Genomic DNA, 144,179 nt, shown 5'->3' with positions numbered 1-144,179 from the left:
GGTGTTGTGTAGAAATGCTCAAAGACAATACAGAATAAGTGACGTGCAAACCAAGGGTCATGCATTTAAGGACCATAAGAGTGTGTTTGTCGGGCTGCAAAGAATAAAGTACGACGAGTAACCTAACACCACGTCTCCGTTACTTAGCCCCATCCACACTGAGGCAGCTGCTTAACATGCTTCGCATCCACTGGGCTTAACCTTGATAAGCCTCCGTATTTTTTCGCTTCGTTTATGAGTTCCATCCGACTGTATTTGGATCGAGTCGGCTCGGATGATAGGAACGAGAAGGGTATCTCCTAAATCGACGTGCTGGAGCTTCAGTCGCTTTGATATCATAACCATGTTGTCGTTATTCGTTCATTCACTTTTGCGAGCGCTGAAAGAGATAAAAAATAAAAACGAAAAAAAAGCAACCTATGTAAGCGTCGCAGCTCGCGAGACGCACTATCGGGCGTAACATCCTTCCAGACAGGTAAAAATCTAGGCACATAGGCATAGGTCCAATGGTTACTAACGACGACCTTATTTCACTTCCGTCCATTACAGCCCGTTAACTAGTACGACTTTCACCCGCGTAAGTTTGGTCTCAAGCCACATGATAACATCTGACAGTAACTGACTCAGTTCTCAATGGACACCTCAACCGTGCCGTAAGGGAAGGAGAATGGTGGGAGTGAAAGAAGAAAGAGAGAACGATGTGCCGTAGTGGAGGTGTCCGGATTGATTTCGACCACCTTTGGATCTTTAACGTGCACTGACATCCCATGGCACACGGGCGCCTGGTGTGCTGTTCGATGGCTGGGTGAGGGAAGGTACGAAAAATGCACGCCCACGGTCTACTAGCTAAAAGTGGCAGAAAACAGGAACAGAAAGGCAGTAAGAAAGAAAATGAATTAACAAGAGTGTCAGAAACAGAGAAAGAAAGAAAGAAAGAAAGAAAGAGAAAAAGAAAGAAGGAAAGAAAGAAAGAAAGAAAGAAAGAAAGAAAGAAAGAAAGAAAGAGAGAAAGAGAGAAAGAGAGAAAGAAAGAAAGAAAGAAAGAAAGAAAGAAAGAAAGAAAGAAAGAAAGAAAGAAAGAAAGAAAGAAAGAAAGAAAGAAAGAGACCACCGTCTACGATTGTAGGTTGCATCTGCGGGCGCTGCGCAGCAGATGTGCGCCAGACATGGCAAGCAGTTTGGGAGGCGATAGCAGACTTCGCCGCTCTAGAAGTAGAAAGAAAGAAATGAGAGAGGAGTGTCGTGGTGGCTGTGTGCGTCTAAACTGTCTGAGAACGAGGAGGAAAAATTTGAACTAAACGAAGAAGAAGAAAGGAGAGCTCCTCAGTTTGAGGCAAAAGCAGAACTGGGCAGGCGTGAAGACGACGAAGACATCCGGACGCATCCACATACATACACACAAAGCGCACGTGCACATACAACACCGACGCCTCCACCAGCACACAACCATCGTAGTTGATGGCGGTTGGAGGTTGACCACCGGCGACGGCCCGCTCTGTACCACCAACCAGCACCGCTAATGCGCCCTGGGCGTCCGCCGTAAACGGGAAACGAATGGACCAGGTCGCCTCAAAAAGAGTGCAGCCTATGGAAGGGCGGTAGTGACCGCTTCGTTACAGTTTTTAGGCCCTGGTGTTTCCGAAGCTATTCAATTTATGTTCAGTCGTCCGAGACTGGGCACGGGAATAATAATCGGGATATTGTTTCATTTCAAAGAATAATCCATTTCTCGAAAGAAAATTCTTGAGCCAGTGGACAACGCGAACACTGGGAGGACGAAGAACGCAGCACGAGTGCCATTATTGTAGCGAACAGTTGGTAGCGTGTGCCAGCTAGCTTAACAACGAAGTCAAAAGGAATGGTCTGAGGACGTCATAGTGACCAAGCTGATTACACCTTACACCTAGTTCTAGGGCTCAACTGTGCCAATTTTTAAAAATAAAAAACAAAAACCAATTATTAAAAATAGGCTTTTTGAGGTAAACGTAAAGGTTCTGTGGCATAGTAATACCAGTTTCGACGGACACCAGAAAACCGGTGAATCGCTTATAGTAAGTCGGTTGACTAAATTTTATTAGTTAACTTTCCAAGTACTAGAGTTGGGCAGATTGTTTCCCTGGCTGTTAGTAAAAGCCTGATCAGTTTGTAGAACACCAAAAAAACTATTTCTGACAGTGCTGTGGCTCAACAAACTTTGGCCGTTTCTTGGGCAATCCTAAAACCCCGCGCCCCCGGTGAGCGCTCGCGACGTCCATCAAATCACGGCGCTCCCTGACGCAAGGGCCATGTGGGCATCTCTGCCACGCCCGAGCTGCGACGCTCACCGCTGTTCGCTGCGCCAACCGAGGCGTTGAAGAGAAGGTCACGTGACCCGTACGCCACGGAGGTGACTTCATGGACGTCGCGAGCGGTCACAGCAGGCGCGGGATTTTCAAATTGCGCCAGGCCTGTGATCAGTTGGGGTAACAGTGCGGATATTAAAGGAAAGTTAACGTAGCAGGGAGCGGCGGCACAAAGCCAGGTGGGGAGATTAAACTGGCATTTTTTGCTGGGTTACGAAGGCTCCGACAGGCGTAGGATAGGCCTAACTAATATGAATGAGTAGGAGAGGCCTGTCTCGTACACTGAACCTATACCTCCCTGATAATGATGATGATGATGATGAGATGACGGTAGTGTGGTCGTGGGGGCCAGCAGCTCGCTTATTAATACCCAACAATTCCGGACAAAAGCCTTCTTCAGCTAGAAAGAGTTTATGAACGCAGTTCATTTATATATTGTAAGATTTCACTGTAGCAAAATATATATCTGCAGATCTCCAGTCGGTAGGCTAGCATTTTCTTGCTTTTAACGTCCTTGATATCGTCAGAAGCGTTCCAAATTGGTTTTCTACGTTAGTCTTAAGTTCTTGATGCGGGCGATGGAAAAACTTTAAAAGAAATATTTTGCCACACATCGGTAAAATGTACCCTTATCTTCAATATTTTCATAACAGTATCTTACAATTTTGTAATATTCGTAATATTTTTCCAAGAATGCTGGACATGGGCAGCAAAGCAATTCAACTCAACGCATCCCTCTTGCCAGGCAAGACCGCGTAGAAAGTAAAACTTGCTTCTACATCTTTCGAGCCAACTCTTGCGCAGTCATGAACTGCCTGCTCGTGCTTCGCGGAGGACCGTTCTGAAAAGGCATCTTCGTCATTCCTTATTCGGTGCTGACCCAAAAGACGCGGGTTCGACCATGCCGCGGCGGTCGAATCTCGATTGAGGCAGAATTCTAGAGGCCCGCGCAGTGTGCGATGTCAGTGCACGTCAAAGAACCCTAGATGGTCGAAACTTACGGAGCCCTTCACTACGGCGTCCTTCATAGCCTGAGTCGCTTTGGGACGTTAAACCTTCACAAACCAATAAACCAAACACAGCTTCCACCGCTCTGCACGTAACTGTTGAGGCGCAGTAAAAAGGCCTGCTGCGAGCCTCGTGCTCTGGGTCTAGCCTGGTCAAAGCCTGGTCCGTTAAAGAACCTCTCCCCTCCCCCTCTGGTCCTTCCAACAGACTGAGAGACACCCCGTCCCCTGGAACGACAACTGCAGTAAACACGTTTACGGCCTTTGGCGTCCGTCTTTCCTTCCCTCTTTCTCTCTCGCCCGCTCACCAGCGCGACCGCATGCGGGCAGGGGCGTTCGCTGGCTGACAACAAACGGACGAGCGAGGGACAGAAGCGGGGGCAAAACATCCCATCGCCTCTTCTCCACCAACAAACCAGGCTAGGAGGAGGACGTCTCCTCCGCTGCCACCGGACGACGCTAAAATTCCTCGCCGGAGCCGGCGACCGCAGTTTCCAGATGGCCGAGCAAGTATCGGTGCTGCGCTCCAAAGGCAGCAGCATCCGCTCTTGCGCGTATGCAGGTACCGTATTGACGCGAATATAGCAGATCCCTGCTCTTCATACACGCGGATTTCGTTAGAAGATAGCGTTTTACGGCTGAAAGCAACCGAACAGGAATGAAGGAACGAAAAAAATCCTTATCATACCCAACAATTGTGGACAAAACCATTTTTCAAAAAGAAATTCAATTCAATTCAGTGCAATTTATTTACCAGACATTTCTAGATGGTTTCCTGGATAAAAGCTGCTAACGCAGCTTGACGAAGTCCAGCTGCGTTTATGAACATACTTCTTTATGAAAGAGTTTATGAACGCACTTTTTTTCATATATGGTAAGATTTCACTATAGTAATCAATGTATCCGCAGATCACCCGATGGCAATCTTGCATTTTTTGTTGCTATTAACGTTCTCGCTGTAGTCAAAAACGTTCCCGATGGGTTTTCTATGGCAGTCTTAACTGCTCGATGCGAGCGATGGAAAAGCTTTAAAAGAAAGATTTTGCTACGCATCGGAAGACTGGACAATTTCCTTCAGTATTTCCTTAACAAAAACTTACATTATTTAGACTTCAAAATTTTGTCTAAAATTGCTGGATCATTAGTTGCATCGTTAGCTGCATCATTACTTGCATCATTAGTTGGAGAGGAAATAAAACGTCTGTGATGTCAGAGGCTGTTTTTGAGTCAAAATATTCAAAACTTGAGGTTTACAGGCTCCTTGACTCTTCACCAAGGATATTGATAACGCCTCAAGGGTGGCGCGGCATTCAAAGTTGGCCTATACCGCCTGCCTGCAATTAAAATAAATTAATTAAACCGGCGCGTAAAAGTTTATAGCGAAAAACAGTGCGATGAAACACCGCACGCAGACTTGTGCAACTTTTTTTCTGCGAACTGTTTACTTTTTTCTTTGCGTTGCTTTACCATATCATTAACTAGCAGTGTTGATTAATCCACAAAAACGCCGTTTACAGAAAACAAGAAAAGGTTTGCCTCCTCGAAGCTCGTGGGTTTAGAGCGAATATTGCTATAACACATGCTGCAGCATGTGGCACGAACGGAATGCTGACGCAGTCGCCGTTTCGACGCGGCAGATATCGTTTGCGAGTGATTACAAGCCCCTCTTCGATTCTGCGGACCCTCCAAGCTTGTCTTCTTCAGTTTAGAAAACTGATAGCCTGTGCTTCGCCGTTGTCATCATCATCATCATCAGTGTAATCAGCAGACTTGAGTACCCTCCGCGACAGAAGCCCCTCCTCCAAAAAAACTTTAATTATTCACTAATTCCTGGTGTGTGCCCTCTACCACCACGCTATTCAAGCAATTCTGTAAGCTTGCCAATCTATGCGACTGTAGGACGGCATCGATTACGTATTCCTTCGCATTTAGTGCACTATCTAGTACACTAATGGACCGCCGGCCGTCAGTCCTGCAACGTGCTACGTTTCAGTACATTTCCTCTCCTGTCATCTCAAGAAAAATGCCCCCAATACGCGTTCGCCCTCTAATGCGCACTGCTCTCTTTCGCTTCGTGGGCTTAACAGGACACCGGTCTGCAACAGTACGTTACCGCGTATTAATGACGAAGACGGTACTTTCACCGAAAATGCAAGTTTTATAAGCTGGAATAGAGCAAAAAATTAAGTACAGGTGTCGCCACCCTCGGGCTGTTTTCGCAAGCAAACCGTAATTTTTCAAGACAGTGTGATATGCGCATCCCTGAGGCTATGCTTCTCCGCCATTCACTTCCAAACGGTGATCATGGAGTCCTTTTTCGTTATGTACATCACGAGTTTAAATCGAATGGAGGGAAATTTTTAAACCATATTCTCTCCGTAATAAATGAAACTTCAGCTGCCAGATAAACACCAAAGTAGCCAAAAAAGAGGCATACAATTTGTTTTTACTCAGCAAAAAAGTTTGACGAAATTGCCCTCAATGTCCCTTAAATCGGCTTTAATACGGTACCGACTGTGCGTGATGCGTTTTAGCGGCACCGTCGACGTCGGACACTGCTTGTCGATGCCCTCGCGGGCACGCAGATCACCGCGCTCTTCCGTTCGTGAGTTTCGTTCAAAATTCCAGCGCTCAGACAATGCGTCGTTTAGCGAGACGTTAGTAGTGAGTTGTCTGTGTGAGCGCTTTTAAGGCGGAGAGTCGAAAGAGCGTGCTCGGGAGAGGAGGAGGGATGGTCTCGCATTTGGAAAGAATTTCCCACCACTTCATACGGAGCACGACGCTCTGCCAGTAGATATCCGGCATCCTCGACGCTCTTCTATGTGTTTGCGAAGCGGTTCAAGGACTTCATTCCCGTACAGTCCGGAGCGCATCATCGCTGAATGCACGCCTCGGCCCTCACGAGAAAATGTCCGCCAACTTCGGAATTTTAAGGCGAAGGCCTTTAATGGCGCATACTGCCGTCCCTTAACAAAGTGTGTCAGACGCGTTTAACTCGAGAATTAAAAAAGATAGAAGAAACGCAATGGTTGCTTCAGATAGGGGAGGAGAAAATGAACCTAGAAGCCAAGTTTGATGACTGTATATTAATTAGTTCATTAATTATAGGCAAAAATGTCAAAATTGTGTCGAAATAGCGAGGACGTCGATATGGCCAGGGGAGCGGTGTGACGTCACATCCACCAAAAGTCGTCACGGCATAGCGAAAATTGTCACAGAATGGTCGGAAAAACGTCGGATTTGTGTCAAATCAGATGGAAAAATGTGTAATTAAGCGTAATTAACACTTAAGATCCCCTAAAGATGCAGAATTTGGGTATCGATATAGCCACGCGAACGGTGTGACGTCACATCCACCGGAAGTCGTCACGGAATAGTGTCCTCAGCTTTCGCCTCTCAACACTTTAGTTGCCAAAGTGTCCTCGCAATTTTTATTCGTTTCGCGCGTCTACTGAGCCCTTCCTACGTGGGACGAATGTAGCGTGCTCTAGATAACAGTGAACAGCCGCTTGGCTACATGAAGTCAGTAAGCATGAATTTATTAGTGCCTATGCACTAACCCGATGGGTGCCAACCCCGAGCAAAATCGTCCTTTGTTTGTTCCCTTGTTGAGAGTGCTCTATCCCGCAGCACTGCCCGCTCATCGTCTTCTACGTAGCACAAATCCGTACTTTCGAACTGATTGGAATGTAGTAAACATTCTCTGTAGTTTCCAACTTTCGGCAACATACCGTATTTACAAGAGCACAAATTTGTACAAACTGCAATCAAGTATTCCCGGCCCACTTTTAAGTACGCAGGTCCAAATGCAAACCAGTGAACAAATTTCAGACTTCAGAGAAGGGACAGTTATTAACTATTTACGCTGCCATTTCATTCATGTTGTTTCTACTTCCAGTAAAGTGAAAAGTTTTGTAACTTCACCTGATTGTGGTGTATCTTCGGTAAATAAGTCGCATATCATTTCGGTAAAGGGGGTGACTTACGTGCCTGTAACTGCCGATAATCTACCAGAATCAGTAGATTACAGGCTTTGACATGAACACTTCTGGCATCGCGTTGATATGGAATCACTAAACGAAGGTTGATTCTTTCGTAAACTGAAATAGAGGCCACATTGGAGCCTCGGTTGCTCGGCTGAGCAGCACGGGATGTTATTCCAAAAGCACGACAGGTACATCAACCATGAAAAACATGCCCACTCTCAGCTGACGCTAATACATGCAGAAGCGTTGACGGGACGACTGCGGTGTACGCCGGGGGGTAAAGGTGGGGATACATGCAATGACGCTGCGCGATACAGCGATGTATTCGGTGACCTCGAGGCACCGGAGCGGATGACAGGGTGACCGTTACATATGTATCCACTGACCTTTGCTGTAGCGAAGGCAAACGCTGGGCCAAAGGTCTCACACACACGCACAAAAAGTCCTTTCTTCGGTGTTGTCTCTGTACGATTCAGGACGAGAGAACCTTAGATGTCATTTGTGGATCACCAGAATCGCTTATATTGATGTAAGTTCACATAACCCACCGCGGAGCCTGAGTATAGGTGCGTACAGCGAGGGTGCAGCAGCAGAGTCCGCGCAATGCACCCAGAACGTGGTGGCGGCTGCGTTTCGATGAAGGAGCGCCGCAGTCAGCCTTTGGGAAGCTTGCACCGACGTCACAGCGGCGGCCATTTTGTGGAGCATGTAGCACGGCGAAAGGCTTATAACCAACTGCTCCAGCTTGCATCGCGGAAGCTGCGCGCCGTACCTCAAAGTGGTGCCTGCATGTGACGCCACGTGAATGCCTCATGTGGCGTTGCCTTAAAAGCACATAAAAATCGATAAACCAAAACTACACATTGAGCGATAGCATTGTATCGGCACGACCGGGAGCTCTTAGGCACGATATCGTCAGATGGTGTCGATCAAAAACTCGAGAGAGCAGACTGGGTGAAGTTCGCACAAGAAAAAATATATAGTAAAGCATTGTGTGGCTATATAGAGCAGGCGAATGGTGGGCAATCATCGGTCATGAGCTATCGCAATTAAGGTCCAAGCCCTCTTCCCTATTGCTACCACTCAACTATAGCCGCGGGGCGGGAATCGGAAGCTGGGTTGTCTTCATTTGGCCACAGCATGCCCAGTCAGCGCCGCGAAGTGTGGCGATGACATTCAGAACTCGAATCTTGAAAGGCCAGCAGACACGATTTCAGCAAGTACGCGTTTCATTCGCGGGAAAAGAGAACAGCTGTCGTTGGCGACAGGGGCTTATTATTTTTATTTCCTTTTCGGTTGCCCCAACCTATTCTTTGTCGTTGGCGAGCCCGGTCGTCGCCTGCTGGCTGCGCTGTTGTGACTTAATGGCACAACAGCGCACCTCTTGCCGCCAAGTGCCTCGCTGGAAACCCGCTTTATATTCAAAACCACTGGCCTCCTACACAGTGCTTGATGCCAAGTCCCATGCAGAGGATGACGGCGCTGATGGTTCGGTTGGGAGACGCAATTATGGGGTACATAGACTGCGTGGACGTGTGTTGTGGTGATGAAGTCCGTCATTTCCGCCAAGGCAGACACCTGACAGCAGTACGTGGCGCCTTGATCAAAAAACGCGAAATTGCTGCGACCCGTAGCAGTAACAAAACGTGCTGTCCGAGGGAGGTTAACGAACACACTACTTCGCTGCCGTTCCAATAGAAAACACAGTGCTCTTCACGACAAGTCAAGTGCTAAAGGTACAATTAGAACCTGAACGCAAAAATATATAAAAATAACTGAACAACAAATGAGGTTCATTTCCAGTAGCTAAGAGCACGGTCATCGCACTCTCGAAATGATAATCACTCAAGGGTTTGCTTTTCCTGCAGTAAAATCTTGTGAACATTCAGCTAACCCACCGCGATAGCTTAGTGGCTATCGCACTCGACTGTTGAACCCAAGGTGGCGGGTTCGAATCTCTGTCGCTGTGCCCGCATGCCGATGGAGGCGAAGCGCAAACGACGCTTGTGTGCTGTGCGATGTGAGTGCATGTTAATGAACCACAGGGGATCGATAAAAATCCCTAGCCGCCCACTGTAAAGGACCCCCCCGGTCCGTGTGCCACTATGGGTCGTTCAACCGCACAAACGACATGCAATGCCATTCTTCTGCTGTTTGTATTTCAGTTGTGCTACTCGTGTAGCGCCTGGCCCCGATAGTACAACAGCTGCTCGAGACAGCACGGCAAAGTAAAGAAAATAAGAAAGCACTGCTTTCGCTAGCTGAACATATTTCCCACTGCCATGTCCAAGCAGCCCACGCTTGAGTTACAGCAACGACGCTAGTGAAGTAGCACGAGAAATATGTGTACAGTTGAATTAAAGATCACGCTATGCTAACAATGTTAGTATGGCTGGTAGGAAGAACCGAAGAGTCGGATGGCGATTTTCGGGATTAGCTTCGAGCAGTCGAGTGTCCCACGGAAAAAAAAAAAGTGGTACGGTTTTAACGTAGTTACCCCTAGTAGACCTGCGAAAGCATGTGTTTAGCCTGGTTGGCTCATGGTTTCGCTTTGCCGGGTCGTCGGCACGTCTGGCGCCGATATTGGACTCAGGTTTATGCTACGATCACGATCGAGGTTAAGCTGATCTGATATGATCTGTTCGCGCCGTAGGTGGAAGTTGATGAAGACGACGATGTGCAATGCACAGCTCGTGAGTGCGTTGCAGTTAACACGAGGCGAGATCGGCTATACACGCACAGATATATATGTATATATATCCTTTCTGTACATCACTAAGTAGAATAAATACCACGAAAGAAAAAATAAAAGCGGCGATAGCATGTGTTCTCGTGCAGTGGCCAGCGAAGCTGATCTGTGCGCGCCGCCCAGCGTTCGAATCCCAGTCACGGCAGTATTTGCTTTATTTACTTATCTATGGCGTAGCCAAGGTCAACCTCAATGGCAAGCTTCACACAAGCTCGGTGTACCGGTTAGACCTCGTGAAGTAGTGCACTGATAGAAAACGTGAGAACATAACAATGACAGATTAGATTTGCTTTTCTATAAATATAAACAATATATAAATATAAATCCGCCACTGTCTTTTCAGCTTCATACTTCGAGAGATCTGGTAATTGTAGACTTCGGGTACTTTGTTGGATGGGTCCAGCCTCTACGTATATTTATCGGAGAAGACATTTGTTTCTTCCTCTGTAGTATGAAAGAACTGAGGGGACCTGTTGTTCCTCTCTTCCAGTTTATTCTTTTTCTGTCGGTATGTTTCTCAGTTGTGAGCCTGCGTGATTATTATCAGCGACAGCTGTCGGATCAAGTCCATTTTCGTACGCTGCGGACTGAACCTTGCAGCGCGAAGTGCGCTATCATAAACATAGCAGGCTGCAGTCAGTTGTGAAACATCAGCCCAGAAGGTGCAGACACGGTAAGAAAGTATACAGAGAATACCGGTGACCAGAAGGCTTCGAGACTATGCCCTGTTTCCGCTAAAAAACAAAAGAAAAAAAAAGGAAAGGAAGGACGACGAAGGTATGAACTGGAAGGCGGGCCACCCGGAAATGGACCTGTTAGGGCAAAACATGCCAGTCACGCAGAGGGAACAGCTGGGAAGCGGTAAGGGCCCTCCCGGTAGTGGCGCACCCTAAAAACTAAATAAGAAAGGCAGGATAACATATACAGAAATTTTAAAGACGAAGAAAGAAGGGAAAAGAAAGAACATCGAGAAAAGCGGAAGAGGAGCCATGCTGCTAACCTTGCGCACACAACGCTCGTGCATTATTCCCTCTCTCATTCCCTGCCCCGCTCTTTCTCTCTTTCCCCGGAACAGGCGGTCGTTCATTCGGTGGGGGTGGTGGGTTGACGCGACGTCGTTCTTGTGTGCACACCACTCTAAGAGGCGGGTGAGAGCCAGGCGTAGGCGGGAGGGTGAACGGACCAGAGCACGGAAAACCGGGAGATGGGAGATACCGAGAGAAACTTGAGTAATAAATTAAAAAAAAAAAAATAAGAAAACTAAAACCAGTGAAGAAAGAGGAGGGACGTCGGTCTCTTTCTCCACTTCGGACCCGGGTCGTGTCACGACCTCGACGCGTTACTCTTTAAAAACCCCCTAGTAGAAGGTGCAGTCAGTTACCCCCCCCCCCCTCCCCCCCCCCCCCCCCCCCCCCCTCCGTTCTGCCACTGCATCCCCAGCGCCCGGCCCAGCCAACTTCCCAGATGCTCACCCAAACACTCCCCCTCCTCCAACCTTCTCATTCTGTTCACCCCTCAGCCTCCTCCGTACTATTTTGAGACCCTCCCCGCCTTGCTACGACATTGAGGGATAGCCACAGTCGTCGACCGTTGAGAAAATACGTATAATGAATTGGGAGAGCAAACAGAAGTACTGGTCCTGGGGGGTGCCAACAAGTGAGCGTACTCCTGAAGCTCGTGCGTGACCAAAAAATAATAAAGAAACACGGAGAGTGTGAGAAAACAACTTGCGAAGAAAAAACAAAACATACAAGCCCGGCGCATATTTCCATGGTGAGACACAACACGTCCACTGACAGCGGACTAGGAGCCGCGCCAACTTGCTTTTGCCGCATAGTTGGAAGCCCCGCTGCATACCTCTCGGTGTTGTTCTAAAACAGTGTCGAGAACCATTAGCTACGAAGCGATAATAAAGAAAAGGGGAATGTTGAAGCTATTCATTTAAGCTAAAGGCATTAAGAGATTGCGGAGAAAAAGCGTGAGTATTTACCCAGAAGGATGTCGTCTATCATGCTGCAAAGAGGGCCATGTCTGTGCGACCGGTTTAGAGAACCTTCGGAAGCCATTCCCACTGCTGATGGCACTGCTTATCGCATCCGAAATTTAGCATAAATCTGACCACGCTGAACGCACAGCCAACAGAAACCGTCAACTCAGCCTACAGCCGTGCAATGCGTCGTCAGTACTTGCCCGCTTCCAAACACAGCGGCTGCAGTCCAAGATCACTGTAAACATTTACTTTATTCTTCTCAAGCACTGCTAGTACATTACAACACCTAGCATTACTAGTACTGCAACGCCTGCTGTACCAGTTTCCATCTTTAGACCCTGAATAAGGCTGTACTCAGTTAAAATTTGCAACTATTAAGCTGCAGACGACCGCATGCGAAGTTATTTACTGTGATGAGGATTGCTGGTCACTGGCCAAAGTCAATAAAGATGGAAAGACGTTTCGGGAGCGCTACGGCTCCCTTGTTCACTAGCCGTAGCGCTCCCGAAACGTCTTTCCATCTTTATTGACTTTGGCCAGTGACCAGCAATCCTCATCACCATGATTCCTGACGAGACGGTATGCCGTCAACCCCTCGACTACATCGAAATGTGTCTTCGCCGCTGCTCAGTCATCGTTCTACAAGAAAGTTTCTCTACAAGAAAGTTATCCTGCAAATGCGAGGATCTTGAAGAAAATGCAGGGAGTTCAACTCGAAAATCCTTTGAGCGGCTTCGCCCAAGAAAGCTGTAACAAAGTGAACTGGTGACCCCCCTTCGTCAGTGTGATGCGGTACAGACGTCTACATCGTAAAATGATGTTCCCGTGCCAGCCAACGACACAAAACACATTGTTCCGCCGCCACTGAAGCCCCCCGTCCGTCTCTAGAGGAACACATGGCGGCCTGCACCAAAAGACAGTGTCGTCGTCTGCCACATAAATTCAGTGGCGCCGTCTGGCGATGGAAGATGGCGTATGTGAGCAGGCAGCCGAAGATCGACACGCTCTGCGCAAGTCCTTGACGGCGCCCCTGCTTCGGGACAGGTCCTTGTGTGGCACTCATGGTGCTAGAAGTATAGTATATACCACTGCGCGGCCTGACAGAACACGGCGGTGCCCTTGCTTGTGAAGACCTCCAGAGCCGACACCAGGGGTCGCGGGCGACGGAGTTGACGCGCATCTTTCCGGCCATCTAAGCGACCCGTATCTCCCCGACTCCGCTCGCCGTAAAATAAACGAAACAGTAGTAAAAGACCGAGGTCTTCATGTCTTTTCCGAGAAAAACATGGCGGTCCTGCATTATGGGGCTGCTGCTCCTTCGGCTTCCTGGGCCACTGCCTCTAAACTACAGCCGCCACTGAAGCCCGCTGTCCCTGGCTGCTGTGGGCCACATGGGCTGGAGATGGTTTTTAACGGCCCGAAGTAAAAGATAGAAGGAAGGAAGTGAAAGAAATGTCAGGACCATGCGGCGAAAGCGACAGTTGTTGAGAAGAAACTTGAAAGCAGCCAGGCGTCGGTGGCGTTTTCGGAGTCCGTGTGTTTTTTTTTTGTTTTTTTTTTGTTAATTCTCGTGAGATGGGGAACCGCGTGGTTGCGTCCGAAGAAAGACGAGCAGTGTTTTCGGCGAATGTTTACGGAGAAGACGCACGGATACGTGCAAGCAAAGAGACAGTATTCGTGTCTCTGGCGGCGAGCTTATGTTGGGAGCTACAACGATTGAACTGGAGACTTCGATGTCGTAGGTTAGACATCCCGCAAAAAAAAAAAAAAAAGCAGGTGGGGTACAGCGGGTGATATCGATGATTGAGTTATCGAGCGTTAAGGTTTCTAGAAGAATGCGTATATTATATACGCATACAAGAATACGTGCATGTATAACGAGGTTTCAAAACCATATATATGACGCTCGATATTTCTAACCACAACGCCGATTCGGAAGATATTGTCACGGACGCCGGTAGAACGTTCTATCCCTGGCAGAACAGTACCTGGCGAGCAAACTGGGCAGAGCGCAGCCGGCCGACCCTAGCACCGAGCAGAAGAGGACGAAGTCCGGCGCGCGACAAAGGTCGAAGACAGACCGCACGGGGGCGCCGGTAGAGTGGTGTCTAAACTAAGTGCGGCATTGCCCCTCCCCTCTGGAAAGGCATCGACTCGATGCCTGAAAGTGAGGGGGAGCCACGTGTGGGCATTAACAGAGTCCCAGGCACTGAACGTGGTGAGAGTTGTCCTAGCGGGCAATATAAAAACTGGGCGCACCTTCGATGTTGAAGGCCTTGAATTTCGCAGTATAATCTTGCATGGTAATACCCGAAATAAAAACGCTAATTCGTTAACTTTACTTAATTAATCGTCTGTTAATTGCCTTCTTACGAGTACATGATGTGCGCCTTGCCGTCCAATCCTACTGTACAGACCACATTGAAATATTTCAAGGTAATAAGGAAATAAAAAATCTATAATGATTAAGAAAAATCATTTAGTATATTTTATCTTTGTTCTTTACAACTTTTTAGTCACCTTGTTCACTTGTATACTTTCTGCGAACTGCATCCTCGGTGCTTGGTCTCTATCACTTGAGGGCGCTGTATTGAACGCAGCGAGGTAAATACTTTGGGTGCCTTGCAGTCCATCTGCATGGAAAAAACTCCAGAGCATTTTTGAACATTTCTTGCTGACTATCGCATATATTTCTTCGGCCGCCATGCATAAGTTGCGATTAACCGTTTTTCAGAATAATTACCCTATTACAGAACAGCGAAAACTACGAAACTGAAACCTAAACTGGCATTCGACCAAAATATATCACATCCGCTGTCTCGAAACCTTTCATGTGCACGTTTATTCGCTAAACTGACGATAGTATATGACTGCTTCAATCAATATTTCTCTAAGATTACCAAAAACAAGCCATATTTTTTTTCCCCTTCAGCAAACGCGCAGCGGTTGACGGCTTGCAATCCGTGACGTCGCACAGGCAAAGTTGGCCGTAGAAATCGCTCCGATATAGGGAAATTTAAACCTCGTTTTCTCTGAAACAAAACTGCCCGGGTGAAAAATTTCGCACAAGTAATAAGAACACTCAGGACAACCTACTTTAATTGTTTAAATAATATGCGTGGAAATTAAACTCACCTTTTAATGCCCGTTTATAGATGGCGGCGTCATCCTGCGGAACCGCTGGTCGCAGCCCATCGACAGCAAAGAAGTCGGAGCCGGTTAGGACGCCTCGGTCCCCCGCCGTGGGTATGTGCCATTCAGCCTGAGGACATATCATCATCATCACCTGCATGCCTCGATACAGGCTTGTCCACTTTGTACCTTGTAGCCGGTTCCAGCAGCGGGTGCAGCACAGCAAACACCACTCTAAACACGATTACATTGGAGTAAAAAAAAGTTAGGCAGCGGTTCGACTCTGCCGAGCCGAGTTACACGTAGCGAAGGCTAGGAACGGTTTGCCGCAATGTTCAAAGATGTAGTTCACTGTACGTGCGCTCCTCAGCGCGCTCTCCTTCCTCCATAGCGTACAAGTCAAGCACACAGCTCTGGTTCTGTATACCCCATACCTGACGTCACAACTGTGAATTGAATCACGTGGCACAACGTGATTACCACATGAATTTCTTACTGCGCCTGCCGACAACTTGCAAGGCCAAAATTCAATGTCAAAGTTCAAGGTCAACGTTCAAGGCCAACGTCAAAGTGAAAGGTCAACGTCGAAGGTCAAAGGTAGTCCACTAACTGGACCACACATTAGGTATACGCATGTGCATAGCAACACTAGCATGACTTATCTCAAGGTCGCTTCAAGGTCATTCGGGGGCTCACGGCGAAATGCGTCCCATCTATAGTAGTGCACCTTTCGCTACAAAAGGATGCAAGTCGCACTGACCGCCAGTGCCGGCAAAGTCAAGTTGCTTCTCAGACGCGTACGTACCATTCACACGCCGTCACCGATTCTACTGGTTGGAGACTTCAATATCGACATAAAATCGGCCACCTTCACAACGGGCTAAATGGACACTGAATACACCTGACTGCAAAGAACAAAAGAATAAAAATGAAGTAAGCTCTCCTCTAGCGTACACCCTTTTGGGGACAGGGTACACTGACCAAGCCCTGTGGCAGATTTACATCACTGAATTTTCGGAATGCTTACGGTTGGCAATGGACACAAATTGACCCTTCAAAACTAGCGAAGTTCTAGCAGTTACGAGGATAATCTTCGATATTTCCTAATTTCAAGACCTCCAGTGCCGCGTTTAAAAGCCTCCTCTCATTGCTAACTTCATCTAGTTACTATGCTTTGCAGACACACCTCCGCTGTAAAAAGTGAGTGTTCCGTATATTTAGTGATCGAAATCGCCTCCGGAACTTCGGCTTGCCGCTAGAAAGTAGTGCGCTAGAGGACAGTTTACTCCGTTTTTACCCCCATATGGGCGTAATCGGGTTTAGAGTGCTCCATCCGATTATCCGTCCCTATAGTATTGTCCGGCAGGTAAAAACCGCATATCTATGACTGAGAAGATTGAATTTAAAGATAGACCCTCGAATCGACTCAAATTCGTTAAATTCATACCAAAAAGGACTGGTTGGCGCTGTTCTGAAGAGAATGGCGGTGTATCTTAGCATCACAGATCCGCGCCCAAAAATCTATGTCGACGCATGGATTTTACTTGAGAAATCGTCCGGTGATGGAGGCGCCCGTATTTAATTTGTAGTGTTTTCTAGCTTATAAAGACTCCGTTTTAAGTGCACTCAAAACATGAAAACGCCTATATGAGAGTAAAAAAAGGGCGTAAAGTTGTCCTCTAGCCCACACACTTTTATAAAAAATTGTGGGTCTAGAGGTCAGCTCACTCGCTTTTTAATGCCGTCTGTTTAGATTGTCACAGCGGTCTCTGCAATTAGAACGTGGTTCCCTACCCATACAAACTAACCTTAGATTGTCCTCAGTTTCCCTTTAGAGGAGTCATTAATGCTGTATCTCGCTGCACCCACAGGGTCGGTTTCCACCTCGTGACACACGTACCTATATAGGGCAAAACACATGCCTAGAACAAACGAAGTTCCTGCGACCAGGAAGACAAAAAATTGCGATGAATTCCTATGAGCTTAACTGCACATGCTTACATCCAGACAATTTTTAACGAAATGCTATCGCTAGATATCGCGTGCTCAGCCCGAAAAACGCCCAGAACGTGTTCTAGAGAAACGTTTTGCCCCCTGTACGTAGACTTCGTGTTTCAGAAATGCGATATCGTCCAAACATACAGTACACGTAAATTGCCATTGCACGAAGGGCAAATACGTTATAATGACACTAGTACTTACCAAGACTACCTCAACTAATCCAAGAAATCAAGGCTTGCCTTTTTGCCCCATACGTCTATAGCCCTATTTGGTACAACAAATAGTAAGCCCCTACCTTGTTCTAAATCTCACTATTGCTTCGCAGCTCGGCTGATTTTACATATTCGATATTTGACAAATTCAGCCGCTTCTTCAATGAGAAGAAAATCCAGAGACACCTAAAACTGCACCAAGGATGAAAGACGGCCCGCATACTACTGCGGAAAGCATAGCCTTGTTCTTCTCGCAGTAGAATGCGGGCCGTCTTTCATCCTCGGAACCGTTTTAGGTGTCGTTGTGCTCAGATGGGTGTAAAGACAAGCCGGTTTCATTTGTGTGTCAGGAGCGAAGAGGCTTAGGGGTGCGCCCGCTGAAAAAAGCGAAACAAACACGCACACACACGCACTCCTCGCTCCTTGCAGAGTCTCCAACCGACCCCCCGAGTTCACCAGCAGGCCTGGTTCGCTCGACCATCTGCTCGCGTCTGGGTAGAGAAAAGCCGAGTCTCCAGCGTTGTAAAGTTCACCGGGAGAGGAGGTCGAGTCCTCCATCCCCTCCGACGTCGAAGGCACAGAAAAGGCCGAACAACAACAACAGCGACGTTTTTATCGCGGTGGGTTCCCGTCGCGGTCTCCCTCCTCGCGTATAGCAGCTCCGTGGTGGTGTCCCACCCGCCGTATTTATGGACGGGTGTGTTTCCAAATCGCGGGACTGGCCGCGTGGCACCAGGGGATCCCGGCGCGCGACGACCGTTCGTAAAGGCCGCACGCGACAGACCCTGGCGCTACAACAGCTCAATGCAGGCGTGGTCTGGACGACGGACGAACTGCTGCGAGGCCAGGACTGAGGGTCACTGCGAAAAAAGAAACAGTATACAGGCGAGGACTGTGAAAATGCGTTTGACACAGAGGACGCCTAGTTAAATGGATGTTCTTCTGCTATGTAGGCATATCCTGAAACTGTTTTGAGAGGCTCGCACGAAATCCTGGTATCGTGGGTGCGTCGTGCTGGGAAAGAGGCCAACAATAACAACTAAAGAAATCAGTGCAGTCATGCTGCCTAGAGAGACAAGAGGACGAAGTTGAGCGAATATAAAAGCTTACGACGCAGGTTGGCGTCAGCAAGGCAAAAGCACGGACATCAGTTTGTGCCAAACATCGGAGGCGCGAATATACCGCTGTTGCTGCTGCGAGCAAGTGTGCCTAGCTGAATTTGTTATTGACCAGGAAGTTTGCACAAAGACTCTGTGCCACAAGAATTGAATCGTAGAGGCTTGTCGACTGAGTTAATTATAGTAAGACTGAAAGAATTATTACTTGGAGGGTTTCAAGGAAATGAATTGACATTGGGTATTCTAGTCGATATCTCGAAAGTAATTGATAGAATTGTCTGAAGGCTCTTATAAAAAAATTAGAACATTCTGGCTTTCGTGGAGTTTCTGATAAGCTTCTTAGGTATATTTAAATCATCGTAAGCATGTGTTTTAATAAATGATGGTCATTCTTCTACACTAAATGCTATTTCAGGGGCACCATAGAGCAGTGTAGTATAACCGAGGTTGTTTAATATTTGCATAGGTATTACACAGTTTATGCAGATGACACAGCCCTTTTTTTCTCTTCCAATTCGCACAATATCTGTAATCTTAAGCATTTCGCTTACATTACTCAAAGAAAAGTGTTTCAGTTAACTGAAATTAACAGCTTAGGAATTAACGGTGCCAAAACAAGACCCATAATATATAGGCATGTGCAAAAAGTTATCACTCAGTATATCAATACACAAATCGGGTCAGAACAAATAAAACTCGCAAAGAAGAAATATCATTGGGGTAACTAGTCATTACGTGAAATGGAATGCACAGGTTGAACTTGCCAAGAGCTTGCGGTTGATGTATAGGTTTAGACAGATGCTTGTGACTAAAAATAAATCAATGCTTTATAACTTCATTATAATATTTTCCCTCCCCCTCATCTTAATTGCTGCAGCCTAGCCTGGCTTGGAAAGATACGTACTGCAAGAAGAAGCCATTTGCTACATAGCAATTGCCCCACTTGATGTTCATAAAATAGATTTTTATGAAATATGCCGAAGAAGTAACAACATTTTTCTTAATTTATAAAATCTGAGAACATCTTTAAAAACACTTTCTTATATCAGTAACATAGACTACTGGTTATAATACCCATTTGCGATAGTGGCCATGACCCACACATGCTGCCTCATCAATTATTTGAATTTCATAGACAATATATTTACACAAATAAGATCAGCACAAAAAAATGGAAATGACACATTATTCTGGAAAATGCATTATTTCCCTAATATTCTATTATGCAAAGCGAATGACTTCCGTACACTCTTCCTCTTGCAAGGCTCTGTAGTTATTTTCTCTGCTGTTGCTTAGACAATAGAAAAGCTTCGTATAGTACGAAGGTTAGCATACAATTTTCTCTGTACGTGTATGTGGTTATAGTCGGATATAGCTCAAGTCTGCAGTGAAGCTCCGCCCACATTCAGCCTCCGCGCACAGAATTCCTCCACGACAAAAAAGTAGTCCGCTTCTTAAACGTTTCTTGTTAGTACCTAAAAAAGAAGCTTATCACTAGAAAAAAATTACGAGCTCTAGAGTTTTGAAAAGTGGACTGTTTGATATAGTCAAACATTAAAAAGCTGATTTCATTTACAGTTGCGATTGGCCAGCGGAGTAATGCAGGACGGTACGGACCGCGTCCCAGTGTTAGCAACTGCTGTTTTTTTAAGTTGTATTCTACTATAGTATCCCTGCACTCTATGTCTTCCTTCTAAATTCATGTCATTTACACAACTTATGCCAGAGAGTAGGCAAATTTTTGCACGTGTATGGCTCTCTGCTTGAGTGCGTGCCATGAAAGTAATTTCATATTTCACACTTTTTATATTGTTATTCACCAAATTGCAACCGCTATATACCCCGTACATTCTCACTCGATTTTCTTCCCGTCTTTTCAAGTAGAGAAGTGTGACAATGCCCATGCCACTTGCCCATTCCAGGCAGCGGCAGGAACCTCTTCAAGCTATTATGTTAGCAGCTTTTCCATACTCCTTTAGCAATTTCTTCGTATCTTTAGGAGAAAAAAAAAATGCTGAGTAAATACATTCGAGAAATCTGTAGAAGCCATTGAAGATAACACATTCTTACTTTTGAACACGTTGATATTGTAACGTGGTGGTGACATCTATAAAGTTAGCTTCGAAGTAATGGCGGCCACCAGCGTGCATGCGAGATCGACGTTGCTCGATTGTCACGAGTTTGTATCGCATAAAAGCGGTAGGCCAACAAGACACGTTACGATAATGGCTGGTACAACAGTTAGCTAATATGAAGTGCGTGCGTGTGTGCGCGCGCGCGCGCGCGCGCGTGTGTGTGTGTGTGTGTGTGTGTGTGTGTGTGTGTGTGTGTGTGTGTGTGTGTGTGTGTGTGTGTGTGTGTGTGTGTGTGTGTGTGTGTGTGTGTGTGTGTGTGTGTGTGTGTTTGCGCGCGCGCGCGCGTGCGTGTGCGTGTACGACTGGCGTAATTTGCTCTTTCTTTTATTGGATGAGCTGCGGCTCCAGCAGAAAGCGACACCGATCTTCCCTCTCCTCTCAACGCTTCTGCCAACGCTGTTTTGCGTACCAATATAGACCAGAATCCGGAGCCGCTCCCCGGCGCGGCCATTTTTCCGCCGACTGGAGCGCCGCGGTGCGGGCGTTTCTTTGGGGACTGCTGGTCTGCGGCAGCTCCGCGGCCGCGCCTGCATATAGCTGCACTTCGGGCGCTAAAGAAACATTGCCGAGCATACTTCCGCAGCGTGGCTGTGTTGAAGGAAGGAATTATTTAAGTTATCAAAGGGATAACATTGAGAGAGAGAAAAACTTTACCATGGCAAGTGTGTTTAGACCCCCCTTGGGTCCCTGGACCACCGCACGGTCCCACTCTACGTCGATGCATTGTTAGTTCGACATTCACGTTAAATGTGCCGGCGCTTAGAACGCGCTCGTGCTTATTCGTTACCGTGTTGGTGCTCCACCGCAAAGAAAATTTTTTGTTCAATATCAAGCATTAGGCGTGCGGCTAGCATGCAGTTCCAATTCCCATGCACTCTTATTTTTTCCTGCCGGGCGTAAAGCACCCCCCACAAACAGGGCTTTCTTGTCGCCTGCGTGGTGCCCCAGTTCGTTAACAAATTACCGCTGTGAGCTCAACTGATTCGCAGCGCCAACAGAAAACAAATTTTATCATGGTTTATGCAACCTGGTGCATAAAAACGTACTTTCGCTTAATTTATCAAAGCATGAATATATATTAGCAGCGAAGCCAGCTTTCAAGAATTATGAGGTCCGAAGTCGCGTTCATTTTATTCGGGAGCTCTCGCCGCGTGTGACAGCGTTGCGATGCCGTTTGGCTAAGTGTGAAAGAATGTAATAAAATCGCGCATATTTTCCTATGATTAAGGTAGATACCAACAGCAGAAAGAACCATTTACCCCCCCTCCCCGCCGTCCGTCCCTCTGACATGCGTGCGGAAAAAGCAGTTGAAATTGGTAGCGGTCGTGCTTACAATCCTGTGCATGAAATGTATTTAATGGCAACAAGAGCAAGCTCAGCGGAAGAATGCCGAGCACGTACAGGTGATCAAAATACGCGCTTCGTCGGAACAACCTTCAGTCTGCAGCTCGCCTATCCAGTTACTACTCCGTTGAGTCAAATAAATAGATCTACATTCTGATGCGTAAAATTATCATAGATGAGAGCGCCCGTAAAAGGCGACAACACACGACACGCCAGCGAAGAAATCTGCTTAGAAGTACCGGTTTGCAGTCCGCATACCTGGTTGACTACCCTCGGATGTCACGTTAACAAGTAACTGCGCGCAAGATAACCGCAGTACAGCCTGGAAGAGGGAAAATGTGAGTAGTTAGTGACGCACAGCACACACCTTCATACGTTAGCTGATGGATCACAAGAGCGACCGAAGCGAACACATTAATACGCGTTCTACGCGCGGCGCCGGCGCGACCCGCCGACCATTTAAGCTTTAGCAAAGTCTCAGCGCAGTTCACTGTTTCGTCCATTGGTTATATCTTTTGTCAGACATTAATAAAACCGTGTTAGCCACAATTGCGCCTTTTTTTTTCTAGATTTACCTTACATAGGGGGCCCACAGATGGCGCCAGCTTTTACAGAGACGTGTGGTCACTGGTGAGCAACGACGCTCACAAGCAGTCGACTCCCGTTTCACCGCACCGGATTTTGAGCTGCTCCTTCAGCTGGCTTATCTTTACGCGCAAAGAACCTATGCAGCCCTTTGAAAAATAAATGCAGTTGATACCAAGGTGAAAGAGCTGGCATTTTCTGCTAAGCCCCGTCAACACATGAAAGTATTTTATTCAGACACCATTAAGGGTTGTTTTAAGGATTGTTTTAAGAGGCACACAGAAAGACGAAAATGTTTGAATTAATGAAGGACTCCTTCTCGCCTCATAGAGAACATTCAGAAGCGGTGAAATGGAGTATCTCACCGCACAGTTATTTATTAATCATAGTCGCAATCAAGGACCGCCAAATAGCTTTGGAGCTACTAAGGATTGACAACCCGAGAAACTGACATAATTAAAAATGTAATCTTGTTACAGTTACACAGCAATGATACAAACGTAAGATTGGTAATTACAAAATCAGAAAGTGATTCCTTACAACTTTGAATGTGTTTTTTGGTTGAACAGCACGTTTAAATCAAGTGGTCTAGCATACGTGGAGAATGCGAACAATTGTGGCACTTTTTGGTAAAGGTAAGCGGTGAGCGTAAACGTAGCGCGTTGATCCAGGCACCACAAGTTAAAATTCAACTTCGTCTTTCGTAGAGCAGCAGTCACTCGAAGCGCCAGAGCTGGCACGCACGTTTGAAATTCACATGGTTTCGTTTTTCCTCCCTGTGCAGCAGTCGATAATTTCGCGTTGCAGAACTGCTTTCGACCTCTCTCAGCTCGGCAGAATACTAAAAATAAAGGAGTAGTAATTAGCATTTTTCATAGTTTTTTCTGTTCCAAGCGCAAAATAATCAGACACACCTGCCATTGAGCCGCTTAGAGTAGCAATTCTACGGCCTCTCAGAATCCCTAGATTTCACAAAAAAGACGCTAGATCCCTGAAGCAAAGAAAAAACCCCTAGATCTAGGGATAAATCCCTAGGGTTGGCATCACTGGTAGTGACGCACAGCACACACCTTCATACGTTAGCTGATGGATCACAAGAGCGACCGAAGCGAACACGTTAATACGCGTTCTACGCGCGGCGCCGGCGCGACCCGCAGTCCCTCGGGCGGAGCGCGCCGACAGATAGCGACTGGTGTCGAGAGTAGGAGCGCGCCCGCAGTGTGCGTGCGAGGGTACCGGATTATGCACCTGTACCCCGGTGTGAGGTCTATAGATGAGGGCGCAACAATCCAAACGCGCTGAACGCCAGAGGTGAGATAAAGCACCGCTCGCGCACCACCAAATCGGGCCTGTGATCACAGCGTCTCTATCAGCTGAGCGGAGAAACTTCACCGGCAGAAACAAAAACATACGTGAACTACCTCGCTACCATGGAAACCAAGTGCCTATCCCGCGGCGCTTCTCGTTAAGCGGTAAGCGTTTTTTTTTTCTTTTGGAACGCTGGCACTAGGCCGGATGCTCAAGACAGACGCAATAGGCGGCGACGAACACACAACCCAACGATCGAGGCAATAAAAGAAAGGAGAGAACGCCAGACGAGAGTTAAAGCTTGTTCAATCAAGGCCAGTTCTTACCCAACAGGTTCATGTAACGTGCGAAGATGGGCCACTTAATGAAGAGTCATCTCGTGGAGCCTAGAGGGGACTTTATCTGCCAACTGCGCTGGCCACTGTGACCCCGCCTTTGCACCGTGACCTGTATATAGGCAATAAATTCGATAGAAATATTTTTGCTGGTGATGGTGAATTTTCGTGGTGCAAGGACGTGTAGCTTTCGCCAAAGAGTTCCATGGCACAAGGTATTTCTACCTGCACAAGGTGGGTTCAAAGACCCATTATCCAAGTATTTCACCCTACATAAGCCGAGCACCAGGCCAGGGGAAAGCTTGTACCCGTTGTATCATCGGTGCGTAGTCGACGCCGCTGGAGATCAAAGTACGTACCGCATGTGAGGCGGATGCTCGAACCACTCTTCATGGCAGGGCAGAGGTGTTCATTAATATGCCGGGTGTTTCATCGAACACTTTCAAAAATTTAAAAACAGGCTTTTTGAGGTAAAAATATTGCTTTTGCGGCATCGTATTACCAGTGTTGGTGGACACCAGGAAACCGGTGACTCGTGTTAAGCTGTAATGTAGTTAATTTTTAATAATTGACTTTTTAACTAATAGCGTTAAGCCCATAACTGCAATTAGAGATTTGTAGCCGGTCGTTAGTAATAGCTAAATCAGTCTTTGGAATTTCGAAAACATGATTACCCTCGGCCCTCTGCCTAGACAAAATTTGGCTTTTTCGACTAGTGACGTGCACCGGAGGGGCTGCTTTGTCTGCATGCTTTCGAAAGCACATGTATTTTCGCACGATGCAGCCAAATTTTGTCGACCTCAAGAAACCATTCCGGACATGTGGATTTGATGGAACGCTCGCACAATGCCTAGAAACGCTCTGCCTATATTTGTTTACCTGCCTCAAACTCAATATAGGACAACTACGTAAACACCACCACATTTCCTCGTGCTTGGAAAATTTCCGAAGCTTTCCATCTGTTCTCGTCAGGCATGAAGACTGAAGTCTGCAACTCTGGGCGTCTATAGCTGTGTACATCAATCTGCATCCATCATACCGGCCAGCACTAACATGCCTTTGAAGTTACCATGAATGACAGTGAGGATCAGTGTTATTACTGAACAGCATGCTCACTGAACGACCGATATAATAAAAAAAAAAATAGTGGTGTCAATACGCTGACAGCCATCTCGAAAACCTCCAGTGATAAGTTATCCTATGAGAAAAGTCCGATTTGTATTTCTAACCATGCATATAAAGCCAGAGTACCAGAAACGAGGAAAAGTAACAATGAAAAAAAAAAAACTGCTGCGGCAAAGGTCGCGGAGGCACCGGACATCGACCCTGGTCACCTCGAAGCACGATGACCCCGTGAGACCCGCACCCGACCTCAGCATGTCTTCGCCCTTCTTTGGCCCCAAAACTGCGTCACCTGCGGCCGATCTTCATGCCTGTCGTGGCATGAATGGCTTCCATACGTTCCGACCTCACTACCTGCGCTGACCCCCCTCTCTTCTGACACCTTGCCTCTATTCGCGAAAGAAAGAAAGAAATACAACCTCTCCCGCACCATCTTTCACGACACGCATACGCTCACGTACGCACGCACCTTCTAAAGCCGGGGAACAGAAAACTGGGGACTCCGGAAAGAACCTGGGGAGGTGCAACTCCGCACCGCTGTGCTTATTCAATCTTTGAGCAAATGCGAGGGACGTCAAAGCTCGTGGCAGAACAAGCTTTATCAGGCCACCACTCTCGACTTGTCTTCGCGTTTTATTTTGCTCACTTTATTTTTGCTATTCTTCTGCTTTCCGGCACCCTACTTTGAACGTCACCTGCGGAACTGCTGAAGTCTTCTCCTACCCACCCCCTGTCCTGCGCCCTGTCCCCCCCCCCCCCCCCCCCCCCTGGTGATAGAACCCCCCCTCCCTGCCTCTACCCTTGGCCTGCGCCCTGCTCCCCCTGGTGATAGAATTGCGAGAACGTGTGCGCCTGGAACGGCGGGTCAGTAGAGAAAAAGGGGGGGGGGGGGGGGGGGGTGCAGCCGAGAATTGGAAGAGCGCCGGCGTGTCACGTATCGATGTGCGCCCCCATTTCACAGAAGACTTTAGGTCCGCTCTCTTTAAAGAACCACGACGGCGCCCTGCATTATATAGTTCGGGTGCAGAGTTTACTCTAAATTGCTTTCCGTGCGTGTGTATGTTCCCTTTTTCTTCTCGTCAAAGCGCATATACCCGAGCTGCGCCGCGGTACATTGAGGCTGAAAGGGCGAGCGAAAGCAAGCCGTAAAAATCGAATTCACTCGTAAAGGAGACATTAAAGGCGCACAACGTAGAAAGTAAAAATAATCGGATAAGAAATGGAGGAGGGCATGTTACGTGAATGCTGAGTCAGTCACGTCATCGGCGCCGTCTCGTTCAAAAGGAGGGACGTACGGAACTGGAGCGGCGGTACGGCTATACTGATGCACTCAAAATGATTGAATGTCTAGCACTATGTCTCAGCAGCTGATTCAACGCCGCATTCTGGAGCTTAACCGAGCTCAGTTTACGATACGTCAAACCTTATGCCGAAAGCAGCTACAAGGCGGTTAGCTTTTCATTTTCATTCATGTCAGAGACCAAAGTTGTCAAACGCACGGCTTAATATCTCTGCGTCAGTTTAGCGCCGCACCACCCGCTCGACTCATAATTATTTCCCGTACGATTAGAATGGCTGTTATTTGATTTAATGGAACTAAACGTAATCGAGAGGGACGAAGAGTAAGGGAATACTTCATGAAATTTTCTGGAATAGGCTACGGCTGGCTGAAAAGAACAACTGGATGTCTTGGGAGGGTCCTCTGTCCTATACCGATGGTATCGACTCGGTCGATGATGATGATAATTGTTGTTATTGATGGCTCTTGAGCTGTAAAACTAAACGTAGATGAGACGTTCCTTGTCATAAAAAAAGCCGACTTTCTGTATGGAGCTCTGTGAAATAACTAACATTGGATGTGACCAGACAGCTGCCTAAAACATACAGCGAGGCATGTTGCCTGCAATACACTGATTACTTCGAAAAAACGTATAATGGATATCAAGCCGCATTCAGCCTGAGTAGGCGCAGGTAGTCGGCGGAGCAACCGCTCGGCGGCGGCTCCGCCGACCACCTGCGCAGCTGTCTGACATTCCAAAGCCTGTCTTCTCAGGTGAAAGAAATGCCCTCCGAGCGACACCTCTCCATGCGAACGAAGTGGCAAAAGTCAGATACCACCGTAAATACATCTTGGTGCTTCTTAAAATAAGCAGCGTTATTTCAAACGACAAACAAAAGAAATCCAAATTACGCGACCAGACCGAGTCACGTCGTGGACGGGCTCATCCGCTCTCGTAATGTAATCGTTAGCTATGCTCAAAGCGAGACCATTCAGAACCTGTTAGGAGAATCTGTTGCCTTCTGGCCATAAGGCAGTCTTGCACGCTTTGCAACTTTCACTGAATACAGGTTATCCTCGCACATGAAGACCGAATCAATGGCAACCTGAGGCTGTGTTTACGAAGTCTGCGCTGGCGTAATAGGGGCACCGTTCGTAACGACAGCCATGCAGGACCCTATTCACCAGTTACGTCATTTGTTCTGCTATTGCAGCCGCCACGATCGCACAGTTCTGGCTTGTTCTGCCTTCCGCCGAGACCGTGGGCCGTTCATGTATGCTTGTATAGACGCACCCCCCCCCCCCCCAGTTTCCTGAGGTAGGGGACATGAAGAAAAGAAATCGAAAGGGAAGTAAGAATGCAAGGAAGAACAAAAGACAGTAGGAAAGAACAAAAAAAAACGGAATGAAAAGAACAAAGGAAGGAATGAGAGAATGAAATGAAGAATAAAAAGGAAAGAAGGAAGAAAGAATGAAAGCAAGAAAGTAAGAACGAATAAGGGAGTAATTACTCATTGACGTCCACCCAAGCGCACCCTCCCAAGACACCCCTAAACATTTGACCAAAATAAGAACGAAAGAAAGAAAAAAAGAAAGAAAGAAAGAGAGAAAGAAAGTAAGAAAGAAAGAAATAAAGAAAGAAAGGAAGAGAAAGAAACGAGGAAAGAAGGGAAGAAAGAAAGAAAAAGAAAGAAACGAAGAAAAAGAAAAAAGAAATAAATAAATAGAGGGGAAAAAAGAAATGAAGGAAGGAAGGAAGGAATGAATGAATGAAGGAAGGAAGGAAGGAAGGAAGGAAGGAAGGAAGGAAGGAAGGAAGGAAGGAAGGAAGGAAGGAAGGAAGGAAGGAAGGAAGGAAGGAAGGAAGGAAGGAAGGAAGGAAGGAAGGAATGCAACGAGACGATGTGCAGTAGTGCCACAACTTCGATGAAACGGCGCATCGCCGACATCGCGAAAGGACCAGAGCTGCTACCCACATCCTGCCAGAGCTATAGTTGCCCTCCATTGCCCCAGATCCCCCCAACGGGCTACGCTCCCCACCGATAGACAGCGGAGATCACAATGGCCTACTTACGCCTCCCCCCCTCCCCCATTCTCACCCCACCTCCGCCCCTCTGCACACATACTTGCCCCCAGCACATCAAAGCGCATCCCCCGGACTTCGGCGTCCGTTGCCCCACTTCGCCCCCTGCTACAGGAATAACAGCGGCCCCTCCCGGGCCTCAGAAGCAAAAGGAATAAAGAGAGTATGAAATTCCCCGCCCCTGCATATCCGGCACATTTTCTTCTATCAAATCTAGGTCACAGCGTGTGATGACTGTCGGCACGACCTCAGCGGCGTGTCTTCGGTTGCCTGTTTATTTCGCCATGGCACAAGTCTCGCACCTTGGTAACAGAGAGCGGTGAGCGTCATTACTCCGAAGCAGGATGTGGTGTGATGATGAACGCGATGAAAAACGCAGATAGCCATTCAAGGTACACCATAGTTGCAGTACTGCAAACCGCCTTCTTCATTCGAGTCTTGTTACCTTAAGATGGTGTTATAATGGAGGCTTTAGAAGTGTCGCTGACAACTCGTGCTGTTTCTTTTTCAACGTCATAGCGTTAAGGATACCGTTCAGCGGATTAGCCGGCGTCGTTGTCATCGGCGGTAGCAGCGTGAGCGAGAAATTCGCAGAGAAACCCCCATACGAGATCATGTCGATTTCCACCTGCCCCCCGTGACAGGCGGTAGTTTAACTAATGATTAGAATGATTAGTCGCTAGAGGTTGCTCGGGTCGAGCGACCTGATTCTCACAAGCCCCACCAGTGGCAGCACCTGGCATTGCAGGGCAGTGGCGCATCGCTTAATCGCTCCACCATTGCTCCAGGAGTAGTATGAGGTTTGGATTATGGTTTATTGGGGTTTAGCGTCCCAAAGCGACTCAGGGTATGGGGGACGCCATAGTGAAAGACTCCGGAAATTTCGACCACCTGGGGTTCTTTAACGAGCACTGACATCGCACAGTACATGGGCCTTTAGAATTTCGCCTCCATCAAAGTGATATGATGATTCCCCATCATCTATGAATGTAAAGTAGGGAGTAACCAATTCCGCATATACTCGTATGGGCATTAACACATTAACTCTACCTCGTCATGCCCTCAAGACGGAGCTTATATGTGTCCCCTAAAGTTTTTTTTTTCTTGTTTTCTATGAGCGCCGGGAGATCAAGGAAAATGGGCGGACCATTATGGATGGTAGTAAAACTAGTTAGTCGCTGTAAGGAGGAGAAGAAAATTGCACAGACGAGCCTCTCAACTGACACCCACTGTACCTGCACTGCCTCTGCACTGCACTGCATTGCACATGATGCGTGAAAATAGGAGGCAGCAGACAGAAAATGTCACGACATTGACTGTTCGCCCTGTAAGGGACCAGAAAATCATCAAAATTTAGTTGAATGAGAAATACCGGCCGGTAAGAAACTGCCATTATTAGATCATATTCCCTCTTACGATCTGTAACTAAGACTGTGAAGATTTTGCGAATGGTTGAGAAAGGCTGCATGTGCGAGCCTGTTTTTCGAGGTCTCTCAAGATCTGTCCTATTCTGACTCGACGTGCCGTTGCTTTGATGTCCCCTGGTTTTGAATTTGAGCATTGTGCTTGAAACCTTGCATAGGCGCAGTCCACAGGATAATGAAATAAGTCACTGGGATCACTGAGACCGTGCAACTTACAAGTTCTGAGTGTATTCAAGTTGTTTTAGCTAATAATTTGTAAGCAGGTCACATTCCTCGCAACGAAATAATGGTGTCCATGCACTCATTAATGGCTTCAGCATGCTGGCTGTTTGGATTTTTCGCCGCTGAATTGAAGATTTACAGAAAAGCACGATGTTGGAATTTTTTTGGCGACTGGAGGTCAATTTAGAAGGTGCTTTGTTTGCGAATACGTGCCGGAAGAAACACACGTGAATTCAGGTGTGAGCGCACCTTACTAAAGGTGAGAGATCGAGGTTCTCGGGTTCCCCGGTTTCCCGAGAGAAATATGCTGTGAGAACCCCCTGATCCGCTTCATTTTATCTCCATTCCGTATTAATCGCTCGTGGGCTCGGAAACCCGCGATAAGCTCGGTCAGTATAGCAGACGAAACACGGAAGGAATAAGTCGTCGCCTTCGAGCTGAGCCAGGACAAAAATGCGACTCGAGGTCGTCGTCTGCTTTGAGAAAGTAAAAACAAAAAACTACTACAGCCCGTAATTTTGCTGTGTTTCTTACTCAAGGGTTCCGGCGGCATTTTTTTTGACGGGAAGCAACAGCTCTCCACTTTCACGCGACAACCGCGGAAAGAGATAGCAGGGCCGAAGACTATCCCCAGTAGAGAAACATCCTGGGAAGGACGGAGGCATACAGGCGTTTACACGGGAAGGACGCAAAGATAGCGCGACGCATGAATAAGCGACGACAACAACCACAAAAAGGATCAAGACGTATAAAGACAAGACAAGCCCTCGCATTAGCCGCATCCGCGACCGCTTGGTCAAGAGGGGCACGAAAAAGGACGACCCAGCCCAGACCTGCGAATCCGCCCCAGGAAATTTCACAGGCGACGGAGAGGGCGGCGGCTATCACAGGGCATACGAAACAAATAAGAAAGAAGACAGCAGGTAGAAAGCACGGTTAAGAGGGGGCTTCCGTTCGAAGCGATGAATGAACGTATACTCTAAAACCTCCTCCTCCTCCTCCCTGTTACCCTTCCCTCCGAGTTCCCAGCTCCACCTCGAGGCTTTTCTCAACACTGCCGTCGCATATCTCGCGTATCTCGTAAATACCGCGCCGAGCCGTCGTCGTGACAAACTTCTCACAGGTCTTAAGGATTCCATCCAAGGCTGGTGGCCTCCCTAGTGAATGCGGATCATGCAGGATGGCATCCGTGCTTCACATACATCCCCCTGTTCTCTGTTTTTTCTTTTTTTGGCACGTTCTTTGCATCTGTGCTCAAAGAAGCACATTTTATCGCCAGTTAACGGCCGGCGATGAAGTTTATGACGCCTAATTAGAACACCTGTGTGCCAAATCGATGATAGTTTGGTATAGGCTTCAACAGACGGACGGTGTCTATGACGTCAAATCTGACAGATCCGCGAGGAGTGCAAAAACGGGGCTGCTTGTTGATTCACAGTCATTCCTGCTCTCGGCGCAAGTTGGATTAAGCGTTCAAGAGAACTTAAACGCAGAAGCTATGATACATCGTAGTTTTTCTGTCTCACGTGAAATGACGTCACCTTTCACGACACAGCCGCCGGTCGGCTTTTCAAGACAGCATGAGAGCTTACCATGCACAGGCGAATTCTGAGTAGTGATTCATGTATAGTAATTTATTACGCATCATTCAAGGAAAGAGAACAAGCATCAAAAAGTTCGGTGTCCACATTCCTTTAACCTCCCACTGCACACCCGTCCTTAAGAAATGAGCGACCAGAAGCTCGCTGGATTCCCATTCGGAACACCACACGGCCACACCCTGTTTGGCCCACTGGCGGGGACGAAAGGCTTCTAGCCATATCAGGGTATTGCCATTCCATTCTTATCGCGTTCCTCTGTCCGGGTCTGTCGCCCCGCCGTTACTTCGAGGTCCCGCCGCAGCGCGTCGCAGCGAGCGCCGGAGTTACCGCCGACCAGGGCCGCTAGGTGGGGCGAGCTGACCGCGAAGTCTTCGAGGCGTCGCAAAGGCGGCGGACCATCCGGTCCGAGCCTGACCGGGGCGCCGGATCCATGCATCAAGGGCTGTTCGTTTCGGTGACCACCGCCACAACACGAACGGTGGTGCCCAGGTCGGGTCAGGCCGATGCGAGAGCGGCAATGTAGAACGGACCTGACCGAGCAAAAGCAATGCAGCGACGGGCGAAGCCAGAGGAGGCCTATACCTGTTCGAAGCGCGGAAGACCCGTTGCTCTTCCGGCATACAGAAACAAAGAAAAACGAAAAATTGAAAACATGCCGCAAAAAATTTCAGCTGACCGCGGTAAAAGAGGAGCATAAAACGGCTTGAAAGGTTCACGAGGTCCCGGTATAGTACACAGCACGCACATTAAAGAAACAGGACGTGCGTGATGCGACCTTCAGAAACTGTTCAGGAAACGTTGAAAAGCAAGAAAATAAAAGAACAAGATGCCTGTTAGACAACTGTCGATCGTCAGTCGTCGTTGTGAACATATGTCCCTTGCGAGCCGCACGCTATATGAGCTAAATGCGTGCCGCGCAGAGCTTGTTTGGGATAGAAAGAAAAAGGGAAAAGAAACAGGTCCTCTACGGGGTGTGCACTGCCCTGTGGAAGTGCCTGGATCCAGTATTGACTGCGGCTCTTACATGGAAACTCGGGCACCGCCCTGTACTATACTGGGCTCAGCGCACGGGTGCTGCAGATTACACACAGCAGCAGAAGAGTTTCGAACGCCCGTCCCTGGATAGTTCTCAGTACCAGATAAGGTGGATCTTGAACGTCTGATAACACCAGCTCGTGTAAGATCAGTCTGTCATAATTAATAAGGGCCAAAATGATACGCTGTTCCGCAAAGCTGGGTGCGTTCGCGCAGACGCGCTGATAATGCCGCAAGTAAGAGTTATCGATTAGGTATGCGAGGGTGCCACATCTTCAGATATGGTTCAAAGCCCAGTAAAGTCATATGTCCCGACCTTAATCCCGTTTTCACTCATCACCGCAGTCTAACCAAAAGCGGCGCACCGAAGTAGCGTCAGGCATTATTTGCTTCGCTAAATGTCATCTGGAACCTTGGAAGGGGATTTCCGCACGAACAGGGGAGATAAAATCTTCGTGAAAAGGAAAATAAGGAACGTGCGGTTCACTTCAAAAGTTTTCAGAGCGCATTGTGTGGCTCCCAAACTGGTCGCTAAGCCTCACAAATGAGTCCTGTGGTAACTGAACGCGCATCTTGTCGGCTGCGCCAGTACACTATCCGAGGCCTGCTACACGTGCCAGCGTGCTTTGTTACAATTAGTTGTCCTTATTCGCCGGCCCCCCAAAGCATTCGCGATTCCTGCTGCTCAGTTGAGTGTAGTCCATCAAGTCTGGAATCCTCCCCTGTAACTCGGTTCAACTTGTTGCTCAGAATGCGCATTCACAATATCAACGACCCAGTTTGCGAACAATGCATGTGAAGATTCGTTGAGGTTCCATACGGTCTGTACGACAAAACCGTTTTGCTCTCGTGTTGGTGCTTCGTTCTGCCGTCGACATACTTAAAATACATAGATGCTGGTATCGATCCCGAAGCCGGCCGGAACTCGCTAGTTACATTCTTAAGAGATCCCCGCAACGCAAAATGCGCATATGCGTTTGGTTTGCTGACTGTTTTAATGGTTAATGGTAAGGCTGTTAGCGTCGCTCCTAACACTGATATTAAGGTAATCAGTATTGTAATTGGCTCGAGAAACCAAGATGCCAGATTAGATGGTACAACTACTCACCGGCGGTTTTCAGCAGATATGACGAGTCCCACGTGAATGAGCGGCCGCTCGCTGGTTGGGTGCATGCTGGGTGCACTGTGCAAAATTTCGTCATTGCTATAAGTTTGGTACACTGCGCTATGGTTTTCTACACTGAGTGCACTAAATGAGCCATAAAGAAGCACTGTCAGACAAATAGTGGGCCGAGTAGTTTGACGAGCCTAATTTAGGTTTTCCAGGAAAAAAAGCGCCTGCCCTTTGAATATTTGTGATATTCATCTTAGGGCTCTCGGCATATCTGTGATATTAAACTTAGGCACTCGCCGCTAACAAGTACCAAAGTCACAGCTGCGGCGCAGTGGCAACAAGCTGCTTGATTGAAACTTCCAAGGTATTACAATGAACAGGTAGTCGCTGTTTTCATCTTCACACGGAAGATTAGACTTGATCTTAATCAACGTAGAGCCGCAAATTTGAAAGTCATCGTTAAGATATTCCAAGCATACAACTAACAAGGAATCATGGTCACGTTAATGACACGCTAAACTGACTTCGTGATTTTGTTGTTAGCACACATTTTTCCGGGCCACACTGAACGGAGGTGCAGTCAGACTACTATTCACTAAAATTGACAGACTGAGCAAGCACTCAAAGTCGGCACGTATTCTAGGCGGGAGAAGTGAGATGGGCCCTTTCTGTTCCTAACCACTCCCAATTCAAAAATTTACCTTGAGAACACCCCCCCCCCCCTCCCCCTGGCTAAGTGCCTGGTACAAAGATTACGGAGACTTACGAAGCCAAGCGCAAACACTTGGTCTCGCTGCAGATTATAATAAAGACTAACACCAAATGAATGCAGGCCACTTGGTGTAACACTTGAAGAGTGTTCCTGTGCCCGTGTCCTGTGACCTCTGTGTTTATATGGCGTTTGCGCAGTGTCTTCAAGCTTCCAACAATTTAGGATGCTATGCCATTCTACAAATCTCCCCCAATCCTGCACGGTGGGCCATTCGCCCCTTCCTTCGCTTCATTGCCCACCGGCGCTCACAGAGCCCTGCCACGTCCTCTAGGGACGTTCCGGCCACCTCGGGCCGCATTCGCCATGCACGCTGGGCCCGGGGGCCTTGTTTTCATATTTTCTTCCTCTTCGCAGGTGTGCATAACAGGCACCGGGTATATACTACATACACAGGACGTCCTGTTGCAGGGAGCAGCGGCCGGTGCGGCAAGTCCAGAGGCGATGGCCGAGGGTGTTCCGGGCGCCCGCCTTCCACAACACCACCCAGACTCTGGCGGGCTGGGCAGGCAGGCAACCTGTTCTTCTCTGCGGAAGGAAGGACGCCCACGCGCCCCACTACGGGGCAACGATTAATCCTCCGCACCGGTCGCGCTTGCAACGCTTGCTGGGAGGGCGCGTCGATTTCCGCGAAGCTCACGACACCGCCGCCGCTTTCGGAAGGCAGGGCTGGAGTTTTCGTTTTTTTTTGCTTGTTTTTGTTTCGCGGAGCGTTGAACTCGGCCTGCCGGTGGGAAGCGAGCGGGGTTCTCGCTTCGTCGTTATCGTTGCTGGCGTAAAACATGCGTATGTGCGCAACCACCGATATAGAGAAACGTACCGGAATGCACACGTGCTGCCTTGTGTCCTTGTACCCCTAAAGTGAGCTCAGTGCCACCGCGGTGGCTCAGCTGGGTATGGTGCTCGGCTGCTGGCTCAAGCCACGGGTTCGATCCCGGCCGCGGCGGTAGAATGTCGATGGAGGCTAAATTCTAGAGGCCCGTGTAATCTACGATGTCACTGGACGTGAAAGAACCCCAGATGGCCGAAATTTCCGAAAGCTTCACTACGACGTCCCTCATAGCCTGAGTCGCTTTGGGACGTTAAACACCCAAACACCATCAGCTCAAAATCGAGGTTGCTCACCCGGGTCTATAATATCCTGTGTCTCGTAACTCAAACACAGTTTACCGAAAGCTGTCCAATGATAAGAGAATCGAAGAGCTACGAAAGGGCGTCAAAAGACAAACAGCATACAAAGAACTGCCGACCTGCGTGTTGTGTTGGTTTCATCTTTGCGCGTTGATTAGGGTTTCTGTATATGCTACCAAAGGTACCTTTGGTAGCATATGCAGTAACTCTAGCGCTAATTGCCTTTTAGCGCCATCTAGCAGTATAATGGAGAAACGGCCCCATCGATGGCAGCACCTACCATCACAGGGCAGTGGTGCATCGCTTAACCGCTGCAGCACTGGGCCAGATGTGGTATGAGGACTCGCAGGGATCAAATAATGTAAAGTAGATGGTTTGTGGTGTATGGGGGTTTAACGTCCCAAAGCGACTCAGGCTATGAGGCAGGCCGTAGTGAAGGGCTCCGCAAATTTCGACCACCCGAGGTTCTTTAACGTGCACTGACATCGCACAGTGCACTGACATCGCTTCTAGAATTTCGCCTCCAAAGAAATTCGACCACCGCGGCCGGGATCGAACCTGCGTCTTTCGGGTCAGCAGCCGAACGCCATAAACACTCAGACACCACGGCGGCTGAATGTAGAGAATTATGCTCAACACCGCATATATGGGAATTAACACATTAACGATATCGCTTGATATTCTTAAGATATCCCCCTCCACTTTTCGTATGGTTGCATTGAGGGGACGCACGGAGCATTTAGTGCAATTTCAGCTTCAGTTTATAGAATAACCGCACTATCAGCGACGTGTAGAGCAAGTGTCCTGCATTCGTAGCAAATCTTTCGCACAACAATTTGATCTCTCGAGGTCGTTTAGCGAAGCGTGATGAAAAGAGAACTACCAGCCTGCCCGGAATCGCTGCAAGTGATTTTGACAACAAACTCAAGGTCTGAAGGCAGCATGTATAGAGCCCCGTTAAAGATGAATTTAAGATGCCAGAGCATCCGATTCAATCTGACACGCCGTAAACTGAAAGCACAATTGCTGTATACTCAGCAATGTGAAAGTGCCTGTGGTAGACTTTAAATAAAACGGTCGTTCACGGTCTGGTCACTACACTGGACACATTCTTAAAACCCCCAGAGGAGCCGAGAACACAGTGGTTTAACCACCGACTTGGAGCAACGTCTTGTTGAAGGCTTGAGGACATTAGCCAACTGGTTCCATACAGGGGGGGGGGGGGGGGCATGGTTACTGTTTGTAGGCTCAGAAACCTCATGAGTTTTCTTTCTCTTTCCTGGGCAGATAAATGATCAGCGGCTGTAACGATGCCACAGCAGTAGCGATAAACTGTGAAGTGACATCAGTTTGAGAGCTTCAGCAAAGCGGAGACGTACTACTAGCGTAGACATGTACAGGGCCAGCCGGGTGCCCACAGCGCATGCGCAGTGGTGAGTGTTCATCTCTGCATAGCCAAAGCGCATGTTCAGCAAGCGCCTGGTTAGTCCAGTACGCGCTTACACTACCTAATGGGCACTAAAACTCCTTTGGACGTCCTGTGGATGTTTAGGACGTCCGTGGGACGTCCAATAGAATACTAGTGGCCATTACGTCTCCGCTGTGTAAAATCTCTTTATTAGCGGGCGCACCTATACTAGCGCATGATTTGTGTATAGTGGCACGTCAAGTTCGAAGTGTAGTCTACAGTAAATAGCTACGCGCATCCTGCATACGATCACTCACGACTGGCCTCCCCAAGGGCAGGGACCCAGCATGGCGCCTTCGAAACGATCTGAAGCGAGACAGAGCTGGGACGGTGCCGCTGAAACAATGTATCGACTTCCAGCTCAGCCATGCAAATGGCCCCGCCTTAACCCGCAGCAACTACACAGCGCCGAAGAGTCAAGGCTGGAGGGAGCGCCAAGCTCTCAACACTGTACAATGCGCCGAGAAAGCAAGTAGAGAACAAGGGGGATGAGGGAGAGGAGAAGGGAGAGTGAAACGTGACAGAACAAAAGCGTGCGATTACCAGCTGGCGTACACGGCGGACTGTCTGGACGCTGCGGAGACGCGCAGTTTTTCTACGCTGACGGATCCGATGGTTGTGCATCGCATGTTGTCTTGCACGCGATCCATACTGCTGTTATGACCTTGACTTCCTTTGTCGGCCCATGCGGAAAGCGACATGAGGCCCGTATTTTGCAACAATCCTTTTCATTTATTTTTTTACGCATCTACGACAAACAATGTGATTCGCCAGCGCACGTATTGGGGGCGAGGCTGACCAATTGCAAGAAAGAAAAAGAACGAATCGCAAAAAGAATCCTAATAAAATAGGGCTCCAGCGTTGTCAGATGTGATGTGCGCTTCAGGTCCTTCCTTTATGGACCATGCCCTAGTCGTCGTTCCGAAACAGGTTAGCGATTCAAAAAATGAGAAACACTTTACCTATCTCTGCGATGGCGAGTCAGTGGATATGGCGTTCCACTGCTGTGCCCAATGTCGGGAGTTTGAACCCTGGCCGTGGCGACAGCATTTCGACGCGGATGAAATGCAAAAAGCACCTGTATGCTGTGCGATGTTCGTGCAGGCTGAAGAACCACCAAGAGGTCGAAATGTTGCCAACTAACTACCCGGAGGAGGGGCTTGTGTCGTATTTTCTTGGGAAATCACGGCAACCATTTTAATGCGATAGCGTTAAAGGCCCCTTTAAGCAGAAAAAAACCGATGTCGGTGTTGTGAGCGAAAAATCACGGGCATGGCTCTTGCAGGTGGTCCCCAGAGAGCAACCTAGGAGGCAGGTGAGGCATCTAGGTCACGTGACCTTGCGTTGTCATATCGCAACCTGCTCACCGGATAGTGAGCATACTGCCCACAGTGGCAGTCAAATTAATGATTGGTCGCTCGGGAAGAGCCACCTGTGTCGAGCAAGGCCCACTGCTGGGAGCACCTGCCATCGCAGGGCAGTGGCGCATCGCTTAACCGCTGCACCACTGCGCCTGGAGGGGTATGAATGCTCCCAGGGATCTATGGATGCAACGTAGAGAATGACATACTGCACATATGGGAATTAACCAATTACGCTATCGCGGGAGCGAAGTGTCGCCTGCATTCTTTCTTTCAAAGCGAAAGCTTTACTGGCCTAGTCAAGGCAAGGTCATCGGCGCCGCAATTCGACCTTCAAGTGGAGGTGTGGCAGCCACTTGACATGCCAAGTCCCTCGCCGCCGTGCCGAGCGCTGCGCAGACCGCCGTCTTGGCAGCTGCAGCCACGTGACTAACCACGTGACTCTTCGTTTGCTGGGAAAAGGAGCCGAAGCCGCTCTCGCGGCATTCGCATTGCAGTTCTCGATATGGACGCCGCGAGTAGGCCGGCGTCGCCTACGACTTCGGGACGATTTCGCTAAACCACGCTTAGCTCGAGCTATACGGCAACCATTTCTTTTTTTGTGAGCGCGGTGTGGGCCCAGCAGCGTTTCAGCAGCCAGGTTTCTACAGCTACATCTGTCAGACAATCGGGTCCGTCACCGCAATCTTGCCCGATGTAGACGTTTTCGACACACCAGCCTCTCGAGTGTGCGAGCTATAGAGGAAGCCACAAACAGCTCCAGCGGAGCAGACAGGCGCGGTGGGGGATCCTGACGTCCTCGACCCCACCACCGGACGTGAGAGACTTTGGCTCGCTGCGAGGCTGGAGGGATTTGCTCACAGCTGACCGCACTGCGGCGTGGGGTGTAGCGTCGTCCACCCATTGCCCGCAGTGCGGCATCGTGGAGACTTCGCAGCATGCATGCGCTGTTTGACTGGTGTAGGTGCAACTTTTCGGTGACCTTTGACGAATATTCGCCGTCATCATAGGTTTCACATTCGGTTTCGCGACATATTTGTTGAGATTTTATTGCGTAAGCAATACTGCGCCAGGTTTCGAGTCGTCGCGTAGCTCCCGGCGTTTGCCGAGGTCAAATAGATGGAGCGCCGTTGCCATAGCAACCGTTTCAGCCGCGCTCCACCAGGCGGCAGGACCATCGCTGCGCCGCCGCCGCTGCCTCGTCGCGCGCTCTCGACGCATGTGTCGGAATGTGGACAGAAGAAGCGGGAGGGAAATGAGGAATAAATACGCGTGTTCGCCTCGGGCAAAACAGTTGCTGCTTGCTTACGCAACTTGCCCGGTTTAACCAGAGCTAAACCACAGCCAATTTTTTTCTTTTCTGTGGGGGCATATGCTTTGTGGCGCTGAACAAAGCTGAAGAAACCACAAAAAATTAGAGGATATTCTGAGCTTATTCCAGATGAGAGTTCGTTTAAATGACGGTCTTAAATTTCTCTTAAGGCGCTTGTTATTCGTGAAGTGACGTAACATGAGGGTATGATTCGAAAAGTAAGTTTGAAAAGCGAGACGCCAAAATACGGGTACTTACTGGATGATGTATCAAACATGAGGTATCAGGCGGTGTTCACTGTGACGACGACCTGCTCCAGGGCTTTTGCTCGTTTAAAATAGCCACTGTGATGTTTAATGACTGCTTTCTCAGGGCATAAGGAAGGCAGGTCTTGCAAGCACGAGGAATGCTGCGTAGGAGACTGGCACTTTACGCAACGAAATAATTGTAATAGATGAGAAAAAACCTAATTTGGTGAACAGTTTTTTTCTCCGCAGGCTGTCATTACCATGTTTGTGAAACGAATTTTGTGTTCCGCAAAAAAATGAACACTTGTAGTAAACTGTCATCAACTGCAAAAGAAAGGAAGGGGGGGGGGGGGGGGGCTTTCACCTTCGCAGCCTCAGTGAGGGTAGAGACCCGCGCTGCATCTGAGACCATAGCCGCAGCTCTGGTCATCAAACACCAAGACGAACTGGCAAAACAGCGCATCGGAGCATCGCGGACTCGCAACAGGCTTATCGCAATTTCACAGCAGGCAGACTCCCGCCTAAGGCGGGTACCATGCCACCCTCACAACAGCACCAAATCCCATGGACCCCAGGGCATGCCGGAATAGAAGGGAATGAGATCAGTATTCTAGCTCGAGCGCTAATTAATCGATTGGAACATCCCACCTCACCTTCTCTCATATCTCTCCCCTTCAACTATACAGTGAACGCCTCGAGATCCAGAGACTCAATCAGAGTCTGCACCCACCACACAAAAAGCTGAGTACAAAAGATGCCACAGCATAGAGACTAATTCAAGCATTCATTCCCAAGAATCTATAAATACAGCAGAATGTACCCGACACAATATCCGCACACCTGCCCTTGGTGTAGCGCTCGCCATACACTCTTCCACATCTCGTGGAGGTGCGGGAGCAAACTCGAAAACCTAAAGATGCCACACAAGTGGTTAGAGCAGTGGGGGGTACAGGGATACCCAGGAGGTCCAGAAGGACCTCATCCAGCAGGTTCGCCGGGTTGCAAAAAACAGTGGAGTCCTAGAATGAGGAAACCGCCACCAAGCTCCAGAGAAGCCCTGCCATATGGTCCTAATTTTCTTCTCTCTCTGTGCCCAGTCTTTCATCATTTGAACGAGTTTTGCTTAAAACTGTACGAAACTTCGGCGTAACGCTGCGTTCGAAGTTGTTACGACGCGCGGCGACTGCGACTCGTTGGAGACAACCTACTGCGGTATTTTTTACGGTAAAAGCACTGCGAAAATTTAGAACTCAATTACGCATTTTCTTGTGGAAACTAGCTAAGTCAGCAAGTAGTATACCATCTGCGGTCCACTCTATGTTCAACTTCACTGCACAGCTTGCTTTTGTCTTCACGGTACTTCTTACAGAGCAATGCGTGTGCAAGGGCCTTTTCACGACGGAACGGCAGCGTGCTACCATTCAATCGACGCCAGCGCCTCTCTTTGCAGCGTGTTGTGTCACTGAAACAAACTCCTAGGTACCTTCGCCGCGATCGGAAAAATGACCGGCTGTGCCATGGCACGGAATGACGGAATAAACGGCAGCTCACTGACTTCCGATCAAAAACCGCTGAAATCAGTAACACAAGAGAAAATTGCAGATAAGACACGGCAAGTCTGCCAAGGCGAACCAAATGTTTTCCTGCACAATGGCGGGGAGGTACAATGTTGCTAGAACAACCTACGACATTTCACAGCGTTGCTGGCATTTATGCAACCCGTTTATAGCGCTGTGAGGGACGGGATTAAAAAGGAGATAGCAAAGAGAAAACATAAATGGGTCCCGAGAGCTCCGACCCGCATGTGGCAACGTTTATGATACTGCGCCTTCCGCAAGTACGTCTTTTGCCTCACAGGTGGCCACAAAACCAAAACTGACGGCCTCTGCGGTGTCGGGCTAAAGGCCTCTTTCGCCTACCGAGGTGAAATTGTGTTCCGTTTTACCTCCTTACTGACGACGCGCGTTAGTCCCTAAAGGGAGAGAAAAAAAAAGAAAGCTCTACATACGCCCATTCCTCGACGCACCAAGGCCCAAGTCCACCTCCCTGCAAACATGACCACGCGAAACATCCCGAGAGCGCTCGATTACCGGCCTCCTTGGGTCACGAGGTTTGCGTTACGACGTACAGCGCGTTTTTTTTACTGCGTATGCATTACAGCAGACATGTCGCGGAAAAAGTGAAGCCCTAGGTGAAGCCAGCTGCCCATCGTGGCAATTAATGATTGGTCACGAAAGGTTGCCAGAGAAGAGCAACCTGGGTCGCACAAGCCCCACCTATGGTCAAGGGCGTCCGCAGAATTTTTTGCAGGGGGGGGCCCCATTGGCTGTTGGCGCCGGGGGGGGGGGGGGGGGGGGGGGGGGGTTATGTTCGTAGCAAAAAGGCACTATTTGCGGAGTAAATTTATTTATTTATAAATAAATAAAATAAATAAGTAAAATACACACATGAAACAAAAATTACAAACAGCAAATTAAAGCGTGGCTAGGAGAGATACATTGGAGTTTATCAACGAAGAAACAATTAAAATTAATAAAAATGCAAAAAGATACTATCACTTCGTGGAGAAGAGTGCTCAGTCTTGCTGCATACGGGTTCTCGACACACCCGGATTGATGACCAGCACACAGCACAATATGTTCACAAACACGCAACGACAGTCAGTCAGTAAACAGCAACTGTAGACGCCTCGGATTTTTCTGGGCGAATTGCGTGATGACACGGGTGATAAATTCATTCCTGTGCTTCATTACACGCTCTCGGTGCACACTCATCATACAAAGGCCGTCCAGTCTGTCGTTTGTCATCGTTGAGCGTAGCCACGTTTTCACTCTCCTCATTGTACTGAAGGAGCGTTCGACCGTACAGGTAGTAACTGGCAAAGCCAGAGCCACCTCAATGGCTTTTGCAACACCAGGGAAGAATGTCTTGGCCTGATGTAGAAGCTCGCAGTAAGTTATTTCTGATGGGTCCCCAGTTTTGTTGCACCACATCTCGTACCAAGAGATGGCCTCTTCCTTGAAGTTGTCGATGCCGTAAAAGCACTGGAGTTCTTCGGCGAGAACAGCGAACTCAACACGGCTCAAGTGCTTCATTTTTGATGGATGCAGCTGGAGAAGTTTGAAGCTCCTCTCATTGCTTTCAGAAAAGCGCCGAGCTAAAGAAGCAGTGAGGGAGTCCAAGTACGGCACATATATTGCCACACGGTAGTATTCCTCCGGCGACTGAATCCCGTAGTTGTCTCGGTGGGCCTGACGAGAGACTTGTCTTGGCACAGATATCACCACATTTAAGTGATTGGCTGCCTCCCTTGCTGCATTCATGATGTTAGAGAACTCCTCTACAGCGTTCGTCCGGTGGCCGCGAAAAATACGTTGCAGCTCAGTGATGTGGTCATGCACAGAATGGAAGTCCATGGATACACCTTGCAGAATGTTCGTAACTGGTTCGAGCCGAGCGCTGTACTTCGCTACAATATGCAAGCAGACGATGAAAGATGAGCTTGTTGTTGCGCAGTAGAGGATGTGAGCTCGTTGTCTAGTTGCAGCGTTCGATCATGATTCCGTGGACGCGAGCTCCTCGAGTGCTTCGACTATGGCCACGTAATGCTGAGAGAAGATCCTAATAGACTTATATTTTGCAGACCATCTTGTCTCACACAGCATCGGAATGTTCGGCACCAATTTTCTCCGGAGTACGCTCTCGCGGAAGAAGTTTATGGTTTGTTTGATTATGCCAATTGTGTTTCGAATTTCAGAGACGTCGTTCAGATCGTTGATGACGAGATTTAGTTTGTGACTTGCACAGTGGAAAAATAGTGCCTTCGGGAACTGTTTTTGTATAATTTTGTTCACTCCAGCTTCTTTTCCAGCCATTGTAGAGCATCCATCGTACCCCTGTCCAACGAGGTTCGAAAGAATCAGCCCGACATTCGTCAAAAACTTCAAGATTGCCGCGGTGATGCAAGCGGAGTTTAATTGCTCCAGCTCTACAAATCCCAAAAACTGCTCTCGAACGCACACTTCGGCTCCCGCCTTGTCAATAAAGCGAACGCCTATAGACATCTGCTCTTTTCCTGAAATATCTGCAGTTTCGTCAGCAAGAACGGAAAAAGCAAACGCTTTGTTAGCTTCGGTAACTATCTGCTCTTTCAGGATGTCGCCACAGATTGTGATGATCTCGTTCTGGACGCGGACAGAAGTGTACTTGGCATTGCCAGCAGAAGAAGCGAAGTGCTCCTGAAGTAGAGTATCTCCAGCTTCTACACGAAAGTCAAGCAGATCATTGAAGACTCCACTATCGGACTGCTTGCCGCGAATTGGCAAGTCATGCGTCGCGCAAAAGACAATGGTGGAAACTATTGGAAATAGTTTCTCACGGTTCCTTTCAACTTGCGCGTGGAGTGCTCTGTTCAGCTGCTCTACAACGGGTAGCTGCTTGCCTTTCATCACATCCATAAAGTTCTGTGAGGCCGTCATTGCCTCCTGGTGCCATTGGGATTTTACGTGATCCCTGCACGCCTCGTGCATTTTTCTGTAGTTACTGAAAGCGCGCACGATAAAACTTCCTTGAGTACCCCGGTGAACACGTGGAGGAAAAATGACGCAAAAACGACAAATAGCGCCTTTCGCTGTCGCTGAGTACGCAAGCCAGGGGGCGTAATCTCCCAGCCATTGATGTCGAAAAGGCCTCTTTCCAGGTGTTACATCCTTCTTAAAATCGTATGTAACATTTGGTGACCATGGCTTAGTAAGAAGACGTAACTTCAAAAAGTCCGGTATGCCAGTGAGTTTAGCTTTGCCTAGAAACTCTCCTAAGTCATATTCTTCAGGCAAGTTATTTGTTTTCTTGATGTTGTCTCCGGACTTCGATCCCAAGCAAGGAGAAAGGGAATCGTCTTGGCTTACGGCGTGACCGGAGCTCGCTGGTGAAGTTCCTTCCATGGAGACGACGACGTCGGTTACTGTCCGGTGATGAAAGGTTGCATCGCTCTGGTCAAATCCGGACTTAAATCCCAAGAAAGGAGAAATGGAATCATCTCGGCCTGCTGCATTACCTGAACTCACTGTTGACAGAGTCCCTTCCATGGAGTCGACGACATCAGCTACTGTCCGGTGATAAAAGCTTGCATCACTCTGTTCAAATGCTACACCGTTGTCACATATCACACCAGAATCTGCAGGGGCGCATTTGGATAACGCTTCGTCAGACAACCGCTGACGCTTGAAGAAGCGCCGAATGTCCATCATTCGGAACCACGCGAGACAAAGCTGGCTATGGAGTTCTTCGGGGTTGGTAGTGTTAAAAATATATACACATTGATTGAAAAAACGGTTGAATGCGTACGTTGAAAACAAAAAATGACTATATATACAACGAAAACTTATTTACAAGATAAATGCACGCTCGCAGCTTCATACACCTCGCTCCATCTTGCTCGCGCAACCGCACAGTCGAGTATTTGCACACACACTACTCGCCGCTCGTCGTTTTCTCGTCCGCTGTCTTGATTGTTCTCAGCTTCGTTGACAACCGGCCACTAAAAATACCGAAGCACAAACACAGAGGCGCGCACACATGCAAGGGCCTACTTGCCGCAGTATCCCCGAATACGCACTGTTGGAGTTGAGGGTTCAGGACAGGAGTGCCGCTGAGCGAAGAGGTAGATGGCGAAAGGAGAATAGGTTTATTTACATTTTACATTGGTGGTTAGAAGTGAGACGATTCTGCCGCATCCGTTGTCGAGTTTTATATCCTTCTTGTTCCCTAAAGTCCCTAGGTTGAGGACGCCCTTGCCGGAGTGGGAGGGGCCTAGAGCTTTCACCTGTGCGCACACATACGACACTGCACTCATGGTCACGCCCCCTTCACATGTGGAGTCTGAGGGAAAGAAGGTTGTCGTCGAGGTAGCGTTGACGGCGGTAGGTGATGGCCTCCGGCCAGCCGAAGGTTTCTGCGGGTCACCGACATCTGTTGATCATCAAATGCCACCCGCCGCTCGAGGCCAGACGCGAGGTCACGAAAACGCCGAAAGTGGTTCCTCGTGCTTGGGTCGGAGATGAGGCCCGCCAGCTTGTTGCGGTGCTTGGGCACGCCAAAGAGCAACCGGAGACGAGGCCCTTTGTTCCCTGGCACGGTCACGGCAAATGGGGAAGATAACGTTCGTCTCCCCGAGGCGGCGGCGGCGTTCTACACGTGCAGGCACTTTATGAAGGGGGTCTGGTTTTGTTCCTGCACTCCAACCGGGCAAACTCCGTAATTGAAGTCAGCTGGCACCTGGGTCCTCTCGGTGCTTGTGGTCCATGGCGGCAGGCCCGAAAGCAATCACCCTCAAGTCGCTAGCAGCCATACACAGTAGAAACAGGCGTGCTGGCGGCCACCCGGCGAGACTTGTTGTCGTCGTTCCTAATAGCACTTTGGGGGTGAAAGGAACGCCTCGCGACTTCCGAGGGGAAGGGACACTCGCCACTCCGGTCGGAAAATTTGTTTTGTGTGTTTTTATGGGGTTCAGAGCCCCAAAACGACTCAGGCTATGAGGGACGGAGTAGTACAGAGTTCCGGATAATGTCGACAACCTGGGTCTCTTTACCATGCACTGACATCGCACAGTACATGGGCGCTGTTGGGATTTGAGGCCCAGCCAGAGGTGACAGGCGAGCCAGGCGAGCCAGGCAGGCGCCATCGGGCTGCCTTGACCAAAGGCGCTGGCTTCCGGAGAAGATGCAAGGAACGCTGGTGTGGGGGCGCCTCTGGAGACTGCGTCGCCGTGAACAAAAGCAACTGCTAATCCCCTTTGCCGAAGATTCTGAAAGCGGCGCTTCTACCGAACTGCGCTCTCCCGTGGATCGGAGGAGACAGCGAGCGGCGGCGGCGCCAACTCATCGCCTGCTTGCCCTTGAGCAGCCCGACAAAGCGGGGGTGGACACGGCTGATTTGTCCCTCCCTCCTGAAGAATTCATCGGTGGCCGGATTGTGCACTGTCTGCCTCCGTGTGGCTATCTCTCTAGAGATCAAAGAAACAGGCACCCATCTCAAGACGCCTCGAAACACATGCTCGCCGGTGCCGCTGTATGTCTGCAACGACGCGTCCCCGGACGCGGCACTTCGCAGATGTGACCCAAAGCTGGAAGCGGGGCCGCTTTTACTCTTTTTGCTGAGCGCACCGCCGCCCCTGGTGTGCGGCCATCACTCACGGTTAGAGTGAGTGATTTTCCAGGGGGGTGCAGCCGCCCCCCCTTGCCCCCCCCTCCGGACGCCCATGCCTATGGTAGCACCTGTCACCGCAGGGCAGGGCAGCATCGCCTAAACGCTACACCAGGAATGGTGCAAGACTCCCAGGGATCTATGAAAGTAAAGTAGAGAATGACCGACGTCGCGACGTTAAAAGAAGGTGATGAGAACGAAGACGACAAGAACAAAAAATAAAAATTTATAGGTGCTTAACATAATTAAACCGAGTAGATCTGCTAAAGCAGGTGTTAATTCTTCAATAGTAGGGGGCACTTAAACTCCGCCTTAGGGGTGTGGCATGATATCTTTAGTGGGTTAATGCCCATGCACGCTGAATTGGTAATTCCTACTCAAGATTCACAGATAGCTGCGGGTCCACATATACCACTACCAGCGCAGTGGTTAAACGATGCGCCACACTGCACAGGCAGGTGGCTGTTTGTATCCCAGCCACCCGTCGGGATTTTGTGACCCATGCTGCTCACCCCGAGCAACCCCTCGCGCAGATGACACGACGCTCGTCCGAACTTAAACGAGTAACTCGCGTAAGCTTGGGTTGCTAGGCAACGGCACAAGATCGTACGTGCCGTTTTTGCCAATACGCTTGTGGTTAAGAGTTTGGTTTAGCTCGTGCCGGCACGACGCCGTCATGAGCTGCGAAATCCAGCGCCTGTGCGAGGGTGGTGCCCTCTGGGTGTGTAGGCGACAGCGGCGCCATCTGTTGGAGCGCAGCTGTAGCGGCTGCTAGGCAACGGCGACTCAAGGTCGTTTGGTAGCCGCACCGCCACGAGCATACGCGACGAACCGAGCTGGGCTCTAGTAGTGTTGCTTTCGCAACAAAAGGAATCCGCGTGTGGTCAGTACGAGTAGTTCGTAACTGGTCGCCCAAGAAAGCGCTATTTATTCTTTCAACAATAGCTATTCAAGCGACTGCAAAAGGTCTTGCCGTGTTACGCTGTACGAAAACTGCCGCGTCTCTCTGCTGGCTAACGGCAGTGCTGCTATACTGAGCCAGAGCCACAAGGTACAGGGTGGGCCACGCTTAGTTCGCTATCTACATAAAGTCACTGGAAAGTGACTTATATCTACAGATCGCGCAGCGCCAGCTGCCGGCGCAAAGCAGACAGCGTGACCAAGCACTCTACTGGCATCCTAGCAGCTAGCACGCGCGAAATAACTGCCCGGTTCTACACTCCTAGCAAGGACGCACCTGGCGTGCCGAACTCGTTACAGACAGGCAGAGAGCTGTGGTCTATCGACTCGGATAAAGTATGCCACTGCTAACCGTAAATTTCTGCTAAGATCACTAGCTCGCGACCCATTTATATGTGCGGGCAGTGTGCAAGAGCGCGTTCTATATCGTAGTTTAGGTCAGACGTTCCAGTTAGAAGGATGCGCATTTCGCATGCGAGCACGATGCGGGACAAGAAATGGCAATGCTTCTTTAAACACTGTATGCATAAAGACACAATGTACATGCTACCACCAAATATAGGCCCGTTTGGACGACCTGAAGTGTCCAACAAAGCACACGTGCTTGCTTTTGCCTAAGGAATATTTGATGACCAGGTGAAGTCACAAAGAGCCGTGGGAGACCACCACTTTCTGATCACAAAGGGCGAGTTACCAAGCGTACGTTCACTGTGTGCGACTAGATCTTCACAAACATGGTAGAACTGACCACAGAACCGTGTACCTTCATGAGCAATGCAAGCACATTACACGAAAAGTATACTTTAGCTTCTGATCAAGGCAAGAGTTCACCTCATACGGTTTGCGGTCAGTCTTTGTCTAGCTTCCTGTGCGCTTGGCGCCGCCACCCAGTGCAAATAATCTGGTTTGCACACTGCAGAAGGTGATGCAGATGACTTTTTGGCTTACTGTCTGGACACAAGGATGCAAGCTATTTAATGACTGCCATAAGCAGCCCATTTTGACTGCAGAGAAACCTCCAGCCCTAAAATGCCTATTGCCCCAATTTTTCCATAAGAGAAGTCTGCCTCGTGTTAGTTTTGTAAATTTCAGCTGCAGTAAAGTTTCACTTGATGAGAAGCTCTGGTATCTGAAGTTTTTAGAGTGAAAGCTCTATTCCTGACGTACAAACCCAGAGAACAGCTGGTTCCATCAATTTCATCTTCAAGCTCAGCCAAGTTCAGGCCACCGCTCGGGGCGAACAGCGCAAGAACGAAGGCGCAAGAAGTCCGCTCCAAGCAACCGGTGCTCACGCGAAGGAGCAAGAAAACTGGGTGGCCAATAGCACGCTTTTCATGTCTGCCAGAGCGAATACCTTACATGCGCAGCGAAATTGGTGTAAGCACGCGAAGTGGTGCGAAAAGCAGTGAGCTCTGCGACAGATACGGTGAGTCTACCTAGGACGAAAGCAAAATCTCTGCAAGCCAATGGTCTGTACCATTGACAAACCAAGCAAAACTGAGCTATCGCTCGACAAACTTCGTCTAACCGCATTAAACCACTGCTAATCTTTGCACCCACTGGTTAATTTGTTGCTAAGGAGACATGTGTAACAAAGGCAGAACACTGTGAAGAGAAACTTCAGCTGGTGCCAGTAGTTCCCCTTTACCATAATAATCTAGACTGCCAAAACCAAGTCAAGAGAGTCCAGGCAACACCAAAAACATGTTTAATGACTAGGAAGCAACTTGGAAAATACAATGCTAGGGTGTGTATAGTCACCATCAAACATTTCTTAATATAAAGAGGTCAGGCACAGACAACACTGTACATATCTGTATTGCACAGTAACTAGAACGGGGCTAGGGGGCAGTTGTTTTTCACGGGTCACTTAAAACATGGTAAAGTCAGCCAACTACACTAAATCAGCCTTGCGATATTTGCAGAGTTTGCCAGGTCTGAATGTCGCATATACAAAATCCTGAAATAAAACCTGTGCATTTGGGAATGAGCAGATAGCAGCACGACTTTTAACAGCGAGTTTCGTGCACTGCTGGCTACTACATTACAAAAAAAAAATCAAGATTGCTAGAAAGTGATTTCAGAAGAGTCGCGTGAGAAAGTTAATTTTACAGAATGGAATTGTTGCAATCTTCTACATGCACAGCAGTGAAATGCAAACACCACACGACTGAATGACTTCAGGAAGGCACACATTATAAAAAGCAGTAGTTATAAATACGTCAGTGCATTTGGACCAACTAGAGCAGCTATTGAATGTTACTTCTCTAGACTTCGTTGCTAAAAGTGCTGAAGTGTGTGCTATGTTGTAGCAAGTGCAGTGGTGTCCTGTGTATTTCCATTCCCTAGCTCTCACGCATATTCACTCCTAGGAGAAGCTGTAAATGGTGTTCCTACAAAGTGGCACGTTTATGTATAAGTCTTCAAACTTGCACTACTATGCATAGAAAAGTGATTATCTGTGTAGATGAGCAGGCTGAAGCTCACAACTCCCTGGCCCCACAAAAGACAGTGCAGACATGGGATTATCTAGCATCAGTGGCTAGACTGGCCACTCACCAAAAGCCATGACAAAAACATTGGCACTGTAGAACACTTCCAGGTAATGCTCACTGACAGAAGTGCTAATATATTGCATGGTTATAAAATGCCAGTTTGTTTGCTGCAGCTACAAAATGTAAATAGGTGTGGCCATTGGCTGAAAGTGCTGCTGCAATATATGACAGAAAGCCAGTTTATCTCATAACAGCAACATAAATGGCTATACAATGTAAACCTCTCTTGAAGACATAATAAAACACATATCTAATAACTTCAGAAGCCTGAGTGAGGCTGCTGAGTGCTCTGCAATACTTCACAAGTATACGAGTGCAAAAATACAGCTCTTATGTATAGTGCGAGTTAGGGGGACAGCACAGCTGCCTTTTTCAATGTGACAACTCAATAAAAACTTGTAGAGTAGAAACATTAATCACAACATTTTGACTAAATGCAATACAAAACCAGAAAAAATGTACAGTACAACAAGAAATGAAAGCAGTTTTCTTACAGGCAACAATGACAGAATCTGAAAGAAAATCACAAGCTGCATTCTTCAGCGTACATAATTCTGCTAGTTGAGTATTACACCAAAGCTGAATAGACAAAAAAAAAAAAAAATCAAAAGGGAAGGACAGCCAACTAGGTGAACCTGCAAAGGCACATTTAAAATTTCAAATTTACAGTCACGGAGAGATGGCCCTTAAGGTGGCAGGAAATTGGCCTTAATGAGCCTTCACATCTTTCAGAGAAGTCCTTTCATTTGCCAAGAATAAAAGAATAAATATGCTAAGCATTTCTGCAACATTCACACCAGACACTATGACTGGCAAAAATGCTCACAAGGCACCTCACAACACGTCCAAAGAAAGCTCAATTTACTACAGCTCGGACGTACAAACAGCAAATGACAGGTGTAACAGGTGTAACATATAGGTTGTCCTTGCAAGTGCAGAATTTGGTTCTTGATTCCTAGCGACAAAATACTATCACCAGAAAATTCAGCTTTTTCACGGTCTATGTGTTCCCAATACTTCTGCAAGAAGTTGTGTACTTTCAACTTTCTTGAAATTCAGTACTTTCATTCAGGAAAAACAATAACAGCTTTGAGAATGTGCTGCTACAGCTGCTGAAAGGCTGGCATGCGCTCCAAGTACATGCAGCACACATGTATATGGGTGCAGGTTCACGTGTCCAGGCAACACTATCACAGGAGATAATAGCGTGGTGTGAGTCAATGAAAAGTATATGCCAATAGACTTAATTTGTTATTGTAAATGAAGAGGCACGTAAATATACAACTACAACTGGCAATTTTAATTTGCACTTTTAACAGTACCTTATGCATTTTACTATTTCCTCTCTGAGGAGTAAAGATCCAAAGGCTACTTTTATAAAATATTCACAGAGCAGACACAAAAGCAACAAATACACATGTTTACCTATATATACTCCCGAACTTAACTGTACAATTTGGTCCATGCTGCAAGTTCCATTCTGTGAATGGATAACCCTTGGAAAGAGTTACAGATTGTAGAACTGTCTTTGCCATTGACCCCAGTACCCACACAAACAAATTAGGAAAAAACCATAGTACAATAGAAAAGATGAGCTTATCATGCAGGCTGTTAATGCATTAGCATGCCAACAAGCACTAATGCAGTCACTTATTTGGGTATGACAGTTTATAAAGTTATGCTCATACATACTGTTGACATGAACTTACTTTAAAATAAGTCAAGTGTCAAAACTTCCAATCCATTACACTGCATTTGGCACTTATATTTTGGTCCAGTAAGAAAGAGTTCCAACAGTACAAACCATACGAATTGTTATCAGTGTCAAGGCCACAACTATTCCACAAACACGAAACATGAAACCCTCCACATGTGCCCTGCAACAGTTTATACTCTGCATAAATATAAAAAGACAAAACTGCACAGTGATGAACACAGTCTAGCTCCTTCCACGTGCATACTGTCCCAAAAATGTTAGTTGCATTAACTTTAACATGTGCGGTGCAAATGAGATGGACCCAGATGCAAGAACAGTGATACATGCTCACAAATCTCTTGGAGATTCTTCAAAACGGTCCTCAGGACCTGGAAATACGTCTTGCATACCACCACTCACAAGTTGGAAATAGACAGATCACTGGCCGACCCCTTCTTTGGGCCGTGCCGATACAGGCATCAGGAAAAGGGCCATAAAACAAACACTAGAGCTACTGTCAAACCTATTGCCCCACCCACACCTACATCCCACCAAAAGTGCATGTGCTCCACAATCCGGGACAGAGACACGGCCACAGCAGAAGCTACCAGCAAGGCCACAAGAAGGACCCTAGCCGCTGATGGCGCAACGGCATCACCTCGCCACACAAGGTATCCAACAAGGTAGAAACCCACATAGCAGCTCACACTGGAGTGGCCAGATGGGAATGAGTCAAACGCACGCGACACATCTCTTGGAGGTCCACTGCAGACATAATCTGTGACCAGGGGTGATGCAGTTGTGACTGTCGGGAGAACAGCAACCATGGAGGCTGCACAAAGTCAAATCATAAAACCACATCTGTGAGTTTCATGCAAACCAAAACCATTTCAGCAAACAGTGTACATGCTTTATTTGCTTGACTGTGCCTGATTAAGCCAATATTTTCTGATTAGGCATGCAAGTCCAGTCAACTACATAGGTCTAAGGGAATAGTTTACACAGCAATATTTATGCAATCCAACTTGAAAATTACATTTCAAACTGCTCCACACCAAAACTACCAGGTGTCCCATTCAGCCTGAGAACTTGCATGTCTCCAGTCTTTCAGCCTACCAATTACATATCGCTACGACACTCTTAGGCAGTCTGCTATTCAAGCTCAATCACAGCTTCCACTGCAAGAAGTCACTAGATAGTTTTCCTGTGGTACTGTCATTCCTGCAACTTGAATGTGCTCAGTAGTGACCAAAGAACAAGAATAAAAGCGATAACAAGAAGAGTCCTACCAGAACAATCAAGTGAAATTATATCTGCAGCTATATGGACAGTGGATCTGTGACCAATTTTAAGTTGACGTCCGCCCGTTTTCAGACACTACTGAGTACACTGAAGTTGCTATGCTGCACCAACTACTCCATTTCTTGTATTGCTGAGCTTCTGATTCAGGACAGCTTTCGATGCCCACGCCCAGGGGCCCCCATCACCTATACGCACACTGGCAGAGAAGTGTGGCGTTCCGGTGATTACGGAAGACAGGTTTGCAGGCGTCCAGGAAGTACGGGCGCTTCTCAGCCACGATGTCCTTCAGGAGCTGCGTTGCCGTGGTGACCAGCAGCAGGCCGACGATGTAACGCCGGAGCAAGCGCCCACTCCAGAAGAAGCGGTCTCGCAGTGGTGCCCCACTGCGGCGGAACTCCAGGACCAGGAGCACAGCTGGCGGTACGGTGACCACAAAGATGACCAGGTCGCGGGTGCGGACACTCTCGGCAAGGAACGGCGACTGCAAGTCTGGGTCGTCGCAGCGGAACGCTGGACGTCGCATGCTGGAACTGGAACCTGCCTGCACATGCAAAGTTTCAGTGGTGCAATATCGGGTGTGTCAACTCCAGGGATGCGCATAACACCTCTGCGCTTTGAGAATAAGACAACATTCATGTGGATGGGTTTAAGCTGGAAAAGTTACTGGCTTATTTACGCTGCCGAAAAAGCAACTAACCACCATGGTAGCAGAATAAGGTATTTTCTATGCTGAGCAAGAAAACGAGTTCAAAACCTGACAACGAAGTGGAAAAAATCCATGTGTTCCACGAAGCGAGCGAACTCCCAGCTAGAATGCTGCTCACAGCTAATCTGCTAGCTTGTTCGCACTCCAGTTTTACTCTGAAATGGCATATAGCACGAGTTGTTTCGTATTGCATACATTTGAGTGGGGTACTGACCTTTTTCAGCCAAACTGACCAAATATCCTAAAAAGTCTCAGCAACTTGTTACTCTGTGTGCATCACTCACCAATCACTGCCGGTTTGAGCTTCGCGCGAGCCAAAGGCTCCGACCAGCCGTTAGCAAGCTGCCCGCCATAACAGGTGGCAGTTAATGACTGGTTGCGGAAGGTAAAGTGGAAAGGAGCAACCCAACATAAGCACCACCAGTGGATGTGTTTAAACAGTCACCTGCAGGGACCGTGGCGCATCACTTAACCACTGCACCACTGCACCAGGAGTGTGTAGGGACTCCATGAAGATCTACGAATGCAAAGTAGAGAAAAACTCCGTCTCTGAAGTGATACGCAAAGAAGGCCACAGGGGACTGAGGGAACTTTTCCTTGTTGTTGCCTGTGTACTCTTTCACAAGCCTTCCAGCCCTTTCTTCATAGCGTATCCACGTTTTTTTCCGAAGACTCTTGCTGCTCACCTCTTCATCAATTTTTCTTAGCCTCCCCTGAAACAATACTTTGATTTGTCTCTGTGCTTCAAAGGACTACCAACCCATACCTCCTATACAGCTTCGTTTGTTGTCTTCCAATGAGCACCTAGAGCCAACCTGCCAACTGTTCTCTCGTCAATCTCTAGCATCTCTACCACATTTGATTTCGAGTATAGTATAGTCATGAGCAATGCGAGAGGGAAAAAAGCTTAAAGATTCATTTAATGATAACTTCAGAATTATCTCTGACAAGCACAGTTTTTTTCTACAGTCTAAGTAATTTTCCTCTTCGTATATAATATCTGGAAGTCATTTCAAAATGTTGTAGAGAGATAACCAGAAAATTCGCAATTCTGTGCAGAAAATTTGTTTTTCATGATATTGGTTTACAACGGTACTTTGTTTGCCAATGTGAGCCTTGCAACTAATGCACCCTTCCGCAGTCCCCGTATCGCTTCATACCTGTTGCATTATTGCACCCGTAGTGATCTATGCTCCACTGTCGCCGCATTCCTCCAACACACTGCTATCAAAATTGTGCCAGCAACATGATATCTTGCCAAGAACAGGGTGGGAAGCACTCCACTTCAAGTTATCTGCCCTCATCCATCTTTGCCAGCACAATATAAATGTAGACAATACACACTTGAGAATTTATTCCGATTGAGAAAGGCACCTATCCATATGTAGTACAAAACGAAATGCCCCGCCAAAACCAGTACACAAAAATTTGCCTGCAAACAATCCAGCGGTTTAATAGAAAGATCCAGCTCAGGAAAGACTACGAAAAAAATGGCGGGGGCTTAGCTTTGGTTAAGCCTGGTAGGTTGCGAAAGCAAAAGCGCAGCGCCTCCAACTGAAGGAACGCAGTGCGCCGCGTCTACAGGTCACGTGTGGCTACCGGCCGCCGCTGCGCGACGACTTAAAGCGTCGTCGGTAATTTTTTTTTTATATTTTGTTTGTGATGTTGTTGCGAAAGAAAGAAAATCTACAGCTGGTATGACGACACAGCGGCAGTAGCGCCACAGGTGCGCGGCGCGGCGTAACTGCGGCCGGGCTATCGAAGGAGCGAGTTGGTCGCCCATATAGGTGAGGTGCGTTTCCGCCGTCAACGCAAAGAGTCATGGGAAAATCGTCTGCTAGCTACTTCCGGTTCCAAATTGCTCAACTGATTGCATGCATCGCCCTATTCACCGCGTAAGTTGACATCGTTTATGCGATAAATAACTCGTTGTACTAGTCACTGATTGCACTGAAGCATCGAAAGACAAATTCAACTTCGCCTCATGAGCAGTCTGCAAGTTGATTCGCCTTGTAGCCTGCCGCAGTTGTGATTTTAGACGAAAGGAGCCTGGTACCTAACGCACTTTTCGCTCAAATATGGTACGTTGCGCAGCGTAGGGCTAATCACACATGCGATTGAAATAAGTAACGTGGTGACCTTGACTTCATGCAACGTATTTCCAACGGATCCCTGAAAGCAGTAAGTACTCGATAAAATATGTCTGCTCCAGAACACGCGGGCAAGCCATTTCATTTTATTCACGCAGCTCCGTACAACACAGCGTGGCATATATAATCTAACGTCTCTACTCTCCTTTGCGGAGTGTTCCTGCGTGTTTTCGCATGAAATGCCACCTGCACTGCATCTGGAATGACAAAAAGGCGACAAGGCGATTTATTACTGCACCATGCGATGTGCTGAGACGCGCGCCGCGCGCAGTGGCATATATGGGTCGTATGCTAGCACACTGGCGGCTCTACACGCTGTCAGGAAAATACGAGCATCGTCTAATCAGCTGCACAGATTGCAGTTTACCAAAGTGCGGCAAAAAACGGCAAAAAAAACTTAAGCGCTAAACATGCCGAAACACACACGAAATCACCCTCAGCGCATATGCACAACAGACGGACTACGGCGGCCGGCATATACCCAGGCAGCACAAACCGTTGGCCCAATATTGGGAGTCTGTTGGCTATGTGTGGCCCTATACAGGACCAATGTTGCCTTCATTGTCCCCATATTGGCACTGCCACAATGTGCCATTTCCAACATTGGCCCTACTTGTCCGATGTTTTCCCCATATTGGCAATGCCACTTAGTTACACCTCCAACGATGGCCCTAAATTTCCGCTGTCGTCCCCATATTGGCAGTGCCGCCTCATTACGCCCGCAACGATGGCCCTACTTGTCCGCTGTTTTCCCTGTATTGGCAGTGCCGCTCCACGACGCACCAAAGGATGTCCCTGTAATTATATGTGGTTATTTCTCTCAATCCGTTTTTTTTCAATATTCGGACTTGTTTATTTATTTATTTTTTATGACCAACAACAGCGCTAGCGTCGAACTCTGACGCGAAATTACAATAAAAAGCGCGATGTAATTGATTGCGCGAAAGTGAGCAGAGGTCAGATTCATTCACGAAGGTATACGAATTTTCAAAAGCGGCGTCTTTTGTAATTATGGTATACAAAGAAAAAAAGAAAGAGAGAAAGAGGTGCCACAATCAAGAAAATGAAATTTCGATTCGAGGAATGGTATAATAACGCACTAATTAACGTACTGCCTCGCATATCTCGCATACCACAGCCCCCGATTATAGGTTGCCGGTTCATATTCGTGTCTCAAGATATAGGCTCAACTTAACTAATAAGTTTATGCTGCACGAAACGCTGAATCGTATTACACAATGCCTCACCCACAGGATGCTCACCCTAGAAAAAAACAAATAAATCGCTTTTTCCACTAGGTCACAAATTATTGCGTGGCGCATTTTGAGAGAAGAAACGATGTGAGTAAAACGGGATTTTGGTTTTATCGCAAATAAACAGTTGACGTGAACAACTTGCTGCGCATTTACTGCGTGAAGAAGCAGCAGACGGGAAAGAAAAGGTAGATGTATGTTAAATTAAAAAAAATAATAATAATCGAACAAACGGCTCTGCTTCCTGAAGCCGCGAAGCTAAGGTGGCTAGGTTTTTTTAATGTCGCAAATTGTTTTGTTATTCTGCTGTGCTTTTTGGGTATTCTATAACGACGGCTCTAGCATACGTTTTTGCTTTAAATTATCACGTTTATCAAATTAGAGATCGGAACTTTTTCCCGGTCGCATTTCCACTAGTTTTTTTTTGCCTTTTCTTTGCGCGTATCCTTAATACCAATGAGCCATAACAGGTGCATTGCTGAGTAGCGCGCCGCGTCATTTCGAGCTAGCGCAGACACGCACGGGTGGGCCGCATGACTATGGCTTAGACCGACCTGCCTACACTGGTGTGTATAAAATGTAGGGTATTCGTCGCTCTAGAAGCGAATCATTGGATTATATTGATGAATGGTGTTGCTTGGACGTATGTCATCCTACTTTGTCCGCCACAAGTATCATATATGAAACACTCAAAGAACACGCATTGTTCCCGCTAATTTTATTGTTCTATATTTCCGGTATTTTCATAGTAACACATTTAGCTCAGCTTCAACCAAAGAGGCACACGACCGCAGAGATTACGCTAATGTTTGGAGCCGTTTTGACGAAATTCATGCCCAAGCTCCACGTTTCCACTTCCAACATCTCCGCATTGTCGTTTCCTTGCGCGCTTTTCACGTGCTCAACGCCTATGGCGCACCCTCCGGACATTCCGGAATTCTTTCACTCATTTCACCCCCCCCCCCCTCTCCACCCCCTTTTTGAAGTCCCATACAGCCGCCTTTTGCCGGGCCGAGCCTCTTTGTTGGAAGAGCGCTGGCCCTCACCATGCTAGGAGTTATTTTTTTCTTTGTGATTTTAGGTACACTGACCTTCTCTAACCTGTTTTCCCCTCGCGCCCAACTAAGCGCAACGCCGCTCATCCACCCTCCCTAGATTTTCTTCTACCCCTTTTCCAGCTGCCGTTTCTCTTGCTGCAGCAAATTCTCCGAAAAATATAAGAAACCTGTCCCATCGTCGTCTCCTCCTTTCCCGAACACTCGCCCAACGAGTATCGCCTGTAGCTAGCAAGGCGGCGAAAAGCCACACAACCAGCGTGCCGACGAAGCATGCGCGCTCAAGCTGACGCCGTTCGTTGTCGAGAATCCGCACCCGATACGATTTGACAATTATGACGGAATTCAGTAGCCTGGCCTGCAAGATTCTATTTGTGAGTACCACCATACTTTTATATTGAAATGTGTTCGGAAATGAATATGGTTCTTGGCGTAATTGCCGCTTTGAATCAGCGCCGACCTTTTTTTTCTCCGGCAGGAAAAGAGAAAGCGACAAAGCACTGGCGCCAACTTCTGAATGGCAACTTTCACAGCGAAATGTCTAGCGCAAAGGCATGCACAGAATGGTGAGAATTTTATTTTTCAGCTTTGAAAAAATGGATTTACCGAACGTTGACTATCTCTTCAATCACCGTGGCGGAGTGTTGTGTGGCCCGACTCATGTTGCGTTCATTACGACATTGGTCGTCTATCGTTTTTGCAAGATGAGTACCAGAAGCGCTTATTCTTCCACTGCAGCAGTTTTCTGGCCGCGTGTAATATTCCCGTGCCGGGTGCCTTTGTCTTGGCCAGTTGCAGGCGTACGAGAAAAAGCGGAATTCCTGGTCCCAGCGAACTTTATCCATGTTGTCCCGGAATTAATCACCCATGGACTATCGGAAGAGTGATTTCGTGTGGTTTTCAAGTAAGATTTCCGTCTGCCCCGTTACATGCATGCCAAGCGGCATCGATAATCTGCTTACTTTAAAAAAAAAGTGTATTCGGTCTCCTGCGTTCAGCGCATTTCGCTAAACTGTGCAAGCCGTCTTTGCATGGAATATTATATTTCATAGCGAAAAAAAAAATTGCTCACAGCTGTTCAATAGGGAGGAGCTGCTACCACCTGTGCCATACTTTGCTGGAACAAAAAGGCAAACAACCAGCCCGCAATAGACATATAATTTTGATAGGAAATATAAAAATAGATTGATTTTTATTAAACACTATATTTATCTCTTTTTGTGACTTTTAATATATATTTGAGGGTGTGACACGGCAAATTGGGATTAGAAATTAGCAATACGGTGGGAAAAAATTGTTAAATTCAATTCAACATTTTGCTATTAGTGTAGGGATTTATATTAAGAGTCATATAGAAATTCTACTTTCGACATATGTTGCGAGTACCTTCTCGCACACTGCGCGCCACTAAGATCAATGTGTTATTTTATTTCCTGTCTTTTTTCTGCGATGGTTGTACTTACACTCATGATCACATCATGCACCTCTTTGCAGCTGCGATGTACAGCGAGGTCATCGTGCAAGAGCTTGTCGAGGAATTTGTTTCAAGGCACTGCAAAAGTTCTCTTACAAGAGGAGTGCAACGATTAGTGCCGATATGACTCATCGATTCAGCGGCTCCGGCACAGTGCATTTCACGATGTACTGGCACCGTAGATGCAATAAATTTCGTTATTTGAATCCGTTCTTTCTTTTTTGTATGTCTGCTGACTGCTTATATGTAAAATGCTACACATACAAGCTCCGGCTGGTGGAAAACAAGCGGTATATGTCTGCATTGTTGCTGGCCAGCAAGAGGTGTGGTACAAAACTAGGTGGGACCCCCGATCGCATACAATTTCCCACTGGCCTTGCAATTGATATGCCACCTATAAAAGTTAGATCAAGGGTGGAAAAGTGGGCACAAGTCGGAGCGAACCTGGGGCTATTATTGATACTGGTGGAATGTGGGCATACTATTGGCGCGAATTTCGGGCCATTATTGACAGATCGACTGAATGTGGGCATACTATTGGCGTGAGATTGGCTGAATATGGGCATAGTATTGGCACGAATGTAGGGCCATAATTAATAGAATGGCTGAACATGGGCATAGTCTTGGCACGAACGTTGGCCATTTGTGGATAGACTGGCTGAATGTTGGGTCAATGCTGGTAGCTAGACTGGCTGAGTATAGGCACAATCTTGGCATGAATGAAGGGCCATTGTTGGAAAAAGTCTCGGATTGCTCAAATGCCAGTGTAGGACCAATATTCATGCCAATTTCCGCCACTCTTTTGCCACTGTTGGACCAATCAATTTGTGCTGCTTGGGTATCAACCATGAAAAAATACGCTTACCTCTCTAGATTGTAAATTTCTGCGCTCAGGTCATGCAGATACGTAGTACGGGCTTCTCTTTCGATGCTTCAGTGCAATCAGTGACTAGTACAACGAGTTATTTATCGCATAAACGATGTCAACTTACGCGGTGAATAGGGCGATGCATGCAATCAGTTGAGCAATTTGGAACCGGAAGTAGCTAGCAGACGATTTTCCCATGACTCTTTGCGTAGACGGCGGAAACGCACCTCACCTATTGTCTCCGCTAAAGGTCAAAAGTAACAGCGGTCGGGTCACGCGAAGGCTTGAAAGTGCGAGTAGTATTGCTTTCGCAATAAAACGCAGCAATTGGTACAACAGTCCATTAACCAAGTGAAGCCCTCTGGGAGCCTACTAACCATGCCCCCTACTTTGGTGTCTGCTGCAGCCCGGACATGGATCTGACACGCTAAGTTTCCTGAACCTCTAGTTTTCTTCCGTAGCCTCCCGCGCTCTCACCTGAAAGAGACCCGCGATGGAGAGGGATATGTAGACGGCCAACGTCGCCAGCACCACCTCGGTGGCCAGCTCGTAGAGGTTGTTCGCGGGAACCAGGGCGTCCAGGAAGACGACGAGCAGCGACGCGGCCGACCGGCGGGACTTGGTCGAGCACTGCGCATCGTGCAACGAGGACGCGTCCGCCAAGACGCAGCTGTCGCTGCTGCAGTTCTTCAGCAGCTCCTGGTCCGTCCTGTCCAACGTGGCCGAGGCGGGAGGAGCCTCGGGGTCCGCACAGTTCAGCGTCGCCGACGTCGCCATGGCCGCCGAGGTTCACCTGCGCAAGGGACGAGCCCGTGTGAGCGCACGGGGCGGAAAAGCGAACGGCGTAGACGCCGGACCACGTGATCGGCACCAGAGGCCCGAGTGACTCGAATGTATCCCACAATTCCAATAACGCGACGAATGACGTGGATGGAGGCCACACACAGAGCGCCCAGTTCTTAGCCAGGACGAAACAATTCTAAAACACCTCATACGTGACACGCTCAGCCAATGCCACGCCCCCACTATCGCCGGCATCTGCAGGCGGGCGCATAAAATGTAACAAAATCGAATGCAAGGAATCATAGCGCTACATGCGTGAGGAATTAAAAACTGGTGTTCAGGATAGCAAAGGTCGCATGAACTGTTTATCGGCATCCAAAGAGTATATCTAATCTAGGAAAAGAATCCGAATCCAGCAAGGCGCGTGGTCGACGGGCTGTGAGTCGAACTGCGCCTGCGCAGTCTTCCTGAGCCGGATCCACTAACCAATAGATGCAATCATGTTCCTGGCTTGCAATTTTTTTTTTCGTTTTTGCCCGCGGCACCGATCTCGATAACCGACGGCGCGCCGTACGCTTTCACGAAGGCAAAAACAAAATCTCGCATTCGATAAGACTTTAATCGAATCTTTGCACTATCATGGCCGGCTTACGGGCATCTACTTAATGGAGTCAGGAGAGCGGAAGCCAGCCGCGAATCGGAGCGGTTTCCGCCCGACATAAGCAGTTACATTCCTGCTGACGTACGCACAAAAAAAAACAAAGTACTGTTTGCAAGGCGCACGCAAGAGACGTTCGCGAAGAATCAGACATTAAATGCATCATAAGGATAGCGTCAACAAATTTCAGACATTGAAGTTGACCCAGAGGCTAGGTTACGCCACCATTCACTTCGGGACGGAGATCACGGAGTACTTGTCGGAGTAATCATTGACGAGTTTGAATCGAGCGGAGGGGCAGTTTTTCAGTCAGTTGTCTCTGCAATAAATGCGTGTTTTGCAGCCGGACAAACAACAACATGGGCGTTAAGAGGCGCAGTATCGAGTTTTACGAAGAACGAAAATTAGGTGAAGGTGTCCTCAGGGTCCCTCTAAGTCAGAAAGGGTTCACGAGTAAGGACCCTGAGAATATTCGAAAAACAGCGAATCAAATACCCTTCTATTCGAAACGCCGAACGGATCGCGTTGGGTCTAATGTGAAGTCTAAAAAAAAACTAATCTGCAATAATTTCGAATACGGCACGCCGTACTTTTAACTCGACAGCGTTAGTACACCCCATGTCGGAAAAAATTGATCGGCGACCGCTTGAAGCATCGCAGCCGGCCGCTCCAGCAACCTAGGTCACGTGACCTTGTGACGTCATCGCAACCCGTCCACCGGATAGTAAGCAAACTGACCACCGTGGCAGCTCGTTTAACTGTATCGCGTCCTACCCTGAAGGCGTAGTTTAAGCGCCCCTCCAGTTCTTCATTAATAAACGATTGTTTCACGAACACTCGATTGGTCTGTGCGGGAAGAAGGGTTCAGCACCGTGACTCGGTCCATTCGTGCGGCGGCGTCTACAATACTCAGAGACTGCCTTCAACCGTGGGCAACGCGACAAGGTACATGCATGTTTAGGAAACTCTGCATTCATGCCCGACATCGGGACACACCGATCGAACCCTCAATCCCTCTCATCGACTGAGATTCAGCAGCAAAATAATTTTCTTGCGCGTATGACACTGAGTTAGTATACAGACTTCCGAAAGCTACAGATTTTCACGACTCATCATAGCGCAGCCACCAGTGCTTCGCTATTTCGCATGGATATTCGTTGTGGTCCAATTTTTAGGGGTAACCCCTCTGGGTAAAGTAGATTTGTAATGAGAGAAATTACCCATTAGCATCCACCCAAAGCTCAGCCACACGGCTAAAAGGGAAAGCTATGCAGATTCCCCAGAAACTTCGCAGTTGACGAAAAATTCGACCTGGCCTGGGGTTCGAACCCAGGACCACCGCTAGTGCGGGACAGCCGTTCTACCTAAAGTCCGTAGATCAGCTTATCAGCTTACCAACTGTGCTAACCAGGACGGCTAGCAAATAGCAGGGCGAGAGTGAATCGATCAGCTCAAAGTGGGAACGGTGTTTGTCCGGTATTCAAGGAAATCCAGCAAGTTGGAGTAGATTTGTAATAAGGGAGTAATAATATGAAAAAATATATTCGCTTTGTACGAGTGTTCGCAGAAGTAGCGAATAATCACAAAATTTTTCCAGTTCGATTCGGTTTGGAAAAAGTATACTGTCAGAACACTGCTACTCACGAGTGATACAGGAGATAGTTCCTTGGGAACTAAACTCAGATGTCACGACTATCACCATCAGCAGCAGTTATTCACCCCACAGACAATCCGCTCGTCAGGAGGACTCGGCAGTGCAGTCAGTCGCACTTTACCCATTTCAACCCAGTGCCATTCGTTTTCTCGGCGTTTTCCCACGCCGAGGGAGCTAAACAAACAGCGCCCTCTCTTTTCCAAAAACTGTACTTCGATGTCCCCTCTCTCTCACCCCAGCTACTACTTTTTTGTTTTTCTACCGATCCGCGCCAGTCGCTCCCTTCTCGCAGATCGAGACGGCGACCAAGCACAACAAGCGGCCATGAATGGAAGCCGCTTTCCAGCACCAAAACCGACCGTGCGGGGCGGCCAAGGGAAAGGCGACGAAGGCAGCGGCCCCAACCAAGGCCAGCGTCGTTTTTAGCCGAACCGGCGCCACCACGCCACAGCCAAGGCGGCGGAGGCACTCGACCTCTGACGAGCCATCGCTGCCGCCGTCGCATCAGCGTCTCTCTCCTGCCAGAGGCAGACGCGGCGGGCCAAGAATAAAAACGGGCACCCAAGGCGCCCCCAGTTGGGCGTTTCGGCGGAAAACAAACCCATACACACACAAGCTACGCACACTCGAGACCGCAGACACATTTGTGACGACGCGAGCTCGTCGAAGAGAGCAGGTGCTCTATGGCTGGTCCCGACGCAAAAACGAAACAAACAAAAAGCTCGAAAACAAAATCCCGCGCACAGTCATCACCGTCCAACAAACGACTTCTTCACCGCCGCGGTGGCGGCGGCGGAGGCGCGCTAAGTGCGCTCATTCAAAAACCCCGTCCGCCAGCGGTAAGCACCCTTTCTTTCACAAACAACGTCGACGGCACACAGACGACAGCGGTGGCTCAGCGGAGGAGCCAGCGGAGGCGGGGGGAATTCGACGGCTGCAGTCATCGCAGCGATGGTCAACGTTCTCTCACGTATGCGTAGTAATAGGTTTCTTTCTTCGTCGTTAACGGCTTTCTCCTAGCTCGTCGATTCTCGGAAACGGGGGAAGCCCTCCATCTCCCGCTCTTTCCCAACCCCGACCGTTCCAGTGATCCCCGGTCGTACGATTATCGCGCCCGTTGGATGGAAGATCTGAGAATCCTTTCAGAGACGAGGGCAAGGCAAGGATGACGAGCAAGATAAAAGCGCGGCGATTATCAGAATAAAAAAGTTCACATGCAAACAAACAGATAATGGATAACACCGGTCCAGCAGCAAAGAACAAGTGCCAAAAAAGCCGAACTTTCCAATCTAGCCAGAAAGAGCTAGGGGACTCTTGCTCTCAGCCTTACACAAACGCCAAGGATCTGATCGCATTGCTTGTTCCCAGCGAATAACAGTAGTAATAAAGAAAAAAAAAATTCTACTCCGTTGAAATTTCGACTAAAGATTCTCTTTGCCGACGACTGAAGGATTGCCTTTGTCTTGTCCTAAGTACTTGTTCGCCGTTTATAAATGGTTAGATTGCGTCCACTGTTCCCTGGCACGGTGCCCGCGATATTTCAAAACAAGGCTGCTATAAGGCAGCCGTTAGGGAGGGGGCAAACGGGTCAAGGAGGCAGGCCAGAGGAGAGCGGAAGCAGGCCAGTTAGCTGGAGTTAACGCAAAACGGTTACAAAGTGGCAACGGACGGAGTGGTAAGCTACGCCGGAGCAGCCAGAGGCAAACACAATGTCCCCTCCCCCTACACACACATCACGGGCTCTGGTTCTACCGCGAGCGGCTCCTCTCGTGATTGGCTGGAGTCCAAAAGTCGCGGCAGCTGAAAAGAAGCGTGGAAGATTGCAACAAGGGCGACGGCATGACAACGCAGCAAACACCCCCCCCCCCCCCCCCCCCCTCCCTCCGCTACTCGATAGCTATGAACTCACACGCATGCTCATCTCATGTTGTAGCTCTTTGTGAACAGAGCGTGGACTGACGGGCCACGCCCAGATGAGCGGTGGGTTGCGGTCCTACGTGACCTATGTATTTCATGAACAATCTTGGCTACAGAAATAATTGCCAAAACAACAAACCAGTGCGGTTGGTCAACCACCGAAAAACCGCCAAGGGTTTAAAGGAATATCTGCCCTTCCTGCACCTATACACGCTCGGCAGTTATGGGAGTTCTCACACAGCGGAGACGTATACCGAATAACAGCGTAAGTTTATGGAAGTCTCCCTTAATCAAAAATACTCTATTGTCTATAGAAAAGCGCACCATACTTTTCCAAGAAAAAAAAGAGAAAAGAACACGGTTTGAAAATTTTGCCGGGTTCCGATGTGACGGGGTGTTTAGAGCACGTCATCATCCCCTTCGCTTCAAACTGTTTCGATGTGGGAGGGGTCGAGAACTTTCCTCGTCGTGTCACGTGAGGAACCATGTTGTCGCCTGCCTCTGTCCTGTCCTGTCTTGCGATTTTGCTCCCTACGATGTCCTACCAACTGGCCTACAACCACGTCCTACTAAATCTCATGCCATTTGCTTACAGGCGTTTGGCGGCGCTGCCTAGCAGCAAGCCGAGTGCGTTCGGACGTAAAGACAGCGTTTCAAGTAAGGACACACATCTGCTTACGCATACGCCTACTCATGTGTGAGCCCCTGGAGGTGTAACGCTTATCTGGCGTAAGCGTCACATCTACCGGGGCTGGACCTTTCCCGAGAATGGCAGCAGAGCAAAACTCGAGGACCTCCTCAGCCTGCCGACGGATAACTACGTTCTCCTGAATTCACTTTGTTGACTACAATTTTACGCCTTCCCTGCTTGGACCTAAAAAAGCGCATGCAGTATTGTGTAAATAAAAATAAATAAAAAGCTTCGGCAAAAAAAAATGTCATCTTCGGATTAAGTTTAATCCCTGCTCCTCTCCGGCACTTAATCTCCCAAATGCGCGCCAGGTGCCATTCTTTTCAAACTAAGGATGTAGTCAGCGAAAAATTTAAAACGAAAAGAAGGCTACAATGGTTCTCAGAAACGATCGCCACAGGACTAGAACAACGCAGAGACGAAACACGAGACGCTGTTGCTTCTGGGAAACCGCGCGATTTTGCACGACTGCCTAAAGCTTATTCGAAAAGTTCGCTACACAAACAATTCGCTTTTCGCGGAAGCGTAGCGCGTAGGCTTTCCGTGGGAAGAGGCGCGCGCACCAACAGATGCGAAATTAGCGTTTTGAATCCAGTTAGGCGAACTCGCGATGCATAAAGAGACGGATGCACGCGCAGATCACTTCTTCCCGCGTTTCCACAACGAGGCGGCGATCAAGTTCGAGGAAGAATGGTTTTTTGTTCTTCCTATTCCCGGGAACATAACGCTTCTACGACGACAACGACGACGAGAATTTTTTAATTAAATAACCGAGCGCGGAGACAAACGATGCACGCCTCGCCCCAAGTCCTTCGGGACTGCTTAGAAAGGCCTTCCACAATGCACACGAGAGAGGATTTTTGTGCGCCTGAATATTGAAGTGGGCTCGGAGTTTGCGATAAGACTTCCCGTTTCTTCTGCGAAGTTGAATTCGCCCAAGCCGATGCGACAAGAAAGAAGGATGCAGAGAAGTGGTGATCTCAACAAACACCAAATTTGAGTACCGTGTTTTCTTTGTAATTATGCGCAGTACATTAATATGCATGGATTACTACGACCGGCTAATAATTTATAACTGAATATGTTCTCTCATGCTGTTCCGGCTTCGGTTCCAACAGCCGAGCGTTAGCTGCGACGTTCAGTATAGGTCACATGAGGCATAAAAAAAAAGCTGCGATTCATTTCTTCTTCGCTCGTTGCCGTTCCGACTCTTGAGGTAGAGCGGCTCGACCGTAGTATATTAAAATGACGAAGGAGCGATTATAAGGAAGCTTTTTCACGCCTCACATCGCTTAAACTGACGTCACAGCCATGTTAAACGGAAACAGCATGGGAGAAAAATTCAATAATGCGTTATTTAGCGCTTGCCCCTGAAACATTATCGATAAAAACCAAAGAATGCCGAAGCAAAATACCCGTCAAAGGAGGAGGCCCTCTATCGGACCAGCCAATGGCGTCAGCCGATTGTCATGACGTCGCAGGATATCCCCTTACGTAAATCTGCCAGCATGACATCGTAGGCGGCTAGCAGGAGCAATAGGATTAACTGCGACGTCACGACGATTGGCCGACGCCATCGGCTGGAGTTCCCGCTCCTTTGAGAGGTATTTGCCGCTGCGTTATCGTGTTAAATTATTTAGCTCGAGGCAGGAACTGTAACGGTGCGCCAGATCTCTCTATAAATGCAGCAGGTCCGAGTATTCATTTTCTAAAAATCCAGTTACGGGGATATTAATAGGTTACCATATCGTAATGAAATTTTCGCTGCATGTTTTAAGAGCGTGAGCTCTTACTCATCAACGTTTCGAGATTTCATGGGGTCTGCTACCACCCTGAGATCACAGCGCCATCTGTGGCAGCAATTAAAAAACAGCACAATGCTTGTGAGTGTGTTTATCATATGGGGAAATAAACGTACAAATTTGCATATCAATTGATGTGCCTCCCTATAATATCACTAATATCAATCCTAGCAAACCAAACAGCTAACGCTCGTTACTTAAACGTCTTCGAGACGGTGGCGGCCTTTTTTTCTCTCGTTCCGGATTACTTCTTAACATAACTGTGTGAGTAAAAAAAGAATACGCTGCCATGCAGCGCCCCCTCCCATTCGTAAAAGGGAGTGCGCTGGAGGAGTTACTCCCTTCATACTCTTCTCTGTTTAGAGTGTACCACCCACGGTTAGCGATAACGACCAGAAGTAAGCTGAGCAGCGGATAAGCTTTCGCAAAATGAATCACTACAGAAATAATATTTATAAGCCTGGAAAAATAAGCTGGCAGCGACGAAGTCTGCTGATGCTGGAGATTAAAAAAAAAAATCTGAATTCATCCACGCGTCAGACCATTGACTGTACTGCATAAAAAACAAAGAATAATAAAACGAATTCAAGGAACTCCCTCTACTTTTATACAATAATAATTAAAAGAAGAAAATCTCTAAACCGCGAGTCCCAGCTGGTAGAAACTGTGTCGGCCTTCTAGGCACATAACTCAACGAGCCCATATAAAACTATATAAACGAGCCCATATAGTTTTCACTGGTCCCAGCAGGCAGCAAATTCGCATCAGACGGAGCCGCGAGCTATCTCGAACCTCTGGATTACATAAGCAAAAGACAAAAAAAAAAAAAACAAAGAGGGGAGGGCGGCAGCGGGACCGAGAAAACTGATTACGAGCTCAAACGCTATATATACACACACATATAAACGATAAGGATTACACCACCACGACATCTCCACGCACAATTAACACGAACGTATACAACGCACGAGCGATGACGTTAAGCTCGCCCTTGCCAAGCCTTGTGTCTATATATGCTTGCTTACCCGTCGTACGATAGACAGAGCCACACGCGATCTCTACGAGCTAAGGGTATACGAGGGTCAGCGGCTTCGTAACGCACTACAGAACACAAACAACTTCGCAATACCATTCTCGGAAAGGCCCTTGAGGAGAACATGTGCTCGCTCGCTCAAAGGACATTGCCGCCGCACAAGGCCGTCGTTTCATAAGCGACGTGGAGACCGCGGTAAATTTTACTAAACAGGAAAACAAGAATACAGAAAGACGCGGTATAATAACCGGACGATAATTAAACCAGAATCTAGCAAAGAAAAATGAGGACAAAAAACTGCTGCGGACCGCCGGCATCCCGTGAACTGTACACTCTGAGAAAAAAACCGGCAAAGAGGGGAGTAAAGACAACTTTAGTCCTAAAAAGGGCTCTTTAGTCCCTAAATTTGCACACGACACACTCCTTGCCAAAAATGCGCGCCGTGCGCAAACTCAACGGACTAACTGCCGAGAAAGAGACTAACGGGAGGCGAATCGCAGCACAGCAGCACGCGAAAATTGCGCGAGAAGACCCTGACTGCAATAGTACTCAATTTTTGAAGCGCATGGATGTCGTCTAAGGCCAGTGAGGGCACTGCAGCTGCCTGTGACGAGGCGGATACCCTTTTACGTGAGAAATAGGCTTCGTGCCACCGAAACGGCTGGCAGCTGTGCAAGTGCATAAACAATTACTACGAACTCACTACGAACCTCAGTACGAACTTCAATACGTGTCAAATGTGAGTTGTAAAAGTTAGAGTTGAGCAAGTACACGTAGTTTCATACCGTTGACGTTGTTTACGAGCTTATGTGATGCTGTGTAAGTATCGGCGACACTTAGCAGTCAATTCCCTGTCACCGCTCTCCGCCGCTAACAAAAAACGAAGTGAACCATCGCCTTCTACCTTTGTTTTCAACAGGCTGTAATGTGCAGCTGCCTATTGCAAGGAAGAAGACCACCTTATACGCAAAAAAAGAACCGAAAAGAAAACCAGTTGTGGTTGTGAAGTACCGGCCGTAATGTATATACACAGTTCAGCACTTCTTTTTTGGCCAAAACGTGATTTAGACCGTTGTGCGTGCGCATTAAAGCTTACCGCAGGTTTTTTCAAAAGCATATGACACCAAAACCACCACACTGTGATAACAATTTGAGCGGTACAGACAGACCGTATGTGTGTTTCGCATACAATGCTTTTATTTTCTACCGTGGACTGTCCTCTGTGGTGGCGTAGTTATATCCGCGCTCGGCTCATAATCCAAAGGTTGTCGGTTCGAATCCTGGTGTTTGCATGTATGTTTATTTCTGTTTCCTTTATCGTTGTTATAAGTGTGAAGTTCTGTCGGAAACTATCCCGCTATAAATTACGCTGGAAATCACGCGTCGTTTGCATTTTTTCATTAAATGTCTGCTCCCAGGGACTAACGGTTGCACCCTTTCGAAGGGGACCAACAGTTACACCCTTTGCAGTTAGTCCCGAAAAGGACGATTGCCAGTGGCAGGTCAGTTAGTCCCCAAAAAGACTAACCTCTCGCCCCCTATTCGCCCCTTTTTTCTAAGAGTGTACGCCGCTCCCTGTATAGATGCATCCGGCCGTTTCGTAAGCCTGCTATTGAAGCACTCCTGAAGAGCTTGAAAAATACATAAGGCTTTAACCTTTCGCCTTTGTTTTGTTTTTCATTTCTTCATATAGCTCAGTAAGCAGTGCCACTCGCTTGTTGTATAACTGTGATTCATGGTAACTACCTGCTTCTAGTTTATGGCCGCTTCCTTCCATTTTTTTTTTATTATTATGTGCACTATCCTCTGAGTTAACCTGGGATTGACCACCCCGTGTAGACGTCCCAAAAGCTTCAGTTCGAGTAAACCGGGAGTTCGAATAAAGCGAGTTCGAACACCGAGGGTCCGCTGCATTGAAGGTGTTTACAGCACCGTAACCACTAGCCTCGCATGTACAGCCGGCCAAATCTTAAGCTGGCGTGCGTGATGGCAGCTTTTCTGCGCTCCTGCGCTTTGTGACGAAGCAAACTTGGGGAAAGCTCAACATTGAGCAGGAGTTTAGTGAGCCTCTGCTTAAATTTGATAGCGTAGCAAGTTTGCGCCGTCATAAGCTGCAGGAGCACGGAAAACGCGGCCATCACGCACGCCAGCTAAAGATTTGGCCGGCTGTACATGTTTCTACACCGATTCCACCTAAATAGAGCACACACACCGTGACACGCCCACACACCAACGAAGCGGGCGCAAGTACAGTCCCGTGCTGCTTTCGCGTCAACAAGGACTTAAACAAAAACGCAAGAAACCTGTCCTCTACGTCACGACCACCACGTACGCTCAAAACGCTCTCCGGTCAACGTTTGCGGCAAACAACAGCACCGCCAGTGGTCCAGTTCGTTATTATAAGCAACGCCTACTCCCGGAGTAGTAGCAACACCTATTCCCGGATCAACCGAAAATGTCGCGCGCATCGCTGGGACTCCGTCGTCGGCGGTGCACATAACGCGCCTACCACGCTGGACGACGATAGTGGTCGCCGTAGGACGACGTCAGCGACGCTACATCCACAGAGCGTCTAGCTGAAAAAAAAAAAAAAAAAAACCCGCTCACTCGTGTGTCCTTCGTCGCACAGTCGCCTCCGCCGAGGTGTCAACGCCACGGAGCGCGTACCGTCGTCGTCCGTGTTATGAAAACAGGGGACGCGAGGCCAGCCGCCGTAAATACGCGCCCGGCGCGCAACGGGCGATCGGTTATTCCCAGCTCGCCGAAAATAATCCGCACACGGCGGAGACCGCAGAGGCACGCGATTGCAAAAGCGCGCGCCGAACAAAAAGTCGGGCTTACTATAGGAACGCTCCCTTCAACAACAATGCGCACGTAAAGGACGCACTCGCGGTCTCCGCAAAGAAACGAAATGTGTTGCGATTTGTCCATTGAAGTTCTCGAAATTTTTCCTCTCGCTTCCTCGTATAAACCTCTACATAATGTAGCGCGTTTGGAATCACTTGTACGAGATATTACCTGTGATTTTGTCTCATAATACTGAAGTGTGCAGTACCCCAGCGGTTGGCCTAGTGGTCTGAGCATCCGCCTCGCATGCGGGAAGTGCTGGGTTCGATCCCCTGTCTGGCCTGGTGCTCGACTTCTCAAGTGTGGAATGCTTGGAGAATGGGCATGTGACCTCGCCTTGAGTAACGAATATACCTGGTGCCGTGGCAGTCTTTGGCGAAACGCTGCCATGGCACCGCTAAAATCCATTATCGTCATCATCATAGAAGAGTGCAATGAGTGCCTTCACTGGCTATATTTCGACTGCAATAATTACGCGTTGCTGACTTCTTTCTTCTCTGAAATTGTTGGAACATTCCGCAGAGGCACATAAAGTACTCGTATGCCTGTCTTTATCACCATTTCTGCTGTCGTTTTATGTTTTTGTTTTTCAGAACAAGTCCCCAACTTACCCGGCAATGCAGTGTAGAAATTAAAAAAAAAAAAAGGTATGTGAGACGCAGTGTCTTCATTGTGCGTTTTTGTTTTGTTCTGAAAGAATGAGCAAGCCATAGTCAGGGGTCGATACACCTTTCGCTTGTATTTCCACAGTTAACATCTCAAAACGTGAATTTCAACAGTGTGCCAAAATAAAGGGGGGGGGGGGGGGGGGGGGGGCTGAAAATGTGAGCATTACAACAACAAAAAAAAAAAGAACAAACTGTACGGACGCTTTCAACAGCGATCACGGAGTCCTTAATTCTCTCGACGCCATCATCGACGTCAAGAGACTGAACCCATTGGCGCCATTGGCTGGAGAAGCTCCTTTGGGAGACATTTCCACCTTCGTTCCTGAGTTCTATCCGACTGTACAAGCAATTCCATCCGCCCCATTATCGCATTCGAGGAAACCAAGAAAGTGTTTCAAGCGTTGCCAAGCCACTACTAAATAAATGAATAAATAACACGAACAGATCACAACGTCAAGCAGCCGCGCATCTCTCTCCCCCCCCCCCCCCCCCCCTTTTTTTTTTTCACACGGGCAGTGAAGCTTGAATGGTTTGTAGAATGACTACACGCAGTTCACAGGAACGAGAGGGCGAAAAAAAAAAAGCAACAAAAGAACAATCGCAACGGCCTCGCTTAAGCTAAATGAACAATAAAAAATAAACTGGTGCGTGTGGGGAATGGAGATAGGCTAAGTAAACAGCAACCTGGCATAAACAAACAAGTCATATCAGATCCGCACTTTCTTCTTACACTATTTTCTTGCGCCTCGCAACCCGCATCTGCAAGGCAGGGGCTTTTTTTTAACGGCAGAAAAGCCTTGCGTGAGCTAAAGGAGGCCGCGCCCGCCGCCGCAGTGCGCAACTCAAAGGCGACCGGCGCCAACAAAATGCGCTCTCATTCTCCGCAGATACGACGCCGGAGGAAATTGCAAGAAACGCACAACACACGAGAATTCAAGCACGAAAGAGGAAACCGACTGCCACAGAAACCGAAGAGGGGGAAAAAAAAAACGCAATCAAACAGACCGACAAAGAAAGGGAGAGCAAAAGCTCATCTGCCGAAACGTCCTTCGCCGCGAAAGCGGACTAGGAGGAGGACAGCTCTGCGCCGAGCTGAATGCACGAAAAGAGATGAAGGAGAAAGGCGGGGGGAGGGGATGTTCTATGCCACGGAGGTGGAAAGAGGGGGGGGGGGGGGGGGGGGGGGCGACCCTCACAGCTCGAAATAGCACACCGGCAGCACTAGGCAGCACCACTGCCCTGCCTGCCCCCTGCTTCGGCTGTTCCACCCTCCATCCTGCCCCCCCCCCCCCCCCCCCCCTCCCCTTTTCCCGGCCCTACCCGCTTTCTCGCAAGCCGAGGCCCAACGCAAAATAAACGCATCTCCTCAACGAACACCCCAACATAAAAAAGGAAGAAGAAAACGATTCAAACGGACCTAGCCGTGAAGGCGCGCCGCTTTCGCCCCCCCCCCCTGACAACGGGGCTCGTCTAGGGAAGGCGAGTTCACGGACGCCGTATCTCACATCGAGCAGTCGACAAGCCCGCGGCACGGAGGCGGAGGGCAGCGCCATCAGACGATGCAATGCAGCCACAGCAGCACCGGAGCGCGCGCGGCCGGATGCTGTCGTGTGGCGGTGCACAGCTAGCAGGGAGTCATGCTTCGTGTGCATTTCGTGCAGCGCAGAGAGAGAGACAAGATCAAAAAAGCGCTTTAAAAAAGAAGAGCTCAGATTTAGATATTCGCAAAGCAATAGGAAACGTCAAGGCCGCAGCATGGAAACAATACAATTTGATAAACAGTGGAGACGACTACAGCTGATTATTACGCAGATGGAGGACTGTGGTATCGTTGGGCGTTTTAATGGAAATGCTACTCTCTAGCCTAAAACGTTCTTCAATGAAGATTACAGCACCGCTACACTATCAAGCGAAAGTTCGCGGTCCAATGCACGCACCATGGATCGAGCTACCGAAGAGTTCCAGTGGGCTCCTGTCAAGGAGCTGACATCTTGGACAAGCTGCACTCTGGTGACAATTATTTCACGGCTAACTAAAAAGACCCCTACCGCCGCCGATCAGAATTGGCCGGAGGCAAGAGCGGAGTCGATGGTCGGCAGCAATGACGCACCGGACTAGGAGAAAAACAATACAGTCGAGCCCACTTATAACAGCCGGAGATATAACGAACGCTCGCTTAGTACGAACAAGGGCGGTGCTACCGTCAAAATATATACTGGGGCAATGGCACAGTGTCTCACATAGAACGAACTGCTGTGGCCTCGACACTCGGTTAGAGCGAACGCGAAGCTGTCGGGCCCCCGTAGTTGACCGAGCCGGCGGTGTTTGCCGCGGTTTCGCTCGACTGCGAACCCGCGGCAGGCGAATTTCGCGCACTTTGTGTTCCCCTGACACCACGCGGCAGTGGCATGGACGGCAGTGACCGGCGGCTGCCTTTTGTCATCGGCAAGTCACGTAAGCCGCGATGCTTTGGAAGCTACGTGCCCGTACGCTACAGGAACAATACAAAAGCCTGGATGAGTCGTGACTTATTTGCCGAGTGGCTTGTCGAGTTCGACCGCGACATGGTACGAAAAAACAGGAAGGTCCTGCTCGTGCTGGATACCTGTGCGGCGCACCATGTGCAGCCTTCCTCGAGTGCGGTGACAGTGCTCTTCTTGCTTCCCAATGCAGCCTGCAAAATTCAGCCGCTGGATATGGGCATCATTCATGCGTTCAAGGTGTGCTACCGGCGGCGCGTCATCCAACGCTTGTTGATCGCGATTGATGCTGCCATGCCAGTTCGCATCAGCTTGCTTTCCGCCGTGGAGATGTTGAAAGCGGCGTGGATGGAACTCACCGCGGAGTGCATAGCAAATTGCTTCCGCAAGGCGGGTTTTATGGGCCCAGGCACTTAGGCCGCCATAGATGACCCACCGGAAGGCCGGTCGCACGAGGACTTGTGGCAACGCGTCGTTGACAAGCAGCTGGCCGGACCTGACGTTGCCTGGGACGATTTCGTTTCTGCTGACGACGGCGCCGACATTGCGGAGCCATGCATTGACGAAGCTATTGTGCGTGAAATGCGAGCCCTTCCTGACTGCCCAGAGACCGACGAGGACGATGACGAGGATGCTGCTCTACCGCCTGTTGCTGTGAACGCTTCAACCGCGATCGGTTACATCGCGTCGCTTAAGGAACTCGTGTGCAGCAGAGGCCTTGGCCAAGAACATATTACCGCGCTGGAAAAATTAGAAACGGCAGTGATGCGATCAGCTTTGAAGAAGCAGACATGCATCACTGACTTTTTTCAAAAATAAATCTAACTTTCATCTCGCTTGCTCTTTTTGCCCGTATTATAGTTGGTCCACTTACTACGAACTTTGGATACAACGAACAAATGCCGCGTGACGATCAAGTTCGTTATAAGTGGGCTCAACTGTATATGATATATATTTCAACAATATATATTGCGGCAACAATATACATTTCGGTAAAACAATTGTCTATTCCTCCTCCTCAAACGCCCCGAAATACTGCTTTATTCAGTTGCGTATAGCTTCTTTACAACAAGCAAGAAGCCCCCCCTCCCCCTTATCCTCATCAGTACAGCTTGGTAACCACCGCAGGTGCAAGCGAGGAACCCGAGAAGTTTTCCAAAAACGCAACAAGACGCTCACAGCAGAGTTCAAATGCAGATAATAACCGGGCCACTCTCGCTAGTTTTCAAGGGCAGGCTAGTATGTTTCTTTGTGACGACGTGCACTGGGGAAAAAAAAATTCAAGGTTAGCAGTAGTAACGAAAACTTGCTGAGTGCAAATTAGTGCGCCATATACATGGAGCCTCCTTCTAATGAAACTCACTGATGCTACTGTTTACTAATTCAGGTGAGATCCTCTCAAGGCGGGTTGCAGCTCCAATAATTTCGAAGTGAACACAGCAAGGGTTACAGAGCACACTGGGACCGCTGTGTAACTCGTATGCTTGCCCACCAACTAGCCGAGAACGCTACCATAGCGAACATATCCGCCACATCTGCGGTTGTGACCACAGGGCTATGAACATATTCACGGCGAAACGCTACGCGTATATAAACGTCTGAAAGGGAGAAGAAAAACAGTTACGCATGCTAAACAGCTTGTATAACCTACATGGCGCAACAAGTAAAGAGTTTCTCTGTCCGTACTACGCATCAACAGCCCCACTGCAATACAAAGCCTAAGTTCCTCACGGTGAATAAGAAAGGCCGGAAAGCGGCAGGGTAACGACAGCAACAGCAGCACTGCACAAAACAGCTAACCGTCCATCTTCGCCACATGATGGAGCGGCACGCATTCACAGGTCCCAAGTTTCCACCGTTCACTACCTTGCCACCACTATGCCCCATCAGATTAATTCGGTGCAGCCCTACAAAAGGCCAACGTTATAGAAGCCTATGAAACACAGCGACGAAGCAGCCAGACGTTCAGACAGGGCACGGCGAAACGTTTCAATCAGCGTACCGAATCACTCGAAAATTGCCTCTCCGATCGAGTGACACAAACGATGACAATCGGCACCGAAAGGAAACTTCACTGGGCTTGGTTTGTGCATCAAAACTGACTTATTCCAGGGAAGATACGTAGGAAAGTGGGCCATGTCCCTGCCCGTATTCCGTCCGATTCGGAACCAATTTTAGAACAGGCACCAGTGTTTGAACGGGCGCACCAGCGTTCGAACGGGAACCGGCATGACTGTTCGAACCGGCACCACTTCCACGACTGAATCCATCCATGCCAGCGGAAGCACCGACACTGCTGCACGCAATTAAGGCAGGGTCGCTGTATAGCGAAAGAACTGTGCCCATGCCCCACCAGGGCCGCCACGTTACGGCCGCTCCTCTCGTCACCCTGCCTGCCCGTTCAGGCGAGTACGCACGGCCGTTGGCAGCACCGGCAACCCCTCTCCCTGCGCCTTTTTCCCTCTCGCCACATTTCCAGAGAAAACGATCGTCGCCCTGTTGCTGGTGCTGCTTCCAAATTTCGCCTCCACTCCCGACCAGCAGGGCGGCTTGATCACCCGCCCTCTTTCCCCCTTCCCCTTCTACGCAGGGCGACGGCTGCGCGACCGCGTGTATCCGTTTTCCCACGGGTGCAAGCACTCCTTGAGAGCGGCGGCGGAGACGGCAATCTGCCGCACAAACTACGCCCGGCCATCTCATCCAGCGAGCCGGGGCCCGCAAGGAAGCAGCAACGACAACATCGCGGCAGCAGCAACAGCGGCCAAAACTACCACCACCCGACCCTGCACACGCACGCACAGAGGCACCCACCGCACTCTCGAAAGAGTCTCCCAAGCGGGTCCCGCTTCGTCCGGTCGTCCTTCTTTCACGATTCAACGACTCTGGGCGACGGGCAACGCAACGTGACCAGTCCCAACTCTAGCCTCCGGGGACCACCGCCGGAGGAGAGTAGCTCGTATAATCCGGCCACAAACACGAGATCACAATTTTTCCTCTCCTCCCTCCATCCGAACAGCCTTCTTATCCCGGGCAACAACTGCCTGAACGCCGGAGTTGTGTTTATGCTCCTTTTAACGGCACCTCTTCCTTTTTCATGGCGACCGGCCGTTTCCCAGGCCACCGCCCTGGGATATAACGATATAAGGATCGATATAACGAAAACCAAAAAAACACCACCAAGGCAAAGCTTAACAAAAAAAAGAAAGAGTTAATGACAGTCAGAAATGAACAAGCACCGGCCGATTACTATCCCTCGGTGGGGAATCGCATATACAATACAAAAAGAAAGAAAACATTCGCTGTGGCTTAGCTTGGTTAAGCCCGGTAATTGCGAAAGCAATATCCGTACCTACGCCATGGTACAGCTGGTAGTGTAGCTGGTGGTGGTGCTTGTGGTCGGACTTGTGGTGATGCATCGTTTATACAATCCAATCCAAACCAATCCCATCCAATCCACTCAACTCCAATGTAATCTAATGCAATCTAATCCAATCCAATCAAATGCAATCAAGGTCAAATGAAGGTCAATGGTGGTCATGGCCGCGGCACGGCAAAGGCGTGAAAGTGCAAGTAGTATTGCTTTTGCAATAAAAAGACACAAATGAACCGCTAAATGCGCGCGCTACAAAGGTTGAAGAAAAATCGAACATCCTCACGACACTCCCTCGCATCTTCTCTATGGGAGTATAGCTTCCGAGGCAGTGCATCAACGACGAGAGCGACACGTGTCTGACCTCCACTAAACGGAGACGGAAGCGCGCTTCTCGACAGCGTCACGCGATTATGGCGAGTGCGTCTTCGTAACAGGGGCGCATACCCTCTCGCCACGCGGAGATTATCGATACAGACATTGATAGAATTAACGGTCACGTCCACTACAAAAGGCGCCAGGGTATGAGGTCAGCAACCTGCCACATTCTCTCGATATTCAAGGATGCCTCCGAAGCCGAGACTAGAGTGCTAGCGATGTTAAAGAGTTAGATGGACGCTGGGGACATTTCCATTCAATAGTGATTGCTGTTGTTGTTAAAGACCTTATTTCTACTCAAATTTAAAGGTGATGGGTGACGGGATAAGGCAGATGGGAGTCCTTGAGCTCCAGCGGCTTCCGTAACCCACTTGCATGCCGCCATTTGGAAGGCTGGATCTGAGCTGCGGATCAGTGCCTCCTACTGCTACATTATCCGTGAGATTATTGGCTGAAGGTTCTAATGGACATGAACCCGAGTAAGTTTCCGATATGTGGTCAGTAGAGCCATCTGGATGCACTGAACATGATGTACTGACCATGTACTGACCGGTACGATGTCAGTACATCCCACCGCCTCCGACTTCTTCCTCTTCCCTGTACACTAGCTCTCGAGCAGTGCTGTGGGCTGAATCGTTGCATGGGATGTAGGAATGAGCCGGTGTCTGTGCGCGAAAGGGTGAGGTCTCGAGCGATTCTGGTCGCGTGGGGTATCACGCGAGCCCGGGCGTAATTTTGAACGGATCGTTTGGGAGCCTGAGATGACGGCAGTGGTTTGAGGTAGGGCGAGGAGGGCCTGGGCTATGGCCGCCTCTTCCGCAGTTTCGGTACGAGTGGTATTGATCGTGCCTCCGCTGAGACGGACCCCCTGTACATCCGTCACGACTGCCGTCGTGGACCGTTTTACGAGGTGGTCGGCTGCGTCCTATTCTGCGGGTCTCTACGGCTACGCAGGTGTTTGTCTGGCAGCGATAGACGCATTTACTGCAGCAAAATTGCCTTTAAATTTTCCTTCCACTCGTTTCAAACTCGTGACGTCAGTAACGAAAAACTATGTACAGTCTAAGTTTAGAGCCCAGGGGGTTTGCTTCTAAGCCTCGCAGTTGGACTCCTGTAACATTCGTGGTAGTGCTACCCATTGGAGGAGGCGGGAACAGAAATCTTGTTGCCTTCAGCGAATTTGGAGCGCTGGAGATGCATTACGAACCACACAGTGAGGCTCAGAAGCAAACCCCCTGGGCTCCAAACTTTTGACAAAGGCTGTACTGTCAGTGCTATATGTGTTGTCTAGACTACACAATACAGTAGAGACTATGGGCACTGTCAGCGCAGGAGCGGATTTACCTGGCGAATTCGCATGTCCAAGCGAGATATTTTACATACGAAAACCATGCTGAACTCCATTTCCTGGCGGAAAAAAAAGGCCCAAAAATGCACTATTCTACATGCAGAGAAGTCATAATGCTGTGCAAAGTACTAGACACACGATAGCGCGCTCAGTGGCTGAGCTTAACTTTTGCGGCCTCGACCAACGACAACTAATTCTGCGGCATGCTAATTCTCCGTGACAAAAAAAAAAAAAAAAGAGGAAGATGTCCTCGTAAGTCCGTGCAGTCGGGAAAAACAGGGGAGTTAACTTATAACCGAGATACACACGAAGTGAACAGCAGCACTAAAAACGACAAAAACACTCTCCTCCTCTCTTTCCCCCTCACTGTCCCCGACCTGCAGAGTGAGCGGGTCCACGCGCGCCCGGCGTGGAAGAATATTTTTTTCCCACGGAAACCAGGGCTCCTCGCCGACGACGAACGTCGACGCCCGCCACTCTCCCTTCTCTGCGTACCACGCAAAGCAAACAAAAAGAAAATACCAAACGTCGGCGGCGCGGGCAAGGTCATCGCACCCGGCGATCATGCGTGTCATGTGTGCGTGCGTTCGTGCGCCGCCACAACTCTACCCAAAAGGAGGGTCTCTCCCATCGCCTGCGCCGGGCCGTAAGCAGCAGCAGCAGGAGCGGCGCCACAACTCTGCCCAAAAGGAGGGACTCTCCCATCACCCGCGCCGGGCCGTAAGTAGCAGCAGCAGCAGCGACTGCGCGACCGGACGACGAGGACGACGTTCGGATGAAAAAGACACCGACCGAGCGCTCGCCCCTCAGAACCAGCGGCAAAAAGTAGTAGTCGAGATCGATGGCCGCATTAACGAACCGCTTGGCTTCTTCCGCTGCTTTTACGCGCTGCGCTCCTTCTGTTTTGCTGCTGATGAACACGGCAGTTAGATCACTGGCAGTGTCTATAATACCCACAGGCTGCGCTCGGCCTCTCATTCTGTGAACATCGAAGCGTAACCCCCGTGTCCTCCTCTAGTCCCAACCCAGCACACACACTCCATTCGTTAGTGCGAAGGCCGCCAGAGCGCGCTCCTCTCCATCAAACTCTCCGCGTGCACGCTGTTAAGTAAATCTGCGCCGCGAGGTCGATTGCGCGGCCCATTATCTGATTGGACGACAATCGACGGGATAAAAGCGGTTCCTTCTTTGGACGCCGCAGCCTGTCGTAGTCGTTCCGCTTCCAGGGAAGCGTGAGAAATTCGAGGACTCGGGAGGACATTGGCTGTCCTTAAAAGCGTATTTAGAATCGCGCCCCTGTCTGGACACGTACACCGGACCAAGGAGTCTCCTGTGAGCGGTCTCTAGGCCAGTATTTGTGAAAAGAAGGGCGAGAAACAAGTACATATTTATCCTTCGATTATTAACGATTCATTTTGTTTGCCGTTAGTCGCTTCGCTTTTGAATAAACACTACGTTCAGGGTGTCAGTTACACTTGATGCGGCTTGTATATTAAGAAGACGTAGTATAAAATGAGCAATTTTGGGATAACGATCACGCTTATAAAATAGGCGAGCGGAAACGTACCACCGGTGTTCCCGTGTTTCGGCCCTATGAGAGGAAAAAGCCTGCACACAACGGAATAACCGCGGGCTTAACGCCAATCAGATACAAAGAAATCGAGGCCTGAAGCTAGCCAAAGCAAACATTTTAGAGAAAAAGCCATATGTGGGCACGGCAAGCGAGGTCAAAGAGGGCAGAAGGACACCAGCGAAAGTACAGAGGCTAGAAGGTTCTTGTGGTGGAAGTCCGGATTAGAAAACTAAGGCGCTCCCATAAAACGCGGAGCCGTCTATCGTGATAGCCATTTATCGGCGCCGACTTCGAACTCCTGGCTTAAAATGTCGCCACGCGGACTGACGTAAAACATTCGAAATATAGTTAAGCTGCAACGATTCGCGGCGCACTACATCCCAAAAGTAACTGAGACGGAAACCAAGCAAAGTTGCGTGTGCATATATGCAGACGCCGCGACCAGAGTTAGATTCACGTAACAGTTCGCGTTACACGACGTTTGGTCAAACGGAAGGTTCATTTCATCATCATCGTCAGCCTGACTACACCCACTGCAGTGCAAAGGCCTCTCCCATGCCTATCCAAAACCCCGTCCTTTGCTAGTTGCGGCCACCGTATCCCTGCAAACTTCTTAATCTCATCCGCCCACCAAACTTTCTGCCGCCCCCTGCTACGCTTGCCTTCCCTTGGAATCCACTCCGTTACCCTTAAGGACCAGCGGTTATCTTGCCTTCGCATTACATTCCCTGCCCAAGCCCATTTCTTCCTCTTGATTTCGACTATAGAATGTCAATAACCCGCGTTTGTTCCCTCATCCACTCTGCCCGCTTGCGGTCTCTTAACGGTACACCTATCATTTTTCTTTCCATAGCTCGCTGCGTTGTCCCTAACTTAAGCTGAACCCTCTTTGTTAGCCTCCACGTTTCTGCCCCAAGTACCGGTAAGGAACAGCGGTAAGGTACAGCCACAAGAATTAGGACTCACTGAGTCGACACCAGCAATGGTGAACCAAATGGAATATGCCTGCCTTTCAAGCAGGCTCAATACGTCAGATTTTGCGTACTTCGATCAGTGACTACAGGATGTATCGTCCTCCTCATGAATAAGAAACCTGTACGCGGTTCTGAAATGTAGATAACCTTCAGACTTCGTCAGTGAAGGTGATTAACGTCTGTGTTATTTTGATTTCTGTGACGGTTCATGCAAGTGTCTCCTTTTCGCCTTGACGCCATCAGCCTTGCTCGTCTCCACTACTGCTGTGTGACCTTTGCTCTCACTAAAGTCGAGTACAACTTAAGTAAGCTCCGCCCACATTCAGGAGGAAGATTAGTTTTGAGGAAAGGAAATGGCGCAGTATCTGTCTTACATATCTCGATGGATACCTTAACCACGCCGTAATGGAAGGAATAGAAGAGGGAGGGAAAGAAGAAAGGACCAACGCACAGAATTCCTCCGCGGCAAAAAAGAAGTTCGTTGTTGAAATTTTCTGCTCAGTAAAACAAGAATCTCACCACCCGACAAAGTCATAAGTTGAACAATTTTGATGCCTCCACTCGTTTAATACAGTAAAACATTAAAAAGCTAATTCTGTTTACCGTCGCGATTGATCACAGGAGTAACACAGGACGCTACGGAGCGTGGCCCAGTGCTACCAACTGCTTTTATTTTTTTAGTTGTATCCTACTATATAGCCCTAAAACCCAGAGCTTCAGCGAGGCTGATCGTACCCTAATCCACATATGGGTGCGTACAGCATGCGTCAAACTTATAGGGAACACCGCAACGCGTGGCCGCCGACAGCCATCGACGATGGGCGGCACCAGGCGCATGCGCGGAAAGGGCAGCCGGCGCTTACTGCGCATGTGCCTTTCTCGCCAGCTGTCAGCGGCAAAGCTTCGCGAAGCGCGGTGGCCACGCGTTCCCGTGTTCCCTCTAAGCATGGCATACAGTGTAAATTTACAGGCTATTATAGCATGTTTAAAGGTATCTACCCTACTCTCCCTATGTTGCAAGGCAGGGAAGCCAGCGTCAAAGGCAGTCAGGCAAGTTGGAGGCGAACTCGAAGTTTGTCGTGCGAAGCGTCGGCAGCGACAGACGCTAAAAACAAATACAGACAAAACGAAACGTCGAGTCACCATGCTAACGCTGAGAAAAAGCGCAAAGTCATCTCAATACTTCGCCACATGACGTACAAAATTCCTGCGCTAGAGAACCAGATTATAAAGCACGCTTGAAGAGTAAGAAAGAAAAGACTTAAAGGAGCTCATAAAGGTATACTGGTCAAATACCTTGCAAGCACGCTATTCTGCTAAGCCTGGCTATAAAATGTCCATAAGCGTCGTCGCCCTCGACTTCAAGAGAACAATAAACCGGACGCAGCGAAGTAACATTACTGCGAGCAGCGAAACTGCATGCGAATGCCGAGGGGACCTCGTCTCGGGCAAGTACAGAAGCACGACAGGTTTCGCGAGCAACGAGACACTGGTTCAGAATAGTAGCGGCACTGCAATATGGGCTACAAAAAAAGCCCATTCTTTACGAACGAATAGGGAGAATAAAACAAAGGTGAAGAGAGAAAAAAAGATCGCACCGCCAGTACCGCCAGAGGAGAGACGGCGAGTAAAAACACAGGAATCGTAAAGAGCCCGCAAGCGAGAAGATGGCGCAACTCGGGAAGGGACTGCGAAGGAAAGCAGACGAAAGTGTAAGTAGAGCACGGGATAGAAAGAAGGAAAAACAAAAAAAACAGAAGGAAGGAAGGAAGAGACGGCGGAAAAGGCCAAAGGAAGAAAGCGGACCAGTGGAGAGGAGGGCGTGCCTGGGAAGAATGTCAAGGTCTCCGGGACGACCATCTCGTGAGTGAGAAACTGCGGAGGAAGCCGGTTCCTGCCGCCGGCATTCGGCGCCGTCGTGAAAGGCTTTCTCTCTCCCTCTCTCTCCACACCGTCTACTCCTCCTTCCTTGCGCAAGGTGCAGAGACATGCGGAGGAGGAAACGGATCAGCGTCCGTGTGCAAAGCTGGAACTGGCGTGCGTGTCAGTGTAGCGCCTTGTGTCACAAGTTAACACGCAGAACACAGTTACTGAAGTGCAGTACGTGCTGCCAAGTTTGTTAGCAACGACACAAAGCACCTCCCCCCCCTCCCCAACATACACACACGCAAATGATTAAAGCTGTCTTGCTAGCGAACGAAGACTTCGATTTTTTTTTTTTTTTGCACTCAGTACAGCCCCGATGAGGATGTTGCAGAAGTGAAGGGGCTGGATAAAACACGACGTACACAATTCAAGGAAGATGGTCAAAATCTTACACACGGATCAAATACTAATGTCCCCAACTACACAGCGACCTAATGGCACACGACGAATAGGTACGGTATAACCTTGATTCAGAGCGCCGAGTAACCAAACACGCTATTCAAACCAGCGTTAAGTACGTCACGGCGGATTTCGCTCCGTCGTGATTCGGGGCAACACGCACGCTGCAGCACAGCGCCAGCTCGAGTAGCTTGCACAGCGCTGCACATAATTAACACGACACAGCCCCCCCCCCCCCCCCCCCCCCCTCCCTCTTCAACAGGCTTTTCGTGCACACGAAACGGACGACAACGAGTGCCGAAGAGAAGCGTGAGAAAGAGAGTGAGGAGTTGAAGCGAGAAAAATAAGCGCAAAAGAAAGTTGCCGTGACACGATGATCTACACTGCGCCGCGGCAGGAGACGAGAGGCACTGAACGGAGGCGCACTTTTATTTTTCCCGCACTGCCTTCCCCTATTCTCTTCACCGCCCCAAGGACGCGATCCGAAAGCTAGAGAGCGAGGCGTGCTTCGCAAAGCCCAGATGCGAGGACGTGGCACGGCGGTCCACGGCGCACGCTGACTTCGGCGAAGGGCGACAGTTTCGGCACTGTTGTACGCTGCAGACGCAACGTAGCCGATATAGAAGATGAGCTACTGGTCACATACAATCACACAAAATTATGCGCGCCGCCTCCTGGAGAGAACACTGGCAACCTTGAATTGCTCTTAAATGTTTTTCTTGTCTGCTTTTTGGTTGCCCAAACTGATCGTGGTTTTTTGCCTTGCTCCATGTTTGACATTTCGTTTTTGGATATTTCATTAATTGGCTTACTTCTGCTTGTTTATGTTTATGACTTTCCCCGATTGAAAAGCTCGGTTTGCATTTCGTTTAGTCCTTGTTTTCCTCATATTCTATTGCCCAAAGAACAAGTGTTTTGAAATTATTATTTGCTATCTTCGTTCTGTACTCTGATGTCATTTGTATGCCCCTCCTGCTTGGGCCGTAAAGGCCTGCAGTATTGAATGAATGAATAAACAAACAAACAGGAAAACGGGAGCTAAGGAAAGAAGCGAGCGTTCGGAAACTCGCAGCATATTACAGACTTCTACAGCAGATTACATCTAGAGAACGAAGCGGCAGATGCCCTTCAAAAGAGGTTCTAGCCAATGGCGTTGACCCATTTTCATGACGTCATGATATTTCCCCACTCATCTGCCGCCAGTGCGCATGCGCGCCTGGCGGGCACGTGGCGCCATCTCTCGCCCCAAGGGCGACTCTGTGCAGTGGCAGTACGCGCTACGCTGACAGTCTATTGTGTGTTTTCAATAACTCCACTAACCCCCATCAGAGGAAGCTACGGGTGCCGCCAAGACACTCCACCAAAGACTGTTCGCATATGTGGGAGCGGGGAGACCAGGGTGTACACGTAATGACCGACTCCCAAGCAGCCTGTCAGCTCCTACTCGCAGGAAGAATACCCAAAAAACTCTTGGGCTTAGTAACCAACTATGAGCGCCAATTCCTCCCTAAAACATCCGATAACGTGGGTGCCTGGTCACGCGGGACGAGAGGGTAACGAGGTCGCGGACGCGCTAGCTCGAGGACAATCAGCCGAGCGGACTCCAACCCCGACTCAAGTTCCCTTCCCGAAGTTCCCGTCACCTACAGGACACGACTCCACTTCGTAAGAGCACAAAGACAGCACTTTCCCCCTCCACACAAGAAGCTTAACGCTCGGGAAGATCGGGACTGGAGCCAACTCCAGACACATTCCCCAATCTTTACAAATACAGCGTCATTTTTCCTGAGCGCTATAAAGGAGAATGCCCGTGGTGCGAAGACCGGCCCAATGCATAACGCATTACAAGGGGATGTAAGGGCCCGAAACCCCTGGACGCCACAATACATAGAACGAAGGAGCAATGGGAGAGCTCTCTGCTCAGCTCGGAGCTTGATCAGCAGCGCGCACTCGTTGAGCAGGTTAGAAGCGGAGGCCAGGGTCAGTGGAGTCTTGAAATGAAGACACTACCCATTGCATATTTCTCCTCGAGTCTTATTTTCCTTGTGAATAAAAAGTTTACTACTCAACTACAGGGACGACGGCGAAGATGCAAAGACCGTCCGCACAAGGCCCGGAGGACGGCCCTCACCCCTGGCACATGGCAGGCGGAACACGTCCTGACCGTCGGCAAAACAGAATCTCGAAGCGCATAATGACCTAGACAGGCCGAAGTAATTTCCCGCGCACTAAACCATTAAATGTGGCATCAATGTTACGAGTCATTACGACACCCCAACTTCCGCGCTGCCGGTAAACAAAAATTCAGGGGGCACTTTGGCTTTCTAAAGTGCTGCAAGGCGAAAGCCTTTCCTGGCGCACTGTTTGGCATTGACTGCGACACTGTTTGTGCTGTACTAGTGCTCTATTTGACTACACACTTTGACTGCCGACTTTGACTGCTTTTTTAGCACGACTCTCTCTCTGCTTCGATGAGTTCGGTTGTATGCATGGCTCTGTTCGCAGTAATTAGGTATGTAGTGTGGTCACCCCCGGACGCCTTACGCCCCCTGTCGGAGCGGACGACAACTATTTTTTTATTAGTTGCCGTCTGCTCGAAAAGGGGGCGTCAGACATCCGTGGGTGACCTCATCACTTCGAATCCGCGTACTCTGACGTCATAACCATTTCGACCAACCGCAAAGCGTGACACCAGGGCTGACAACCTTCTGTCGATAACGATGAGGCATTAAAAGCTTTCGCCTTAATATCTGGAAATAACTTCTGCAGTACAGAGATGAGCCGCCCGTCCAGAGAAGCAATCTTCCTGGCGTCCCCAATGTTGCTTCGCGCGATAACCAGTTCCGCTCATATGCGGTGCGATATCAAGATCCCAGTTCTTCCTCGACCGCAGCGCCATCTGCGCTGCGGTCGCAACTACGTGAACGCAAAACAAGATGCGCTATAAAGTAAGGGCCAAAGAGATGCCATAGCGCCGGCTCTAAACACATGACGGCCGTGTTCGCTTCTGCAAGCCTACTGAGCGCACAGCCTTTTCCAGTTTTTATCTGCTTGATCACCCGCTTCCTACGCGTAAAGATAGAAGTGGCATTGGCCCCGCGGTAGGCCCAACAGAGGGCAATCGTTCACTTACAACACACACACGCACGCATACGCACAAACGCACGCACGCAAAGAGGGCGACAAAAAGAGCAGTGCGCCGCTTTCCCAGAACTACACACGAAGTAATTGTGTCCCGTAATTGCAGTTTTATTGAGGAAAATCCGGCGGACACTCCGCGCATACCAGGCAGCTGGTGGCGAAGGGGTCAGAGCTATTTCAGGAGTGAAAACACCCGGAGGGATTAATGACCTCCGGAGTTCAGTCCTTTCAGGACTCGTTCAAGCTGTGCCTCTGTAATTAAAGCGGCTTTGCAAGTTTGGCAAAGAAAGCAAAAAATAAGTAATGACGACTGTTTTTGCAGTTCGCAGCTAAAATGATAGATTCCCACAATCACCACTGAAGCGGCATGAAAACGCAGTAATTAGCATAAACACCAAAGGGCTCTCGTTTACTCATCGCTGCGTCATGAGCAGCTTTCGTATCTCATTACAAAGTACGACGACCTAGGCGAGCGGCGACAGAAGAAAAATGACAAAAAACAAATAAAACAAAATAAACCCAAGCTGCGCAGCCCTCGTACTTTTGATTACCCGTTCTCAGTATTGTTTTCGTTGCTTTTTTTCGCGCTAGTTGCAGGCAAAGCTGTTCATAGCAAGAAATAATACCCACACAACTAATCACGCTTTCAACCGTAGCCGCTCTAACATTTCCATTACAAACAAAGCTCCTGCATGGGAGTCGAAACGTCGTCAGTTTCTGTGGCCGGCGCGCGTTTTCTGGCGTATCAATCACAAGGAACAGCTCTTAAAATAATAAGTTTGTAGAAGAATCTTCGCCCATTTTACCCATCAATATTCCGCCAAATTATTCCGATTTTAAATTCTTTGTTCTTGGAATCGCACAAAACACATTCAAGGAGAGGGCTGAGTCGGGCTGGTTGGTTCATGTTGAATGGTACGGCAAAACCGCGCCGAGCCCGGGCGACTTTCGCCCTCGGAAGGCACACAACTACAGTTGTCAGCTATTCTCGCAAGACCAAGGCACACGACTCGGCGTCATTAAGACCAGCGATTCTCAGCCAGACGAAGTTGCCGGACTCCTTCCCCAGCCCTCGACATAAACTTTTTTTACTGTCGCACAACACCCACACACTTCTATAATCAGGCTCTGCCCCGTACCAACACCCACCAGACTTATGGCGCTCGACAGATGCCATAACGGGAGCCGCAGTATCGTAATCACCACAGTTGCCCCCAACCACGAGTGGAATCTCGTCCACTATACCCGTACTACAAGTCGGCCTCATCCATTCGAAACCCACGCGTTGCTCCTATCTCGCACCTCCCACGCCGTTCCCCCGTCTCCTGCCTCTACGCTCCTCTACCATAGGTACGCCAGCTCGTTCAGTACGGCTTCTGTCCAGCTACAAACCTGTTTGTAGGCATCGGCTACCTAGTAGTAGCCAAACATGCCTTGAATGCCTCATCGTTGTCGACAGAAGGTTGTCAGCAGAGGTCTCACGCTTTTCGGTTGGTCGAAATGGTTACGACGTCAGAGTGCGCGGATTCGAAGTAATAAGGTCACCCACGGATGCCTGACGCCCCCTTTTTGAGCAGACGACAACTAATAAAAATAGTTGTCGTCCGCTCCGATAGGGGCGTAAGGCGTCCGTGGGTGACCACATTACATTACTCATTAATGCGAACAGAACCATGGATACAACCGAACTCATCGAAGCAGAGAGAGAGAGAGTCGTGCTAAAGAAGCAGTCAAAGTCGGCAGTCAAAGTGTGTAGTTGTAATGTGTGGTCAAAGTGTGTAGTCAAAGCCCTAGTACAGCACAAACAGTCTGGCAGTCAATGCCAAACAGTGCGCCAGGAAAGGCCTTCGCCGTGCAGCACTTTAGAGAGCCAAATAGTGCCCCCTGAATTTTTTTTCCCCGATCAACCGAGCTGTAGAATCTTGAGCTCTGCAGCGCTGCGACAGAACGCGGCTAAAATCTCAGCAGAACGGTCGAGTGTCATCCTTTCAGTACACGGCAGGTTTCAAGGTGCGCGACCTTACAAAAAAAAAAAGAAGAAAAACGAAAAATCTGAAGCAACTACACAACGGAGCGCTTATCACGACTCCTATCTCCCAAACACCACGCCCACCACCAGTGCCGTTGCAAAGGGCGCGCGACAGACCGACCGTTGTCGCGCCACACCAGGTTTTGATTGCAACACACGAACAGCCCACGACAGATGCTTGCCCGTCGACGACGGCTGGCCGTTTCACGCGAGGCCTCGGGGACGAGCTACCACCAAGAGTGGAGGGTGGTGGTTCCACGGCGCGGCAAAAAAATAAGAAAAAAAGAAAGGAAGAAAGCCGGACCATCTGTTGCGCGCAGGAAATTAATGCGCCGAGAAAAGAGGGTGGGGAAGAGAACGATGCTACGCAGAGGAAAAGGAGAGAGGGTGCGGAAAAGATGCACAAACAAAGCCAGGTTAGCGACAAGAAAAACTATCGCGCGAGGACAGTGAAAAACAGAGCAAAAAAAAAAAGTTGAATAAAAACACGCCGCGAGTTAGCAAAGACTTAAAGAGCAGCAAAATCACAACGAAAGAAGGAAGCGACGAACCGATTACAGGGCTGAACAGTAAGAAAATGTTAGAAAAAGAAGAATGCATAAAAAAATATATAAACCCTGGCCGACACGCGTAGGGCACACGCGTGAAGCACGTCCGACACGCACACGCAACACACACACTACGAGGCCAGGTGTTTTTTTTTTTTTTTTTTTTTACTTCACGGTCAAGCAGTAGTGACGCAGGATTTGTACGGTGGCGTCGGCGGTCGGGGCAGCAGACTCCCCGGGACGCGAGGTCAACCCGACAATTAGCGCCGGCGGGCCGAGTTAGCGTGCCCGGCACGGCAGAACAACAACAACAAAAAAAAAAAAGGCAAGGGCAAGGCTAGCGGCGTCGGGCGCACTGACCAGGCAACGAGCACCGTTCTCTACTTGCATAGCGTGTGTGGCTACAGCGGCGCCGACAAAACAGGAAAATAGAACGGAAAAATAAAAACAATACAGGCTACAGAACACAAACAGAAACACAGGCTCGGGACGACAGGCACTGCGGTTCCACGCATGCGCAGTCACGCATGCCAAGCGAGATCGTCGTCGTCTGCGCGCGGCGGTATCGTGTATTCATAACGAGGCTCGGAAGTACGACTGACGTTTGGCCCTCGCAAAGGGCGCGTACTGTTTCCGAGTCGGTGGCCGAGGGTGTTCAGATGGACGATAACGGAAAATACGCTACCCTTTTACACACTTCCGGCTACCCGACCCGCACTGTCCATGCGTGCGCGAATCACGAACAAAAAAAAAAAGAAACAAATGTGGGAAGAACCCGTTTAGGCAACTACATTACAGCGCTACGTACACAAGACGACACGACAGGGCAGACGGTGAAGGCGGACGACGCTGATAAGCAGACGGAATCAAATCTACTCGACGCTCGCATCGTCTGCTTCTTGCTATGCCCCGTATGTGGTCGTTGTCCGACCTCTCAGCCTTTCGTTGCAAACGAGCTCGTAATAATAAATGGAGAACGCCAGATATTACACACACACACACACACACACACACACACACACACACACACACACACACACACACACACACACACACACACACACACACACACACACACACACACACACACAAAAAACGAATACCACTTCCGGGCAACAAGCCACCGTAACACGGCACTCTTCCAATCCAGAAAAGCATCTCTGGAGAAGCGAGCGTAAGAGCGGATATCAAACGACGTTTTGCAATCGTCAATAACGGGATTGCGCGGGTACCGCGCGCCAGTTCAGCCCACCACGGATCGTTGACTTTAAAAGATTCGGAAGCTTTCGACCCTACCTACCATATTCACAACAACGACTTCCTGTTGAAACGAACCATGGGTGGTCTGACCTGGTGCAAGCCACCTACTTTACACGCCCGCTGTGCGCATGCGCGCTTTTCCTCGGGGTCCGGCTCCATCTTGGTTGACAACCACCAGCTCCTACTGCGCATGCGCACTTCATGTTCTAGGCAGGAGCATGCGACAGATTTCGGTAGCTGTCACGCACATGCGACTTCGCAGTTGGTGCCTCTTGGAATCAGATCCCACCAAGTCGCCGATTTACGTATGAGTGAGGACAGAAGCAGTTTTGTGGGATGCCACTGCCAAGTGGAGAATGGCGATTTTATGTTTGAAGCGCTCGTGGAGCAAGACGTCAACAAGGCTATACAACACTTCTGCCAAGACAAAAGCCGAGGAAATAACAGTAGCCAAGAAACAAAAAGGCTGCACTATGCCCAGCTGCCACTGGTGGTAGCAGCTCCTACAAATCAGTAGGTTTCACCATGTTATTATCACTCGGATAGGGCATGCAATTCTCCGAGCCGAAAACGGTCGGGCCCACTGTGGCCTGCGCTACGGCGGCAGCCGGTTGCAACAGAAACTCCAGGAGAAAAGCGTAGATCAATGTAGAGGAATTCGAAAGAGATGTACTACACAGCTTTACTCCTCGGGGTACAACTTCCGATTTCGATGTGGATGAGGCAATGACCTTCAATGCCTCACAAGGTCAAACCGAACTTAACTGCCCGGTGTTATGGCCCAAGCTATGGTAGTATGACCATGTGGCCATAAGGCTGACCACTGGATACCTGACCTTGACCTTTGATATGATACAGTGGGCACAACATCGACAATGTCCTTCAATGCCTCACAAGGTCAAACCGAACTTCCGGTGGTCCGAATGTCCGGTGGTATGGGTCCAAGCTATGTTAGTATGTCCACATAATCATATGACTATGACGACTGGATACTTGACGTTGACATTTGATTTGAGACAGCGGAGAGCATGCTTAATAACAGAGCTGTCCCTCTTATAACCAAGTTCAAACCACGTTGAACCACAACCATTTTTTTTTAACGCCAACGCTCGTCTAGCGCTTCGACAACTGCTCTGAGACCGAACTTTTCCGACACTAGAAAGGGTAGCAGCAAGCCCGCTGTAAATATTCTTCGGCTCCAAGCACCTAAATGAGCTCCTATTAGCAACGCACGTTTTCGTTTTGTAACTGCGTCTATTCATCACCAAGCAAATAAAAATCCATGAAAAATGAAACGAATTGCAGCCTTGACACGGTCAGCGAACTTCAACTTGTTCAAAAATGACGCCTCATACAACAACGTTGAAGCCATTTCATAAAAAGAGCAGCCTAATTTATTCCAAAGCATGCCCCTAATCTTCACCGTATTGCAAAGAGCGCAATATGCGGGTCGAACCACCGCAAGACACCGCCGCAAATGCCCTGACCGGCCGTCGAGGCCTCGGACGACGACAACAACCACAGCCATCGACTCGCCTTGTTCGACATGCACACTCCCACGCCCAGTCAAAGTCAGAACATGAAAATAAGGGGCGGAGGGGGGTAGGCAATATCGCTTCCTGCAGACCGACCTTCAACTCTCCCTCGAGGCTCACAGAGCAGCCGCAGATTCGCCGAGCGAATAAAAAAAAAAGATAAATCAGAACACACGCAGCAAACGCGTAATAAACACATCGCCCGAGCTCACAGTACGTGGAAAGGGAAAGAGACGCGACACTCGTGGAGAGGATGGCCGCGTGCGCGTGGGTTGGGCAGCGCGCGACCCGCCGCCTGGCGAGCGAACGACCTCGCGGACAGCCTTGACTCGGGTACGAGCGCCAAGCCCGTGTAGTACACAAGAGTCGAGTCAGCGAGGACCCCCGACGACGAGGTCACACACGCATACGCACTTAAGCCACCGCCCAACAGTGCAAGTGCATGCCAGTGCAATGCGCGCCAGCGATGGTGGGGGTGGGGGGTAGACGCAAACACGCCCCCAACCGCCGCACGGCGGCGTCTCGATCGCGAGCTTCAATGGCGTGGTCCGAGATTACTACTGCTTCCAAGGCTGCTCCAGTCTTCTCCACGGGGCCTCACAGGGTGTGGGAGACGCAGTGACTGGGTCCAACTCAACTGCTATAAGCGTAAGTAAAAAAAAAAAAAAAAGAAAGGAGTAACAAGAACTCGCAAAACTTGTCGCGGAGCTAAGTTGGTTCAGATCTGAAGGACGCAGTTAGCCCGCGAACTCTTTGGGACACATCCGATTGTGTTCGAGCCAAATGGTGAGAGTGACAACAGGCTTAGGTTGTTAGCTGATGGAAGCACTGACCTACCATTTTACCGTTCGCTATTTATCCACTGCCGCGACACTTTAGGTAAACAATGAATTAGTATTAAGTTCAACCGCTGGTGGCACTGTTCAGTGTCGCACAAGTCAGCTTTCACCGGCGCCCAAAAAGGTCTATAGCTATGATCATCACGATCTGGGGAACAACTTCGGTGTACCAAAGGTGTCTATGAATAAGCCGGGAGGCTCTCTGTTTAATACAGCTTTCACCAGGGGGGAGGAGAGGGGGGGGGGGCTGAAATGGCCAAGAAGTTTGTTTCCAATACTGAAATACAACTCGGAGGACCTGAACGTTTGCGAAAAACACCAAAAGCGAGAAGAACGCAGGTCAAAAACAGTCGGAGAAAGTTCAAGTCGTAACCACAACAGAGCAGCGCCGTTCACAGAGAATTCTATGCCTGGAGTCGGCAGTTCGAACAATATATTTCGAAATAAGCATTAACAAGGTAGGAGAATCCAGTGCCTTCAAAAATCTAGCAATAATGATACTCACAAAGCTTTCTCGCATGTTTAAAACCGCCATCGTATAAAGCAATTGCTGAACAGGGAGAGATTCTACAACTGCTGCCAAGGAAGTAAGAGCAGTAAGCACACGGTCATGTTAATTTCACTGGATTCCACAACGTATTTTATTTATTTATTTCCCGCTAGGCGGGATTCTAAGCGCTGTGACAAATACTGCATTCAATTGGGGTAGTGAAGAGACATTAACCCGCCGAGTTGCATGCCGCAAAGAAGGTGCATGGTCATTCGAAAAAAATTGACATTACGCTGAAAAATCTCGCCTAAACGCGGCACAGCGCATTTTTTTTTTCGTCGCCACTTTTGTTTAAAAATTGAACCGAAATTCTCGCCACTTTGTTTCCTAAACCAACCAGACTATCGACAAAAAAGCGCGCTGTCAACGATATCTCCATAATGAACAGACGGTAACTGTATATCACACTAATATTATATATATATATATATATATATATATATAATATTAGTGATATACATTGAAAAACCTAAGGGATTTATGCAATGTTTCTACCAGGGACTGGCCCTGACCTCCCCGGCCGACTATATTTTTAATCAGTTGCTTTGAAGAATTTCATCTCTCTCTCTCTCACACACGCACACAAACAAACAATTAAGGTAGAAATTTTTCTCACAAGATTCAATGGGAAGGAAAAAAATTGACGAGCAAACAGCAATAAATTTCAAATCGATACCTAATTACCTTATGCGCTGGCAATGCGACAGCATCAGGAGCTGCTGACGCGGCTGCCGAAATGACGTCACGTCCGGTCTGGCGACGTCACTTCCTCCAGCCGACTAGCGAATTTTACGACCGACGACACATTTTTTTTCCCCCCGATGAGGCCTCTAACGTTATCGCCTTAAATCTCGCCAGTGTTTCAATTAAATAATTAGAATACTCTTAAGGAGTAACGAAACATACAAGCTCAGAACGTCGAAGAAATGAGATTACGGAGAAAACTATCGCAACAGTAAAGAACGCCGAAAAACGCCGTTAACAACAGAGATTAAGCAAGCAGAGTCGGAACGCGAGATTGTTCAACGTGAGTACAGGCAATTCGCGCAAATTAGGGCACGCGGACCTGCTTTCAGGAAGCCGGCAGCGAATCAGAATAATCAGAGGAAGAACGGTCGAGACTATTTCGCAACTGCAGCTGTCACACTCCGGACTCTGGCGTGTAGCTACCGAATCCGCCAATTAGGCGCTTCTTTCCCAACTTGGAGGAGAAGAAAAAAAAAAAAGTCACTAAAGCATCGATACCGAGCTTTTACTACGCTTGCGCAAACGGCTCATTTGTCACAATCCCGCGCGTGGCGCAACGCTCGCACTCGGAAAAGCCGAGCAGCAAAGGTATAAGGGCCAAGATCAAACACACTGTGTCTAAGGCACACGCACACACGCGTGTACAAATGCAAAAAAAAAAATGATTTGCGGAAGAGAGCAGTTGGAAAAGCAAAGAAAGCATAAAAGTTAATAGAAAAGAACGCCACGGAGGAAGACATTCGCAGGAGCCACAGAGACTCCCTTTTCCGGACTTTTTCTGGGGTAACAGCGATCCCGAATAGCTGCGGAATCAAATAAAGAAAAAAAAAAGTATTACACATAGTTCGCCTCAATCATGTTGCTTACTTGGTAAAAAATATAGAAAAAAAATGAAGTCCCGATAAATTTAACGGTCAAGAGAGTGACGCCAGGCGACAGAAATGCCTGCATAAAAGCGACAACAGAAAAGTAGAACCACATGTACAATAACGCGTCAAGCGGTAAAAAAATTAAAATATACATAAAAAGCGCTGTCGCAAGACTGCCCGCAATTCTAGCGAACACGTGCATGACACCGCATTTGCCCTCTACCGAAAACGGCGGCGCGACCGGCTCCCGACGGGTCTTAGCTGCCCTAGCCAGCAATTCATTTCCGATTACAAAAAAAATAACAAAGAACGGCGAATAAAGCCAGAAGCGGTAAGAAATAATGAAGCGACCGCGCAGGCGGAGGAAGCCTCGGAAGAGACGGAAGAGAGGAGCAGGCGGGGAGAGGGAAAGGAGCTTCGATGAGGGATACAGCCCAGCCGTAAGCCAGCGCCGGTCATCCCCAAGCCGCCCTCTTCCTCCCTAATATCCCCTCATCCACCGATCCGTTCCCATGGCGACAGCATCCGAACTCCCGCGCGAGCGGCAACGTAGAGAGGAGCGTTGTATCCCCATAGCAACAGTCTTTGCGTGTGAAGAAATCAGCCCCCCTTGCCCGCTCCATTCTGCCACGTCGTCTTTCGTGAGGCAAGAGGAGGCCGGGGTATGTGCCAACACCACCCGTATAACGCAAGATGACACGAACGTCCGCGCAAGGCATTTGCGCCTCGGGCTATAAGTGCAGTACGTTGAAGGGGGTCACTCGAGGCACGAATGATGTCTCCGAGTGCCCTTTACCGTTCAAGCGTCAAAGTGGAGAAGAGGCAATATAGGTATCGCGTACGTGTCTTCTTATTATGGAATCCGGCCACGGAGACAGCACTTCTTGCCTCGCCGAGCTATTCAGTGCAGTGCAGTACGAAAAAGCGCGTAGTGCCTGGCTTCCGACGAGCCGGCGCAGAGTCGTCTGCTTACGTTCTCGGAAAGCAGACGACGCTGAAGCAGATTTAAACCATACAGTTTCTTACTATCACCTAGAGGGAAAGCTGGCGGCGCTGCACTTCAGCCACCATGGACGCTCAAAGCAACATGGGCCGGTGCGCTACTTGGTGCGGGACAGTCTTATTTTTTCGGGAACAAGGAGTGTCATTACTAAGACGTTTCATTCCGAAAACGCTGTTCGTGCGTGCGCAGACGACTTTGGCGCGAACGCTGTGTGCAAAAGCCATAGTAGCGAAACCGCAACAGCACACGACGCCAAGAAAGGTTTCTGTTTTCCCAAAAGGCCTTTAAAAAAACTCGTTGGGGTAACAACATTTTTTTTAGAACATATTTCCCGTTAAAAGTGCGCCTGTTAAGCATGAAACATAAGTTTTTGTAGTGTTCACTACTTGGCCAATAGGAGAGCGAGCCGTCTCTTATTTTGGGCCAACCTTGCATTTACATGCTTTACTGCTCGTTTGTTGCAATTTAAAGAAAGGATATTGAATGTCAGGGCATTTTGATTATCGAACAGCGTTTACTTTTGCATTATTTTTTTGGCCAGAAGTTGTGGTTCAGCAGTCGGTAGCTCACCGGCCCATGATGCTTTGAGCGCCCATGGTGGCTAAGTGAGGGCTCCACGCAAACTCCCATAGACGGGGCGGCAGCTTTCACTCTAGGTAACAGTAAGGGTAACGGAGTGGATTCCAAGAGAAGGCAAACGTAGCAGGGGACGGCAGAAAGTTGGGTGGGCGGAGGAGATTAAGAAGTTTGCGGGGATACAGTGGCGGCAACTGACAAAGGACAGGGTTAATTGGAGAGACATGGGAGAGGCCTTTGCCCTGCAGTGGGTGTAGTCAGGCTGATGATGATGATGATGAATAGTAAGAAAGTATGATTTAAACGTCGCGGCAGAGATGTTTCCACGGGATCGGAGAGCTGAATCGCTTTTCTCGTCTAGTTGGCACAACTGCTCCGACGTGACACACTGTTCAGTGCGCTAGCACTAACAGTGGCCATTTGGGCGTTGTGTGTTTGTCCGACTAAAGGCGGTTTTGTGGCCGGCTGCTCACCTGCCCACCGTGTCAGGTGGCAACCCATTTAAATCAAGAGTGGCTGATCGGGAAGAGCAACCTGAGTCGCAACTAAGCCAAGTCCCATCGATGGCAACACCTGCTGCCATTGCACCTGCCTTGCGCCACAGTTCACCTGCCTACCGGGTGGCTTACTTGCTAAGGTGTAGCAGGTGGTAACCAGGCGAGAACCTGGGGCGCTAACTAGTCGCCACCACCAGTTAGCGCACCAAGCTACGCGGAACGTCAAACCGGCGGCGGCAAACCAGCGGCGGTAGGCGAGCCGCCTGCGCGCGCCTCGAAGAGCAATGCGCTTCCAATGCCATCGTCATACAATTTCTATTCAGTAATGTGGGCCTCCTGTGTCCGATACATCCGCAGTGTACAGACTTCGTTAGAGCTGCTGTGCGCCAGTGATTGATTGATTGTAAAACATTTTATTCACCGGAAAGAGCTTGGTAAGAGGTCGCGTTAAGTGGTCGAGAGTACGCAGCCCTCGACGACTTTGTCAGCCCACTCCACCGCCAAAACTTGCCTTCTGGGGTTAGAGCTAGCCAGCACGGTCTCCCACCGCTCTAGAGAAGGAGCAGTAACTAGATCACCCGGAGGTGGCTCTATTTTGCAGTCCCACAGGATGTGATCATAGGTGGATCGTTGGCCAGTGCTTACAATTTGGGTTGTAAAGATCTGGATAAATGTGCGCGAGGAGTGATGGGGTGCGTATCGATCTCGTCTGTAGACGACGCCACGTAACCTCTTTTTCTTTAGTCAGGCTTTTGTCCGGAGGGGGGAAAATTCTCCTCTAGTTTAAAATGATTGGCGAGATCATGATATGTGATCATGGAGTCCTTCGTGAAATTCAGGGAGCCAGACTCATCCACTGCCCGGTCGACGAAACCTCGGGCTTTATTGTGGGCTGCCTCGTACCCCAGATTCCCCGAATGGGCTGGGACCCATATCAATTCGGAATAATTTGGTGAGAATTTGCAGTGAACAGGGCACCGAAAATCAACATTCGAAATTACCGCGGAATGTTCAGAGCCATGCGGCGCGTAGCGGCGGTCGCGCCAACTGAAGCAACCCCCCCCCCCCCCCCCCCCTTTTTTTTCCCGAGAAAAAGAAAACGGTCAAAGGTCGGATTCAGGCCAAGAATGTCACAACCAGAACCACTCAAGAACTACAGTGCTCTACACGTCGCTTTCGCAAAGTTGAAAGCGTCGGTGTCATCCAGCTGATTGAAGAATAAAAACCACTCCACAGTCAACTCCAAGGCTGCACCGATCTAGAAGGCCGGTACGGACAGAACACGCTTCACCGGCGCCCGGCCATCCTCTTCTGCGTTGCGCCAAAGTCGACCCGCATCTTTCTCTACCGCTAGCGCTGCCGCTTCGAGGAAGTGAGAAGAAGCGAGGAATGAAAGGTGGCTCCAGCTATCCCCCCCCCCCCCTTCCCGACGTCTGCCCCTTTCCTTCCCTGACCTTTCCCCTTTTTCCCCGTCAGGGAGTTTCCACCTTGCGCAAGTCTCGCTCCTTTCGCAACGTCCCCCCCCCCCCCCCCCCCCGCTCCTCGTCTCATTGGCTCCTCGAGCGCACAGTGATTCGTTTTACGAAGCGAATGAAAGGCACTTTCGTCGCCGGGCGGCCATAAAAGGCGACGCGTGCAAAGAACAACCCGGCCGTTTCCGCTTTGGGAGACCATTCGGAGCGGCATTCCGCGTGCTCGGCACTAAACGGAAGAAATGACGTAGGGTGCCGAAGCGCTTGTAGACAGACCGAGAACACATTCAATTCGGCTTATACCGATTGACTACCGTATTCTAATGACAGGGAGGTGCTTTCACTGGAACCGGAGCTTTGTAAGCTAGAAGAGTTCAAACGAAGTACAGGCTGATATCGTAGCGGGCCATTTTTTCAAGTGAACTGCGGTTAATGTTGAGTTTATTATTATTATTTTTTTGTATCGCACGAATCCATGAGGACAGGCAATATTGCGCACGAATTCCCGAGTCTATTATAGGCTACACCGCTGTTCGCTTCGAAACGGTGATCACGGAGTCTTCCTCTATCTTGACGTCACGAGTCTGAATACAGTGTTGGACAAAACTGTTAATCTGGTTGCCCCGGAAATAAAACAAGCGCCTTTTGCTGCCAAACAAACACCGACGCAGCCAGACGTAGCCACAAAGTCAATTTTTACGAAAAGCTAAAAGTGGGCAGCCTCTCCCCAGTGGCCTTTTATACTAATGACCCAGAGATTGTCAGAAAATAGCTCGCATGCAGACTTTCGCACAGACTACACTGCGTGAAGTTTTTGGGTGTCAGTTTATTTTTTCTTGTTTTGCATTGAAAGAGGCCTACGGGCCTACTAATCAAGAAAATGATCTCAAAACACCAGTGCGCAGCGTAAATAATTACAAACGATTCTGCACCGCCAGTTTAGGTTTCGATCGGGACCAGCCCTGAAGCGCACGTTGACGTCACGTGAACCGGCCAACCTGGATTACACCACATTCCTGATGACGTCGGCATCGCCGGAAAGCACTGGTTTTTATGACGTCACTCGGTGGGGATGGAAATGGCGAGCGGCTCCTCGGACAGCATTCAACATCATTAAACTTATACTCAAACCAATGCCTGCGACTGAAACTTGATAGAAGGCATCTAGTACCACCCATTATAAACAAGTCATATCGTCTGTTCGCGTTCCAAATTTTGTGTTTGTGCCCTTTAATGAGATTCAGCCTAGCGGGGACGTACACTGGTAGCGTACCGGACTGCTTCCGTTGCAAGCGTAACAGGCGAGCGCCCTACGCACAGTCAGGCCGGAATGAAACGTGAACAGCGCATGTGAACAACACAAAATATCGTGCCTATGTACTTGCAGCCGCAGTGTACAACTCGCCTGATTCATATTTCCGGGTAAAAGGTCTACTGAAATAAATATTCATAAAATGATTGTAAAAAAATCTTGCAGCAAAGTTGAAAAGTACGGCATATCTATGTTTACGTTTAATTCCTGCGTGACTGTACATAACTGTGTACATTGCGAACAAGGAGCTTTTTTTCGGGTGCGTACTTCGCTTGGCAGCGACTGCTTCGATATTCGGACGGACTCGGCACTCTTCACACAACAGACTTTTCTCTGTTAGCAAGAAAAGAAGTTTGGTTTGGTTTGGTTTATTGGGGTTTAACGTCCCAAAGCGACTCAGGCTATGAGAGACGCCGTAGTGAAGGGCTCCGGAATAATTTCGACCACCTGGGGACCTTTAACGAGCACTGACATCGCAAAGCACACGGGCCTCTAGAATTTCGCCTCCACCGAAATTCGGCCTCTGCGGCCGGGATCGAACCCGCGTTCTTCGGGCCAGCAGCCGAGCGCCGTAACCACTGAGTCATCGCGGTGGGGACAAGAAGTGAACGGTGTTCTTCAGAACAGCAAACATCGCATCGCGTGATTCTCAAAACGCCACATGGAGAGATTTCATATAATTTCATTCTAGGTTTCTTCCGTTATTTGCCGACAAAAAGAACGCGGGATTGCATGAGCCACCGACTGCCTATTCCCTCCACAGGTCAGGAGCCGCCGCACAATGGAAAACATTGGTCACAATACAGCATATACCCGCCCAAAATTAACAGTGCGTTCAGAACAAATGAGCTTTCTTTAGTCCAGCTAAGGCTTCTCAAGAGGTGAAAAAAAAAAAGCATTATGAATCCAATAAGGCAGCGGTGCATGAATGGGCTAAGATGAACAGCGAAAGCGTACAGTTCCAAGTACGGTACGGTGGACACGCCTGAAGCACAGGTTCACATCACACCGCTGAATTCGTACCTGTCTCACATTTCGTCCACACAGCACAGAAGGGCGACACAGCGCACCTGTTTGTTTAGTTACTGTATCTGACAACCTTTCTGCATATCAGGGACGTTCCAAGGACACGAGCAAGACTTGGGCCAAAACATATTTTTCGAACTGCCGCGACAGTGACGGGAAAGCCGCCCGGTACGTTTGCACGAGGACCCAGTCGTTCCTATTCTGGTATGGCTAGTTAAATGAAAACTCAGAGCGACCCCGAGCTACACTAAGAACACGCGCCAGTTTCCGCGATATTTGAGCAAAACATAAATCGCTCGCGAAAAGAAAAAGTTAGCTGCGTTAAAGCTACTGTTGAACCTGGTCAGAGAGTGAAAGCTCTGGTGTATCGGGCAACAGAAGTGGCTAACGTTATGCAACTGTCGAACCAGGGTTGTGGAACAGGCCTTGGCCGAATTTACTAAAAAAATTTGCAAAGTAAAATTAAATACTCAGCCCCCCCCCCCCTCCCTCCAGCTTTTCTCCGAACCAAATGCGTCCATACGAACAACACTGACAAAAGGGACAGATACAAGTGTCTCCGAGTTCTGGCCTTTCGAATTGCGAAAACGCCCAGAGGCTCCACGCGGCAAAATCCGGCGCCGCGATTGGTCCGAGCTTAGACGACTGTCACGGCACTCGCCGAATTAAGTAAACTTGCCCACAGCCTGCAAAAAAACAAAGAAACGGTGAAGAAAAGTGACCGGGCATCTAACGAGTGGCGCCATCTATCTGTCAACCTCAAGTAACTGGCCGCAGGTCATTCCCGCATTTTCGATCCGCAGTTTCGTAACCGGCGAGATTAAACAACTCCGCCATTCTCTTTGTGCAACAGGCGTTACAAGATGCCTCAGCGAAGAGAGGTCTAAAACAGAAATGAGACAGGAAAAAACACTAGAACAACCTTTATGCTTTCGAACTTCGCTTCTCACTGGTTATTGGAAAAGTTTCAACCCGGCTCGAGCCAGCTCGAGTGCAGCGAAGCTGTTCAGAACACGGCGCGCATCTTCTCCGCTTAAAACGGATGACCATGGCGTGCCGCCTCTACACCGGCGCCGACATGAAAAAGCGCTAGTTGCGCAACGCATTACGTAATGCGCCGCCGACCCGACAGAGGGCGCCCCCTTCAAACGGATTTCCCGCGGCCGCTCAGATAGCAGCAGTGGCGACCCCAAGCGAGCCGACAGGCAGCACTTGCGCGCCGTTTTTCTTTTGTCTATTCGGATGGTCTGGCCTTCGGCTACACCTCCGGGTTCACTCCCCCTTGTAAACCCTCCTAGAACTCAAGAGGCCTTTCATTTCGCCGCGTCTGTCTATTTCGGTCCCATCAAGCCTCCCGATGGGGGGCGCTGTCAAAAACAATTCTCGCGAGCAGCAGCAGTAGCCACGCCGTCGGCGAAGCCCTGCGTGGGGCGACGGGAAACGAGGGATGGAACGGGGAAAACGAAAGATTTCTCCCTCTTCCGACATTTTCTCCCTTTTCTTCCCCTGTTTTCTTTATACTGTGCCCGCTCTGTACAGCGAATGAGGTTCCCTCTTCATATGGCGGCGTGAACAACGTCGCTCGAAGCGGAAACCCGCCGTCACGTGTCAGCTGTAGCGAGCTTTTTATTTCATTATTTTTCCTTTTCGTTGGTAGAGACCAAAAACGCGGTTCCCGAAGGCCGAAAATTGAGCGTCAATGGAATGAAGCTTTGGGCGCCGGAACACCTCATCCACTGGACATTTTTCATTGACATCTTGCGTTGTTGGTCTCTACGCTACTGAAGTAACGCCGTGCTGCAGTTCTGAATCATTGAACTTGAAGGCGAAACGATTCCGGGGCAAGAGATTAAATTCAGAGGAGGGTTATAGTCTATCGAGGGATGCGGCAAATGTGGTCTGACGAGGTTAAAGCTCACAACCTTACATGGCGGGTACTTTTTTTTTTTTTTTTGAAAGCGAAAGCTTCACTTCGGGACCTCGGGCTTTCTTCTCGGCGCTTGCGGTTTTCACCTTCAAGCAGTTGAGAGGTCAAACCAAAGTAGAGCCATGGTTTGGTTTGGTTTATGGTGTTTAACGTCCCAAAGCGACTCAGGCTATGCGGGACGCCGTAGTGGAGGGCTCCGGAAATTTCGACCACCTGGGGTTCATTGACGTGCACTGACATCGCGCAGTAAACGGGCCTATAGAATTTCGCCTCCATCGAAATTAGACCGCCGCGGCCGAGATCGAACATGGTGTTACTATGGTGCTACACTAAGGTGACCCATAAGGTCATAGGTCCCATGAGGTCATAGGTCCCATAAGGTCATAGGTCACGTCAAGGTCAAATACAAAATTACTGCACTCTTAGCGTAGCCAGGGGAATGAAGGTTTCGCTTACACACCAGGTTTAACTAAAGATAAACCATCAGCAATTTTTTTAAAGCTATCCAGAACACCGCAAGAAATGTGGTTAGGGCCGCTGCAGGACATGGTTGCATGAAACGAGTACACTGAAGAGCGAGGATGCGGTCGCAGGACGACTAAATGTCATTATATCGAGAAAACCGGGCCTCACAAAAAAAAAAAAAGTCATTCGCATGTCATTACAAGCCAAAAAGCCCAGAATTACTACACAATTTCCCTTGTCATCCATGCAGAGAGCGAGATGGGTCTAATGTGGGAATGGGTGTAGTGGCAAGTCGGACGAACCTGCTCCTAGCTTGCTACGGGCAGAGAAAGCGAATGAAGATGCAAGAGGATGATCTAATGACGCAAATGAGTTGCGCACGCAGCGTCCAGCGCGGGTGTAGCTCGGTCGCCAGCACAATGGTTCCGTCCATCCTGTGGCCACAACATACCTCGCAGTGCTCGGCCACCTGTTATTTGTCTGGCCTGAGCTTTACACTGCTTCATTCCTTCGGGGAAATTCTTGGTTTCCACTAACGCACGACGCCGAAGCATTCCGAGCAGCGGAATTTTGTACCCCAAGCCTTTTTTTTTTTCTTTGGTACGACGGTATTTTGGGTTCGTGCTTGGGGCCGGAGGGTGACATTGGCTTTGTCGCGTCGTTTCCGGTTTTTGACGACGGCTGGTTGGGACATTCTTTCGCCCACATGTGTAGAAAGCACAAGCCGGACCAAAAGAACGAAATCAGTAAGGCCGACACGTGGTGAACTGAAGAAAAAAAAAGTAGTAGGTCGGAACAGCAAGTTATAAAATTAACTAGATGATGGTGTGGACGCTCCGAAAGGTGCTGGGATTTAATAATTTAAGGCCAGTTTTACCGAAACCATGGCGAAAGAACGACACAGGTTAGGGCAACCGCCAGAGCTTTATCGCGACGAACGCGTTTCTCGCGAACGCGGAGCCGGCGACGCGCGGCAGGCCGCCTGCCGCCGCACCTGGAACCACTGAGGCGGAACGGACTGCTGCAGCACGAACGGCACACACTAACACCCCCCCCCCCGAACACCTACGGAAGGAAACGGATGGGAAAATAAATGCACGTCGCCCTAAGCCTACGGCCGTAAGGTGGCAGAAAAAAAAACATACAGGGCGTGCGATCATGTGCAATAACATTTTATTGTGAGAAATGGAGTAACAGCTACGGCAGCGCTTTAGAGGCCACCTGCAGGAAAGTCCGGACTTATCTTAGGTTAAAATAAGACAGGATTCGGATATAAGTCTGGACGTAAGAGGCTCGCGTTTGTGGAAGCGGCCTCGGGTTTTCTGGTCAGGTGAAAAGCTCGTCAAAGCATTACTTACTATATTCTAATTACGGTTTGGTTTGGTTTACGGGGTTTAACGTCCCAGAGCGACTCAGGCTATGAGAGAGGCCGTAGTTGGAGGGCTCCGGAAATTTCGACCACCTGGGGTTCTTTAACGTTCAGTGACAACGCACAGTACACGAGCCACTAGAATTTCTCCTCCAAAGAAATTCAACCGCCGCGGACGGGATCGAACCCGAGTCTTTCGGGTCAGCAGCCGAGCACCATAACCACTGAGCCACCGCGGCGGCTATATTCTAATTACCTTCAGGTCTAATTCGTTCTAGTCAACGCTCAGTAATAAAGTAAATCACTCTGTGTAGCATTCGTGCTCAACAGGCGAGGAAGAAAACGGCGTGAAAAAACTAAAAAAACAAGTTCAGGGCGGGGACAATATGTTCCTCTGCAATATAAGGTTTATCCTATTCTTCTTTTGTAGCACGGAGTAGAAAGGCGTAGGCGAAAGCAGACGTCGCTCCCCGGAAGACACTGTTACGCAACTCTCACCGGCAAAAAAAAAAAAAAGGAAAGGCGACCGCCACTTCTTGTGAAGTACAGCAGGCACACGCGGAAAAGGGCTCCCCGCAAAACTTCCGCGCGCTACCGCGTGACCCCCGATAAAGGGGAAGGGTGCGCTTGGGACATAACCCCCCCCACGAGAGAGGCTCCAAGGCCGTTCCGACGAACGGTTTTATCGGGACACCACCCACGCCGAGGACACACGGCAGCAGGATATGCGCCGCATGCCAGCGATGGCACGCGTGGGAGCGACATCTGCCCAACCAGATATCTCATGCGGAGAGCAGTTAGCGGTTACTACTCGAGAGCAGCACCAAGGCTGACCAGAAGGGAGGGGTTTGAACCCCCTTCCCCTGAGGACCTCCGAGCAGCCGCCCCGTAAATCCGTCCCTCAAGCTGACCGCCAAACTAGGCTTAACGCGATGCACTCGCCTGTTTCTCCCTAAAGTCATAGAGTTCGTTAGTGAATGTCTTCTTTTTGATATGTACAAACCAAGCACATTCGCATGTTATCAGTGTAGACTGTTTTAATTCTTAGACAGGTTAATTTAAGAAAATTAGCGGGAACACTGCCAAAAGGAATGCCTTCTGCAGGCTTCAGTGCCAAATGAACCACCCAACGAGTAGTGCCGGTCAAGACAGCCCCAAATGGTCACGCGATGCTGTTCTTTACATAGTACATCCGAATTAAATATCTATCGGGCTCTGGATTGCTAACACAGAAAAAAAAAATAGCATTGCGAACAGCTGAGGATTCAAGCGCGCATGCTACCACGTGACTTTGTTCGGTGCTCTTTTTTTCTTTAACCTACCCGCACACAAAAGAGACCAGTGACACGGCCACTAGATACAAAGCGCAAACCTCGCTTTGCGCTTTGCATCAAGCGGCCGTGCCAGTGAACATTACGACGACGGACGCGGAGCAGCTCGCTCGCCGCAGAGTGGAGGACACGCGACGCGAAAACGTGAATTGGAACCGAGTGCTTTTCCGGATGTTTGGAGCGGAATGATGCTGCTACGTAGGCGGGGCGAGGCCTTCTATCGACTTCAACCTACGGCCTGTTACACGCGACCCAAACAAGGCAAGGTGCAAAAAGAATACACGGATCACGGCCTCAGAGATTCGACGCGGCGAACCGATAATGTCGGGAGGCCACAGAGAAGACATTCCAATGAAGTACCAAGTGAGGCACAGGACCACAGCAATTAAAGGGAGCGGGGCCTAAAGGTGACACGCAGGAATAGGGGAAGGACCTACACACCAACGACACGGCGATGTTCAACGTGTGTTCGTCGATGACCAAGAAATACGCATTGAACGCGCACTCTCCCCTTTGTCGTACAAAGCTAGAGCGTGCGCTCGCAACCTCACGTCACCGAGCCGACATGTCGCCCTATTTGCGCATCACTGGCGCGCTGTAAATCGTGAGCAGAAAGAAAGGACGGCGCGCGAAACAACCAGGGAGCTGCGTCAGCTATGGAAACAGGACACACGTCACTGGCGCCAGAGGCGATTTGTAATAACTTCACCACGAAGTGGGAACGAGCCCTGGTCGGCGCCAAATGGCTCCACTCCGGGGATCCGCCATGCTCTTTCGTTTTCCCTGAACCCGACGCCGGACCCAGCGCGCACCGCGGAACGGGGAGAGCGGTAGCGCGCGGAGTCGCCGCTCTCTTCTTCGGCGAAACAATGGCCTCCTCGCGAGGTCACTGCAGGTCAAGATCAAGACCCTCCCCTTTCCGCGTACCCTTGGTCATCACCCCTCCCTTCCGCCGCCGTGGTACCCCCCCCAACACCACTTCGGATGCCGCAAAGCGAGAGAGGCGCCCTTCGATCGGCGCGACGGCCATGAGCGACCGGAGAGCCAAAATGAGGGCTGTACGGGACGGTGGCGCCATCTACCGGCGCCCATGAACACTAGGTGCACAAACCCCCCCCCCCCCCCCCCGTTCTCCTCAACTCCCTTGGTCGCTAGCTCGCAAATACGCGCACAGGCTACATGCAGTATTCGACGATGTTGCCACGAAGCTTTATTATTAATTCAAGGAGCATGGCAAGCATGGGATCCGCGATTTTACTCCATTCCCGGAAGCATTTGCTCTCTTTTCTGAGCCATTGTCATAAGTAACACAAGCAAGAACTGCTATCGCAGGCAAGCAGTACTGTCGGCATGCTTCAAATCCCGCTTTAAAAAAAAAAAAAAAAGACATGAATGCTGTTATAGAGGCGCAGCGACGAGGCAGGCTGGTGGAGAACTACCAGCAACAATACATCATATGTTCGTTTGCAGTAAAGATCAAGTAAGCCATCACACACAATTGAACTCAGGTCACGACTTGCCCCGTTCATTCCCGACCACACAATAGCCCGCTAGGAACAGAAATGTTCGCCCACTAAACAACCAAGCCCCGTAATGAAAGCACGAACCCTTAGAAAGAGGAACGGAAGCACTTAAGAGTCCGGTAAATGGGATTGCTACACGACGCTTCTAAATGCGAAAGAGTTTACCGACCGGCGTTGGCCAATGTGGACTCAGAGGGGTGACGTAAGAGTGCCCTCTACTTGTGAGGAGCTGGACGCAATATAGGCGATCACAGTGCGCCAAACTCGCGAGGCAGGCGCGAGGCAGGCGCGCTGGCTCAGTAGGCGAAGATTGGATTAGCTCCGCATTCTCTGGACCTGACATTACGCGACACAGACGCGTTTAAGAGGCTTTGGGAACAAGCTGCCGTTGTGATATCTTAGCGCAAATAAAAAAAAAACAGTAAACATACCTCGGGGTTGGACACGTATCACTTAATCCGGGGAACGCAGCTATCACGTAGCTACGGGAACGGACCGGCAATCGTAGGAAGGGAAGATGTAGTAGGCAGAGGGGTCGCTTTTCATAGCACGCTTAGGTGCAACTTCAAGCCGGCTTAGAAGATCATATTCATGCAATAACACTCGATTCAGTTATGTGACGTCAACACCCAAACCAGTGGTCCATAAAGAAACTTTACGCGCCAGTTTATCGAGCAAAAAAAAAAAGGGGGGGGGGGGGGGACCTGTTTTGGTGGTTCATATGACAAAACTTCGCGCTTCTTCGACCCCAACAATGCAAGCAAGCGCTTAGGTAGTTTGTTTTCGAACTGCCACGAGCGCTGCACGCTTTTAGCGTCCTAGAGCGAATTCCGGCAAGGCACTGACGCCAATGCGATGTTATTTGGGCGCGCCCAAAAATTTACCTCGCGCCCAGGCGAGTCAAGGCGAGGCTATTTGGGCAACGGGTTCAACAGCACTTTAGTGCTTTTTTTATTTGCTATTTGGTTCCTTACACGCCCCTTTCCAGCTGAACAGCAGCTTTCCGAGTCTGGCACGTGCACAACACCTAATGCACAAGCGACACAAACAGCCCTGGAAAGAAAATAAATACAAGCACGGAAAGAAAGCGCCGCACTGTACGCTGCAGCAACAACATTGCCCGTCATCAGAGCCGAGCGAGCAGAGAACTCCGAGCAGTAAAAAAAAAAAAAAACAGAAAAAAGTCTGAAGACAAATGCCGTCGAGTGGAGAGGGTGGCGTCATCTACCGGCGCGCGGTGAAACTAGCGTCTTCCGCGAAGGCACTTTCTGCCTTTCTCTTTCTGCGAAACTTTTACCGCAGAAGCGAACTAAAACACCGAAAACAACCCCAATTGAGGTTTATTAATGCCTATAGACTTCAAATCCCGACTTTTCAAACCCTTCCACGTTACGAGATGCGTTGTTAGCCGGTTATTTCTATGCGACAGGATTTGGGCTTTTCTGTATAAACCAACCATAAGCCGAATTTAACTTTCGAAACTTGGTTTTTGCCGAAAAATGTCAGAATCAATGACAAGCGCATCACAACTAGCTCGCTACTGATCAGAAATTACACTCAAATGAGATATGTCGTCTGTTAGCCCGACGTTCAGGGTTACAACCCACTTGAGGCAGCTACTTGGTTGAAAAAGTTGAAAAAATTGTGGGGATTACTATCCCGAAGAGACACATGGCCCATGGCTATGAGGGACACCGTAATGGAAGGCTCCAGATTAATTTCGATCACCTGGAGAACTTTTACGTACACTGACATCGCACAGCACGGGAGCCCGTTTTGCGTTTCGCCTTAATCGAAACGCGGCGTTTTTTTTTTATGCGTAGCATATTGCAATCACTCAGTTCAGCCCTTGGGCGCGGCCGGGCAGCCACCAAACCACGTGACGTGACGTCACGACAGCCGGAGGAAAAGCTGGGCATAGAAAAAAAAGGGGAAAAAAATAAAAAAGGAGAAAAGAAAAATAAAAAAAAATTAACGGCTGAGCATGGTGGCAGTTGCCACCGCCCCGTTTCAAAGGGGGCGCTCCTATCCATCCATCCAATTCCATACGTCGCGGAGGAAAAGCTGCTGAGAAAATCGAGTGCCGCCAAGCAATACCTCGCGCAAAAAGACCGCGCAATATGCAACGCATTCTTGGCTTAACCAAGCCTGGGCAACTTTTTTTTTTACTACAATAACTGGATGTATGGAGTTGCTCCCCAGGTTCCTTACGAATAAGGAGTTGCAACTGTCGTTTGCCTCAGAAACACCACTGCTGTAAAGATCCCCGTCACCAAGGTATGAAAACACGCCGCTGCAAAGCAGGCGCTTGAGAGTTTTTCGGCACTGAAACGATGACCCCGCTACACCACGCTTCAGCTAATTTTAAACGCCCGGCTACCATCCTCTCTCTCCAATCCCTCTTAGAAGATACTGAGCCTAGTCGCATCCCAGATGACAAGTCCAACCGCGCCGCCTAAGCACGATACGAAGATGCCAGGTGAGGTCAAGAACCGGTAATTTCCCAAGGGGGACCGAATCCCACAGCTCTGCAAGCTGTTCCTTTTTTTTTTTCTGTAGCGCCGAGGTGAAAGAACCGGGCAAACAAAACTAGCAAATAAACGCGACAAGAAAGGCGTGTACCCCCCCGAAAGATGTCCGAACGCAATCACGAGGACAGAGATGACCCGTCGAGCCAAGCAAAACGCGCCGTTCGCAAAAAATATGAAACGCATCGCAGCGAGCAATCAGGCTCACACGTCGAACGAGGTCTTCCTTAGCGAGTACCCGCTGTGAGCGGTGCGGATAATTGCGTCTCCGCGGACACGGAGAAGTTTGCGCGCGGCATAAGCAACCGACATGGAAGGTCAGTAGCGCTGCGCTCGAGTACGGGCGGGCGACCACCACGCTGCGTCAGAGCGCTAGGCGATGACGTCACGGTGCCACTGCCTCGAATCCTGTTGGAAGAGACATACCGCGTGGAGTGCGTTTAATTATTTAATAAAAAAAAAAAGACGTCGAATGATAGCGTCGTTTTGTTTCTGTTCGACATACTAACGGCTAGTCTTTTTTAATAAAGCGTTTCAGTTCAATACTGTGCAGATAACATTACACCATCGCCGATGACAAGTGCCGAAACGCATCATGGGACGATATGATCGACAGCGCTGGACTGGATGTGGTTTAATGTTTGCCCTATCTATTGATGGCCAAACCATGGGCCGAACATCCCGAGATGAAAAGTATAAATTCAAAGTGGTAACAATACTGTGCAAAGAACATTACCACACGTAGGCGGGAGATACCGAAAACGATGAGATCCCGGCGGCTACGTGTAGAAACGACAGTTATGCAAGCTACAAGACCGTACCTAATAGGCAGAAACGACGACTATAACGAGAGTGCTGGTGAGCAATACTAGCTAGATGGAAATAAAATCAGAATAGAGACAAAACTGCATCAGAGCAGGTCAACTGTTTACAGCAAAACGATGGTGACTGAACAGAGCGTCACACGTGCTCAATGCGAACACTCGAATTCGGACACTGACGACTAACACCAAACCGCAGTGGCCGCATCCTTTGTTTCCGGCAGGCGTCGTATCATAACAAACCTTATAAAGAAAAATTTTAAGATAAAAAAGAAACAAAAACGCGCCAAACACACTAATAATAGCAAACAAAACCCATAACCACAAGCGCCATCTCTGAGCGAAGGACAGAACGGCGAGGTAGCGACTCCTATCGACTCCACCAGATGGCAGGAGAAGCGCGGCATGGCCCGCGCCCTCTGTCGTATTAAGTGGCAAGCAACTTGCAGCGAGTGCTAGGAAGCCCTGTAGAGGCCGCTTTTGTCTTTCAGTGCATCTGTGCTTGTTGTTCGCATTGCACAGACCCTAACCGACGCGAAAATTCGCGCATGAAGTTCTATACAGGCTGAGCTGACCGCAAAACGTGGACCATTTATTTATCTCTTTGTGCGGATGACAAAGTTCCACTTCATGAATGTCTAATTTGGAGAGACCAACGCAGCGGGGCGAGACAGAACTGCACGAGAAAGCCTAGCGATAGAACAAACAAACAAATAAACCGGGCAGGGGGGGGGGGGGGGGGGGGGATTACCAGCAAGGTGATAAACAAGCTGCAGTGTTACTATTCATCATGATGTCCGATACACCCAACAAGAAAAAATTTAATGGGTAGTGCGACAAGGAGAAAATTCCGCAGATTAACGATAAACCATCCCTACCTGGTACTAATGTAAACACAAGCATCCATACTGGATGTTATCTGAGGTCAGACACCAAAAAGGAGCATGCGACTACCATACGCAACTAGAGGCTAAAAGGGGTAGACCCTAAAAACTTTCCAAAAATCTTTGTGTTCGATTTACAAGTACGAATCATAGCTACTAGCTAACCTGACAATAAAAACTAATATTAGTGTGTGCTCGCAGGCAAAAAGCAGTAATCAAATGCGCGGTAAAAAAATTAACTTTTTTAACTACCGGCTCGTTTAACAGAATACGCGTCATAAGCAGCAGCTAAGTTTAACGCGTTATGGCTACCCCACGCAAACAACTGGCTCTTACACAGCAAAACAGCGCCAACAAGCAAACACGAAGAAAAGCACAAGCTGGCTCGATTGCGCGCATAGCGGAAGCCATCACAAGCATCCTCATCAACAGTTCAGGCCCGCCAGCCACCCGACAGCAAATGAAGCGGCACGGTTACAAGGACGAGTTTATTGAACAGGGCCGGCCGATGGAGGCGAACGTAGCTGAACAGGAGCTTGCCGATCGCACACCCGACGCGCGGCTTATATGCGCGTAACATTTCACAACCGGTGCAAAAAGAAAAGAGAGAATAGCAGTTAGCTAACGAGTTCTAATTTCAGCCACGCTAAAAACAACAAAGGTGAAGAAATGATGGCTGCGTAATACGTGTGACAAGCAAGTTACAACGCAATCCGCAGACTTTGAAAGAACCCAGTAAGAGGTCATTGACACCAGAGAAGCGGCGATCCACAGCGCGCGCGGCAGCATAGTGGAGAACCGCGAGCGACTCACTAGGCGCCGGCAGCGGGCATAAAGCGAGTTTAAACTCAATTGAAGGCGCTCATGCCACCACTTAAGCAGTGCATTACCCTCAAAAGGTTTCCCTTTGTGTGGCTTCCCAGCGAACAGCTGCCCTAACTGCTACAATGGATTCGACATTTGAGACAACGAAAGTCGCACAGCGCGCGCAACAAGTAGGTGGCAGGCGCGGACAAAGACAGGACAAAGCGACGCCCACTAACCCGATGCGAGCAACAGGGAAACAAATAAGCACGGCGAGAAATAATGCCTATGCGTATTTTGCCGAGCCTGTCGGAAAAGTCCCGGTTGAAACAAAGCGCGCAGAAACATTCCCGAATGAAAGGCTTGTTACATACGTAGCGGATCGGCAACAAAGAACGGCTGAAGGCGTTGTCCCCAGAACGCCGCTGTGGTGGGCTGCAGTTGAATTAGTACACCAGTTGTGACCCACTCAATGAGGTTATCGAATCTTACAAAGCTGGTACGAGCAGCAAATCGAAGCATGCAAAGACCGAGAGCAAGCGTGGTTACACAAAGCCAGTGGGCAAAACCGCGCACACCAAGGCCCGCAGTGTTTACTCTCCTGGCCAGATGCATCGGAATTTGAGCCGTACACACTTTAACCCTACCGAAGGTGGCGCGTTCCGACACAAAAGCTTTTTCCGTCACCCGTGGGAAAAAGAAAGACGGGATTACAAAGCGACCGACAGCACACACAGCATCGGTCGCCGCGCGGAGTGTGGGGCAAGATTTTCTTTTTCCTTACTTGAGTTTCGGCGCATCCAGCGACGCTTCTTCCGAATGGGTTAATCCGTAATCCCGAGGCACCGACGCGAGCACCGCACACGCGCACCACTTCCGTCAACACAAGCCCTTCGGGGGCCGCGGCGCACCATTCAACGAACAAAGGCCGTCACTCACGCTTTTTCCCACATGCCGCCATTGCCTTTGTTGCCGCCTACTTCGGGCATCGCGCGCCGCCGCCAGCCGACGCTCTCTATCTATTTGTTTACTTCTTTGGTCACGTGATCCGCCCGATCGCAAAATGCGGGCAGCTTTCGCAGAATAACTATTGCTCCCGTTTATAAATATTTGATTGTACATATTACTTCAGCACTGAAGGCACATCAGTAAAGCCACAAATCTTAATTTCAAGTTTAATTTTTCAAAAGTTCTAGGCGGCGTTGCTGTAGAGCTTTCTGTGGACGAGAGTTCCTCTCTTGCATGGTAGCCGGCGTGGTGACGTTGCTGCTGAGGAGGATTTGTTTTGGTGTGCACTTGCGTGGATTTTCAGCGCAAATAACCAGGTTTGTGGTCTAAAAAACGCAGTAGACGTTCTGTGTTTTCACTTTGACTGAAGGGTTTTGCAAATGCCTCGCTTTGTCACGGTAACTACGACGATGTCGACGAGAACGTCGTCGTGTAGGCGACACGTAGTCTCCTAGCTGCATCGTTGGCGTCATATCTCTAATCTAACGCATTTCTACATGACGAAGACGTCCCGAATTACGTGCTTTTGTTTGCAACAAATTTCAGCTTTAAATGTACGCTTCTAAAGAAACAAGGGTGTATTTACTGTTCACTTGACTGCTCTGTGTTATCGGCTAATGCGTGCTTTCGTAAAGTGTTAGTTTTGGTTGCGCGAAGGTGAACGTAGCAAATTTGGGGAATGTTTCAACGTATAAAGTGCACTCAAGCGAATGCACTTGTTTTAGTTACATTTAGGTGCCTGGTACTCCTTGTGATTTCCAAACTTCTAGAAAGTTCGTTAGCGTTGATTCGATTACACATTCCTGCTGCCTCATGCGCGCGGATCCAGACGGTGAAAAAAAGCACCAGTTGGCTGCGAGCCTGCAGCAAACTGCTGATTGCACGCACATTTCTTACTCTTTGTTTGTCTGTACATGTGTGTAACCAAATTTAAATTTTCTTGTAAAGAAAGGGTGACTACTAAAATTAGGGAGCGGTGCCAGCACGCCTAGTGTTCATGCAATACTACTTTATTAATTTGCACTCTTATCCAGTGACCGTGGAAATGCATCATGTCTAAGTTGCACGTTTATTGCAAAAAGAAAAAAAACATATACTGCCCTTATAAGATGCTAACTAAAATGACCCATAACTGTCACGAAGAAATGTTCACTTGCAGTCGTTTTCGCCAACTTAGCATTGGCCATTCCTTTTGAATTTGTAATCATTTTTTTCTTTGTTTTCTTTTAATGTATGCTTTAGTTATTCCATTTCTTCCTTGACCAGGTTTCCTTTCTCTATTCGGCAGTGGCAATCAACGGTTGCTAGCTTCACATATTTGAGGATCATTCATACTTCTTGCCTTTTCATTTTGTGAGACCTTCTCTGCTGGTATAATGCTGTGTACTACTCACCCATTTCATTTCGAACCCCAGGTGGTCGAAATTTCCGGAGCCCTTCACTACGGCGTCTCTCATAGCCTCAGTCGCTTTGGGACGTTAAACCCCAACAAACCAAACCAAACCAGTAAAAACCTGATTCCCAACATGGTGTGTGTTGTTTTGTGTCTGCAGGTCACCATGATCACTGACATCCAGCTGGCTGTCTTCGCAAACGCCCTCGGGGTGTCCTTGTTCCTCCTGGTGGTCTTGTACCACTACCTGTCTGTAAACAACCCAAAGAAGAGCGACTAGGTATGCAGCATCAAACACCAACCCTTCATTTGCATTAAGCGACGCCCAAACTTTGACATCCACTGCGTTTCTTGGATTTCATGTGTTAGGTGAGGGAAAAGTTGACAAAATTTGGGGACATTTTTAAATGCAGTTTTAGAAAGCATGAAATGCATTATTTTCTGCGAGGAAAACACCAACATGCCCGGAAAGCCCGCAGAATGCACTTTCACTGAGAACAAAACTTGTATGAGGTTGTCCTCAGTGCCTATTTAACAAAATCCTTTTAGTCGAGGTTGAGGTGAGACGCTCAGGCATCTATGCATTCAGATCTTTTTATAGATTAATGAATCCCCTGGTGGAGGAAGTTAATATAGAGCCCTTACCTTAAGCAATGCATTCTTTTCCAAAGTTCGGACACATTTTCTATTGCCTTATCACACAGGTGGGCTCAGCCTGTGCCTGTGACCACATTTGGACTTTTCAAATAAGACGTTTGTGCAGATCGAGCCGTTATGATCTTCTCTGCAAAATGTTAGAACTATGCATGCGCTGTAAGGTAGGAAAAATTCAAATGAAACTGTTTCGTGCTTTGTTTCGACTAAACCAATTTCCTCTTTCTACACGCTTACAACCAGGACTCCACAGTGATGCTGCAGTGAACTGTATTTCACTGATATGTCATTCTGGTTCAGAGGTGACTACCAGGATGATGCCTTATTGTTTGCTATTTGCTGTTGCTCATTTTTGTTGCTTCAATTGATTTGGCACAGAAAAGCTTGCATTTTAGTTTTGCTGTGGTCCACTTATGTCTCCACGTAGCCGGGGTATTACTATGCCCTTCGTTTGTCGTCACCTTGTCAATATCTTCCTCTTTTACCGTGAATGCGGGTGCTTTGTCTCACTAGGCAGCTTCTTGCTTGTTTTCGTACCTAGCTCACCAATACTTGGAATCATGTTTCACACATACCATTATCTGCTGTACACTTTGCCATTGGACAACACCAGGATCCATGGATTGCAACCCTGCTCGACATCCTCCATGCACCCTCTACGGTTTCCTTTCTTCGGGCTCTTCGTCGCCAAGCTTTCGATTTTACGATCTGAGGTGCTCTCCTGTAAGGTGTAGGTGTGGGGGGGGCAGTTGGTAATCCATGGTAAACGTCATCTTTCTTTACTCTCCTGCACCGCCACAACTATGGTCTGGACGACCAAAAGTGGTATCTGGTGATTCCATGACATCTCCGGTCTGAGATTTCTACACATCATGCTGACACTCACAGTGCTCACACTGGCTTGCTGAAAACATAAGAGCGACTCCGTCAGTGGTACTATTTCCTCCTGCACTGCCTGTCAGCAGTGGAAGTCGACTCCTCGCCCCTTGACCAGCCCGTTACAGCCATTACTGTGCCCGGCTCACCCTTTGAATTGTTTGGACATAGACCTATATAGGCCGCTTCCATTCGTGACTTCTTGGAATCGATGCATCATTGTCGCCGTGGGCCACCTCACTCGGCATGCTGAGACCACTGCCCTTCCTGCAGCTGCTCCTTGCTACGTCACATTCTTCATTACTTCGTCCTGCGTCATGGTGATCCTCGGAAACTTCTCAGTGATTGTGGATGTGCTTTCTTAACTGAAGTTGTACACGAGCTCCTGGGTGCTGCCGCACAATTCATTGCACCATTATTGCTTACTACCCTCAAACCAGCGGCCTCACCGAACAATTTAACCGGACTCTTGGGGATATGCTCGCCATGCACATTCACTCTGACAACTCTAATTGGGATCAGGTCTTTCCGTTCGTCATTTATGCACACATCACTGCATCTCAAGCAACGATTGGCTTTTCCCCGTTCTTTCTTTTATTCGGGCGCAAACCTTCCTATCTTCTGGACACCATCCTCCTCTACATCCCCCGACATCTCGGAATACACCTCCCTTTCTAAAGTTACCTGTCATGTTGAGCAGTGCCTCCAGCTGACTCACTCCTTCACTTTAGAGCATCCAGGATTCCGCAGACACGAGTCTGATCGAGCCAAGCCTGCTGTTCACTTCTCCATTGACTCATTGGGCTGGCTCTCTGTTCCGGCTGCATCCAAATTTTCAGCCAAGCACATCGGCCCTTACCGTATCTTGGAGCTTATGTCACCTGCTTCACTGAACCAGTGACGCCTTCTTCGGACCATCGCCGCTGTGGCCATGACATCGTTCACATCAGCCACCTGAAACCATATTACAACCCCTTTGTCGTTTCGTTGCCTTGAGTCACTGGCATGGTTCCTTCTTTTCGCTGGAGCTGTTGGAATGAAGAAGATAATCATGCATCGACGAAAACGCCTACGAAGCTCTTGAGGCAGCCGGCAGATGCTTGTACTGCAGAATTGCACCTCGTAACCCGGTCTCTCGCTTCGCTGCTTCATCGATTACTTGTACAAGAGTCTTTATCGCCAGCACTTCCCACGTCCCATTAGGCCACCCTTCAGTGTGCTCATGCGTATTTCAAATCAAGTTTTTCCGATACTGAGAAGCGTAAACATAAAATAATTTCTTGTGGAAACTGACAGTTGACATTTCTTTTGCCATGAAAACCTTAATGTACATAGCAGTCTTGCAAACATTGGCTGTTGAATACACGCGTGCTGAGTTTTTGTACAGTGCTTCTGTGCTGCCACAACAAGTGCTGGTTTTGCTACATTCAGTGTGCACTGGTTATAGTAACTGACATTTTGTACAAAAACTGCTTACTGCTCGTTTGCACGTATCCGAGCCACCTGGATTAAGGACCTACCACACCAACCAGTGTTGATTGGGTCGGACCATGTAGCAGCAGCTTCCTGCGAACGGTGCTAAGTTCTATGTTGGTCAAGTTCATTGAGGGTCTAAAGTGCCCATGTGACTGCGGCATAAGACTGCGTAGCATTTCCTCTAAGTGTACTACAGGAAAAATTTCACTTTTGTGAGCCATAGTTGGCTCTTTAGGGAGCCACCAGGAAATCCAGGAGAGCTTACATTTCTGGAGGAAAATTGCGTGCTTCAGGTAACACATGTTCGTGCTATTTGCACTGCATCCCTAGAAGTTTATCTCATGCATAGAATTGGAATTTTGGTCACAGCGATCACTGCTGCTTTGATTCAAAGGTGCCACCTCTTGTGGTACCTTGACCTAACCATAGCTGCAGTTATTGGCTCTGTATGACTTTGATGCCTTTTTGTCACTCAGTCTTGCTAGCCAGCATGCTGTCTTGTAGATACTGCTGTCTAAACTGCTTTAGGCAGAGCCATGGAGTGTTTGTCCAGTGGTTGGCGGTATGCGCATTGGTGGTGTGATGTCTTTGCTACATTAATTCAAGACCAGTGCTCAGTACTGATATTATTTAAGAGTTGTTCTTTATCTCCTGCTTATTGCTGACAGACGGCCTTGTTGCTTTGCAGAAAATGTGTGCAGCTGATGCGCGGCCATCTGGACTGCGCTTTCATCTGGTTCGACTGCTTGTAGAATGAGACCCACCAGACTTCAACTAACCATGGGAGTGTGTGTGCTGTAAATAAATGGTGTGCAGTCCTTTCCTCTTACCTTGTGTGTATTTTGCAGAGTGCCCCACCTTTCTTCGTAAGCTGAAGAAAAGGATGTTGGGCATGATGGCAGAGATTCATGGAGTGGCATTTAGACAATATGTGTATTGTTGATATATTTTTGCTGCAGGATGAAAATGAAAAGGCCCGTGGACACTATGTACTCACGTGAAGACATCGCATAATTGGAGGTAGCGGGTTCGAGTCGTACTCTGCTCTGTGAGCCAGCTACCAATGATACTCAGGCATACAGTGGTGCTACCGCCAAACTGTGATTTGGAACAATCAAAAATGCACTTAGGAACAGCTATAGAGTTTTGTTTGAGCACTTTGGAGGAGTGGATCAGCATTTTGAAGCATAGTGCAGGTGTGAGCCAATTTTTAGACACTGCTTGCCCACTAAGCAGCCAATTTGGAAACTGGTAATTATAATGTGAAGAAACTAAACTGCCTCAAGAGTGGAGAGATAGTATTCAAACCACTTTTCGCTCATATTTGGCAAATTCTGCTGTTAGCCGCAATTCTGAGGCTTGCCCAGTTTCTGGCATGCATGTGTTATCAAAACGGCCTCTGCCAGCATCCCCATGTGTTGTGGACAGCAAAGCACTTACCAGCACAGAAAGCAAGGGGCATTTTTAACTCGTTTGTTAGAAGCCCAGTGCATAGTACCAAGATTACTTCCAAGCTGCCGCGTTGTTCTGGGTGCTACATTCTTTCGGGCCGGTCCCACTACAGCTTCTGAAGGTTTTTATGCAATGCAAACTCTGCTGTTAAATTACAATTGTGGGAGCATTCCTGGGCGTATGACAAGTGCCAGAAGCCATTTCAAACTATGACATGGCTTGGCCTGGCGTGTCTTCGCAAGTATCAACCGCGGTGAGCGCTACGGAGGCTCCACACACCTCGAGGCGCCTTTACCACGTGCGCGCGGCACTGGTATAGCACACTCTCCATATCGGAACCCTGTAATGTCCATCAAACCTTGACCGCTCTCCAGAGTATTGGGCAGCTTCCAATGCGCTCCGATTACGCCGACGAATCATGCGCCTACAGGTAGCGTGAATTATGTTGCGGCTGATGATGAAGTTGCATCTCCGCAGTAAAGAAAGCGGACACAAGTGAAAACACGAAAACGAAACTATAGGTGTCGCGAGCGGCGGTGTGCGGGCTGTCTCCAGTGTTTTTAGACCGGTCTTCCTAGTCCCTCCCTATAGTTTGTGGCGTCTAATAAAAAATGGGTAGGATTAAAGCAGTCGCAGCGAGAACAGCGCAGAAGTGTACGCGCGCGTCATTCTACCGACAGCCGCTCCAGCGGATGGCGGGTCATCGCAGTACGTTAAGCGCCTTCCCTGCACGAAGAAAGACCTGGAGAGCCGACCTCGAGTGACGATCACTGCACTTGCAAACCCTAGAGCAGTATTTTAACTCGCATGAAATGAAACTACTGCTGCAGTTCCTAGTTCCTGCCGCTTCGGTTTTCAGTGTGTTCGGCCATTACGTTTACCGGTTACTACATTTCTTTGAATGTGACAGCATGAGATGCCTCATTGGGGGCAAAAATTGTCGTTGGTCGCAAAATTTGCTGATTGGATGGGCGGAAGCGACGTCACCAGACCGGGTAATTCCCATTGGCTGGAAAAAATTGCGTCACTCTCCGTAAAAGCATCAGGAGCTTCTACTGCTATCGCACTGTCAACACATAATGTGTTTGAGTGTTGTTGTTGTTGTTCTCAGTAAATATTCTTTCCTTTTTCCGCGGTCTCGTGAAAAATATTACAGCTGGCTGAGCAGAGAATGCTACTCGTCAGAGAGATGCTGTACTTATTCTTTCCCCAGATAAGGCAAAGAGGCAGGTACATTAGCAGTCTCAAAATTTCAAAGCTGACTTATTAGAAATTCTAGACTATCCAAAATCTCAGTTCGTTTGAAAATTTTCTCAGGTTCCTAAATTTTCAACGCTAATTTAACCGGGTAATTGGAGTAGCTAGCGCGCTGCTGGTCAGAACGTCTTTGCTCGTGGCCAAGTCCTAAAATTATCAAAATACTCCATTCCTTGTACATGAGTGCGTTTGTATCCGCTATGCACCCTGGCTAATCCCCCGCCGTGGTTATATGCCATTGAGCCTGAGGACATCATCATCATCCAGGATTCCCAGTGCGGTCAAACCAGTCAAACGCTTCGCGTATTGCACCGCTGTTTTATTTATTAGTACCTCAAAGGCCCGCTTGGGGTATGACGTGAGTGATGGGCTGACATATCACTTGGTTTTTCGATGAATCACTTGAAGCGCTCAGGCATTGGTTATGAGTCACGACTTTATTTATTTATTTTTTAACCTCAAAGTAACTGTATCAGATACTTTCGGCATTCGTGCAAGTTTTACTGAAGAATTCATGCAGCGGCGCGGTAATGTCCAAAAAATGACACAGTACACATCTCTGACTAAATCCAGAAAGAAAACAAGCACAGCACTTTGGACAGCGCATTCTTTACTGAGCTATTCATTCTCCACGCGCTGTCAAGCGGATGACAACGAGCTAAATTTAGGGTGATCTGTGCTGGCGAACACACTGCAGATCACCCTAAAGCGAAACAAACACTTTCAGAACGTCACTTGACACGTATACAAGGGGTGTACATGGCCGTTATACACCTTTTTACCACCCGATCCCGGCCGCGGCGGTCGAATTTCGATGGAGGCGAAATTCTAGAGGCCCATGTACTGTGCGGTGTCAGTGCACGTTAAAGAACCCCAGGTGGTTGAAATTTCCGGAGCCCTTCACTACGGCGTCCCTCACAGCCTGAGTCGCTTTGGGACGTTAAGCCCCAATAAACCATAAAAACCTTCTTACCACCAAGTAAAGTTTTGGGCCAAGAGTTTAAACACGGTAGGGGATCAATTAAAGATGACCGTTGTATAGGATGATTTTGGAAGATCGTCGGTGTTGCATATCTCATCTATTAGGCATATCAGTAGGCATGGTTTTGAGTACCATTCATCATATACTGACGGTGTTAAATGCCAGTTCAAGGCGGGTTGAATGTCCATGCCTGAGCAGAAAGCATGTTGACAACAGTATAGACATGCGTGCAAAAAAATCCAGGGGTGTTGTATTCTCGAACTTTTACGGACGATGAAATATGGGCTCACCACCACGATACGGAGTCCAAACACGAGTACATGCAATGGAACCAAAAACGTCAACTCCAAAGATATTTCCTGTTCACATGTCAGCCGGAAAGTCCATGGGATCAGATCTGCAGGATACAGAAGGCGATGACTAAAGACACCTATTCTATATAGTGTAATGAAGGCGTTACGTGAGCAATCAAAGAGAGACGCCAGGGAAAGTTGTCGACAAGTGTGTTGCTCCTTCACGAAAAAGCGCGAACTCGCGGGTCTCGCAAATCAACCTGAGAATGCGACTTCACAGAGCATTAACCATTTCACCTTTCAGTTCAGACCTCGGTGCTTGGGATATTACTTTCTCTTTCGTAGCCTGACAAAAATTTCCGCGTGGACGACAATTTTTTGATGAGAATACCTTCAAGAAGCCATAACAGGATTTCAGCACTGAAGATTAATGTGTTGATATCAAAAGAGATTACAATAATATGTATAGTAAGCTCACTTTTGTCCAAAAATTTAGATTTCGTAGGTAGAACACCCTTAGAGGAACAAAAGTATGTGCGAACTACTGAGGCAGTTGGTGAACGCATTCAGCTACTCGGAGTGAATGGAGCAAGAAAAAAAAGGGAAATCAAAATTTTATCTTTTCTGAGTGTGAGCGCCTCAAAGCTGCTCATCGTTTCCTCAACAACGATGCTTTTTCGCCAGTTCGCTTCAACAGTTGGCACTGCAAGGCCTGATAGCCTAGAAGCTCCCGTTCTTGATGTGAAGCAGTTTTGTAGCGAGAGCTACACTGGCCACAGTTTCGCGTGCAGGTACTAAATAAAAATAAATAGCACCGGGGGATCGTGCACGTGCCTTCCGTCCTTCAGGAAGCCCTGGACTTGGGTGGCGTCCTCAGACAAGTCCAGGACGTGTCTCGAAGTAGAGCCTACAGAGAGCCGGACAGTTCCCGTCTATGCACGACCGTCTGCCTACTCGATGACTATGGACGCAGCGAAGTCGTCGTCGAGTCCGATTTCATTGATTGAATGGCGAAGAACAGCACTGAATTCACCACACCCCACGAAAACAAAGATATGAATAGGAAATTACGAATGAGAACAAAACAGTCATGTTCCCTTCTGTCTGTGTATATTCCGTGCGCAGAGAATTCAAATGGAACCAGGGAGGTCACCATTTCGTTTAAAAACAATACATGTCGTAGACACAGCTAGGTATGAAGTCGGTGTACAAAAGACCTCGGCGCACAGAGGGACGAATGTTCACATTATGTTCACAGAAGCAAAGGTATAAACCATTTCCAAGCCAAAAAACAACGCTACTGAGTCAGATAATAAATACAGTGTAGTACGTGTAGTTTAGAACGGCACCTGAGGAAACCATCTAAGTCGGAGCAATATATGTCAAGTACAAATGTCCGACATTTCAGGCATGCTGAGGGAAACATCACATATGGCGTGGAATATCAAATAAATCTGTAAAGTTTGCTTGCGGAAATAATCTGAATTTGCTCCCCAAAACGGCTTTTTATTAGTGATGGTATTTCAGACTCACTCGACGTATTAATGACGCCACGAATTCAATGTTTTGGCTAAGTAAGACAAAAAACAAGGAAACAAGAAAAACAAGAACTTTGCGCCAACAGCTAGCGTCTCCTACGTGTGATTTCCAGCGTGTGTGACCAGCTTCGACACGCGTAGGCGCATTTCGTTGTGTTCAAGTAGGGTGGAGATCTGCGCAGCGGCCACATTTGGCTCGATATATACAACATGGAACAACCAATATATAAGAAATTTCAGTTATAACGGGCAAAAACATTCAGGGCTGATCAGTTTCCACAGGCTTTTTTTTTCCTTCTTCCAAGAAACTATCACTTCACTAAATTACCGCGCACATGTATGTTCAAAAGCGGGACGCTTGAAAATACAATTCGCGAAATATCTAGCCTTTAACCTCCCGGTATATTCTCCTGCAGAGTTATGTTTCTGGAAAAGAGTTGAGATGTTCACCAGCTCCGCAGCATGGAAAGTACGTCGCCGGTGGGAGCAACGGCCAACGCCACCTCTCTTGTAGAAATAAATGTCCACCTGAGAAACACACATACACACACGCACATAGGTTATTGGGCAGGAGAGCTATAGGCATTGCCTTAAGATGCAAGCGACTCGTGTTTGAGAAGACACCGATGAGGCTTAGTCATCGGCGCCCCAGAGGGGCACTGAAATGCCCTCTCAAAGTCTTCAACGTACATCGGCGGCGTGTTGATGTAGCTCACTGCAACGGGTGAGGATTCCGCCGGGCAACGGTGGTGGGTGCCCAACAGGTAGAAAAGCTGTGCGTGCGATAGGCGCCAAACACTCCAGGCAACCCTGACAGTGTGCCAGCCGGGCTCCTCAAGGGCCCTGGCGATTGACGACATGCCCAGTGCCCTGACGGTCAACGCTTCCACATGCACCGGACTGACAGTGTCACTGCCGGCCAGATAGTTGCGCATGAAGCACTCCATGAAGCGGTCTATGTTGGCCGAGGTCTGTGGTTTCCACTCCATTCCGTAGAGCACCATGAGCCAGAGGCCCTCCGCCAATAGCTGGCCCAGTACAGCGGCATTAGGAATATGGTTATTGCTGGGGCCTGTGTAGATATAGCCGTACATGGTGGCCGGAATTATCAAGTGCGTTTCCCCGAGAAATTCCACGCTGGCGTAGGTGATGGAGCGAAGGTCGCGCCCGCCTCGCAGGCGCTCCCTGTCAACGTCGATGTTGTACGCACGGCCTCTGAGCAGATTGTCCGCGAAAACGGGTGATGGTCTTGGCACCGCGACTAGACTGACGTTATTTGGAGTAACCAGGGACACATCTTTAAAGAAGGCGTTAAGCCGATCGGCGTCTTCAGCTTCGAAGAGCGAGCTGTTCTGACAGTCCGAATACACGGCTCTTTTGACGAACGCGAACATCGCTATAGCCTCGGAGTCCTTTTCGCGGGTGGTAAACACTTCTGCCGTGAACTTGTACCAGGCGTTAGTCATAAGTCTCACGCTTTTCATACAAACCTCGAATAGCACCTGGGAAGAGGTGCCGTGTGACCTGTAGAACCCCATAGCCCCTCGTGCGACGCTGTGCGAGACAAGATACGTAGTAATCTTCGCAACAGCGGTGCCATCGGCGTCTTTCATCTTTGCGGCTATAAGATCGTGAATCAGCCGGATCGTCTGGACACTCAGTACCTCGGCGGATCTCAGGTCTTGCAGCGAGTAACCTACGGAGCTCAGGCCCACTTCGAGGTCGCCTATGTCCCAGACTTCTCGGTTGAAGCCCTCGTGATCTGACAGCATTGTGTACGTTGCGTCGTGACCACGGACTGCGGAAAGGCACACATCTCGTACCAGACTGGCTACTCCCTGTTGCGCGACCTCTGTCGTGTTTACGTACTCCTTCAAGAACTTGGCCGTAGCGGCTAAGGCATCGGAGAACACGCCACTGATGTTGCATATGGGAATGACATGCAGGGATATGGCTGACTTGTATGGCTTGAAGGAGACGGATATGGCCGACGGGAGGTTATACTTAGCCGACACCGTGATCACGAAGCCTAGTGCTCTTCTGGTGTCAAGTTGTCCTGGACTTTCCACTGCGTTCCGGACCAAAGCGGATGCCAGGGTAGTCAGGAAGAGCTCACGGTGCGGAATGGCGGCTACGCACGACTTGTAGTAGGCCCTGAGGAACTGCCCAGCATCGCGCGTCTCCACGCGTTCGGGAATGAAGCCCGTGACCAGTGTATGGACGAGGTCGGCGTCTCTGTCTTGGCGCTTAGTGTGCCCGTGTCTGATGGCGTTGGAGCACACGTGCGAGAACAAATTCTTGCAGGGTTTGATGGTGGTGTTGATGTACGTGACCAGTTCCTTGGCTTGGTCCGGGCAGCAGAAGGCGCCCTTCGCTTCGTCGATGTCTGTCGTCCGGCGGTTGATGAGGTAGACGCTGACGGTCAAAACGATGGCCATTACTGTCGCTGTGGCAGCGGCTCCGGACGCCAGGAACAGCAGCTGAGATGCAGCGTCTTCACTGCGCGGCGAAGAGGGCGCCCCTTGGGGAGGAACTGCGGCTTCTTTTTCCGAGAATCGAGGCCTGTTGGCGACGTCCTCCATTACTCTTCGTCTTCTTCTTCTTCTGTCCTTGCCCTTGCTACTTCCTCTTCCTTTCCAACTTCCGAAGCCAATGATCCTCTGTCGTGTAATTAAACTTTCGATCTTCATATGGTTAAAGGAATTCAGAAAACTAACTTTGGTTGCATATTTTCTCGCTTTCAATGATGCCTAAGACATTACCATAGATGGATCACCACCCCGCCGCGGTGGCTCAGTGGTTAAGGCGCTCGGCTGCTGTCCCGAAAGACCCGGGTTCGATCCCGGCCGCGGCGGCCGAATTTCGATGGAGGCGAAATTCTAGAGGCCCGTGTACTGTGCGATGTCAGTGCAAGTTAAATAACCCCAGGTGGTCGCAATTTCCGGAGCCCTGCGTCCCTCACTACCCGAGTCGCTTTGGGACGTCAAACCCCAATAAACCAATAAACCTATAGATGGATCCCCACGTGAAATCCGTCTACGCCCGCTAAATAATTTTTAAGCGAATATTTCTCTCGTGCTGTTTCGGTTTCAACAGCACTGTGACGTCAAAGATCCGTATATAACGTGAGCCGTGACAAAAACTCTGCTTGTTCATTTGTTGTCATTCTGGCTCTTGAGGCAGCATGTTATAGAGTTTTAGCGAAAAAAATACCCGGAGATTTAGCGTGGTTATACCAAATGCGAATCAGGTGCGTTCGCACATCAGTTCTCACTTCGGTTTTGGCTCGAGACTATTTAAGAGGGCAATTGCGGTGTGTTGTCTATCTATTGGGCACGTACGGAAGTTGATGAAAACGTCTACATCCAAAGCACAGCGCGAGAGACAGGCAGTTAAACATGCGAGATATTCGACTGTGGCGATGACGCATTGGTCTATCTCAGTGTTATTCTTGGCCTCACAGGATGGCACACACCCACAAGGGGGATTGACCATAACCAGGCGGTAACTACCTGTATTGCAAATTGCATGCGGCAAACATGGGATCGTATAAAAAATTTGGGCAACTCAGTTTCCTTGACAGAGCTGGTTGAGAATTGTAAAGGGGGGGGGGGGGGGGGGTACTAAGCTCAAACTTATGAGAGGTAGTGATTAACAGAAAGAAAGACAGCGAAGCTTATTTCATGCCTCGCGCGACCGATACGGACCTTTTGACGTCACAGTCATCATTCAGCTGTGGAAACCGAAACTGAGAGAATATTAGAGATAAATTTGATTATAAATTATTTAGCGGTCGTAGGCAACAACACGTGTTCATATACATGGATACTAATGCCTTACGCACCATTTCAAAGCAAAAAACACGAAACCAAAATTTAGGTGCTTGTACTCGTTTTAGTAATATGGGAAGCCACATCGGGACGACTGGAAATTAACTGGCACCTCAGCTTACTCCTGGCTCACACAGCCAGGCGTTTCGAAGTGTTTGAGGCGAGTACGTATCGACTCAGCTGACAATCTTTCGCTGTGACATGGGTTTTTTAATGGCATTCAGCCGAAATGACACTCGTGTGCATGGAATACAGCAAGTACATTCGAAACACATAAAAGCCACCACGGCGGGTAAATCGTGCTGATTCAAAAGTTTTAGCAAAACCGCAGAGTTGATTATTTTGCAACCACGCCCGAAATGTCCTCCCAGTCAGCATAAATACGAACAGCATAAAGTTCAGACTGCAACGCTGGACAAAGTCCGAAATGCTTAAACGTGTTTCCTCTCTTGATACCACGTGACAACAGAGTCCTCCACCGTGCATTCCACTGAAACCTCTCTCATAGGCCGTGTGGAACTTTGGGACGTTAAACCCATCACACCACACAGCAACGCACCATACCATACCATACCATACCATACCATACCATACCATACCATACCATACCATACCATACCATACCATACCATACCATACCATACCATACCACCTTAAACACACAGAGCTTCAGAGCTGTGTACAATAAGAATATCTGTGCTAAGCTCCCTCCACTAAGCTCCATGCGAACAAGGATAACACGTTTCCACGTGTCAATCGAAGAAGATGGTTTACAGGGGTTTAACGTCCCAAAGCGTCTCGTGCTATGAGGGACGCCGTAGTGAAGGGCTCCGAATAATTGCGTCCACCTGGGGTTTTTAAAGTGCACCGACGTCGCACAGTACACGGGCCTCCAGCATTTCGCCTCCATAGAAATTCGACCGCCGCGGCGGAGATCGATTTCGCGTCTTTCGGGTCAGCAGCCGAGCGCCATAACCACTGCACCACCGCGGTGTCCGTCGAAGAAGAAAACGAAGTACGCTAAAGCTCTTTCCAAGGAATGCGCCTGTCTCGAAGGATGCTGAAAGGGAGCAAAATCTACCTGCTGGGTGCCTTCGCGTGCTTTATAGGCGGCGCCGCTTTCTTCAAGTAAGCAGACATGAGCTCTACGCTCTCGAGAGCCTCTTCGTATTCGTTGGGTGTCCTTTGCTGCGTTTTATACGTAGATACTAACAAGACCATAAATCTGGCCGTTCCAATCACTGTGTAAAATGATACTCACACCCAAGGGCGTCCGCAGAATTTTTTGCAGGGGGGGGCCCCGTTGGTGCCCCGGGGGGGGGGGGGGGGGGGGGGGGTATGTTCGTAGCAGAAAGGCGCTATTTGCGGAGTAAATTTATTTATTTATATATAAATAAAAATTAAACAAAATGCACACATGAAAGAAAAATTACAAACAGCAAATTAAAGTGCGGCTAGGAGAGGTACATTGGAGTTTATCAACGAAGAAACAACTAAAATTAATAAAAATGCAAAAAGATGCTATATCACTTCGTGGAGAAGAGTGCTCAGTCTTGCTGCATACGGGTTCTCGACTCACCCGGATTGATGACCAGCACACAGCACAATATGTTCACAAACACGCAACTACAGTCACTCAGTCAGTCTTCCTTGAACAGCAACTGTAGGCGCCTCGGATTTTTCTGGGCGAATTGCGTAACTACACGTGTGATAAATTCACTTCTGTGCTTCATTACACGCTCTCGGTGCACACTCATCATACACATTGATTGGAAAAACTGTTGAACGCGTACGTTGAAAACAAAAGATGACTATATATACAACGAAAACTTATTTACAAGATAAATGCACGCTCGCAGCTTCATACACCTCGCTCCATCTTGCTTGCGCATCCGCACAGTCGAGCAACCGCACACACACTGCTCTCCGCTCGTCGTTTTCTCGTCCGCTGTCTTGGTTGTTCTCAGCTTCGCTGACAACCGGCCACTAAAAACACCCAAGCACAAACACAGAGGCGCGCACACGTGCAAGGGCTTACTTGCCGCAGTATCCCCGAATGCGCACTTTGGGGGTGAAAGGAACGCCGCGCAACTTCCGAGGGGAAGGGACACTCGCCACTCCAGTCGGAAAATTTGTTTTTGTGTTTTTATGGGGTTCAGAGCCCCAAAACGACTCAGGCTATGAGGGATGGAGTAGTACAGAGTTCCGGGTAATGTCGACCACCTGGGTCTCTTTACCATGCACTGACACGCACAGTACATGGGCGCTGTTGTGATTTGAGGCCCAGCCAGAGGTGACAGGCGAGCCAGGCAGGCGCCATCGGGCTGCGTTGACCAAAGGCGCTGGTTTTCGCAGAAGACGCAAAGAACGCTGGTGTGGGGGCGCCTCGGGAGACTGCGTCGCCGTGAACAAAAGCAGCTAATCCCCTTTGCCGGAGATTCTGAAAGCGGCGCTTCTACCGAACTGCGCTACCCGTGGATCGGAGGAGACAGCGAGCGGCGGCGGCGCCAACTCATCGCCCGCTTGCCCCTGAGCAGCCCGACAAAGCGGGGGTGGACACGGCTGATTTTACCTTCCCTCCTTAAGAATTCATCGGTGACCGGCGTAACGATAGGCGAAAACAAGATGCCCCGTGCACTGTCTGCCTCCGTGTCGCTATCTCTCTAGAGATCAAAGAAACAGACACCCATCTCAAGGCGGCTCGAAACACATGCTCGCCGGTGCCGCTGTATGTCTGGAACAGGTCGCCCTTCAGTAGAGCTAACGATGGCGTGGTTTGAAAACGGCGGAACGACGCACGCCCGGACGCGGCATTTCGCAGATGTGACCATGCGGGGCTGCTTTTACCCTTTTGACTGAGCGCACCACCGCCCCTGGCGTGCGGCCATCACTCACGGTTCGAGTGAGTGATTTTCCAGGGGGGTGCAGCCGCCCCCCCTTGCCCCCCCCTCCGGACGCCCATGCACACCGTCAGAGAAGGTAGCGCCCGCGCTATCTCGACAGCTCCGTAAGGGCGCTCAGGTATACGAACGAGAAAATTGTGACCCGAGGTGCGAGCATCATCAATACACTGCATGTAGTACAAGGCCGTACCCCTGGTGGTACTGTATAGAAACAGAGAGAGAGAGAAAGGAATTTTAATGAGGGAAAGGTGGAGAGGTCGGCCGGTGGTAACATGGCCCTGGCCTGCTAATCCACAAAACAAAACAAAACGTCCGCATTTTTGACAGTGGTCAAACGACTGGTACACGATGCTACCCTGGAAGAAAAGAGGTCGCGATTTATGTTACGTATCTTACCGCGACAGCTGGCTAAGACGTTTTCCTTTTACGCGTCATCGTTGTAACAAGGCGCAGCGCATCACACTGATTGGTCAAAAGGAAGTGACTTCAAGCATGACATCGTGACAGTGTACCACGGTCACTGCTCAAGATGGAGCGACATTATGCTCGTTAGGCCGTGACGCACGCCCAGCCTGCTCCCCTACCCCCGCGCCTCGTACACCCCCTACCCTCCTCCACATCCCTTGACTGGTTACTGCAGAAAGCTACAGCAACACACGCAGGAAAACATTCGTACCTAGAGCCCCTTTAAAGACTCCGACTGGCATTTCGCCCCTTTCCAGGTTTCCATGATATTCGCATTACCACAAGGGTAAACTTCCGGTCAACTTATTGTGGCGATGGTTGCTTGGGGGGGGGGCTTACATCGCCGGTAACGTTTCGGTTATACACATGTGTATAACCGACCAAAAATTGCAGAGATCATCAAAAACTGCATGATGGGAATATCGATGTAGATCACGTAGTAGCTGTTCTCGAATATGTTCCCAGTGTGGTTATGTGGTTTAGGCGGACATTACCAGTGCAACTTCACCTGGACAGCGTCTAGGCGGCGTTGCCCTGTCTTTTATCTGACAGCGGTAGCTCCTTTAATGGCTATGTCGCATTTGGAACCCCCAGTAGAGCTAATGTTGTGGGCGCTCCTTTGATATGGGCCTAGACTAGGAGTCTATAGTTCGAACTAAGCTTCATACGCGTACCTCTTGATCAAGCGGCGTTTCACTGCCAATAAAGTAGACAAAAACAAGAGCGACGACTTATGCATGTTGCGCTTTGCCAGGGGATTAATCGTTCAAGTTATATGACACTCAGAATTGCACTGCAGACACATCACCGCTGTGATCAGTTTGTGGAAAGGAGCAGACAGAGACATCAGATGTGACCTATCAACTTATGCAGGGGCGGCCTAAAACTTCTGCGCCACATTCTTATTTTGAGCAGTCCCAGACAGTAGTTCATTCGAATGCCGCGAGTGGCGTGATGGCCAGCTACAATGCAAGTTTTGAACCAATACGAGCGCCAGGCTCGGAAACATGGACCCCATGTAAAATTTCGCAACCCAATGCACGTTAAAGATCCTCAGGTGGCAGATATTATTCCGGAGCCGTGCGCTTGGCACCTGTCTCGCCCCCGCTCCCCCCCGCCCCCCTTCTCTCACGGTGCGATGCTGGTGCCCACCGAAAAATGAAACAGTTATTGCGCTCTTTCTTTTCCTCCAGCAAACCCAATTTTATGGTCAATGACCTCTGACATGCACCTAAGATCCACTCTACTCTGCGGCCGAATGGACAAAAGCTATAGCCACGTAGTTTCGGATTCCAGTCGGGCATGCTTTCCGAAGCGACTTTATAATCCTTGAACCGTAACGACATTACAACTAGACTCGCGTGGTATCTTCGCGTTCGTCAGCGTCTCCTCCCAGCGGCATCCCCTGTGGTCTCCGGGGTCCTCGCCCTCGAGGTGCCAGGCCAAACGCAACGTAGTCTTCCTGAAGACGCACAAATGTGCCGGCTCATCCGTCCTCAACCTGCTGCTTCGACGGGCCGAGAGCGAGAACCTCACCCTGGCCCTGCCTAAGAACTCGGTCAATCATCTAATGGGCTACCCGCAGACCTTCTCGCCACAGAAGCACCTCCTCAACTACTCCCAGTGCGGGCTGCAGCCAAACCTAATGGCACTGCACATGCGCTACAACGAGACCGGAATCAGGGAGGTAACGAATCCGTGGAGTACTATGAACAGAACAGGCGACGCTATGCTATTAGTTCATCTGCTCTGAATTACTTGCATATTATAGTAACTGCGCCAGAATTTTACAGCGCCAGCTGTTATCATTACGTTTCCCTGTATTGCTCCGTCGGCGGCGTTGGCGTTACACGGAGGAACGAGGAGCGGCACTGCCGGTATACCCCCGGATTTATGACTCCCCTCTGTGCGCAGCGGCGTGAACTAGCGCTTGCACCGTTCGCGCTTTGCGCACAGAGGGCGCCACGCCATAGCACAACGTAGAGTTACTGTATATGCTTATACAGTAACTCTAGCACAACGTACGGTGCGCATTAGCACCACAGATAGGTGTCACTGAACCTCGCGATACACAGACTTGGTAACTAGCTGTCAGTTTTTTTATTTACAGCAAAGTAATGATATAGTTACCAGGTGAGGTAACCTAGTTATCAGTTTACAGCAGTCCATCAATTTGTCTACAGCGCCTGCTTACCTCCTAGTATTACTAATCTTGCACAAATCTCGTATCAGACTAGATTTCGTGACCTCCTCCGTGTAATTAATTTTGTTTAAAGAATTAACATACTGTGAAGAAAATGGGCATTAGCCTAGCCGCGCTGCTATCGCGCAGAGCGATGACAGTGCCGCTAGGCCAATGCCCAGCTTCTTTACAATACTAATAAAATACATAACTACGAACGGTGGCTGCTGGCTCCTGGTAAGATATTCCTCAGCCTAAGTACCTGCTGTACGGGGTCGGGTTGTCGGGATCCGCACATTCGTTTCTTTCCCGTGTTTGCATCTACGACAGTGCGAATGAAGTTGATAACTTCGGCTCCAACACGCCAGCGAAAGGTACAGTGCTAACCAGCACAGGTGTGACACGGTTGTGCACAGATGTGTTAACTGAAGCAAAAAGAGAAATGTCACAATCTTCCAGCTAGCCACATAGCTGTCCTCTTTACCCGCGGACGCAGGTGATGCCTTCCGACACCGTGTACGTGACCATAATGCGGCAGCCCACGGAGCTGTTCACCTCGCTCTTCTACTACTTCAACATGAACGAACTCTACGACGCTGACATGAGCGCCTTCCTCAGGCAGCCATTCTTCACCCAGGTCAGACCGACACGGACGCCTTAGAGCACTTTGTAAACAATATACGGTCCACAGGGTTTGCTGAAGGGCCATGTTGGGGAGATTTAGTATAGCACACAATTGGAACTTCTAGGCTCAGGAAAGGTTAGGATGATTGCTTCTCTTACCGTCGAAGGCCCGCAGGAGGGTTGCTAATTCTCTCTGGATGCAACCCAAGCGATGCTACACGGCATGCAAGCGACCTCGGTGGACTGTGTGTCTTGGACAAAGGCTACACATGATGCGTAGTAAAGATCTAGGTGGCGTTGGGCAGCGATGGTGAACGCACTGAATGTCACTGGCACAGGATAACGTCTCTGTTATTCCATGTGCATAGCATATTTGGGGCGGCGGGAGTAACCGAAATTCGTTTACACGACTTTCATCGTGTGTAATCAACGCTCGCGAAATAAAATGTCAACAGAATGCCCACGCTGACGTGCTGGCCAGTGAAGACGTTATGCAGGTAAGGCTAAGAGTGGGTCATCTCAAGTACAGCCTTTGTCAGTCAGAAATATACTGCCCCTGGTGTTTGCTTCTAAACCATGCAGTGAGAATCATGTAGCCCCATGGAAGTCCTGTGGAGCGGCCAGGACGAGCTGTTGCTCTCACTGTCAAGGAATTCGGGACGTTGGCGATGCATAGTGGAGGTGCACTTTACGACCCATAAACAAACGAGTTGCATTGTATATTTAGGAAAACGTTGTACTTCCTGTGTGTTAAAGAAGCGATCCAGATGAAGCTGGACCACGTAGGGCTTTGGAATTTAAGGGGGAAGGAGTGGGCTTTAATTACGCCAGGGAGGGAGAAAGAAATACATTTATTTTAACTCAAGCCCAAGTTATTATAGTTAAGGTGAAATGCCACGGATGTGAAGGACCAGTCTTGACAGATCATCTTCAACCGACAAGGCCAATCTTACTGCTTTTTCGGACGCAGACCATTCGCAACTTCCGGCTGCACGCGTCCATGGGCTTCAACCAGATGACCTTCGACCTAGGCGCTGATGATGAAGAGATCCTTAGAGGTGGCGGCGAAGGCGAAAAGCTGGACCCACTTTCCGCTGTGAACCGGTTCGTGGAGTCCGTCGACCGCGGCTTCCACCTCGTGATGATCGCCGAGCGCTTCACCGAGTCGCTGGTTCTGTTGCGCGAACTTCTCTGCTGGGACCTGGACGACGTGGTCGTCTTCAAGCACAACGTGCGGGCACGGCACTACCCGCCCCCGGCGCCCGACGCCGCCAAGTGGGTGGAAATGGGCCTCTTCCTGCTTATACGTCATCAGCGCACGTGAACCGGTTTGATGCGGAACAAAAACAAAAGAAAAAAGTCACAGGGGCACCTAATTACATTGCGTTGGCAGCGTGATGGCATTATAAGCTGATGATACATTTACCGGAAGTGACGTCACCTCCAGTCCACTGGCAGTAAAATGTGTCGTCGATGATAAACTTCGCTGATTGGCTGGAGGGAAGTGACATCACCTCAGGTCGTTGGTCGTAAAATTCGCTGATTGGCTGAAGGGAAGTGACATCGCCTCCAATCCAGCCAATCAGCGAACTTTACGACTGACGACCTGAGGTGATGTCACTTCCCTCCAGCCAATCAGCAAATTTTACGACCGACGACACATTTTTTTTTTGCCACGGAGGCTTCGAATGCTATCGCATCAAAACTCCCAGACTTCGTATTGCGTCACTAGAGTCAAATAGCGATAGTGATGTGTTATACCGCAACTCTTAGTCTGTCCCCATGCAACCTTTGCTCTTACTCGACTTTCACAAATCATGGAATCTATAAGCTCGCCCAACGCAGAGTTCTAACCGGACAGTGCCGCCTTCTCACCACAGACTTATGTGATCATTACAGTTACGAATCGTGTGTTGTATATGGCACTCTGATTAATGCCAAACTCGAAGGTTACATAATTGCCAGTGCCACTAGCGACAGTCAACTGCTCAAAATAAGGGAAAGACAGCTTACGGGGCCCAACATAAGTCTGCAATGAAGCTCCGCTCACGTTCAGGACATCTCAACGTATTCCTTCGCGTCAGAAAAGTAGTCCATTGTTTAAACTTTTCTTGTTACTTAAACTAGAAGCTAACCGCCAGAAGACAATACAAGATCAAGAATTTCGGTAAACTGATTTCGTCTACTGCTGCGATTGGCGACGTCGCGTACCACGGCGCATTGTTACCAACAGCTGCGTTCTTTTTTTAAGTTCTGTCTTACGAAGCGAAAAGCTCATTCGCTAATCTCCAGAAATTGCACGCAGCATATTCCCGAGTTTTGATTCAGAGCTTTACGACTGAGAGAGGGAGATAGGGAGAAGGAGAGATACTTAGGTCTGCTTGTTTGTTAGCTTAGCATACTACTCCTGGTGCAACCGCAGAGGAAAGCGCAGCGTGCTATAGAAAGGAAAGGGCAACATGAAGACTGAGGAGAATGGTTTAAGGAATTCAAACGCGAGCTGATGATATCCTAGCTGAAACCAAGAAGATTAGTTTGGTTTATTAGGGTTTAACGTCCCAAAGCAACTCAGGCCATGAGAGACGCCGTAGTGAAGGGCTCCGGAAATTTCGGCCACCTGGGGTTCTTTAACGTGCACTGACATCGCACAGCACACGGACCTCTAGAATTTCGCCTCTATCAAAATTCAGCAACCGCGGCCGGGATCGAACCAAGAAGAGGATATCATCACGGCCAGGTCATGCATTGTAGAGAGCGTATAACTGACGGTTCATAGCGTAACGGTGTGGATTCCGAGAGAAGGCAACCGTAGCAGAAGGCGGCTTGGAGGTGGGCGGTTGAAATGAGTGAATCTGTAGGGAACCTGCAGATGGTACTGTGGTTACTGGCTAGTATTGCACGTCCAGACTCCTGCCTTCGTTCAGTGCACACCTCTCTCCCACCACCCCCGGCAGGATCCTGATGGAGGCGAACCGCGTGGACGAAGCGCTGTACAGCCACTTCACGGCCAAGCTGGAGCGCACGGTCGAGGCGTTCGGCCGTGGCCGCATGGAGGCCGAAGTGGCCGCGCTCGAGAGCCGCACCGCCTTCTGGTACCGGCGCTGCGTCGGCTCGGTAGACCTCGAGAGTCGCCCGGGCGTCTACCAGTACTCGCCGCGCAGGAACGTCTCGCGAGGCGAGAGCCGAATGTGCCAGCTCCTCACCATGCCGGAGCAGACGTTCGTCAGGCGGGCTCGCGAACGTCTATTCGCCGCCTGCCCGCAGCTAGCGCCGCCATCTGTTAAGAAGGGGGAGATGACGTCACCGAAGGCTGCGGTTCGCGGACCGAGGTGACCAGCTGTGGACGCTGCAGCCACGGGACGATACATCGGTCACGCATGCGGCACTTCGCTCTTTTTTTCTGTTGGCTTTGTTCTAATACAGCTAAACAAGGCGTCCGGAAAAAAAGAATAAAAAAAAATACACGATCAATGCGATTGATTCGGCAGAGTATGCGTTAGCATTATTGTTCCCCCGGATAGAGCGTCCGCTGCGGCTGACGGATTCAGACCGTGCCATCGGGTGGAGTGATGCAATCTGTCAATCACCGTGGCACACGCCGTACTTCCTTTCCACCCTCCCCACCTGCCAACCGTCACCTATCACTCCGGGGAGATGTTTTGCTCTCTCTCCACTTTCCCACCCGCCACATACCTCAATCTTCTTTGTCTTCTCTCTATCTCCCCAGGAGAGAGGGATTTCCCTCCATAAACTTTGCCGCCTCCCAACTGAGGCTTGAGACGGACGGACGGATTTGTCCAACATGTGGGTTCTAATGCTAAATCATTAAAAAACGCACGAGACGTGGCGCAGAAGAAACTTATACGTCATATCCGGCGCCTATGTAGCACTTGTAGCTTCCTCCCCTCTGTACGCATCGTGGATGTGCTGAGGCGGGATTTGACATATATTCGCACGGACAGCCAATAAGCCTGCCGGGCTCTCAGCAAATGAACTGCGCATATTTTGCGCGCACTGGAATGGTACAAGTCGTAATCGTGTGTGTGTGCAGATTGGCGTTTCCCGTTCAATCGTCTCTAGCGCTTCCAAGCTTAATTGTTGTATAGCGTTGACGGAAGCTGTTGCGTATGCCCGTTGCTTATTCGTCCCTTGCTCTTGTGGAGGGGCGTAGCGAAGGGCCGCCTAAGCAGGCGTGGCAAGCCTTTGGCTAACCGCTTGTTTTAAACTCTTCTCCATACATGCCAGAATGGATTAGCGAGCGAATGAACCGCGATCTAATACGGCGGACGAAAAAAAATGCTATGGCTTAGCTCAGCTAGGCCAGGATATGCATAGCGAAAGGTATGTTAGGCGCCGAACATAACATGCTCGCCGCCTAACAACCATGGCAACCGGTTGCCATGGTTACGGCGCATGCGCAGTACTGGTTTTTGAGGACCACCCGAAATGCTCCTCTGACTAGCCTAGTGTAGCTTTCGCTACAATACACCGCCAGCAGTTGAGTCCCAAGGCCCATGACGCGCCTTGAGCACAGCTAGGGCGTAGGGTTCTGCTCAGTTTACGCATATGCCGTGTGGGGACGCTTTCGTCCCCTGCGTTCGCTTTCCCTCAACGCGCTAGTTCCCTGTGGTTAGCTCCTCCGCAAAGCACTCCTCTCGGTTCGGTGACTTTCCACTAACAGGGGAGGGCGCTCGCGTCGCAGCGACACCAGCGCCACGGATGGCGTTTTGCTGCGCGCTCGCGGGGAGCTACGGGGTCTCTTCTCCCTGGGATCGGGAAGCGAGCAGACGTTTCGCTCGCGGCTTCGCTCTTCGTCGACGGGCGCCTCTTGGTCGGAACTTACTCCCGCCGAGCCCGTCCCGCTCGACCTCGGAGTTTATCCCTTTGCCCTCGCGTGGGCGGACGTTCGCTCGTAGCCGTGCTGGTGAGTCGGACATCCTAGATTCCTCAGTGTATTTTGTTGCTAGCTGGCGTTATTGTTGCTATAGCAATAAATGCCTTGTTTGTGTCAGCCAGTGTGTCGTTCCTTTGTTCCCGCAGAGCACGGCCCGCCGTGGTCGGCGTGCGCTCAGTAGCGTACGCGACCACGGGGTGGGGTCCGCGCGGTTTTAAACTATGTCAGCCGTGCTTAAACGGGGAGAACGTATTTATCTCCCCCATTTTAACCCCATAGCCGTGACGTCTTTACTGCGTTCAATATGTGGAGCGAAGCTTTCTGGCGAAGCGACGTGATGCCCACCCCTGTTTTTCTGAGTTAGTCCACTATATATATGAACTCCAAGGTATTCGACTTCACCCACGTGATACCTTGCAGTTTTGGGTGCGAGCGAGGTAGGGTGCCACGATGCACGCGCGTCGCCCGCGTGCATCAAGACGTGCGAGGACACACTTGGCGGCATCCATCGCCAGCATGCCTTCATGCAGTCCCCTGAGATAGAAAAAACCTTATTACGACCAGCATTAATCCTCGGGAATACCCTGCGCCATAGTCATCAAAGCCAAGTGGTTCGTCAGCTGATCCAAAGCTAGCCAAGCCAGGAGTAATGAATAGGGGGATCGAGTGGCAACGGAGCAGAACAGTGGATGTGCCAGATCATATGTTTCGGGGAAATGAGTGCATGGAGTGGAGGGTCGGAGACGATAGCGAAAAGAACGGGCTGCTCGTTTTCGTTGGCGCTATTTTTTACTGTCTTGAGTACTATGAACTATCTAGCCAAAATTGAAGTTCTAAACGGAACGGGCAGGGGTGGGGAGTGGAAGTGGATGCGCCGGAGAATTTGTCCCTGGAGAGTGGTAAGAGATTTGTCAGGAACAGGAAGAGCAGAGAGTTTTTACCCGCCGCGGTTACCTAGTGGTTATGGTGCTCGGCTGCTGACCCGAAAGACGCGGGTTCGATCCCGGCCGCGGCGGTCGAATTTCTATGGAGGCGAAATTCAAGAGGCCCGTGTACTGTGCGATGTCAGTGCACGTTAAAGAACCCCAGGTGGTCGAAATTTCCGGAGCCCTTCACTACGGCGTCTCTCATAGCCTGAGTCGCTTTGGGACGTTAAATCCACATAAACCAAACCAAATCAGAGTTTCTCCAGTGTTGTCATAGTGAAGACTTATAATGTTAGTAACGCAGAGTATAGTGCCCCGCGTTGGCGTATAAAGCCAGGGGATCCGAGACGCCTGACGCTGAAGTTCGCGGGCGAGGCGATGCACCACTTCATTGCCTGGGATCCGAGCGGGACCAGGAATCGACTTCAGTGCGACTCTGAGGGGGACGAAGTATCGTGTGAGCCTCCCGTAGATCGCCTCTCGCATCGTAAGTTAAGGACAACGCGGCGAGCTATGGAAAGAAAAATGACAGCTGTAACGTTAAGAGATCGGAAGCGGGCGGAGTTGGTGAGGGAACAAACGCGGGTCGATGACATCCTAGTCGAAATCAAAAGAAAGAAATGGTCTTGGGCAGGGCATGCATTGCGAATAAGGCAAGATAACCGCCGGTCCTTAAGGGTAACGGACTGCATTCCAAGAGAAGGCAAGCGGGGACGGCAGAAAGTTAGGTGGGCGGATGCGATTAAGAAGTTTGCGGGTATACGGTGGCCGCAGCTGGCGAAGGACAGGGTTAACTGGAGACATGGGAGAGGCCTTCGCTCTGCAGTGGGCGTGGTCCGGCAGATGTTGGTGAAATCGCGCAATTAGGTGGCCTGACCTCGGATGTCACTAAGTCGTCCCCGTTCATGCTGCTGTTAGCGGTGGCACGTGATCCTACTTAGCACGTCGCCCGGCCGAGAGCAGCACCCACCGGCCCGATACAGGTTTGGTGTTGCGGGCCGTACGAGTGGTGCCGAAACTGCAGCGGCTTAGTACGAACGGTCTTGCGAAGAATTGCAAACCTCCCTGCAGGCTAACAGCATGCTCAGGTCTATTCCGAGTCGTAAACAGAACCGGACAGTGCAATTGGCGAATCGGCTTTCGAGAGGAGTGTAGTGAGTGCCATTAGATGGAAGCAATGCCGTGGAGTACAAAAAAAGACCGCGCAAAATTTTCAAGAGAATTTATACCCGACACAAAAGCTGTCCATGCCAGGCTATAGCCTGTCCACTGAATTTTCAGCTTACGGCTATAGAGTACTAATACGGCAATGAGCTTCGTACTCTTTTGCGACTAACCGCGACTTCGACGGTAGTTTATTTTAAAGTTCGCTTCGACGCACTGTATCGAGCGAGTACTTCGCGCGGACGGAACGGGTCCCCTTTTTTTTTCCTAGCCGAAGCGCAATTGCGAGATTTGAGCCGTTTGCATTTGTCAGAAGGCAAAGATCAGTGCACCTCTCTCGCATTTGCGACAGCGGCCGATTTAGAACCACGCAAGCGATCGAACAACGCTTCTAAATGCGTACGCGTTAAGCTGTGGAAAACAAAGCACCTGTTGCTCCAAAGAAAGCGCCTAACGGGTAGCGCAGTGGTGGCTACGGCCGGGCAGAAAGCTCCCACTGTAGGGTGCTCTGCTGAACAGCTTTCTATAAGGCATTAGAGAAAGTATAATATATCCACCGCCAACTCATGAGTCTGATTAAAGTGCTTTCGCTATAACCAGAATAGTCTCTAAATGGACACAAAATTAAGTGCCATTGAAGCGGTCACACCACATCCCACAATAGATTTCACTAATTGAAATAAAAGCTGGTGCTTGGCTGAGCTTGGTTTTCACCAGAAGTCGCACAGGCAGCAGCTGAGACAATAAAAAATTAAATTGGAGGCTTATCAAGGTTAAGCCCAGTGGATGCGAAGCATATGTCCTTAGCGTTTGGAGGCATCTTGACCGCATACACGCCCGGCGCAAAGACGCTGGCGCGGTTGCGGGCACAGAGACTGACGCGACGGCGGGCGCGCGCCGCCTCATCCCTGGCGTGACGTCACATATCACGTGATGCAGCGATGGCGGCGCCGCCGCCGCGTCGCGCGCGACGGCGCGAACCTAGGGTGCCTCGATGCCAGCGCTGGCACCCTACGCGAACTGAAGCGTGGAGGCCTCCGCCGGGCGACGTCCGATGGCGCGATACGAGG

At 49.2% G+C, this 144,179-nt stretch overlaps 3 protein-coding genes and 1 non-coding gene across 4 annotated transcripts; 3 read left to right on the top strand and 1 right to left on the bottom strand.

Moving 5' to 3' along the window:
• Window positions 1-50,267: 50,267 nt before the first annotated feature.
• Window positions 50,268-116,190, bottom strand: LOC149335418 (phospholipid phosphatase homolog 1.2 homolog). The gene is made up of 4 exons (XM_089552107.1): window positions 115,977-116,190; window positions 62,113-62,428; window positions 54,325-54,670; window positions 50,268-53,659 (listed from the first exon to the last, which is right to left on the bottom strand). The coding sequence occupies exons 2-4, from the start codon at window positions 62,410-62,412 to the stop codon at window positions 53,307-53,309; spliced, it is 999 nt and encodes a 332-aa protein (XP_089408233.1). The 5' UTR covers window positions 62,413-62,428; window positions 115,977-116,190; the 3' UTR covers window positions 50,268-53,306.
• A 192-nt stretch (window positions 116,191-116,382) lies between these two features.
• Window positions 116,383-121,428, top strand: LOC149335417 (dolichyl-diphosphooligosaccharide--protein glycosyltransferase subunit 4). The gene is made up of 3 exons (XM_089552108.1): window positions 116,383-116,517; window positions 117,754-117,873; window positions 121,288-121,428. Exon 2 carries the CDS (start codon window positions 117,760-117,762, stop codon window positions 117,871-117,873), a length of 114 nt encoding a protein of 37 aa, XP_089408234.1. The 5' UTR covers window positions 116,383-116,517; window positions 117,754-117,759; the 3' UTR covers window positions 121,288-121,428.
• Window positions 121,429-128,903: 7,475 nt separating this feature from the next.
• TRNAS-GCU (transfer RNA serine (anticodon GCU)) lies at window positions 128,904-128,975 on the top strand. Its single transcript has one exon. It is a non-coding gene; the product is annotated as a tRNA-Ser (tRNA).
• Window positions 128,976-130,990: 2,015 nt separating this feature from the next.
• On the top strand, window positions 130,991-139,489 carry LOC149335415 (galactose-3-O-sulfotransferase 3-like). Its single transcript, XM_089553802.1, has 5 exons — window positions 130,991-131,079; window positions 134,703-135,006; window positions 135,998-136,138; window positions 137,096-137,400; window positions 139,080-139,489. The coding sequence occupies exons 1-5, from the start codon at window positions 130,991-130,993 to the stop codon at window positions 139,456-139,458; spliced, it is 1,218 nt and encodes a 405-aa protein (XP_089409928.1). The 3' UTR covers window positions 139,459-139,489.
• The last annotated feature ends 4,690 nt before the right edge of the window (window positions 139,490-144,179 follow it).

This window comes from Amblyomma mixtum, chromosome 7 (assembly GCF_055824585.1).
Source record: "Amblyomma mixtum isolate Tamu chromosome 7, ASM5582458v1, whole genome shotgun sequence".
NCBI classification, from domain to species: Eukaryota; Metazoa; Arthropoda; class Arachnida; order Ixodida; family Ixodidae; genus Amblyomma; species Amblyomma mixtum.
Note: the sequence above shows the minus strand (reverse complement) of the source record. Positions and strands in the feature narration are given on the sequence as shown.

Excerpts from the sequence above, each read along its gene's own strand:
- LOC149335418 (XM_089552107.1), bottom strand. The coding sequence starts at position 62,412 with ATGGCGACGTCGGCGACGCTGAACTGTGCGGACCCCGAGGCTCCTCCC. Across the intron at positions 54,671-62,112 it reads CCATCGCGGGTCTCTTTCAG|GCAGGTTCCAGTTCCAGCAT; the intron begins GTGAGAGCGCGG and ends TTGCATGTGCAG. Across the intron at positions 53,660-54,324 it reads CGCCACACTTCTCTGCCAGT|CCTCCATGGTTGCTGTTCTC; the intron begins GTGCGTATAGGT and ends GACTTTGTGCAG.
- LOC149335417 (XM_089552108.1), top strand. The coding sequence starts at position 117,760 with ATGATCACTGACATCCAGCTGGCTGTCTTCGCAAACGCCCTCGGGGTG.
- LOC149335415 (XM_089553802.1), top strand. The coding sequence starts at position 130,991 with ATGCGCCTGTCTCGAAGGATGCTGAAAGGGAGCAAAATCTACCTGCTG. Across the intron at positions 131,080-134,702 it reads GGCGGCGCCGCTTTCTTCAA|CGTCTCCTCCCAGCGGCATC; the intron begins GTAAGCAGACAT and ends CGCGTTCGTCAG. Across the intron at positions 136,139-137,095 it reads GGCAGCCATTCTTCACCCAG|ACCATTCGCAACTTCCGGCT; the intron begins GTCAGACCGACA and ends TTTCGGACGCAG.